Source organism: Lampris incognitus, chromosome 18, assembly GCF_029633865.1.
Source record: "Lampris incognitus isolate fLamInc1 chromosome 18, fLamInc1.hap2, whole genome shotgun sequence".
NCBI classification, from domain to species: Eukaryota; Metazoa; Chordata; class Actinopteri; order Lampriformes; family Lampridae; genus Lampris; species Lampris incognitus.
In genome coordinates this window covers 43,405,836-43,550,014 of record NC_079228.1, presented here as the reverse complement: position 1 = coordinate 43,550,014, position 144,179 = coordinate 43,405,836, and the positions used below count along the sequence as shown (strand labels likewise).

Below are 144,179 nucleotides of genomic sequence, written 5' to 3'. Positions count from 1 at the left end.
CGTTATGTTGTTTAAAACATCAATTGCTATCAAACAGGACAGCAAGATTTCTTGCAACAGGCTTGATATGTTGTGACAGGTAACCAGTAGATGGCAGTATTTGTTTTGTGATATGCTGGGTCCCAATAACAAGGATTTGTGTTTTATTAGAATTGGACTGAAGAAAATTTATCGACATCCAGTTTTTATCTCAGTCAGACAATCCTGTAGAGAAGTCAGCATACTGAGGTCAGTGGGCTTAACCAGGAGGTACAAGTGTATGCCTCTGCATAACAATGTTACAGGGGCAGAGGGAAGGTAGACATTCCTTGACCAGGACTGTGGGCATTGGGTCCAGAAAACAGGTTGAGGTATTGGCTATAGTGACCAACTTAGCAACTTGAGGAGCATCCACACAGGAAAAGGAGGAAAGGCAGTACTGAGGCGGGCATGCAGCGGGGGGAACAGCGCCCTGTAGCTGAAGTGCATGTGGAGGGGTGGGAGCAGGCACTGCTGATGAAGCAATGCTGATTGAAGCTGCTGATGGACAGAATCTACTTTAGCCTGGAAGAAGTTCAGGAACTTAGAGAAGAGGTCCGAGGCACCTGAGGGTGGGGGGCATCGAGGGGGTAGAGTAGCTGGTTGATGGTGGAGAATAGCATTCTACGGTGATTTTGCTGGTTGCCAATGAGAGTGGAGTAGTATTGCGTCTTGGTCTGGGAGAGAGTTTCTTTATAATTCTTCACGTGGTCTTTAAAGGTTGCGAGGTGGACAGTGAGGCCGGACCTTTTATAGAGTCTCTCCGGTTGATGACTGGTGGCCTTCTTGGTGCAAAGTTTGGTGGTGAACCAGGGGGCAGGAAGGGAGACGGTGACAGTATGGGTTTTGAGGGGGGCAAGAGAATCAAGGCTGAGGGATAAGGCTGCATTGTAGTGGGCTACCAGGCGATCCACTGTGGTGTATGAGGCAATATGGGTCACGATCATGTTAGTCAGGGCTTGTGCACTCACTGTCTTGTTGCTCCCGAATGTGATGGTACACTTTGTGTGCTTTCTGGGCTGGGGGACAGGAAAAGTGACATGAATGGCATGATGATTGGATACAGCTAGGTCCAGGCACTGCAGATGGGAGGGAGTTGTGCCAGTAAAGTACACCAGATCCAGCATGTGACCTTTGGCATGGGTGGGACCTTGAACATCCTGTGTGAGTCCAGCACTGACAGGAATTCAGCAGCAAACGCGCATCTGCTGGAGTCCACATGGATAATGAAGTCATCTAGCAGGGGTGTAGATGGAGACATGGAGCAGATAGAGGTGAGAAGCTCAGATAATACAGACATGAAGGTAGTGGAGGCTTTAGGGGGACGGTAGACAAGGACCACCTGAAGCTGTGTTGACCCAACTAGTGTGAAGGCCACACACTCAAATGAGGAGACATTGAGTACTGAAGTTCTTTAACGATGATTTCAGCTCGATGTATAACAGCCAACCCACCATCATGACCCATGGAATGAGGTTTGTGTATGTACACATAGCCTGAGGGTGTGGCTTGATTGAGTGTCACAACATCCTGCTGATTTTACCATGTCTCAGTTAAACATAGAAAGTAAATTTTTCTGTCCATGATGATGTCATGGATGAGTAGTTCTTTATTGTTTAGGGAGCAGGTGTTCAGTAGCATGAACATTGCAGTGTTGTTAATAGATGCTGAGGCAGGTGATGTGGGAGGAGTGACACTGTCAACACAGACCAGGGGCCTCAGATTACCAGTGTAAACGTGTGGTTTGTTGTGATGACATCAACATTGTAGTGTAATAGAACGCCTGTCAGACAGTACAGATGGAATAGCATGATCCGAGTAAACAAACTTACATGGGATGCCTTGTGGACATAGCGGGGGTGACGCAAGAGTCTGAGGGATGTAATGTCAGCAAGGCGGTTTGGAGTGATGTGGCGGTTGAGGTTCGGGAGTTCTAGTGCGAATATTTTATGAGCACCATTTCAGCAACAGAGTAGCGCCAGCTAGCTACTGAAGCCAGAAGCCAGGGAGGAGGAACCCAGCAGCGGCACAGCAATGAATCCAAAGAATGATGGTTGGGGATAGACCTGAAATCTTGGCAGACAATAGTCCGGTCGGGGTGCATCAGAGTGGATAATCCAACATTTATTGAGTATGCAGGTGGATTACTTGCATGCTAGCAGGCTAACAGCTGGTTGGCAGAGTAGGTGAGTACACAGAGCCACGGGTATATAACAATCAAACTGTTTGCAACATAGGACTGAACAATGTTGAGATGAAATAGGAAGTGGCAGAGACAGTCCACAACAATTCATACTTGTAGTAGAAAGCACAAGCAGTGAAATGCACAAACAGAAGCACAAGTTTATTCAGATTGAGAAGCGGCAACATACATGCCAGCGTCGGATGGTAATTATCTAGGAGGGTAGGATCAAGCCCAGGTTTCTTTAAGACTGGTTGGGCATAAGCAGTTTTAAAGTAAGCTGGGACACAGCCAGTTATCAGTGAGCTGTTCAAAATAGAAAGCAAATGGGGCCCAATATAGTCCATTACTTCAAATAAAGACTTAGTTGGAATTACATCAAGAGGGCTGGAGCATACTCTCATATGAGGCTTGATTTCTAGAAGATCAGGCAACGTAGTAGGGAGAAAATAGCTCAAAGTATCCTGGTGTGTGTGGTCAAAATCGAAAAAGGTAGGATTGGGGGTAATACTAAGCCTTATTGACTCTACCTTTCCAGCAAAGAGTGATAAAAACTTTTCACAATTAGCAGAGGCACAAGGAGAGGCTGGGTTTACTAACTGTCTTAGATAGAAATCTGGAGTTGCTCTGATGGGCAGAAACAAGTTCAGAAAAATAGAATGTTCTTGCATCGTTCACCATCCTATTATAAAGGAGTAATAACTCTTTCATAGCCACAATTCTCGGCCCTGGAGACCTGATTTCTCCCATCTACATTCTGCTTTTCTGCATTTCTTTTTACAGAATACTATCATTTAACCAGGGCTGTTTTCTAGTCTTTGAATTAGATCTAGTCTTCAAAGACGCTATGAACTCTAAGGTAGAGGAACACTGAGAATTAAAAGAATTAACCAAATCATTGTTGTAGGAGAAATCAGGAAACACATTGCCATGGGAACTGAACAGTGTACTGTAGTGTAGTGTTGTGGAGAAGTTGTTGCTCTGTTCTCTCCATTTCCACAATACAGAACTTAGAGGCACTATGCTCATTACAGACGTGAGTGTGGTTAAGACAGTACTAGCAGCCTGTAATTCACAGTTAAAAACAACGCATTAGTGGTCAGATACAAATATCAAATCAAATCAATTTTATTTGTATAGCCCAATATCACAAATTACAAATTTGCCTCAATGGGCTTAACAGCAACACGGCACCCTGTCCTTAGACCCTCTCATCAGATAAGGAACAACTCCCTAAAAAAAACCTTTAACGGGGAGAAAAAATAGGAAGAAACCTCAGGGAGAGCAACGGAGGAGGATCTCTCTCCCAAGACGGACAGCATGCAGTAGATGCTGTGTTTATGCAATTTACACAATACAACATTGAAAGAGGATAACACAATTATAATGGACTTATAACATTTCTGAAGAACATGTCCATGAACATGTCCAAGAATATGTCCATGTTTCCGACAGATGATATTCATTCTCAGACCCAGACTAAAAACTAGATCTACAGTGTGGCCACAGTTATGAGTTTGGACAGACACACATTGTTGTAATATGATATAATATATTATATAAAACATTTTTATATGATAAAAGCTGCCAGGGAAGAGGAAAAGAGGAGGTTTATGGATGTGGTGAGGGAAGACATGCAGGTGGCTGGTGTGACAGAGGAAGATGCAGAAGACAGGAAGAAATGGAAACGGATGATCCGCTGTGGCGCCCCCTAACGGGAGCAGCCGAAAGTAGTAGTAGTAGTAGTAGATATTATATAAAACATTTTATGATATAATATCATATGTATTATAAACACAGGGCTAGAAGGACACCGAATTAGTGATTGCCTTGGGTTGTTAATAATATTTGAAAGTATATTTAAATATTTCCAACTGTTAGGGGTGCTCTACTCTAAAAAACTAGAACTGAACTTAGTAATTAAGTAGTTATTACACGTAATTAGTAGCTATTAGATTCAATCAATAATGCATATTCATTATATCTTACCAATGATAGGAGCTGACAGACACACAGTTGCTAGAGCACAAAGGACCAGCAGGAATCTGAAAGACACACACACACACACACACACACACACACACACACACACACGTGTGCTGTCAAACTCAAACAGGTAAACAGGAACGGATTTGTTTTCGCTTTAACATGTTAGTGAATTTAATTTTATATATCTATATCTACCTATATATCTATCTATCTTTCTATCTATCTATCTATCTATCTATCTATCTATCTATCTATCTATCTATCTATCTATGTATCTATGTATCCATCTATCTTATCATATATATATATATATATATATATATATATATATATATATATATATATATGCTCCTGAATTGTTGAGCTCTTTTTTCTACATCGAAGGTTTCATTGCAATATCCAGTGGACACACACACACACACACACACACATACACACACATATTACACACACACACACATATATATATAAATAACTTCGTTAAAAGAAACACTCAATGGTAGGAAAAGTGCTCAACATATAAGGGGCAAAATAATTCAGTGATTCAAGCAAATTCTTTGAGACAGTACAAGCCCGTTTCATATAAATAATTTAATGTGTTAATTTATTTAATTTTATATGTAAAATAATTTAATGTGTTAATGAATTTAATTTCATATGTATAATAATGTGTTAATGAATTAAATTTTATATATTTAACATGTTAATGAATTTAATTTTACATATATAATTTAATGTGTTAATCAATTCAATGTTATATATAATTTAACGTGTTAATGACTTTAATTTTACATATATAATTTAATGTGTTAATGAATTTAATTTTCTATATAATAATTTCACATGTTAATGAATTTAATTAATAATTAATAATTAATAATAATGTAACATGGTAGTTAACTGCATTTTATATATACATTTTATATATATATATATATAAAGTGTAATTCATTAAAATATATAAAATAACGTGTTAATTTAATTTTTGTGTATAATAATTGAATGTGTTTATGAAATTATATATATATACTATATATATATATCAATTTAATTTTAATTTAATTTAATTTTATGCTGGGATAGTCTTCAGCATCCCTGCAACCCAGAGAGCAGGATAAGTGGTTAGGATAATGGAATAGAATGGAACTTAATGTGTTAATGAATTCAAGTTTATATGTATAATAATTTAATGTGTTAATGAATTTAATGTTTATATATAATAAGTTAATGTGTTAGTGAATTTAATTTTATATATGTAATAATTTAATGTATTAATCAATTTGATTTCATATGTATAATAATTTAATGTATTAATGAATTTAATTTTATATGTATAATTAATGTGTTAATGAATTATATATATATAATTTAATGTTAATGAATTTAATTTTATATATGTAATAATTTCATGTGTTAATGAATTTAAATTTATATCTAATAAGTTAATGTATTAATCTAATTTTATATGTATAATCTAATGTGTAAATGAATTTGATTTTATATATGTAATAATTTAATGTACTAATGAATTTAATTTTATATCTATAATAATTTAGCATGTTAACATGATGGAAAAGAAGGATCTGCTGTGGCGACCCCTAACGGGAACAACCGAAAATAGTAGTAGTAGCAGTAATAATTTAAGATGAATTTAATTTTTTATATATATATATATATATATATATATATATATAAAATAATTTAAGGTTTTAATGAAACTGAACCACCAGCAAAGAACAGTGGCTACTTCTACCAGTATAATATAAGTAAATAAATGCTGCTGCTTAAACAATGCAAATCAAGTACTAGATGTACCAGAAAAATTTGTAAATGACAAAATATTAAAGAAATCTCTTATCATAGCTTGTATCTCAGACTGCTCATCATAACACAAACAATTCATCAAATATAGTAACACGTTAATAAAGGAAAAGCAATTTTTCATATCAGTTTCTTTCCAAGTCAGAACTCAGACCAGCAGCTGAGTCAGTGTATGTGGACTCGTTCACTGCCTGCGTGTTGAATCTGTAGTGATTCAGTGTCCTGCCTTCCTATCAAGTTACTGCCTTGCTTTGTGGCGCCTGCACACAGACTCTCTGTTCTTTCAACATATAGAGGAGTCCAGCCGTAGTAGCCGGGCAGAGACGAACACCAAGCAGCACATGTAAAAGCTGAAGGTTTTATTCTGCACCTGACTCTACCTCAGTTAGCCGACTCACTCTCTCTTTAAAGCCAGTTTTAACATTAACACATGGAAATAATGGTGTTTCCCAACCTGTACACCAAACCCACACTACAGGTAGAGTTACATTTGCAATGTAAAGGCAACGGGTGGTTGTGTAAATGATGTGGATTATGTGAATTGTGAAATAGAATGTTATTCTATCAGCGGTTTAACCTTGGACGTACCGTGAGAGCATGTTGGCCGGTCAACTGGTCTTCACAGTCACGAGTTCAGAGTTGTGCTTTGATTTCTGAGTTGCTGTCTGCAGTCTGAAGCCCGTTCACAAGCAGAGAGACTCTTTTATACCTCCACCCCTCCCTGTCTGTCTCCCTCCGCCTCTCTCTGTGCCTCTCTGTCTTGTTTTCCCTCTCTTTATCCCTCTCTCTCCTTCTGTCTCTCCATCTGGCAGTCAAAGCAACAGTGACTGACTTGATTTTAAAAAGTCGTTGTAAATGTCATGACACAAATACCAAAAACCTTCCATCTCTATATCTGCCTGCTCAGTAATTCAGGTAAGAAAATCACAGAAGGTTGAATCAGTTCATGTGGACACAACGTTTATTGAGAGAAACGTGTCATCATCATCTAAGTGACCTCTTCAGTCTCAGCTGACTGCAGGTACCCCCACCCTTATAAACAATACACTGACTGCAGGTATCCCACCCTTATAAACAATACAGTGGCATAACGACCCAAACCAACCACCAGTTTCATATACAAATATGGGTATGACCATTAACTAGAGTGACAATGGCCATGTGTACTATTCACAGAGGATTTGGGAATGTTTGCAATCACAGCATTGTAAGATGGTGACAGATGTACTCTTAGCCCCCCCCTCAGTTCAGTGATGGTTGTTCCCTCTTGACATAGATGGCCTCTTTGACTCCCTGTTCAAACCAGCATTCCTCCCTATCAAGGATGTGCACATCCTCATCCCTGAAAGAGTGGACACTGGTCTGTAGATGGTGTAGACTGTGGAGTCCTGGCCTGTAGATGGTGTAGACTGTGGAGTCCTGGCCTGTAGATGGTGTAGACTGTGGAGTCCTGGCCTGACGTGTTAGCTCTCCTGTGTTGTGCCATCCTCTTGGCCAGCGTCTGTTTAGTTTCCCCAATGTACAATCCACGGCAACCCTCCTGACACTTAACAGCTACACTATATTGCTCTGTTTGTGCCAGGGGACCCGATCCTTGGGGTGGACCAACTTCTGGTGCAGCATGTTTTGGGGGTTGAAATCAACTGAGACATGATGTTTGGAAAATAAACATCTCAAATTTTCCGACACTCCCGCCATATACAGAATCACCACTGGTTTACACTTAGACAGCTGTTGTCCTTCTCCTCTCTTCGATCAGCTGGTGCACTGTTTGGGATCTTCCTGGCTTCGACAAACACCCAGTTAGGATAACCACACTTAACCAGGACCTGTTTAATGTGGGATTTCTCTCCCGGCTGCTGTGTTGGTGGGGACGTTGTCAGCTCAGTGGTCCAGCGTCCTGATGACTCCTAGTTTGTACTGCAGTGGATGATGAGAGTCAAACCTTAAGTACTGATCAGTATGTGTGGGTTTACGGTAAACATCAACAATCAAATGTCCCCCATCACCACCTGCAGTTTCACAGTGTAAGAAGGCTACCGGGTCATGTTCCTCATCTTCCCTGGTGAACTTGATATGGTTTCCACAGAGTTAATGTGGTCGGTGAAATGTGGTATGTCCTGAGATTTAATTTTAACCCAGGTGTCGTCCACAAATCTCAACCAATGGCTAGGTGGTGTCCCTGGACAGGACATCAGAGCCTCTTTTCCACTTCCTCCATATACAAGTTGGCCACGACAGGTGAGACTGGGGTGACCCATAGCACACCCATGCCTCTGCCTATAGTACTGCCCCCTGTATGTGAAGTACATGGACTGAAGAAACAGCTTCAGGAGCAGTCACACTTGGTCAGTGTTATGGGTGGTGCTATTGCTTAGGGTGGGGTCGTTTTGTAATGTCATACGAACTACCCCCATTGCTTCATCAACAGGAACACATGTGAAGAGACTTAACATCTTGAAACCATTGTTTCATCCTCCATGATGATGTCCCTCACCACATCCACAACACTCACAGTGTTGTGGATGTGGTGTTCATTACCGTCTACCAACGGGTTCAGAATAGATGCCAGAAACGTAGAGATGTTATAGGTCACTGAGTTAATCATACAACAGGCCGTAGTGGCACATCCTGTTTATGTATCTTAGGTAACCCATACAGACTAGGTGTAGCACCCCCTGTGTATAATCTGTGGTACAAAATTCTGTCAATAGCATTGTCCTGTCCTAATAGCGTCAGACCATCTATCACCATTTTTTTGTAGCCACTGGCTGGATCTGGTTTCAGGGGCTCGTAAGTCTTGATGTCGCTAAGTAATGTCATAACTTCTCATGACGGTCTGTCTGCTTTACTACAACAGTGCATCTGCCTTTGTCCACTGGAAGGATGATCGTGTTATTGTCCTGAGAGCTTTCCTCTCATCTCTACTGACGTTGGATGGTGCTGGCTTCACATTGCTGAGGCAGTCCACAGTTGCTCCTCTTCCGGGTCTGTGATGTTGTTTTTACGGATGGTCATGCCACTGTATTGTGTATAAGGGTGGGACACCTGCAGTCAGTTGAGACTGAAGAGGTCACTTAGATGATGATGATGACACGTTTCTCTTCATAGACGTGTATCCAGATGAACTGATTCAACCTTCCTTGACATCCATCTCCATATAATTTGAGTTTGCAGTGATTCAATTATTTCTTATTTTTCAAAAATTTTCCAAAGATAAAGTCTCTTCATTCATTTAGAAACTCCGTCAAGTTTCACATCCGTTTTGTTTCTCTTGTCCTGACTTTTCCTGAACAGGATCAGTAAATAATGTGATGTTGGGCTCATTTAGGTCAGAGCTGTTTGAACACAAGGGTGAAAGCAGACTTACAGAACAACAACTGGAGGAACTCAGTGCAGATTTGTCGTTTATCAGGAAGTTCCTTTCAGAAAATGGACCTGGATCAACTGGTCTAACTGCCTGTCTCTGTGTGTTCAACCAGGAAATGCAATTTGTGTGTGTGTGTGTGTGTGTGTGTGTGTGTGCCATTCTTAGTCATAGACTGGTATGAATGGTATGATGAAGTGATGAACAATATCCATAAGAACAAAACAGATTCTTCATCATTTACCATGAAGAAGGGAGAAGAAGGACTTCTTACAAGAAGTGGAGGAGGAGAGGGCAGCACTAGACAGGTGTTCCTACCAGTAACAGCTGATCTGACAGGTTGCTTCTATCAGTAAGAGCTAATCTGACAGGTTGGGTTACAATCTCAGCATTTAACAACACACTTGCTGTGTGGAACATCGTGTGTAGAGCAAGCTAGGAACCAGGAACACTATTTGTCATTTCACCTCATGTGCTCGCTCACAAGAAATGAAACGAAATACCATTTCCCGCAGCCCGCAGCATATATATATATATATATATATATATACACTACCGTTCAAAAGTTTGGGATCACCCAAACAATTTCGTGTTTTCCATGAAAAGTCACACTTATTCACCACCATATGTTGTGAAATGAATAGAAAATAGAGTCAAGACATTGACAAGGTTAGAAATAATGATTTGTATTTGAAATAAGATTTTTTTTACATCAAACTTTGCTTTCGTCAAAGAATCCTCCATTTGCAGCAATTACAGCATTGCAGACCTTTGGCATTCTAGCTGTTAATTTGTTGAGGTAATCTGGAGAAATTGCACCCCACGCTTCCAGAAGCAGCTCCCACAAGTTGGATTGGTTGGATGGGCACTTCTTTGAGCAGATTGAATTTTTGGAGCATCACATTTGTGGGGTCAATTAAACGCTCAAAATGGCCAGAAAAAGAGAACTTTCATCTGAAACTCGACAGTCTATTCTTGTTCTTAGGCTATTCCATGCGAGAAATTGCTAAGAAATTGAAGATTTCCTACACCGGTGTGTACTACTCCCTTCAGAGGACAGCACAAACAGGCTCTAACAGGTACTATTTAATGAAGATGCCAGTTGGGGACCTGTGAGGCGTCTGTTTCTCAAACTAGAGACTCTAATGTACTTATCTTCTTGCTCAGTTGTGCAACGCGGCCTCCCACTTCTTTTTCTACTCTGGTTAGAGCCTGTTTGTGCTGTCCTCTGAAGGGAGTAGTACACACCGGTGTAGGAAATCTTCAATTTCTTAGCAATTTCTCGCATGGAATAGCCTTCATTTCTAAGAACAAGAATAGACTGTCGAGTTTCAGATGAAAGTTCTCTTTTTCTGGCCATTTTGAGCGTTTAATTGACCCCACAAATGTGATGCTCCAGAAACTCAATCTGCTCAAAGAAGTGCCCATCCAACCAATCCAACTTGTGGGAGCTGCTTCTGGAAGCGTGGGGTGCAATTTCTCCAGATTACCTCAACAAATTAACAGCTAGAATGCCAAAGGTCTGCAATGCTGTAATTGCTGCAAATGGAGGATTCTTTGACGAAAGCAAAGTTTGATGTAAAAAAAATCTTATTTCAAATACAAATCATTATTTCTAACCTTGTCAATGTCTTGACTCTATTTTCTATTCATTTCACAACATATGGTGGTGAATAAGTGTGACTTTTCATGGAAAACACAAAATTGTTTGGGGGATCCCAAACTTTTGAACGGTAGTGTATACTTAGCACAAAAAGTAGGGAAATGTGTGTTTGGTAGATTATTTCTTTGTTGTAACAATGCTTCTTGGCAATAAAGCTTATACTGTTGGAAAGCCTGTTTATTTCCCCTTTAAATGGGGCCACATTTGTAAGGAACATGCATTTGTGGGATGAGCAGCAGAGCTGAGTATGTGGGTTGTGCCCATGAAAAATTTGCCAAATGTTCTCTGCCAATGCCAAACAGCTTATTTTGCTGTTGCTATTGACTCTTGTTTTGAGCTTCTGGTACCCCAGGTGCTGACAATCAGGTGCCTGATATAAGATATATTACCAAGAAGCATTGTTACAACAAAGACATAATCTACCAAACACACATTTCCTTACTTCGTGTGCTAAGTTTATATCTATATATATATATATATGAAAAAACTTTAATACATAGCAGTTCAGCTGATGAGTGCTTACACCATGAAACAGGTTTGTAATGTCTCACAGAATTTACTTGACTCACTGGCACACTGGATTATATATATATGAACAGACTAAGAGCTACAGCTGCTTACTTGTGTTTATTCCAGACTAAAACCTACAGCTGCTTACTTGTTTATTCCAGACTAACAGCTACAGCTGCTTACTTGTGTTTATTCCAGACTAAGAGCTACAGCTGATTACTTGTGTTTATTCCAGACTAAGAGCTACAGCTGATTACTTGTGTTTATTCCAGACTAGGAGCTACAGCTGCTTACTTGTGTGTATTCCAGACTAAGAGCTACAGCTGCTTACTCGTGTTTATTCCAGACTAAGACCTACAGCTGCTTACTTGTGTGTATTTCAGACTAAGAGCTACATCTGCTTACTTGTGTTTATTCCAGACTAAGACCTACAGCTGCTTACTTGTGTTTATTCCAGACTAAGAGCTACAGCTGCTTACTTGTGTTTATTCCAGACTAAGAGCTACAGATGCTTACTTGTGTTTATTCCAGACTAAGACCTACAGCTGCTTACTTGTGTTTATTCCATATTAAGAGCTACAGCTGCTTACTCGTGTTTATTCAGGACTAACTACAACTGCTTACATGTGTTTATTAGAGACTAAGAGCTACAACTGCTTATGTTTGTTTATTCCAGACTAAGAGCTGCAACTGCCTACTTGTGTTTATTCCAAACTAAGAATTACAACTGCTTAGTTGTGTTTATTCCAGACTAAGAGCTACAGCTGCTTACTTGTGTTTATTCCAGTATGACAGCTACAGCTGCTTACTTGTGTTTATTCCAGACTAAGACCTACAACTGCTTATGTGTTTTTATTCCAGTCTAAGAGCTGCAGCTCCTTACTTGTGTTTATTCCAGAGTAAGAGCTACTACTGCTTACGTGTCTTTAATCCAGACTAAGAGCTACAACTGCTTATGTGTGTTTATTCCAGACTGAGACCTCAGACTGCTTACTTGTGTTTGTTCCAGACTAAGCTACAGCTGATTACTTGTGTTTAATCCAGACTAGAACCTACAGCTGATTACTTGTGTTTATTCCAGACTAGGACCTACAGCTGCTTACTTGTGTTTATTCCAGACTAGGACCTACAGCTGCTTACTTGTGTTTATTCCAGTATGACAGCTACAGCTGCTTACTTGTGTTTACTCCAGACTAAGAGCTGCAGCTGCCTACTTGTGTTTACTCCAGACTAAGAGCTGCAGCTGCTTACTTGTGTTTATTGAAGACTAATAGCTACAGCTGCTTAGTTGTGTTTATTCCAGACTAACAGCTACAGCTGCTTAGTTGTGTTTATTCCAGACTAACAGCTACAGCTGCTTACTTGTGTTTATTCCAGTATGACAGCTACAGTTGCTTACTTGTGTTTATTCCAGACTAAGAGCTACAACTGCTTATGGATGTTTATTCCAGACTGAGACCTCCAACTGCTTAGTTGTGTTTATTCCAGACTAAGAGCTACAGCTATGTACTTGTGTTTATTCCAGTATGATAACTACAGCTGCTTACTTGTGTTTATTCCAGACTAAGACCTCCAACTGCTTAGTTGTGTTTATTCCAGACTAAGAGCTACAGCTGCTTACTTGTGTTTATTCCAGTATGACAGCTACAGCTGCTTAGTTGTGTTTATTCCAGACTAAGACCTACAACTGCTTACGTGTTTTTATTCCAGTCTAAGAGCTGCAGCTCCTTACTTGTGTTTATTTCAGAGTAAGAGCTACTACTGCTTACGTGTCTTTAATCCAGACTAAGAGCTACAACTGCTTATGCGTGTTTATTCCAGACTGAGACCTCCAACTGCTTACTTGTGTTTGTTCCAGACTAAGCTACAGCTGATTACTTGTGTTTATTCCAGACTAGGACCTACAGCTGCTTACTTGTGTTTATTCCAGTATGACAGCTACAGCTGCCTACTTGTGTTTACTCCAGACTAAGAGCTGCAGCTGCTTACTTGTTTATTCCAGACTAAGAGCTACAACCGCTTACGCGTGCTTATTCTCTTGCTTTGTTCAAGAAAATCATTCTTTCTTCGTCTGTAATTGATGCCTAAGCATGACTGTCCTGTTCCTCATGCTGATCTGTCCCTTATGCTGATCTGTTCCTCATGCTGCTCTGTTTCTCATGCTGATCTGTTGCTCATGTTGTAGCTCTTAGTCTGGAATAAACACAAGTAAGCAGTTGTAGGTCTTAGTTTGGAATTAACACAAGTAAACAGCTGTAGCTGTTAGTCTGGAATAAACAAGTAAGCAGATGTAGCCCTTAATCTAGTATAAACACAAGTAAGCAGCTGTAGGTCTTAGTCTGGAATAAACACAAGTAAGCATTTGTAGGTCTTAGTCTGGAATAAACAAAAGTAAGCAGCTGTAGCTCTTAGTTTGGAATAAACGCAAGTAAACAGTTGTAGCTCTTAGCCTGGAATAAACACAAATAAGCAGTTTTAGCTCTTAGTCTGGAATAAACACAAGTAAGTAGTTGTAGCTCTTAGTGAGGAATAAACACAAGTAAGCAGTTGTAGCTCTTAGTGTGGAATAAACACAAGTAAGCAGTTGTAGCTCTTAGTCTGGAATAAACACAAGTAAGCAGTTGCAGCTCCTCGTCTGGAATAAACACACATAAGCAGTTGTAGCTCTTAGTCTGGAATAAACACATGTAAGCAGTTTTAGCTCTTAGTCTGGAATAAACACACACGAGCAGTTGTAGCTCTTAGTCTGGAATAAACACATGTAAGCAATTGTAGCTCTTAGTCTGGAATAAACACAAGTAAGCAGCTGTACGTCTTAGTCAGGAATAAACATGTAAGCAGCTGTAGCTGTTAATCTGGCATAAACAAGTAAGCAGCTGTAGGTCTTATTCTGGAATAAACAAAAGTAAGCAGTTGTAGCTCTTGGTTTGAAATAAACACAAGTAAGCAGTTGTAGCTCTTAGTCTGGAATCAACACAAGTAAGCAGCTGTAGCTCTTAGTCTGGAATAAACACAAGCAAGCAGCTGTAGGTCTTAGTCTGGAATAAACACAAGTAAGCAGTTGTAGCTCTTAATCTTCAATTAACACAAGTAAGCAGCTGCAGCCCTTATTCTGGAGTAAACACAAGTAAGCAGCTGTAGCTGTTAGTAACAGATGCTCATGCAGAGAAAAGCTGAATAAGGAACTCAAGACATTTGGAGTGGGAGCATTTAATCTTAAATGTGTATTCAGTCTTGAGGGGAGAAATATTAACCATTGTTTGTGTTCTTAAAAAAATTGAAGAGGATCTAGTGATATTATTTATTATTATTAGGTTTCTCTCTCTCTCTCTCTCTCTCTCTCTCTCTCTCTCTCTCTCTCTCTCTCTCTCTCTCTCTCTCTCTCTCTCTCTCTCTCTCTCGTCCAAAGGAATTCAATCAAGTGCAACTGGACTTGGTATATATCCATGATGAAACTCAGATATTTAGCCTCTTTGGAGTCGCTACCAGAGCTATTGATGTCAAGGGCTCTTTTGTGTTCCGATGTTTAGCAAGGACAGTCGTTGGAGGTGTTAGTTTCGACTTCGTTAGTGCTCCATTCAGTGGTCATGAGTCGTTGGAGCCATTAGTGACCGACTGTTGTTCTTGGAGGCTAGGCTTCTTGAGTCTCCTGGGTAGAGATGAAAGGACGGCATTGTAAGTGGGAGATAGGTGGTGTCGCAGACCTCCTCCTCTGTTGAGGGATGGTTTTTCCAGTTTCACATAGATGGCTTCCTTCACCCCTCTTTCAAACCATCTATCTTCCCTGTCCAAAATGTGTAAGTTGCTGTCCTCAAAGGAGTGTGTCTTCTCCTTTAGGTGTAGATAGACTGCTGAGTCTTGTCCTGAGGAGTTTGGCCTTCTGTGTTGGGCCATCCGTTTGTGTAGTGGTTGTTTGGTTTCTCCTATGTATAGGTCAGTGCAATCCTCTTTGCGTTGTACAGCATACACCAGATTGCTTTTCTGGGTGTGTGGTACACGGTCTAACGACTCCAAAGAGGCTAAATATCTGAGTCTCATCACCAGCCAGTCAGACTAGCTTGATCTAGTCAGAAAGGCACAAACTGATGAAGCCTTTTGGATGAGAGGCGAAACGTCTTCACGGATATACACTCACCGGCCACTTTATTAGGCACACCTGTCCAACTGCTCGTTAACGCAAATTTCTAATCAGTCAATCACATGGCAGCAACTAAATGCATTTAGGCATGTAGACATGGTCAAGACGATCTGTTGCAGTTCAAACCGAGCATCAGAATGGGGAAGAAAGGTGATTTAAGTGACTTTGAATGTGGCATGGTTGTTGGTGCCAGACGGGCTGGTCTGAGTATTTCAGAAACTGCTGATCTACTGGGATTTTCACGCACAACCATCTCTAAGGTTTACAGAGAATGGTCCGAAAAAGAGAAAATATCCAGTGAGCGGCAGTTCTGTGGGCGAAAATGCCTTATTGATGCCAAGAGGTCAGAGGAGAATGGCCAGACTGGTTCGAGCTGATAGAAAGGCAACAGTAACTCAAATAACCACTCATTACAACCGAGGTATGCAGAAGAGCATCTCTGAACGCACAACACGTCGAACCTTGAGGCAGATGGGCTACAGCAGCAGAAGACCACACCGGGCGCCACTCCTGTCAGCTAAGAACAGGAAACTGAGGCTACAATTCGCACAGGCTCACCAAAATTGGACAATAGAAGATTGGAAAAACGTTGCCTGGTCTGATGAGTCTCGATTTCTGCTGCGACATTCGGATGGTAGGGTCAGAATTTGGCGTCAACAACATGAAAGCATGGATCCATCCTGCCTTGTATCAACGGTTCAGGCTGGTGGTGGTGGTGGTGGTGGTGTAATGGTGTGGGGGATATTTTCTTGGCACACTTTGGGCCCCTTAGTACAAATTGAGCATCGTGTCAATGCCACAGGCTACCTGAGTATTGTTGCTGACCATGTCCATCCCTTTATGACCACAGTGTTCCCATCTTCTGATGGCTACTTCCAGCAGGATAACGCGCCATGTCATAAAGCTCGAATCATCTCAGACTGGTTTCTTGAACATGACAATGAGTTCACTGTACTCAAATGGCCTCCACAGTCACCAGATCTCAATCCAATAGAGCACCTTTGGGATGTGGTGGACCGGGAGATTCGCATCATGGATGTGCAGCCGACAAATCTGCAGCAACTGCGTGATGCAATCATGTCAATATGGACCAAACTCTCTGAGGAATGTTTCCAGTACCTTGTTGAATCTATGCCACGAAGGATTAAGGCAGTTCTGAAGGCAAAAGGGGGTCCAACCCGGTACTAGCAAGGTGTACCTAATAAAGTGGCCAGTGAGTGTATAACCAAGTCCAGTTGCACTTGATTCAATTCCTTTGGATAACCATGGCCTGGATGAATGAGAACATTCACTGACATCTCTCTCTCATGCTTTTCATCCTTTAATACGCTGACCACACTCCAGCATAGTAGGTGGTGGTAATGCACCTTAAACGCTAGTTGCCACCCGCCATTAAATACAAGAAGAAGAAGCGCCAGTATTGAGAGACGACATCAATGAATCACACAACGCAGATGGTAACGTGCGGCAGCAGCCATTTAGTTAAAACAGGAAGAACAACAGAGCCTGTAACACAGGCAGACCGGAAGGAAGGCTTGGTAACTATAGCAACCACAACCAATACTGGCGTTTCCCAAAAGAAAGACCCCCTCCCTTACACACAGTACAACAATAACACCACAGAACACCAGGCAACATCACAGCTCAGGCTATATAATTAGACCTGTAAGGTAAGACAAAACATTATCACCAGTACACACAAACAACTGGCCTAAAGTTCAAAGTCCTCTAAACGCCGTGGCAAGTGCCGGCGAGGTGCAGCATCAGGTGCGAGAGCAGGCACACACTCGCCAGGGGAGCTCCCCCCAGGCTCGACCTCGACGGGAGGCACAGTCTCATCCCCCAGCCTCATATCGTTATCACAAGGCAGGCAAGGTGCAGGTGGGGGCTCGGCAATGGCTGGCGGTATGTCAGGGCAGTGCGGGACAGGGTTGTCCAAGTCCTCATCTGGCGCGAAATCGTCCACGAGGGGTTCAGAGGCCGTAGAGGGACCTTCCACTTTGTAGCAGTCACCCAGCCTGACCCTGTAGGAGGTACGATGGAGTTGATACCCCGTGAACTTCTGGATATTGCACCATGAACCATCCACGCTCGTGACGAGGTACCTGTCACGGGCCTTTGACTTATTCCGGTCACCATACAGGTACACCAGTTCAACGGGAAGAATGGCGGGAGGCACGGCCACACGACCAGAGGGCACCTTTGACTTCATGCTGTACGGATGGTTGGTGACACGCTCCGAGTGTTGTTTCAAGATGAGGTCCTGGTCGACCACAGGCAACTGCCTATGGGAGAACTGGTCACGCTGAAGAGCATTTCATGGGCAGACAATCCATGCGACCTAACACGACTGTTCAGGTTGGCCGTAGCGACAGAGAGTAACAGGGGAGTAACAGCCCTACGGTTAGGCTCGAGACGAAGAATCTCCCCCTGAATCTCTTGAACAGCCTTCTCCCCCACTGGGTTCTTATTGACATTCTTGGCGTTGCCCACCTCAACAATTAGTCTGTGCATAGCGAGGGCCCCATCTCCTGCCAATGCAGCAAAACCAGGGGCAGGGTCAGTCCTGATCACAGTAAAGGGGCCGTCGAGAGGGCACAGACCCACACATAAGCGGGTTAAAGCGTCGCTGAGAGTGTCTCTGCGCTCGTTGTCGATGAGTCAAGGCAATCAGAATGAACTGGCGGTCCCGCCTGAACACATCAGCTGCGAAAGAAGAACCGACGACTTCTGGAGGGTCACTTGTAGACTGGTCAGATACGAACGCAGGGGCTTTCTTCAGAGTTGCACACTGATGGCAGCCGCTGGAGACACATTGCACAGCAGAGTCTATATCCAATGCATAGAAGTAGTGTTGCACAACTGTCTTCAACTGGGTGCCGGTGGGGTGATTGAGCTTGATGTGGTGAGAGGTCAGTAGGCCATCGAGGACAGACCGAGGCACAACGATGCAGTCCATCGAGGCTGCAAGGGGGGTGTTCCGGCGAACAACTAGGAGGCCGTCTTTAGCCACTGTGGTGACGGTCAGGTAACGTTTCACATTACGAAGGTTAGTCAGCTTCTTGGATGGACGCGTACCCTGACGGAGGTGAGCGCGGGTCCGTCTGAGGTCAGAGCACTCTGGCTGTATGGCAAGCCAGGCCGACCTGTTGGTGAAGGGCAACTTCTCAGTCCCACGCACAACATCTTCCGCTGTGACTTGGCACACGACGGAGTCGGTGGTAGAGTAAACAAAGGCACATATCTGACAGGTGGGGTTGTCACACTCTGGTGCGTTGCGGCTAGCGAAATCAGATGGCAGGATAGCTGCTCCCACCACATGCCGGATGAGCACTTGGAACTGGCTAGCAGTAGACAGGAAGGAAGTGACACGGGGGCTCGCTGAGAATTCTCTCCTGCACAGCTTCTCAAACGCCTGTACACATGGCTTGCTGTTTGTCAAGACACAAGCTTTCTGGGATGACTGAGTTATGTAGGGGGCAAAGTGTTTCACCACCGCAGCTATGGACAAGGCCTCATCCTCACAAGGCAGCCAGGAGGTTTGTTTTTTGCACAACTTCACGCTGAAATAGCCTGCGACCTTCAGTGTTCTTGCAGGTGACATACAGCGTAGCTCCTAGGCCCAGCTCTCTGACGGCGCTGTCAGTTACAATCCACAGCTGGTCTGCAGACCGTGGAAGCGTGATGGCACGTGTAGAGGATAGTGCTTTCTGAGCAGAGGTGAAGGCACACAGCAGCTCATCTGACCACAGGATCGCCTCCTTTGACTCCCGCCCAGCGACTGCGTCGTCCAACGGGGCCAGCACGGCAGCGCAGTTCTTCAGTACACGAGCCAGCACCTTGTATGCGCCAATGAATGAACGTAATCCCGTCACAGTCTTTGGGGGGAGGCATGCAGCCAGGGCAGAGATGCGGTGAGGGCTGGCCTGGATTGTACCCTGATGCCACACCCAGCCCAGGATGGAGGTCTGTACAGGAGCTACAGTGGTCTTAGTGGCGGACAGGTTCAGACCACACTTCTGTAGGGCAGAGAGAACCCGCCTCCAGACAGTTAGCAAGTCCTCGAGAGTGTCTGCACCACAATACAGGTCGTCTGCCACCTTGGCCACATGGCCTTGTTCAAGAAGGTCCCCGAAGACTCTGCACGTCAACTCCTCCAGCACCGTCTCAGACCCCGGCATGCCCATAGCACTCCGCACATACACACGGACACCCTTGAAGGGTGTGACGACCCCACAGTACTTCCACGAGTCCCTGGACAGAGGAATCTGGTAAAAGGCTTTGGTAAGGTCTGTGGCAATAATATATTTCCGTTGAGCTATAAGACGCAGGGTGGAGTCAACATCAGGCATCAGGGAGGGTTGGGGTTTACTGTACTGGCCAACATCCGCGAATGCAGTGACAAGGCGAAAGCCACCTCCAGGCTTCTTGATGAGGAACTAAGGATTGACATATTCCACTGTGACATCAACATCCTCGGGCTTTCTGAAGACGCCCATGCGCTCCAACACGTCGAACTGAGCCTGGAGTTCTTGCAGCTGACCCCTGGAGTACTGTGGGACCCTCCCCTTACGGGAGACATCGACGTTAGGTTCAACGGCCAGCTCACTGTCCACATTGCACAGCTCAGGAGGCAGCTCGAGCTCGATGTACTCCTCTGGCCACACAGTAGATTTATCCGGAGCGCAGAGCACGTGCACGCGCTGTACGGCATGCCTGTCCATTGGTGTTTGGAGGGTGCCGTAGCGGTATATATCCTCGCCCAAGCAGATTTGGTGTTTGGCTGGTCTGATGGAGACGTTGTTCTTTTCCATAAAGGGAATTCCAGCCAGGATGTCAGAGTCGAGATTTTCAACGACGAGGCCTTCAAAATAGAGGTCATGGCCATCTCTCTGGTAGTGTGTCCTTGTCTCTCCCAATACTCTCAAAAGGGACGAGCCATCTGCTTGGAATGCGGACTGCGTACTTCCTGCGACGGTGACGCCCAGCCTGGTCACACATGAGGCCCTCATCATGTTGCCTGTTGCCCCACTATCAACAGTGAGACGCACAGGGCAGTGTACATGGAAGGCATCGAGGTAAGGGGACTGTTTGATCAGTACACGTTTCACACCACTAGATGGCGCTGGCTCCCCACTAACGCACTCCTCTACCTCATCATCAGTCTCGACCTGCTCTCCCAAAACCTGGCGCGACTTTGCCATGTATATTTTATCTTGGGGGGGCAGAAAGGAACATTTGCTGAGGAAGTGATTATCAGGCCTGCCGGTACATTTACAAAGGGGACATGACCTCCTTGTCCGGACAGGGATGGATTGCTTTGACTTGGGGAGTTCAGACGAATCAAGGCTTGTGAGATTTCTGGTTTAATGGATGCCAATGTGCGAGACCGCAACTCGGTGCCATACCGTTGTTTGATGAGCTTCGGTAGATAACCATGTATGAGGCGGAGCCATGTGAGCACAACAAAGTTCTCCAGTTAGGGCGTTAACTCCTCGTCCTTGGTCACAGTCTGTCCCATGTGACTGATGCCAGAACCTTTACACAGTAGATTGTCTTCCGTGAAGGCCATCAAGAGTTGATATAAATCCTCTGGTCTCTCATCAGGCTGCCGTTTAATAGCAGCAAGTCAATGAAATGAGCCCCGGTGCACTGAAAGCCATAATGTAGACGAATAGTTTGCCATATGCTGTCAACAGATGTGGAGTTCCTGACTATGCTGTGATGAGAGATTACAGGACAATAATTGCCTATCTGTCCCAACGTTAGCCCTAACATGGCTACCTTCTGTTCTTTGTGGCGACGTCGGGGTGCGGGAATATCTTCACCGTCATCTGTGAATCCCCGGACAGGGGACGTTTTAGACTTCTTCTCCCACTCCACGCCATCGAGCAGGAAGGGGGCAAACCCGGCGTCGAGCGACTGTATATAAAGCAGGTTCTGATGCCAGTTCTCAGAAGAGTTCACCGTCTCGGTCTTTGTTAAACACCACTTACGTCGGTGCTCTGTGTGTCGCCATGCTGCCCACTTAGCTAGCACAACTGTGTCTGAGCTAGCCCAGCTGCGTGTGGTGGTAGACGTAACTACCCTGTGATTCCCCTGGAAGGGCTACCGCCATTAGTTCGGTAAATATCAGTCCTCGGGACGTAAGTCTGGTAAGCGCTGCCACAACGCCAGTAATGAGAGAGACGACATCAATGAATCACAAAACACAGATGGAAACTTGCGGCAGCAGCCATTTAGTTAAAACAGGAAGAACAACAGAGCCTGCAACACAGGCAGACCGGAAGCGAGGCTGGGTAACTATAACAACCAATACTGGCGAAGGTTTTTTTTTAACATATTTTATTTATTTATTCATTCATTTTGTCATGTACAGTTGTTTTTTGACATTGCAACAACACAATGTCAGAGTTTCAGTACAGGGGAAAGTGAAAACATAAAAAGTAATAATTATAGTCTAACTATAATGCAATGCAAAAGAAGAGAAAATAAAATGAATAAAATACATAAACAAGGAAGGGTTGACACAAAAATAAACATAGGAGGTCGATGATCAGATGATGATCATAAGAGTCACTGTTGGGAGTCTTTCAGAAAAAGAACACAATGTAAATCTAAGCTGCTCAATTATCTAACGTGTTTAATCTTTTCAAAGATGGAAGATGTTTTTGTTGCCTTTTTGTTAGAGGTTATTTTGGTAAGGGACTTGAAAAATAACATCAGATCAATGTAAAATAAACGAATATTGGGCTTGGAGCCCATCACCTTGGATTTGTGAATGTGAAGTTTACCAAACACAGAAGTTTGAGAGCATTATCTACAGGAGATGAGCCAGTATTGCAGTCAGGGAACAAGACCATACTACCTTCTTTTATACTAAGTAGTTTGCTAAATGTATCAATAATTATTAATACAGCACCTGTCCAGAAGATATCTGTATAGAAGAAGTTAGTATGGGTGTTTTTCACCCACTTCCACTTCCGGTCGGGTGAACGCTGGTGAAACTAGCCGCCGCTGCCCCTCTGTTGGTTTTTGCTCTGTTGTTGACTCCATTGTTCCTTTAGCCAAATGAACAGTAGCTCATTCTGCTGACAGTTGTTTTTATCTGACAATCCTGTGTGTTTTTGGCTACCAGTTGTTTTCAGTGCTCTCAAGTTTTGAACTGAGTTCAGAGTGAGATTTTGGTGGCGGTGGAGGTGTGGTTGGGGTGGGGACGGTGGTCTGATCTGATAAATGACACATAAATTCATACAAATAAAAATATTTATTTAATTCATAATTTTTTAGTGCAGGTAGAACTGGTGACCTGAACGAGAACAGGAGAATGTCACTTAATATGCGCAGTAAGCCCGTATACATTTTCATTATGAATACAAACGACAGGGTTGATGTCAGGTTACAATCTGTCTTACAGTAAAACACTGAGCTCATGAATCTCACTTTTTTGAATATTCCAAATGATTCAAGTGGCTTCTCCACTGTCTCATCTACTATGGTGTCCTCATCATTTTCTTCCACTGACACCCTAGCTGTCTCCTCCGCTGTTTCTTCCACTGCCTCCTCCACAGTGTCCTCCTCTAACCTGGCCACCTTTATAGGGAGCTGATCCTTAACAGCGAAGCATGAAAGAATGCTAATTTGCCTCTTCCCTGACATCTTTGAAGACAAATGCAATAATTAATAATTATTAATTAAGGTCTGGATAAAATATAATGAAATAGCTGTCAAACAAAGCATAACTTTTATCTCATCTTAAGTTGGTAAAGTCCTCCTTGAAGTTGGTCTCAAATGCGTTGTGAATTACTCTTAAGAAAAACCGACAAACTTTTAGTGCAATTTATAAGTACTCTCAGTGGTGGCCTAAGAGAAAAGCTTTATGAATAATGGGTTCTGAACTAAGACTAAAAAACAAGTGTCAGTATAGCTGCTGAAATTTGCAGGGATTCAACTAGCTAGCTTAGGGTGACCATATTTGGCGTTCCAAGAAAAGAGGACACTTTGCCTCCAGCCTCGAGATACTTCAATGATACTCGGAGTTTACTCAAAGATACCTTATAATTTGAATATCTTTAAAGTAGGCCTCCTCTGTATGGATAGAAAATTATTATTTATATTATTTAAGTACATGCTTAATGGTCCTGTGGGTGTAGGTTTGGTTTTAACTTAACTGCTCTCTGTCTCTTTTCTCTTCCAGGCACATAAAGAGTCTCACTTGCAACATGTTCACTAATGAATATGCATGTGCTGACCTGCATATTAAATTATTATCATGGCTTTTTCTCTGATTTTTACATTTTATTTTGATAGAATACTTAAATCTGAGACCACACTTAATATTTAAAAATAACATAACTCTGTCACATGAAATGTTATAATGACATAAATGTATAGAAACCTGTAGGTAATCTGCTGCTCTGTAACAGCTGCTGTGAGCTTTTCTAACCTCACCTGAGATTCTGGCTTTCAGTTTGTGTATTTCATGACACAGACCCACAGTGATGCTCACACTATCTCAAAAACTTTGTATTATTTTTCTTTCATTCAACTCCTGAACTAAGATCTCAGATCTTTCACTATGACATCAGAGCTCACCTGAGAGGCTGCAGCTCACCTGTCTGTGTGTCTCTGTGCTGCTCAGGCTGCTGCTGACAGGATTTTCAGAATAAAATGATGCCTGACAGTCAAACAAATCAGTTGGACAAGCTGTGACTAGTTTAGCTTATAAATAATACTCATGTCTTACTACAATACAAGTAGCAGCACATTAATGTCACATATAATATAATAACTCTGTTCTTGAGCCAATAATGGAAAAGGAAGGGTTGGCATTAAATAGTAAATAATTCTCACACTAACTTCAAAGAATAATGTTTGGATTAATTACAGAACATTCTCAGTTAATCGTGTAAACAGTTACTGACACTTTGGTTCTTCTTTAAAAAGGATCAGATGTCTTCATTTGCTTTTGAGAGGAATTTTCACCAACATTAAAGTTGTTTAATTATCAACATGTCTGAGCAACAGCCGCAAATTAGCTAACATCACCTAACGCCAGAAATTAATATAATATCAATATCTTAGTTTAGTTTCAGGGGAAGTCGTTTTAAATTCTGTGACGTTTGAAATGTTTAAACTTTAAATACTGACCGCTGCAGATTCTCCACCTCACAGACTCCTCTGCACCTGTTGCTAGGCAACACGTAGCAGTGTCTTGCCATTAACATCGCTGATAAAGCAGCTGGCTTGCTTGAGATCGGTAAAAATATAATGTATAACAGTTCAGCAACACGCAAACCTACCACAGAAAGCCGGACATTTTCAGGAATTTATAACCCGCCCCCCCAGGACATGTCCGGGGAAAAGAGGCCGTTTGGTCACCCTAAGCTAGCTAGGCTAGCTCACACACTCTGGTTAAACCAACTGCCTGGACACAATATTCATAGAGAGTAGAAAGAGACAAGTTATCTCGAATGATGAGATAACTTACTGTACACATAGGATATGGTCTTCTCCCACATCGTTGTTGTCCTACTTCGGATTTGTGACTAAGTTAGTAGATAGCTGTCCTCTTCTGTCAAGTTGTTGTAGCGGGAATATCTAAATCTTACCCGGACACAGCAATGCTATTATTTGATTGGCTGTTCGGCAGCTATATTCTTTAATTTGATTGGCTGGTGCGTGGCAGGCCCTTCTCAACGCTATGGGGAATCCACTTGATTCCTACCTGTTCCACTGTTATAAAAAATAGCGGCGCAACTTGGTGGGCGTTACCCTGGTTCTCTGCGTGAGAAATACAAGGTGTGGCGTGTGAGCGTGTGAACGAGTTGAAATGCGTGTGTCTCACGCACAATGCGTGAGACTTGAGAGCCCTGTGTTTTATACCTGGCTACTGGACTCCTCCCAGCTGCTGTCGTTCTACTCCAGAGCCTGCGTCAGGTACAACACCAGCAATAATGTGGATCAGTGGGATGTTTATATGGATTATGTTCACCTGGATTACCTTACTTTGGTACTCCATCCAGTAACACCGCTACTTCAGTACACGTAAGCAGATCTTTTGCGACTACAACCCCACCTCTCTGAGCCACCACCAGCACTGCAACTTCACCGAGATATCGTTCATCATTTTTGTCGGAAGTACATTCACCATGGATCCCGCCAGAGCTCCAACCTCGATGACACAAAACCAGTGCTGTGTCCTCTAGTGCTTATATTATTATTTCGTTGTATTTTCATTTAAACCACTAGACGTCACTGCTAACTTTTGAGTATTGTCTTTACCAGAAGTGTTGTTGTGTAGTAAAAAGAAAGTGACATACAGGGTAACAGGAAGTAGAGCCTTGAAGCCATCCATGCTGCACGATGTTCATTAAACTGTAAGCTAAGTCATTCATGTTCTCCTGTGTGCTTTATATGCCATCCACCTCTACAAATTGGCGACGAGGTAACCCACTTGCTATACTACGAGTATAGATGACTTTTTTTTTTTGCAAAGTTGGCTGTAATGTATCCAGCCCTGTCCCATTTCTGCCTTGTCCTGGGAAACCTGCTATCCAGTTTAAGACCTGGATGCAAATGTTTGACAACTATCTCCTAGTCATAAATGCAGCAGGGAACGTGTGGCCTGCTGCAAAACAAAGACCTGTTCATTGCCTTGAAACCGAAGGTCAGAGGATCTTTTACTCACGGCCAAATACAGGTGATGATTGTGATTCTGCTGTTGCTGCACTACAAGCACATTTCACTCCTATGGCTAATGTGGTAGTGGAACGCCACACATTCAGAAAACGAGTTCAAGGCCCACATGAGACAGTATGTGGCTGCTTTACGAGAGCTTGCTTCATCATGTGACTTCGGAGATAAAAGTGATGGGATGTTGCGTGATCAGCTTATTGAGTATGTCTCAAATGCACACATTAGAGAAAGGCTGCTGCTAAAGCCTAACCTCACTCTAGACAAGGCTATCACAATTGCCACACAGATGGAGTCTGCAGCTGAACAGGCTAAATGTATGGTTGGAGAAAAACCCAACTTACAAGTACAAGCTGTGCAAAAGAAATCACGTCGACCACGGTACCAGAATAAGCCATCTACACATGCACCTACCACTACGACCGCAAAGTCCTCTCATACATGTTTCAGATGTGGATCTGACAACCATCTAGCGAATGCATCCCCATGCCCTGCTGCTAAAGCAACCTGCAAAACCTGCCACAAGAAGGGACATTTTGCCAGAGTGTGTTGCTCTGCTCCCACCCATCCAGTGCGAGAAGTGGAGGTTCCAGAACTGACTGTTCTATGCATTCAAGGGTCTGCTCGCACAGCTGATAAAATAACATGCAATGTCAAAATCCAGCCATCAGACTCGCCAGCCCATGTCATGGACCTGGTTGTTGACACAGGGTCCTCGGTGTCCATACTGCCCAGCTCTGTGTTTAAAGAGTATTTCAGTGAGTCACAGTTAGTTCCACCTGTTGTTCGGTTGGACACATACTCCAAGACATTTATACCTGTGTTGGGATGCCTTTCAACTATGGTGTCCAGATATGACATCACCGCTCCAGCAGTCTTCTTCATCGTGGAGAATGGAACGCCGTTGCTGGGTAGGGATCTGATGAAAGCACTGAACATCCACATAGTAGGTGGTGCTGTAATGTCTGCTTCTCCTGCTCCAGATACCTAGTCATGCACCTGTCTGCCTCTCTTCCGCTCATCGGCTGTGCTAAAAACTTTGTGCACTGGGTCAAGGTTTCTGTATCTGAGACCCCGGTCCGACAAAAACTGCACCAACTGCCCTGTTTGTGAGAGGTGCTGTCACAGAAAAGACAAACAGGCTCCTTGCTGCTGGTGTTTTCGAGAGAATCGATGCTTCTGCCTGGGGGTCTCCTATTGTAGTTACGCAGAACAAGAAAGCAGGCGTTCGTATGTGCGTGGATCTCCGGGAGCCAAACAAGGCTGTCGTCACAGACTGCTATTCAATCCCACACATAGATGAGCTGCTGTCCACTCTGCGGGGAGCCGCAGTGTATTCGACGATCGATCTGGGAAGTGCCTATCATCAGGTGCCTCTACATGAGGAAAGTCATGACCTCACCGATTTCATTACCCACGATGGTCTCTTTCGCTACTGCCATGTGCCGTATGGCCTCTCCTCTGCACCATCTGCATTCCAAAAGATGATGGCTACCATCCTGGGAGGTCTGCCAGGAGTGCAAAATTATCTCGATGATATCATCATCTACGGTGCTAACAGCACAGAGCATGATGCTTGTCTGAAGAAAGTCATACACCATCTGAAAGAGGCAGGTTTACTCCTGAACGTAGAAAAGCGCTGCTTTAATCAGTCAAGTCTATGCTTCCTGGGTCACGTGGTGTCTGCTGAAGGCATCATGCCTGACAAAGAACGCGCCCCAGCTCCAACAGACGTTGCTGTACTGCACTCTTTTCTGGGCTTGTTGTCATGGTACTCAAAGTTCATCCCGAACTATGCGACAGAATCGGAGCCGATGCGCGCATGCATCAGAAAAGAGGCTGATTTTCAATGGACAGCTGAGGCACAGAAAAGCTTTGAGGAAGTGAAGTCAATCCTGGTGAACAGTGCCACCCTTACCCTCTTCGACCCATCCCTGACAGCAGTGGTGTCCACCGATGCCTCAGATTACGGTTTAGGTGCTGTGCTCACCCAGCTTCACCCTGACGGCACAGAACGCACGGTGGGTTTTGCCTCCCAGACCCGCACTGCAGCGGAACGCAAATACTCCACTGTAGAAAAAGAAGCGCTGGGATGTGTTTGGGCAGTTGAGAAGTGACACACATACTTGTGGGGTCGCAGATTTACCTTACCGATCATCAGGCCCTCACAACCCTGCTTACCATAAAAGGTATAGGCTGTGCTGGAATGCAAATTGCACGCTGGTCTGCCAGGTTCTTGTCCTATGACTATGATGTGGTCTACTGTCCTGGATCTGAGAACTCCACTGCTGACTGCCTCTCCCGTCTTCCTCTACCTGTACCTGCCGACCCCGCTTTGGATGCTGAGCCAGAACTGGTTGTGCACGTCACTGCTGCTCATGGTACTTTGCCCATTGCTGACTTTGAGGCTGCTGCTGCTTTGTGCCAGGAGATTTCTGCAATCCGTGAACAGATTGCTCAGGGCTGGCCAAGGAAAGTGAAAGCGGTGAGTCCAGATGTTGCTCCATACTTCCACATATGTCATAAGCTGTCAATGAACAACTCACTGGTGCTTTGAGGAACGCATCTGGTTGTGCTGGTCTCCTTACACGCTGCTCTTGTAGCCCTTCCACATGAAATGCACCAAGGGGTGGTACGCACAAGGCAACTTCTGAGAGAGTACTACTGGTGGCCAAAGATGGATACCCTGGTCCACTCTACAATCCAGTCATGTGAGCCCCGTCAGTCTAACGACAAGACTGCAATGCCTCGCCCTGCTCCATTTCAACCAGTGCCTTTTCCAGATAGGCCATGGCAAAAGCTGGCTATTGATATTGTCGGGCTTTTTGAGACAGCTACGTGGGACTGTTGATATGCCATCACCCTGGTTGACTTCTGCAGCAAGTGGCCAGAGGTCGATTTCTCTGCAAATGTCACAACAAAGGATGTTACATCCTTCCGCTCCACTGTCTTCAGCAGACATGGCAACCCTGATGCCATAGTAATGGATAATGGTCCTCAGTTTGTATCTGCTGACTTTGCTACTTTCTTGGCTGAGTGGGACATTGCACAACACAGAGTCTCAGTGTACTACCCTGCTGCAAATGGCGCCATCGATCATTTCAATCGTGTCCTGAAACAGAGTGTGCAAATGGCAATTTCACAGTCTGAGCCATGGAAACCTGCCATTACTGCCTTCCCAGTGACTTATCGTGCCACACCGCATGCAGCTACTGGTGTTTCTCCCTTTCACTTACTGCATGGCCGGAGGATGCGTACAAAGTTGAGTGTTCTGCCGCCCTCGCGTGCTGACCGTGTCTCGGATGAGCAAGTACGAAGGAAGGTCACACACCATCAAAACAAGATGAAGTCACACGCTGATCAGAAGCGAGGTGCACGCACTCCATCTTTTAAATAGGGGGATAGTTGTGCAAGTGAAAACCTTTCCATGTCCCCAAAGCTCACCCGAAGTTTGGCAAACCTCAATGAATCAAGAAAAAGGTGGCCCAAAGCACATACCTGCTGGAGGATGGTCGAGGATGGCATGCCTGCCATCTAGCTCCTGACGTCTCTACAGTTCCAAGTCCACAGGACACTCCTGCTCCATCCACTCTTCTATCCTCTCCAGACTGTCCACGAGTCAGAAGGAAGCCTGCTTGGATGCAGGATTATGTGACTGCTTAACTATGGGTCTCAAAATAGACTGCATACAAATATCCTTTCAGTTATCTAAATGTAGAAACAAATCTGGGTTGTGTTGATGTTATATCATGCAGAATAATACATAATAATGTTAGCTAGGTTCTATGAGTAATAACACTCTTGGTTGTGTACACACAATGTAATTTTCTTGTGTTTGTTATTTCTTACACAGTACTGCATAGAGACATGGAACAATTTAGATGTGTTACCTGTGTTGCAGGTTTACTAAATTAATTTTTACCCCAGAGGAAATTTCATTTTTTACAAAGAGGGGAAATGTTGTGTCCTCTAATGCTTGTATTGTGGCAGGATGAGGAAAAACACCGGAGACGAAGGCGAGTTTGAAGTTTATTCCTCAACTCCAAAAACCAGACTCCAGCAGGAACAACCCTGCACCAGCGAGCCCGGGAACGTAAACCACGCCCCCAGCCCACAGTCCTGCTGGGTGACAGGCACAGCCCCAGTGTCCGCCACACAGCCTCCCCGCCCCCCCGAACACCCAGAAGGGACTCCTGGAAAGAAAATCAGTGTCTCACTGGAGGCTTAAGCAGCCTGCCATAACGGCTGCGCCGTCCCTCAGCCGAAACAGTAGGTGAAACACAGTCCAATGCCGGCTGAGAAGCAGAACGCTGAACCCGTGAAGACACTGCCGGGGTCCTGGAAGGAGGACGACCCCGACGGGGAACCTGGGCCGGAAACACAAATTCGCCTGCCACCCTGTGCTCCGGTTTAAGCCTATCAAGCGTGACACGCTCCCTACGCCCACCCATATCTAGCACAAAACCCTTAGGACCCGTCTCAAGAACCCGAAATGGGCCATCGTATGGGGGTTGGAGGGGCGAGCGGTGAGCATCATGCCGTACAAAAACAAAACGAGCCGACATGAGCTCCGCAGGCACGAACGACCGCGGAAAACAGTGGTGTCGGACAGAAAAGGATGAACGTCCGGACGGGGTCGAGGAGCGGAACTCCCAGGCAAAAATTCCCCAGGGACGCGGAGCGGCTGATCGAGCACCAGCTCAGCGGGCGAAGCGTCGAGGTCCTCCTTAGGAGCCGAACGCAACCCGAGCATAACCCAAGGTAAACGGTCCACCCAGTTACCATCCGAGAGCGCAGTGCTGCCTTGAGCGACCGGTGAAAACGTTCACATAAGCCGTTAGCCTGCGGGTGGTACGCGGTAGTGCGGTGTACCTGCACACCCAAGGATCGCGCAAGTGCCGACCAGAGCTCTGACACGAACTGGGGGCCCCTGTCAGGTGATATCTGACGGAGTGCCGAAACGGGCGACCCAGGAGGAAAGAAACGCGCGTGCAACGTCCGCGGATGTTGTGGAGGTCAGAGGGACAGCCTCTGGCCACCTGGTGGTCCGATCTACCATTGTGAGCAGGTGCGTAAAACCCTGTGAAGAAGGTAGAGGGCCCACCAGGTCCACATGCACGTGGTCTAAACGTCTGGCCGGGATCGGAAACGGTTCGAGGGGCGATTTAGTGTGCTGGTGGACCTTAGCGCGCTGGCACGCTACACATGAAGACGCCCACCCCTTGACGTCCTTGCGGAGGCCAGGCCAGACGAACTTGGAACCGACCAACTTCACCGACGCCTGAACTCCAGGGTGCGAGAGGGAGTGAATCGATTCGAAAACTCGACGGCGCCAGGCCACTGGAACAACGGGGCGGGGACGGCCGGTGGAGACATCGCAGAGGAGGGCAGGACTGCCTTCCTGCATCACAGCATCCTCTAGCTTGAGACCGGTATGCGTTGACCTAAGGGCAAGGACGTCCGGGTCGCTGGGCTGGTCGGCAGCCATAGCGGAGAAATCCACACCAAGGTGCACAAGACACACAAGCACACGCGACAGACAATCAGCAACAGGGTTGGACTTCCCGGCCACATGCTGAATGTCCGTTGTGAACTCGGAGATTGCCGCTAGGTGGCGCTGCTGACGAGCAGACCACGGCTCAGTCACCTTGGACATGGCGAAAGTCAGCAGCTTATGATCCACATAAGCCGTGAATGAGCGACCCTCCAGCAGGAAGCGGAAATGCCGGGTTGCAAGGTGCAGTGCCAGCAACTCCCGGTCAAAAACGCTGTACTTGCGCTCGCTGTCTCGCAGTTTGCGGCTAAAAAATGCGAGTGGCTGCCACGCATTCGCCACGCGCTGTTCAACCACAGCCCCCACGGCTATGTCAGACGCATCGGTTGTTAAAGCTATGGACGCCGTGGGTGTGGGATGGGCGAGGAGGGCAGCGTTAGCCAGGGCGCACTTAGCTCCGTCAAAGGCCTGGACCCGTTCGGGAGTCCAGTCGACAGGGTCGTCAGCCTTCTTAAGCCGCAGGGCTTCGTAAAGTGGCTGAAGGAGGTGGGCAGCGCGAGGGAGGAAACGGTTATAGAAATTCACCATTCCCAAGAATTCCTGCAATGCCTTAACAGAGACTGGGCGGGGACACCGAGTCCATCAGCCTCTGAAAGGTTTGCGCTGCCCCCTTCAAGCCAAAAGGCATGCGCATGAACTCAAAAAGCCCAAACGGGGTGATCACTGCGGTCTTGGGCACGTCCTCTGCGCGCACGGGAACCTGATGATAGCCGCGCACCAGGTCCACCTTAGAGAAGATAGTGGCACCTGCCAGGCGTATGGAAAAGTCCTGTATGTGTGGGATGGGATAGCGGTCATTGGCGGTGACGTTGTTCAGGCGGCGAAAGTCGCCGCAAGGCCGCCACGACCCATCCGCCTTGGGCACCATGTGAAGCGGCGAGGCCCACGGGCTGTTGGAACGCCTCACTATACCCAGACGCTCCATGATGGCGAACTCCTCCTTAGCTATAGCCAATTTTACCGCGTCGAGGCGCCGCACGCACGCCAAAACTGGCGGTCCCAGAGCGGGAATGAAATGTTGTACCCCGTGTTTAGTAACCGCGGTGGAAAAGGCAGGCGTAGTCACCGATGGAGAATCCGCCAGCAAACGCTGAAAAACATCCCCTAATGCTAAAAAGTTAGCGTGTGTTAACGGCCCGGCTCCCCCTGTCTCGCACGGAACAGTGGCGAAAGACACAGCGTCAATTAAACGGTGGTTTGCAACATCAACCAGCGGACCATTAGCACACAGAACATCCGCGCCGATAATAGGAACAGTAATGGCGGCCACTACAAAGTCCCACTCAAAATGGCGCCCGTGGAAGCAAACAGTCACCAACCTTGTGCCAAACGTCGCAATGGACGAACCGTTAGCTGCACTTAACTGTGGGCCGCCGCCTTCGGCTGACATGTCTGTCTTAGCTGGAGGGAGTAGGCTCTTTTGCGAGCCTGAGTCCACCAGAAACCGTCTTCCTGACATCGAGTCCTTAATGAAGAGCAGCTCACTACGTCCGCCAGCGCCCACAGCTGCTACTGAGCGCTGCCCTGGAGTTTCCCGCCGCCTCAAACGTGCACGGAGGGACGCAGCGCCTCGCTTTGCCGCCGAACCGCTGGTGGAAGAAACAGAGGCCGCTCCCGCGCCGTCTCCGGGCAGTCACTCCAGCCACCACTGCCGGGTCCGCGTCCTCCGACGCCGGCTGCAGAGGCTCCGATGCCACACTCCGCACAGAGAACCGTCTGGTAGCCAGCAGGACCCGATCGGCCTCCTCAGCCAAACCTCGGCAGTCACCAGCGGCCAGACACGGGGAGTTAGCCAAAGCCGCGCGCACAGGAGACGGAAGCTGGCGCAGGAAAACGTGCGGGAAAAGGAACCCACCTTCGACCGAGCCTAGCAGCGACAGCATATTGTCCATGAGATCCACAGCCGTCCCGTCGCCCAAACCGGATAGGGAAAGGATCCTATCTGCCCTCTCTGCGGTAGATAGGCTGTACCTCTGGAGCAGAAGATGTTTGAGGGCGACGTATTCACCGTGTTGCGGGGGGGGGGGGGCGCAACAGCTGCATGGCCCGGCGTGTGGACTGCTGGTCCAGCGCAGCGACGACCAAATAGTATCTGGAGTCGTCCGCGGAGATTCCACGCAGGTGGAACAGCGCCTCGACATGCTGGAACCACGGAACCGGGTCGCTCTGCCAGAACTCTGGGAGCTTCACAGCCGCGGCGAGAACGGCCGGCTGTGAGAGTTGGGGCGGCGTGGCCGAAGTGGATTCACACTCGTCTTCTGCTCCAATCATGTTCAATTCGGGGTCACCGATGTGGCAGGATGAGGAAAAAACACAGGGGACGAAGGCGAGTTTGAAGTTTATTCCTCAACTCCAAAAACCAAACTCCAGCAGGAACAACCCTGCACCAGAGAGCCCGGGAACGTAAACCACGCCCCCAGCCCACAACCCTGCTGGATGAGAGGCACAGCCCCCAGTGTCCACCACAGTATTATTATTTGGTTGTATTTTCATTTAAACCACTAGATGTCACTGCTAACTCTTGAGTATTGTTTTTACCAAAACTGTTGTTTAGTAAAAAGGAAGTGACATACAGGGTAACAGGAAGTAGAGACTGGAAGCCATCCATGCTGCAAGATGTTCATTAAAACGTAAGCTGTTATCCATGTTCTCCTGTGTGCTTTATATGCCATCCACCTCTACACAGTGCGTGCCTTCTGGTCTTCCATTCCTCGTCCCTCAAGAAAGTCCTGACGGACTGTTGACCACAGTGCACTACCTAGCCGGGTCAGCTGACATCAAACCCGAAAAAAATAATCTCACCACCGGGTTATTTATCATTTGCTCGCTAACCAACAAGGGACTCCTACTTCATGATCTACTGAATTATTGTAAGTTTGATTTCCTGTGCTTGACTGAGACGTCGCGACAACCCAATGACTTTTCACAGTTTAATCAAACTATTCCTCCTGGGTTTGTGTCCACCTGCAAATCCCGTGGCACCGGCCGGGGGGGGGGGGTCGCGATACTTTACAGTGAAAAGTGGAAAGAGTCTTCCATAACTGTGCCTGTGTATGTTTCACTCGAGTCCATTGGCCTACAAATCAATGGGCCAAATCCTACCAGACTAGCCATTGTGTATCGACCACCGAAGCCCAACAACGATTTCTTAAACGAACTTTCTGATTTTCTAACCTTCTTATGTTCTTTATCCCCCAATGTAATATTGCTAGGTGACTTTAATATACACATGGACAATGTCCACAATACTCTCACAAGTGATCTTTCATCATGCCTGGACAGTTTTGGATTACAGCAATATATTGATTTTCCTACGCACTCCAGAGGACACATGTTTGATCTGATTTGCTGTTCTGTTGTAACTCCTCTTAACTGCAAAGCATCTGATTTGCCTATTTCCGGCCACAAGTTAGTGTTTTGCGATGTCAATTTAAAAGTATCCAAAACAAATGTGTCACGCTCCATCTGGTTCCGTAGCATTAAGAATATTGATTTATCTGCTCTTACTAGTGGAATTGATAACCTCCCCAGCAAAAGCAATTTATCCACCCCAGACGAACTGGTCTCTCATTACAACGATAGCCTTTGTAATGTTTTAAACGAGCTTGCTCTTTAAAAACCCGGTCTGTTTCCTTTACCCACTCTGCCCCTTGGTTTACACCTGCTCTACGCCACGACCACATACTTCATTATAAGGAGGCTCTGTCCACAGCTAAATCATCTTATTATGCAAATTTAATTAGATCAGGCGAAGGGAACACTAGAGCCCTGTTTTCCAAGGTAAACAATATTTTACAGCCACCAGATACTCTTGCAGCAATGTAATGCCTTCATGACCCTTTTTAATGCCAAAATTGAAAATATTCATCAGCAGTTGACCTCGTCAAACAATACTGCAAACAGTTCATCTTATTCACCAGTCTGTGTTCCCCTCTGTTCTTCACTATCTAGTTTTAAACTCCCAACTGTTGCTGAAATATCTGGTCTTATTCACAAATCCAAATCATCTACCTGTCAGTTAGAACCCCTTCCTACTCATTTAGTTAAAGCCTGTCTACCTTCTCTATCCTCTTTAATAACTGATATCATACATTCCTCCCTTACCGCTGGTCTTGTTCCCTCATCTCTCAAAACAGCTGCAATAACTCCAATACTCAAGAAACCTGGTGCAGACCCCAACAATTTGAATAATTTTCACCCAATCTTAAATTTACCATTTCTTTCTAAAACACTTGAAAGAACAGTCGCATCTCAGGTACACGCTCACTTGACTAACAACAATCTGTTTGAACAATTCCAGTCTGGTTTTTGCTCCATGCACAGTACATAGACAGCTTTGGTGAAAATCACTAATGATCTGTTGATGGCAGCTGACTCTGGGCCCTTAACCATACTTGGCCTCCTTGATCTGAGTGCAGCCTTTGATACCATCTCACATATCATCCTCCTAGAAAGATTACCTTCCATTGGAATAACTGGCAGGCACCCCCCTTGACTGGTTTAGATCATATCTCTCTGGCTGCATACAGTTTGTCCAACTTGAAAATTTGAGATCACAGTCCTTTTCTGTTACTACCGGTGTTCCCCAGGGCTCTGTATTGCGACCCCTGCTATTTACTATTTACCTACTACCCCTTGGCCACATTTTCAGGAAAGTTGGCATTCAATTTCACTGTTACACAGATGACACCCAGCTTTATCGATCCACCAAGCCTACCTCCACTCTTCCTCCCACTTCCCTTTCTGACTGCTTACTAGAAATTAAATCCTGGTTTTTATATCACTTCCTCAAACTTATTAGTGATAAAACCGAGGTCCTTCTTGTAGGCACTAAATCTACTTTGGCCAAAACTAATAGTTTTTCTCTATTGACAATTCTATAGTTCCTCCATTGCCTCAGGTTAAGAGTCTGGGTGTCATCCTGGACATCACATTACTTTCTGAACTCCTTCCGGCCCGCTTGACTACCATGGGGTCTAGAGCCTTCAGTCATTCTCCCCCCTGCCTATGGAACTCTGTCCCACAAGACATCCACAACACTGACTCTCTTTCAACCTTCAAATCCCATCTCAAAACACACCTTTTCAAGCTGGCATATTCAGTCTGATCCACGCTTCATTGAGTTGATGATTTTATAATTATCTGTTGTATTAACTTTTTATTGTCTACCCTGCTTTGTTTTGATTTTATGCTGTCTGATACAGTGCTGCTTGTTTTGTTTTTTTGTTTTTTTTGCTGTGTTCTGTAAAGTGTCTTTGAGTGCTTTGAAAGGCACCCACAAATAAAATGTATTATTATTATTGTTATTGTTATTGTTATTATTATACCAATGTCCTTTAACTTCATGCCATAATACAGCATAATAACCGGGCGGGTCCATTCCTTGGGCCTAGGTTTAGAGTGAGGTAGAAGTATGATTGATGGATAGTGCCTTTCTTAGGATATGAGATGTTCCAAGTAGTGCGATCTTCTGTAGTTCTTGTATTTTAATGTTACCCATGATCCATTGGGTGTATTTCTCCATCTTTTTTTCTTTTCTTTTTTTACAAGTCCCAGGGCTCCTATCACTACTGGTACTGCTGTGGTTTTCATTCCCCACATTTGTTCAATCTGGATTTCAAGGTCTATATTTGGACAGTTTTTCAGTTACTTTTACTGAGGTGTTCCTTTCAGTCGGGATGGACATGTCGATGAGTAGGCAGCTTTTTTCTTTTTTGTTCTTGATGATGATGTCTGGTCTGTTGGCCTTTATCTCACCATCTGTCTGTATTGGCATGTCCCATAAGATTGTGGGTTGTGGTCTTTTTCTGTTACTGTTTGGGGCTCGTGCTCGTACCATTTTTCTTTTACGTTGATGTTGAATTCTTTGCAGATGTTCCAGTGCAGGTATGTGGCGGCCTTGTTGTGTCTTTGTAGGTATTCAGTGTTGGCTAGCTCAGGGCACCCTGCCACGATATGGTCAATGGTTTCCTGGAATTGACCACATATCCTGCACACTGAGTCTGTGCCATCTTTAAGGATTCTGCTCCGGTAGTAATTGGTCTTGATGGCCTGGTATTGGGCAGCGATGATAAAGCCCTCTGTTTGGGATTTCAGCCCAGCTGTTTTGAGTCATTGGTTGGTCATATGTTGGTCTACATCTTTCTCACCTGCTCTTTTTGGGTATTGCCCGTGCATTTGTTTCCCTTCCCATTTTATATTTAATTTGTTCTTGGGCATGACACTTTGCTTTTTTTTTTTTACTTTTCACGCGTGGATGGTTGGAGCTTCATTTTCAGGTTGTGGTGTTTCAGGGTGGTTGAGCTCTCTTCTGAACATTGCAGCTTGGTTAGCTACAGAGAACTTTTTGTTTTGTTTTTCATGCTCTAGCAATCATGAGAAGGGGGTCATTTCTGGTGTTAAGGTAAATATCTAGGCCTATTGTTGTTTTGTAGGCAGTTTCTCGTTGGATTAGAGCCCTGCCACCCTAGTTTCGTTATTATTATTACTATTATTATTATTATTGTTATTAGTTTGGTTGTATTAGTATTAGGTGTATTAGTGTTGAGGTTGTATTAGTTAGGTTGTATTAGTAGTAGTTAGGTAGTGTTTGTATTAGATAGGTTTCTGTGAATGTTCTCATTCATCCAGATCATGGTTATCCAAAGGAGTTGAATCAAGTGCAGCTGGACTTGGTATATATATTAGATAGGTTGTCTTAGTATTAGTTAGGTTGTATTAGTATTAGGTGTATTAGTGTTGAGGTTGTATTAGTTAGGTTGTATTAGTATTAGGTGCATTAGTGTTGAGGTTGTATTAGTATTATTTAGGTTGGATTAGTATTAGATAAGTTGTATTATTGTTAACGTTGTATTAGTATTTGAAGTTATATTAGTATTTAGTGTTTGAAGGACAACGTTCATCTTCCTTGTTCTGTTGAAGGACAACGTTCATCTTTCTTGTTCTGTTTGAAGGACAGTGTTCATCTTGTTCTGTTTGAAGGACAATGTCCATCTTTCTTGTTCTGTTTGAAGGACAACGTTCATCTTTCTTGTTCTGTTTGGAGGACAACGTTCATCTTTCTTGTTCTGTTTCAAGGACAGTGTTCATCTTGTTCTGTTTGAAGGACAACGTTCATCTTTCTTGTTCTGTTGAAGGACAACGTTCATCTTTCTTGTTCTGTTTGAAGGACAGTGTTCATCTTGTTCTGTTTGAAGGACAACGTTCATCTTTCTTGTTCTGTTTGAAGGACAACGTTCATCTTTCTTGTTCTGTTTGAAGGACAACGTTCATCTTTCTTGTTATGTTTGAAGGACAACATTCATCTTTCTTGTTCTGTTTGCAGGACAACGTTCATCTTTCTTGTTCTGTTTGAAGGACAACGTTCATCTTTCTTGTTCTGTTTGAAGGACAACGTTCATCTTTCTTGTTCTGTTTGAAGGACAACGTTCATCTTTCTTGTTCTGTTTGAAGGACAACGTTCATCTTTCTTGTTCTGTTTGAAGGACAACGTTCATCTTTCTTGTTCTGTTTGAAGGACAACGTTCATCTTTCTTGTTCTGTTTGAAGGACAACGTTCATCTTTCTTGTTCTGTTTGAAGGACAACGTTCATCTTTCTTGTTCTGTTTGAAGGACAACGTTCATCTTTCTTGTTCTGTTTGAAGGAAAACGCTCATCTTTCTTGTTCTGTTTGAAGGACAATGTTCATCTTTCTTGTTCTGTGTGAAGGACAACGTTCATCTTGTTCTGTTTGAAAGACAACGTTCATCTTGTTCTGTTTTCAGGACAAAATTCATCTTTCATATTCTGTTTGAAGGACAAAGTTCATTTTTCTTGTTCTGTGTGAAGGACAACGTTCAACTTTCTTGTTCTGTTTCAAGGACAACGTTCATCGTACTTGTTCTGTTTCAAGGACAACGTTCATCTTTCTTGTTCTATTTGAAGGACAACGTTCATCTTTCTTGTTCTGTTTCAAGGACAACATTCATCTTTCTTGTTCTGTTTGAAGGACAACGTTCATCTTTCTTGTTCGGTTTGAAGGACAACATTCATCTTTCTTGTTCTGTTTGCAGGACAACGTTCATCTTTCTTGTTCTGTTTGAAGGACAACGTTCATCTTTCTTGTTCTGTTTGAAGGACAACGTTCAACTTTCTTGTTCTGTTTCAAGGACAACGTTCATCGTACTTGTTCTGTTTCAAGGACAACGTTCATCTTTCTTGTTCTGTTTGAAGGACAACGTTCATCTTTCTTGTTCTGTTTGAAGGACAACGTTCATCTTTCTTGTTCTGTTTGAAGGACAACGTTCATCTTTCTTGTTCTGTTTGAAGGACAACGTTCATCTTTCTTGTTCTGTTTGAAGGACAACATTCATCTTTCTTGTTCTGTTTGAAGGACAACGTTCATCTTTCTTGTTCTGTTTGAAGGAAAACGCTCATCTTTCTTGTTCTGTTTGAAGGACAATGTTCATCTTTCTTGTTCTGTTTGAAGGACAAAATTCATCTTGTTCTGTTTGAAGGACAACGTTCATCTTGTTCTGTTTTCAGGACAAAATTCATCTTTCATATTCTGTTTCAAGGACAAAGTTCATTTTTCTTGTTCTGTGTGAAGGACAACGTTCAACTTTCTTGTTCTGTTTCAAGGACAACGTTCATCGTACTTGTTCTGTTTCAAGGACAACGTTCATCTTTCTTGTTCTGTTTCAAGGACAACGTTCATCTTTCTTGTTCTGTTTGAAGGACAACGTTCATCTTTCTTGTTCTGTTTGAAGGACAACGTTCATCTTTCTTGTTCTGTTTGAAGGACAACGTTCATCTTTCTTGTTCTGTTTGAAGGACAACATTCATCTTTCTTGTTCTGTTTGAAGGACAACGTTCATCTTTCTTGTTCTGTTTGAAGGAAAACGCTCATCTTTCTTGTTCTGTTTGAAGGACAATGTTCATCTTTCTTGTTCTGTTTGAAGGACAACGTTCATCTTGTTCTGTTTGAAGGACAACGTTCATCTTGTTCTGTTTTCAGGACAAAATTCATCTTTCATATTCTGTTTCAAGGACAAAGTTCATTTTTCTTGTTCTGTATGAAGGACAACGTTCAACTTTCTTGTTCTGTTTCAAGGACAACGTTCATCGTACTTGTTCTGTTTCAAGGACAACGTTCATCTTTCTTGTTCTATTTGAAGGACAACGTTCATCTTTCTTGTTCTGTTTCAAGGACAACATTCATCTTTCTTGTTCTGTTTGAAGGACAACGTTCATCTTTCTTGTTCTGTTTCAAGGACAACATTCATCTTTCTTGTTCTGTTTGCAGGACAACGTTCATCTTTCTTGTTCTGTTTCAAGGACAACGTTCATCTTTCTTGTTCTGTTTGAAGGACAACGTTCAACTTTCTTGTTCTGTTTCAAGGACAACGTTCATCGTACTTGTTCTGTTTCAAGGACAACGTTCATCTTTCTTGTTCTATTTGAAGGACAACGTTCATCTTTCTTGTTCTGTTTCAAGGACAACATTCATCTTTCTTGTTCTGTTTGAAGGACAACGTTCATCTTTCTTGTTCTGATTGAAGGACAACTTTCATCTTTCTTGTTCTGACTCCACAAAGTCAAACATGGTTTAAATTTGCTCTCTTCGTGTGTTTTCATGTATTTTGTGTATGACAGCTTTAGACCTTTTAATACTAAACAGTAGGAAACACATCTCCAGTACAGTGAGAGGGCAAAAACTTTCCTTCTGAATCTCTTTTTCTTTCTGCTTTTCATTCTCTTTATGTATTTATTCATCCATTCATTCATTCATTCATTCATTCATTTACGACAGAGACATTTATTTGTATTTCTGGTTGATCTTTTTCAAAGCTGTGGTGTCATTGGAGGACACATCTAGGCATAGTTTGGTAAGTATTTTGTAAGAATTTTATCACCAAGATATTCTGCTGGAACATCATTTCTACGAAGGATTCGTAGGCACTGCATTCCATATTTGTTTTTTTTAGATTAAAATCTACCAAGTCTATGCTATTTCCAAATAAAGTCCTGCTGGGATCCAGCAGGTCCAGGTGCTGTTGGTGTACTGGAATCCAGCAGGTCCAGGTGCTTTTGGTGTACTGGGATCCAGCAGGTCCGGGTGCTGGTGGTGTACAGCGCTAACACTTTCCCCTGCTTTCATTATTCACAGTTTATTCACAGTTTCTACCAAGTGTGTGTGTGTGTGTGTGTGTGTGTGTGTGTGTTGGGGGGGGGGGTCTGGTGTAGTTTTGGAAAAATATTTACAGAGTTAGTTCAAGCATTTGGTGGACACTAAGTGACAAAATTAACCAAAGACAAGCAAACTAGGTCTATGGCTCCCATTAGGCATGTGGTGGAGCAGTGAATCCAAAACAGACGTACTTTGCTCAGAGTAAAGTTTATTATTGGGGAATAATTGGAAGATAAGAAGCCAAGAGAGGTTTACAGCAAAAACTCTTGACATTCTTGGTATACCTGTGTAAATAATGGATATCAAAGCGTCATTAGCAGACACAGGAACATAAGATGAGTGGACATCAAACACCTGAGGCAGCTGGAAACAACTCGGTGACATCAGCATTAGTCTTCCTGTAAAAGATGGAGGAAAAAGAGAGCTCAGAATGTGAAGGATGTTTTTATACTGCAGTTTCTTTTGTGTCATTCACGCAAAGGAATTACTTGTTTAGTTGTGTTTAGAATCATCCATTTTTGGGTGGTGTGTGTCTTCCTCAAGCTTGGATCCTCTACCAGAGGCCTGGGAGTTTAAGGGATCTGTGCAGTGTGTAGGACCACACTCTTCTGGACAGAGACCTCAGATGTAGTTCCTGGAATCTGCTAGAGCCACTCTCCCAGTTTGGGGGTCACAACCCATAGTGCTCCTGTTACCACTGGGACTGCTGTGGATTTCAACTTCCACATCTGATCCAGTTCTTCCTTCTGTCCTTGTTATTTCTCTAGCTTCTCATGCTCTTTTGTCCTGATGTTGCCATCACTCAGGATTGCTACATCGATCACTACTGCTGTCTTCAGTTCCTTGTTAACCACCACAGTGTCTGGTTGTTTAGCCAGCACCCGCATGTCACTCTGGAACTTGAAGTCCCACAGGATCTTGTTTGAGCCATTCTCAACCACCTTTGGCAGTGTCTCCCATTTGGACTTGGGGACTTTGAGTCTGTGCTGGACTGTCTCAAAGGTGTCTTTGCACAACTTGCATCTTGGGTCTTGTCTGGTGTGGCAGAACCCTACCTCACCCGATCTGGTGCTGAGTGCCTGTTCTTGTGCTGCTATGATCAGAGCCTCTGTGCTGTCCTTCAGTCCAGCCTTTTCTAGCCAGTCATAGGATTTCTTGATATATATATCAAGAAATCCTATGACCGGTCGACAGATTAACAGATCTCCCTCTCTCTCTCTCTCTCTCCATATATATATGGAAAGAGAGCGAGAAAGAGAGAGAGAGAGCTGAGTTACTGTGATGGCCTGGTGGCCTGCCCCAAATGTCTTCCCGCCTGCTGCCCAGTGACTGCTGGGATAGGCTCAAGCCTCCCCGAGGGACCCTGAGGGCAGGATAAGCGGTTTGGATAATGGATGGATACATGAGTCACGTGTTGACCAAACAGGTTAGTCTGACAATAAATTGGCTACTGGAAAAAACTATTCATGGATGAGAACTTAAAACCTGGAATGGCTGGAGTGTTACTGGAACAGCAAACCCAATGAGAAGGTATATATGAAACCTATGTAGAAACTGAGGATGTGTAAAAGATCAATATCCTCACTCACTGAAAAACAGCTAGTTACCAAATGTTCAAACACAATCTAGTTGAAGAGCGATATATGAGAAGCTGGAGAAATGCCAAGGGTGAAAGGAGGAACTAGAGAAAATTTGGGGAGTGAAGATAAACATGATTCCAGTGGTTGTAGAAGCACACAGGACTCCGACATATAACACGAGAAACATCTGAGCTCTCCATCAAATGGAGGAAGAGCTTAAGATACTGAGCAGAAGAAAACTCCCATGACCCAAGATTGAGGAAGATACACATACCACCCACATGGGGTAAATGTAAAGTTCTCATTTTATCTATCTATTTAATCTATCTATCTATCTATCTATCTATCTATCTATCTATCTATCTATCCAGCCATCCATCTATCTATCTATCTATCTATCTATCTATCTATCTATCTATCTATCTATCTATCTATCTATCTATCTATCTATCTATCTATCTATCTATCTATCTATCTATCTATCTATCTATCTATCTATCTATCTATCTATCTATCTAAAACAGAGGTTGAATACAAACCTGGGTTGTGCAGAGCGCCTACTGCTTGTGATGTGACTATGAAGATGTGCAGTGTTGGAGTAGGATATGAATATATGTTGGTTATGTTTAGAGATATGAGGCTATATTGGTTAGGGTTAGAGATGTAAACATGTTGCATAGGTTTAGAGATATGTGGATATGTAGATTAAATTTAAAGATATAAATATATGTTGGTTAGGTTTGGGTAAGGGAGGCGAAATGGGGTTGAATCCTGTTGGATAGGGACCCCAGGTTCAGTTAAAGAAGAAAATGGGGGTGAAGAAGTAAATTTAATTGTTAGTTTTGATGTCAATGGAGGATTTAAGGGACTAAAATCCCTTTGAGAAAAACGTTTCATCTATGTTTTGCAAAGGTTAAACCTGCTATTCTTTTTCTCGGTGTGTCCCACATCATCTTTGCCACCTAGAGGTTAAATAGAAAAAACACTTTCTGTCATTGGCATTTCTTTTGGCTTTAAGACCAACCCAGAGCTCCTCCTTTAAAGGAGAAGGTTGGAGTTAGGAGGAATTATAGTCACTGTCCTGGGTAGCAGGCCGGAACAGCTATTTGTTATGACAGCATTTAGATATAATTCTGGAGTTAATACTACATTTGGATGTCTTATTATGGTTATTATGACGGCCTTTAGATGTCATATTTTAGTTATTTCGACAGTTTTCAGATACCATGTTATTAGTTGATATCACTGGCTAATATAATTCTTAATAACAAGTCAAGTCATCTCCGATTTAATTGTATCATCCTGAATCACAGTCACAGTCCCAGAGTGCTTTACATTCATAGTGAAAAACAGAAAGATATGGTAGATGACAAGACAACAAACTACCCTCAGACCTTCGACTCTGATCAAGAAAAACTGCCCGAAAAAAAAAATCGGAAAGAAATGGAAGATACTTCAGGAAGAATATCAGGGGAGTGTCCATTTTACAGGATGGATCGATGTGTAATAAGTACCAAGTAAAAAAAAATGTTACAGAATATGACGGTGTACCATACTGTAATATCCCCACTTGAAGTTACAGTGCTGAGAACGTGTCTTTTTAACAGTGTGTCTCCTATGCAGGTTAGGGTTAGGGTTCAGTTTGGTGGGTTAGGGTAAGGGTTTAGAGTTAGGTTTGGTGGGTTAGGGGTTAGGTTTGGTGGATTAGGGTTAGGGGTTAGGGTTAAGTTTGGTGGGTTAGGGTCAAGATTAAGGGTTAGGGTTAAGTTTAGTGGGTTAGGGTTCAGTTTGGTGGGTTAGGGGTTAGAGTAAGGGATTAGGGTTCAGTTTGGTGGGTTAGGGGCTAGGTTTAGGTTTGGTGGGTTAGGGTTAGGTGAGTGTTGTCTGAGCTCCATTCAAAGTGAATGAGAGTCAGCAGGGCTGTTGTGTTAGAAACAAACATAAAACCTGGTAGAGCCTGAGTTATACTTGTTGATGTAGTACTATCTGTTGGTGAAGGTCTTCTACCAGCTTGTTCTGTAATATCTGATGTTAGACACAACACCTTCATTTCTTCTTCACACTCATCAATACCTGTGTTCCTCTACCTCATCTGGCTGCTGTGATGAAGATAGAAACACTATGCACCCTGTCATTTGTCCTGGCAAAGTCTTACCAGACACCAACCATTCACATCACACACTACTACAGGATTTGGATTAACTAATTTCTTATATATACAGCAGCTACCATCAAAAAGACATGCATGTTAGGGTTAATACTCCTGCCTGTACCCCTGAGCAAGGCAATGGAAAGAAGAACTGGAGTTGGTGCCCGGGCACTGCAGGAAAGCTTCAGGAGTGTAGCTTTAGGATCATTAATAATATCATAGTTATGACAGTCAGCAGAAAGTTTTCTCTTTGGTTTTGACTCAAGCAGATGATGTGAGGCTCTGCCCAGACACTCGGATAATATAAGAGTGCGACATAAGACAGTTTTGTGTCAAATATTGTGCACTAGAGCGGACAGATACATACAGATATTGATATATAAATTCTCACATTAAAGACATGCACATGCTAACACACTCCAAAACACGAGCAAAGATTATTAGTGGAGCGGATATGTAACATTTTTTACTCAAAGCGTGCACATCTGGATAAAAGCATGAAAATGGCTGCATGGGGGTTTTAGAGTATGCTGATTTAAAAAATAAATGGGAACCACGACGTCGCTCCAACGGTTCCCGCCGAAAATTAAAAAATCAAGATGGCCACCATAGAACACGTTTTTGCCAATAAATCAGCCATATATACTGCGATTGCTATGATTAAAAAGCTCATACCCAGGTTTTTTGGGTCAACAAATGCAATAAAACATATCTCAAATCTGTTAAAGTACCTCTTTATGCAAAAAAATATAAAAATAAATTCAAAATGGCCACCGTAAAGTACGTTTTCGACTAAAAATAAGCCGTAAGAGACATAAGTACAATTTTCAAACTGACTATACATGTTTAAGGGTCAACAGCTCCAATGCATCACATGTCAGAACTCAAATGCTACATAGTCACACAGGAAAACATAACAGAAATTCAAAATGACCGCCACCATAACAATTTTTTGCAAAATGTACCTTCACCAACATGACACTAATTTATATCTTAGGTAAAACGATTCAAAACAACATATGTGAGACATCACAAGGAGCCTCTTCCACCAAAAACTGAACACTGAATATGGCAGTCACACTAATTACCACAATACTAGTATGTAAATAAGGCTTTGGCTTTGGTGACTTTAGTAGAAAATCATGGTGAAAAGTTGCTGCCTAATAAAATGAATTATTTAAATGGAATGTTATTTGTTATGATTTTTACTGTACCTTTATCCATATTTTAGGTCAAATGTTCATATTCACTCACTTAGTCTCTCTCACATTGTCCTGAACAATAGCACAACTGTGTGCACTTGAGATTCGCTTTAATGCACTTGCATCTCTTCGTGCACAACTTTTTACAGCCGCATTTCAACAGTTCCTGGCAGGCCTTGGCTGCCTCTGGACATGTGGTCCAGCAGGGAGACCATGGGGAATCTTCCTTTACTCTCTCCCAGCCCCATAAACCTGGTGATGGAATCATGGGGTCCCCTATAAGGGACTGCCCCCAGATGTGTCCTGCCTGGTAAACAGCCCTTTTCACATGCTGTTCAAGGGCATGCAGCATTGGAGGAATGTTTTCTATCTTACGATTTTGAGAAAACAGCTGCTTCCTGGCTTCGTTCACGTGGCTGAGTGTTGATGTTCTCTGATATAAGAAGACATCATATCTCTCTATTTCTTCCAAGTCGTCAGGTGATACCTGGCTTGGTGCATTAGATAGCCTAGCAAAAAGCGACTTGAGGTGAGGCATGCTGCACCAAACAGCCCAAGCTATTCTCTTTCCGACACCATGGAAGGAGGAAACGGTATCACAACCTGATACTGCGTGGAAGAATAGGAGGCCCCAGGATGTGTCTGCCCAATTCAGCAGCAATCAGGTGGCATGGGATATAGTGTAGCTTAGCACCATGAGCAAATGCTATCCATATTTCACAGTCCTGCAAAACACTAGCTACTGTGGTCGCAATTATGACAATGTCAGTATCAGTTGCATGTATCATGAGCTTGGTGAATCCATGATGGAATGCATGGGAAGCATGGAACAGGAGGCATGTGTCTGCTTCTTCATGAGTGCAGAACAAATCTGTCAAGTCAGCAATAGGGGATGATATAGCATTCTGTCCCAGGGTTGAAATCACTTGCTTCTGTGGAGGAGGTTGAAACTCATGTACTGCTCTAGCTAGAAGTTGGAACAGGTTGTCTTTATTAGCGTCACACCGAAGAAAGTTCTTCCAGTTAGCAGGTATCTTGATGTTGTTGTCAAGTTTGAGACGATTACCAAAGCCACGGTTCTGTCGCATCTGTGCTTTCAGGCTATCATCCCTGTAGATGTCCCACACTACATCTACATGTACCACGTTTTGCAGCATGTGCTCTATGTGGGGTAGGAAAACCAGATGTAAATAGTCTTGGAAAGTTTTCACACAGAATTGCGACTTCTTTGGGTCAAGCATATGCACAAGGGTAGCACCATCAACAATGCTGACATCAACATTTGGCACAGACTCTGGCTGTGGTGCCAATGCTTCAAGACATTTCATCAAGTCAGATTTGTTTGAGTGATGTATGATACCATTGGTTGCCAGCGACGAGGGCCAGGCACGGTTTTCATGGCCAAAGGATGCATCCATGTCACCTTCTCTAGCCTGACACAATATATACATTTGAGAGAAGAGATGGACATCATTGGTCAAGTTTCACATCTTTGAAGTAGACTTTGACGGTCTCTCCCCGGCACTGGAATTCAGCAGAGGCAGATTGTTCTTGTGTATATTTTCATTGAATGTATTTACATCGACATTGATGTGCTTTTCAACCAAGTTCAGGTGCTGCTGTTTGCCTGTGTCTTCTGCCGACTTCACAACACATACCACACGATCACTCATGATCACTTTATTATCCAGTGTATAGAGGTTTGTGCTTTTATGAGCAAAAGGGTTGCCAAGTTCCTCAATAACATTTATGACACTCTTGACTTGAGACAGAAAATACTTCTGTACACTAGGCATTTGATCATGATGGCATTCTGCGTCCCCCCTCTTCATTGAATGTTTGTCATCGTACTCCAGTAATTGTCTAGCTGTTTCCGGACCTGCCACCATTCACCTCCTCAAAGCCGCTTCGTTTTCAGTGATACCTATGGCACCTCCATCCCCCTTCACCATTGCATTCAGCTGTTCATGAACTTGGTCATGTGCCATCCCTGAGAACTTGTGTGTTGTTTTTTGCATCACAAAGTTTCCATTGTGGAGGAACTCAGCATATGTGGTAGGACAGTTGACCTCAAGAGCAAGTAAGTCTATCACATGAACTGTCATCCATCGAGCATAGAGATAGTGGTCAAGGGCGAACATCCATGGGATTGTCTTTAGCAGTGACTCCACATAGTCAAGGTATATCTGTTCACGCTATGATCTGAGGAACTGCAAGTACAGGAGTTCCAACTGCCAAACTCTGTACCAGTAATCGAATTGAGGATGCTCTGAAGCCATCAGCTTACAGCAGTCATCAAAGGGTAGACGTTCATCATCTGGTGTGTTGTCTTGATACTTAGCATATACCCTATGGATAAGAATGTACAGGGCTGCGCTGATACTTGATGCGCCGACTGACCTCTGGATGTATGTGAACCTCTCTGGAGATCCTCTGCATGCCCCTCAGTTGTGACATTGGCTGAGGTCATCACATAGGTCCAACCACTCCCACTGAGCCAGTCACCAAGGACATTTAACATAGCCATTTCGATATGGAGGCCCCCCCCCCCCATCAGTGCAACATATTTTTCCCCCATACTCGTCTGGCCATTTCCACTGGATTCTCTTTGCTAAAGCATATAAAGGCAGATCTACAGTGAGCACTGGTATTTGGCCAGGATTGACACTGGTATTTGGCCAGGAATTGATTTTTTTTTTTTTTTGCATGAAGATGTACCTTAACTGATTCAGCATGTGTTTTATTGCATTTGTTAACCCAACAAATCTAGGTATAGTCTTTTTAATCGTAGCAATCACAGTATTTATGGCTGATTTATTGGCAAAAACGTGTTTTATGGTGGCCATTTTGAATATTTGATTTTGGGCGGGAACCGTTGGAGTGACGTTGTGGTTCCCACTATTTTTGAAATCAGCATACTCTAAAACCCCATGTGTCCATTTTCATGCTTTTATCCAGATGAGCACACCTCAGACACTTATCCACCCCACTATATGTCAAAGTTAAAGCATTCTCACATTGTGGTACATACATGTTTTGTGTATGTGTTTCTCTGAGTGGTCACATCTGACGTCTGCCTGTTCTAGATCTTCTTTTGGATGAAGCCCTGCTCCGCACAGCAGCCACCCTGGGCTGGGGTACGATAGGCTGGGGCATTACAGGCTGGGGCAGTACAGGCTTCGGCTGTGAGGGCTGTAGGTTGGGGGGTTGTGGGTGTTGAGCACCAGGCTTTGTGTTTGCCAAACGTGAGGTAAATGTTTGACTCTCATCTTCCTCAGAGTCTGGATGCTCATTTTCTGGAAGAAGACATTGATTATTTTTAGCCAGTCAAACTAACTCAGCAATGTTAGATAACACTGTTCTTGATGTACATTACGGTATCGCATTGTGCAGCATAAAATAATGCAACATAGCGTAGCATCACATCGCATAGCATAGCATGGTGTAATATTTACAGTCCATTACAGTACATCACGTTATAGAATATTATATAGTTGTATTATTTGGTGTAACACACTACAGTAGAATACCATCAAACAGAGAACAATACAATAATATATAGTACGCTATAGTACTCAACAGTACAATATAGTACAGTACAGTGCAGACTCAAGTTTCTGTGTGATGTTTGTGTAGGTAGGTAGCACTCAACAGCTGGCTAGCTTTTGGCAGAGCAGGAGCATCAGGAGGTAGACTGTGAAGTGTCGTCCGGTGTTAGCTTTAAGTTTAACTGCAGGTACACAGTAGCTAGACAGCTGAATTGTCTGCCGGAAGCTTTGGGAGTCTGCCAAGTGTTGGTGTGGCGGTTCCATGATGCTGGAGGTCAAGGTTCATATTAATAGGGGTGTTGAGGGCCAAGCTCGATCAAGCATCATTGAGGGGAGGTGCTCACTGATAAAATGACATGCCAACAAACACTCACATGTACACAGCCCACTAACAACTGGTTAAGTAAATGACGCTGATTTAGATTAGTTAAAGCATGATGTTAATTTTATGTTTTAGGTAGTTTAGTAAAGGATGCGTATTTATTTATTTATACATTTATTTGCTTATTATTTATTTATTAGCCAGCAGGGGGCCAGTGGAAACTATGCTACTGTTGGGCGAAAGAGAAGGAGAGGGGGAAGGCAGGTCTAGAAGCAGCAGGAGAGGAGGAAGGGTAGGAGTGTGGAGTTGAGTCTGAACGTTGAATGTTGGCACTATGACCGGTAAAGGGAGAAAGCTGGGTGATTTGATGGAAAGAAGAAAGGTAGGCATACTGTGTGTGAAAGAGACCAGGTGAAAGGGGAGTAAGGCCAGTAGCATCGGAGGTGGGTTCAAACTCTTCTACCATGGTCCTGATAGGAGGAGAAATGGGGTACGGATAATTCTGAAGGAAGAGTATATCAAGAGTGTGCTGGAGGTGAAGAGAGTGTCAGACAGAGTGATGAGTATGAAGCTGGAAATCAAAGGTGGGATGATGAATGTTATCAGCGCGTATGCCCCGCAAGTTGGGCGTGAGATGGAAGAGAAAGAAAATATCTGGAGTTGGACGACGTGGTGGAGAGGGTACCCAAGGAGGAGAGAGTGGTCATTGGAGCGGACTTCAATGGGCATGTTGGTGAAGGGAACAGAGGTGATGAGGAGGTGATGGGTAGGTATGGTGTCAAGGAGAGAAATGTGGAAGGACAGATGGTGGTGGATTTTGTGAAGAGGATGGAAATGGCTGTGGTGAATACATATTTCAAGAAGAGGGAGGAACACAGGATGACGTATAAGAGGAGGAAAGTGCACACAGGTGGACTATATCTTATGTAGAAGGTGCAATCTGAAAATGATTGGAGACTGCAAGGTGGTGACAGGGGAGAACATAGCTAGGCAGCATCGGATGGTGGTCTGTAGGATGACTTTGGAGTCTAAAAAGAGGAAGAGAGTGAAGGTATAGCCAAGGATCAAATGGTGGAAGTTGAAGAAGGAAGACTGTTGTGTGGAGTTTAGGGGGGAGTTAAGACAGGCACTGGGTGGTAGTGAAGAGTTGCCAGATGGCTGGACAACCACTGCAGAAATAGTGAGGGAGACAGCTAGGAAGGTACTTGGTATGTCATCAGGACAGAGGAAGGAAGACAAGGAGACTTGGTGGTGGAATGAGGAAATACAGCCAAGTGTACAGAGGAAGAGGTTGACAAAGAAGAAGTGGGATAGTCAGAGAGATGAAGAAAGTAGACAGGAGTACAAGGAGATGCAGCGTAAAGTGAAGACAGAGGTGGCAAAGGCAAAGGAAAAGACGTATGGTGAGTTGTATGAGAGGTTAGACACTAAGGTAGGAGAAAAGGACTTGTACCGATCGGCTAGACAGAGGGACCGAGCTGGGAGGGATGTGCAGCAGGTTAGGGTGATGAAGGATAGAGATGGAAATCTGCTGACAAGTGAGGAGAGTGTGCTGAGAAGGTGGAAGGAGTACTTTGAGGGGCTGATGAATGAAGAAAATGAGAGCGAGAGAAGGTTGGATGATGTGGGGATAGTGAATCAGGACGTGCAGTGAATTTGCAAGGAGGAAGTGAGGGCAGCTATGAAGAGGATGAAGAGTGGAAAGGCAGTTGGTCCAGATGACATGCCTGTGGAGGCATGGAGATGTTTAGGAGAGAGTGCAGTGTAGTTTTTAACTAGATTGTTTAACACAGTCTTGGAAAGTGAGAGGATGCCTGAAAAGTGGAGAAGAAGCATACTGGTACCGATTTTCAAGAACAAGGGTGATGTGCAGAACTGTAACAACTACAGAGGTATAAAGTTGATCAGCCACAGCATGAAGATATGGGGAAGAGTAATAGAAGCTAGGTTAAGAGGGGAGGTGGTGATCAGCGAGTAGCTGTATGGTTTGATGAGGAGAGGAGAGCCCAGCGAGGTGGAGGTATGCACTGGAGAGACGAGGAATGAAAGCCAGTAGGAACAAAACTGAATACCTATGCATGAATGAGAGGGAGGACATTGGAATGGTGAGGAAGCAAGAAGTAGAGGTGATGAAGGTGTATGAGTTTAAATACTAAGGGTCAACTGTCCAAAGTAACAGGGGGTGCAGGAGAGAGTGTAGGCAGGGTGGAGTGGGTGGAGAAGAGTGTCAGGAGTGATTTGTGACAGAAGGGTATCAGCAAGAGTTAAAGGGAAGGTTTACAAGATGGTTGTGAGACCAGCTATGTTGTATGGTTTGGAGACAGTGGCACTGATGAAAAGACAGGAGGCGGAGCTGAAGGTGGCAGAGATGAAGATGATAAGCTTTTCATTGGGAGTGATGAAGAAGGACAGGATTAGGAACAAGTATATTAGAGGGACAGCTCAGGTTGGACGGTTTGGAGACAAAGCAAGAGAGGCAAGATTGAGATGGTTTGGACATGTGTGGAGGAGAGATGCTGGGTATATTGGGAGAAGGATGCTGAATATGGAGCTGCCAGGGAGGAGGAGAAGAGGAAGGCCAAAGAGGTTTATGGATGTGGTGAGAGAGGACATGCAGACATGCATATAACAACCTTCTGCTTAATACAGCCAAAACCCAAGAACTCATTATTGACTTCTGATGCATGCCGAATCCCAAAACACCCATACAAATTAATGGAGGCCCCATCACCACCACCGACTCTTTTAAATTCCTTGGAACATACATCAGCAACAACCTGAAGTGGAAAATTAACACTGAACACATCATTGCAAAAACTCAACAACGACTTTACTTTCTTAGGCAGCTTAAAAAATACCGTATCAGACATCATCTGCTCGTTCTGTTTTACTCAGCCATAATCGAGTGCATCATAACATATTCTATTACAGTATTTTAGTATTACAGTATGGTACGGCGGCACGGACAGACAAACACGGAAAATACTGCAGCGGATTGTCAACAAGGCATCCAAAATCACAGGCAACCCACTCCCCTCAGTTGAATCTCTACATACTAACCAGACTGTAAAGCAAGCAAAGATGATCATGTCTAACCCCTCACATCCTGCTCATCACCTCTTCCAGCTCCTTCCCTCAGAGAGACGCTACAGCTCACTGTCCACTAAGACTGAACGCTTCACAGTTTTTTCCCCTAGACATCAGGACTCTGAATTCCTTCCTACAGTCCCTCCTCACACACCACTGGCATGCACACCACCATTCACCTGAATGTTGTGCATGATATGTTTGTTTCTGTTATTGTGTAACTGTATTGTTTGAGATAATACGTGGAGTGTCTGCTGTTGTCCATGGATGTATTGTGCTTCAGAGTTTAACGTGTACTGAAAACAAATTCCACAGGCCTTGGTCATGTGGCTAATTAAACAACCCAATCTAATCTAATGAAATCCCACTCACCTCCACAGTCCAGTAGAGTCTTCGCAAATTTATCAATTAAAGTCCTGTTAAAATGTTGCGTCATTCCATCTGATTTTGGACTGTAAGGAGTGATGCACATTTTTGTGATCCCTAGCATCTGACAGAGGCCCTGCACAACGTCTGCTTCAAAACTGGCAGCCCTGATCACTGCAAATGCTCCGACACACCGTGCACTACTAACATATAGTCTTCAAAGAGGTACCGCGCCACTGTTTGTGCTGTCTGATTGGGCAGAGTATATAAATTGACAAATTTGGTGAAATACCCTTGACTACGAGCACATACTGGTTTACTTTACTTGTCACTGGCATCTCAACAATGTTGGCTATCACTCTCTCAAATGGATGGGTTGTAGGAGACCCTCCCATTGGTGCTCGATGTGGAGGCCCAGAGGAGCGGTGTGTCTGGCGTGCTTGGCACTGCTCACACCAGCTCTTCATTAATGTCACTGAACACAGATGGCCAGTCACAGATTTGGCACGCTTGCTCACACGCTTGCTCAGCTGAGACCTTAGACATGTTTCTCTAGTATCCCACAAAAGCGCTATGACACACCGGGCTCACGATGGCTACCAGCGACCTAGCAAACACTTTGACTAAACTAGTCTATCTCAAGAAAACGAATAATGGAAACCAAATCCGATCGATATCGATTTCAAATGAATCCCACCGCTGCCACCAAAGTGATCGAGCGTTGCAACGTGGACGAAATAAAGAATCTCATGGACAGTTGGAGACACGTCACAAACTTGGCTTCGCTTCTACTGTTCACTGGAAGGAGAGTAAAGACAAATAAAACAGAACATGTTGCAGGTGCACAGCAATGCATTTTTTAATCTACTAAAACCCCCAAGGGGATACAATACATTAATTTTACTCTAATCTCCCTACTCCCCTTGTCTATAACCAAGTCTACTACAGTTGTTTACTTAATGATACTGGTTTAGCTAGTCATGAAAGGGTGCTGGATGAGATAGTGCAGTAAATCATGCTGGTTTAGATAGTTTAGTAAAGGATGATGGATTAGCTAGTTTAATGAATTAGCTAGTTTAGTAAATGATGCTAGTTTAGGTAGTTTACTAAATGATGCAGGTTAGTCTGTTTAGTAAAGGATGATGCATTAACTAATTAATTAATTATAACAGTAAACGGATGCCGGATTGGCTAGTTTAGCAAATCATGCTGGATTGGCTAGTTTAGTAAATCATGGTGGTTTGGCTACCTTAGTCAATGATGCTAGGTGAGGTAGTTAAGAGATACTGGATTAGCTAGTTTAGCAAATGATGCTGGTTTAACTTGTTTAGTCAATTGTGTTATTTTGGGTAGTTAAGGGGTACTGGATTAGCTAGTTTGGTAAATGATTCTGTTTTAGCTGATTTAGTAAATGATACTGGTTTAGCTAGTTAAGTAAGAGGTGTTTCCTTTGAGATGGGTAACAAGGTTCATGACGGCGTAGAATGATGTCTTCTATGATCACCACTAACAGGCCACACAGTGTTAGGATATGCTTTAATACATCTGTTCATTTTCTGAGTAGTTCTTCATAGTGAATCTTCACTTTAGAGTATGGTATAAAGACTGTTGCATCACATTCTGTGTATGTTTGTGCTGAGCTGTAAACTCACCATCTTCTTCAGCGCTGCTCCCAACAGTGACATCTGAAACAGTCCATGAGCCCGTTAGTACCCACACACACACACACACACACACACACACACACACACACACACACACACACACACACACAACTTCATCATCGTCGTCATTGGTGGTCACTGAAAGTGAGTATGACTGTCCTCTCCATTGGGTTGTCTACTTGTGGGTCCTCAGATGGCTGTATAGGCCAATCCACGATCCACACACTTTGGTGCAGTGTGGACAGGGGTAAGTGGTGGTGGTTGAGCCTTTTAATCTCTCTCCTTGCGCTGCCGTCGCTTTTTCTCTGCGTCACAATGGAGTTCCATTTCATGACGTGAAGTTCCTTCCTGCACCGATTTCTTCCAGGAGTGCCTATCCAGTGCAATATGTTCCCAGTTACTCGATGTGATGTTGAATTTCTTCAGACTTGTCTTGAGATTGTCCTTGAAATGTTTCTTTTGCCCACTGGGAGCTCACTTACCTTCCTTCATCTGGGACTACAGGATCTGTTTGGGGACACTTGTGTTGGACATGCGGATGACATGGCCCGTCTGTCGGAGATGGTGCTGCGTTAATGTGGTGGTGATGTTAGTCATGGTGGCTTCTTCCAGAAGCTGATTTTGGTGCGTCTGTCCTTCCACCTGATACTTAGGATCTTTTGTAAGGATCTTTAGTGGTATTGTTCCAGGGCTCTGAGGTGCCTGCTGTAGGTGGTCCATGACTCTGCTCCATACAGCAGAGAGGGGAGAACAACAGCTCTGTAGACCAGGAGTTTAGTTTGGGCCTTTAGGTCTCGGTCTTCAAAGACTCTGTCCCCGAGTCTGGCATAAGCCCCACTGGCACAACTCAGGTGATGGTTGACCTCAGTCAATGTCAGCTTTTGAGGAGAGAAGTGAGAGAAAAGTGGTAGGCTCACAGCCTACCACTTTTATGGTAGGCTGGTGAGATGGCTGGTTGGGTGGAGGTTGATATAGGACCTGGGTCTTCTTGATGTTTAATACTAGACCCAGTGCTGTGTATGTCTTGGCAAATGCATTCAGAATGGCCTGGAGGTCTTCTGCGGAGTGTGCTGCAATGTTGTTGTCGTCTACATACTGAAGCTCCATGATGGTGGTGTTTCAGACTTTGTTCTTGGCCTTGAACCTATTAAGGTTGAAGTGCCTGCCATCAGTTCTGTGTGGAATTGGGATCCCACACGGCAGTTCTTCGCCAATGAGGTGGAGTATGGCAGCAATAAAGGTGACAAACAGTTTACACAGTGAAGGGCTCTGACTCAGAGCTGCTGTTGCTGAGCACTGTGAGTGACATGTCGTCATGCAGAAGCCTCAATGTACTGATGTCTTTGTCAGGGCAGCCATATCTTGATAGTTTGCTCCACAAAGGCTACCTTTGTTCATGGCATTTTTTCTGGCGTTGGCGTGCTGTAAATATCATGTCTGCTGTACCTCTGGATGAGTGGAAGCCACATGTACAAACACACACAACCCCATTTATAAACAGAACTACACAAACATGCTAGCGCTTGTGTAGTTGTGTGTGACAGGATCTTTTACAGGTGGTAGAAAGAAATGGTATGTTTGAAAAGTTTCAGTCCGGTTTCTGTAAACAGGTAAACAGGGTTTGGCAGAAACTGTTCTTATGCAGCTGACTGCTCCATTTTGGTGCTGTTTTCTATGAGCACCTCTTGACATCAGAAATTATTATCTCTGACATAATGGTTTAACTGGTTTATTCGGTTTGTTGAATGTAGTTTGTCTACGGGGGAAAAATCCTATTTTTCATTGAATAAATGGAAGTCTCCACCACCACGGGTTCCTTGGTCACATTGTAGTGTTTTAGAGTCTCTTATATTGCGATGTAATGCAAGTGACACACAGCTTTATTTCTTGCTAAACGTAATCACTTTAGTTCTTTGGCTATTTTAAATGATTCCCTGGTCATTGTTAAGTAAAAATCTCTAAGATTCTTCCTTAAATAAATGTGAGATAAGTTTCTATTTGTCACCGAATGATGTGCTACAGTAATGAATCAGCCTATCAGCCAACAAATGAAAGCTGTTGTATTTCAGTAATATGGACGTGTGTCTGTGGCGACATTAACACCATGAATCCCAAACACAGGAAGTAACATGTTTTACTTCACCAAGCAGCGGTTGGTCCACCAGAGAGGATACGCAGAACAAATGTTCTGTGTTCTGGTGTTGTGGTGGGAAAGTGTAACCAGAATCTTCCACATTGCCACTTGAAGGGGTGTCTGTCTTTCAAATTTGGCCACTTAAATGCAAAAAAGTTCTAAGTGAAAGTTACCATCTTTGGACTAGAAAATCTGATAAATGAACTTCAGGTCTACCATTTGCATCTAATGTCAAACATCTAAATACCAGTGTCATTTTAGACCCTCTTCAATTTGATGAGTATCATATCAAAAAGCTGCCTCTGTCATACTTCTTTCATTTGACAAACATTAAAGTCAGACCTGCATGCCTTATGAGGACACAAAACAGCTACTGCTGCATTTGTATCAATACTCTGTTTACCTGCCTTAGTCTGGGGCTGTGGCTGGTGTTCTGTAGTGTAGACAGGTATAGTGGGTGGGGGCTGGACCTCCATTGGCATAACACCTCAGTCTTGGTGGCGCTGACTGATAGACCCAGCCTGCTGTAGGCATTCACAACTGCGACAAGGATAGTTTGCAGGTCTTCTGGTGTGTGAACTACAAGAACGTAGTCATCAACATACTGCAGCTGAAGGACCTGCACTGCAGACAACTTGGTGGTTGCGTGGAACCTTCGGATGTTGAAGAGGTTTCCATTTAGCCCAAAGTCTATTGTGATCCCACTACTGTCTTCCAGACCTTTATGAAAAAGTTGTGTGACACATAGGAGATAAATCCTGAAGAGTACCAGTGCCAGCAGACACCCCTGCCTCACTCCAGTGCATACATTAAAGGGCACTGATTCCTGTCCTGCTATGGCCACCCGTGCCACCATCCCATCATGGAACTGTGATAGAGTGTTCACAGATTTGCTTGGACAGCCAAACTTTCTCAGGATTTTCCAAAGTAGCTCTCGATTCACATTGTCTAAAGCTTTGGAGAGGTCAACAAAAGTCATGAAAAGGTCCTGATGTTGTTCGTGGCACTTTTCTTATAGCTGTCTTACTGTGAAAATCATATCCTTGCTCTCCCTCAACTTCCTTGCTCTAACTGAGACCTGGATCATGCCAGAAAACACTACCACACCCGCAGCTCTGTCTGATGTGTACTCTTTTTCTCACACTCCCAGAGCTGGGAGGCGAGGTGGTGGTACTGGCCTGCTAATCTCCCTGAAATGGAAATACTCTCTTGTTTCCATTCCACAATTTTCTCCGCCCTCTTTTGAATTTCATGCTGTTACTGTCTCTTATCCAGTCAAACTCACCATCTGGTTGTGTACCGCCCACCAGGCCCCCTTGGTGAGTTTCTGGAGGAGCTTGACACACTTGTCTCACACTTCCCTGTTGATGACTCTGCACTTATCCTTCTCGGTGACTTCAACATCCACACTGACAAGCTAGATCCTCTTCTCTCTTTCCTCTCCTCCTTTGACCTTCACCTCTCACCCTCTCCTCCTACCCACAAGGCCAGCAACCAGCTGGACCTTATCTTTACTAGACACTGTCCTATTTCCAATCTCTCTGTTACTCCCCGCCAGCTCTCTGACCACTATTTCATGTCCTACTCTCTCTCCCTCTCCTAACCCCCCTCAGCCCCTCCCCCTACCCACATGGTTTCCACCCGTGGGCACCTCCACTCTCTCTCCGCTACTGATCATTCTTCCTCCGTTACCTCTATCCTTCCTACACCTGAATTTCTCTCTCTCCTATCCCCTAACACTGCTACCAATCTTCTTCTCTCTACCCTCTCCTCTTCTCTGGACAATCTCTGTCCACTCACCTCCAGGCCTGCACGCCCAACTCCACCTGCCCCTTGGCTGTCCGACTCAGGACGTACTGACAGACGGAGCCTGAGAGTGTCAGAGCGCAAATGGACAAAAGGCAAACTCCCAGAGGACCTTCTCAACTTCCAATCTCTTCTTTCCACTTTCTCCTCCTCCCTTTCTGCTGCTAAGGCTGCCTTCTATCGCTCTAAAATCCTATCCTCTGCCTCTAATCCTAAGAAACTCTTTGAAACCTTTTCTACACTTCTTCAACTTCCACCTCCTCCTCCTCCTACTTCCTCCCTTCTCCCTGATGACTTCACTAACTTCTTTGACAAGAAGGTAAACGACATCAGATCCTCCTTTTCTCACCACCTGGTTAGTGCTCCTAGCACTATCCCACCCTCTGCACCCTCCCTCACCTCTCCACGTCCCACCCTATCACACCTCGCCCTCCTCTCCCCCGACGAGGTCCTCAACCTCATCAAATCCAGTCCTGCTCCCTTGACCCGGTCCCCCCACTTCTTCAATCTATAGCACCTGAACTCCTTCCCTATCTAACCCACCTCATCAACACCTCCCTCCAGACAGGATGCTTTCCATCTGCCTTCAAGATTGCTAGAGTCACCCCCCTTCTCAAGAAACCATCACTTAACCCCTCTGACATCAAAAACTACAGACCAGTTTCCCTTCTACCCTTTCTATCCAAAACTTTCGAACGTGCTGTTTTTAACCAACTTTCTTTGTACCTCCACCAGAACAACCTCCTGGACCCCAACCAGTCTGGGTTCAGGGTGGGTCACTCGACAGAGACGGCCCTCCTTGCAGTGACAGAATCACTGCACTCTGCGAGAGCAAACTCTCTCTCCTCTGTCCTGATACTCCTGGACCTGTCAGCTGCATTCGACACAGTGAACCGCCAGATCCTCCTCTCTACCCTCGAGGGGCTTGGTGTCACAGGCTCTGCACTCTCAATGTTTGCATCCTACCTGATGGGTCGCTCCTACCAGGTGACATGGAGGGGATCTGTGACAGAGCCTTGCAGACTGACTACAGGCATTCCACAGGGTTCAGTTCTGGGTCCTCTCCTTTTTTCCCTGTACACGACATCCCTGGGTTCTGTTATTCGCTCGCATGACTTCTCTTGCCATTGTTATGCCGATGACACTCAGCTGATCTTGTCCTTTCCTCCCTCTGACACACAAGTAGAAACACGCATTGCTGCATGCTTGACCGACACCTTGGAGTGGATGGTGACACAACACCTGAAGCTCAATCTGGACAAGACAGAGCTGATGTTCCTCCCGGGGAAAGGTTGCCCACACTGAGACCTGGCCATCACCATTGACAACACCGTGGTGACGCCAACTCGGACTGCGAAGAATCTGGGTGTGATCCTGGACAACGAACTGTCGTTTGCTGCAAACGTTGCATTGGTTGCTCGCTCCTGCAGATTTCTCCTCTATAACATCAGGAGGATAAGGCCATTCCTCACCAACGAGATGGCACAGGTGCTCATCCAGGCTCTGGTCATCTCCCAGCGTGACTACGGCAACTCCCTCCTTGCTGGCGCCCCGGCGTCGGCCATCAGACCTCTGGAGCTTGTTCAGAAAGCTGCAGCTCGGCTGGTGTTCAACCGCCCTAAATTCTCCCACACAACTCTCCTTCTCATGTCCCTACACTGGCTCCCAGGAGCTGCTCGCACCCAGTATAAGATTCTGGTGCTCGCCTACAGGGCAGTGAAAGGAACAGCTCCTTCCTATCTCCAGGCCATGGTCAAGCCCTACATCCCCGCCCGACCACTTGGCTCTGCTCCCTCAAGACACCTGGTTGCCCCGTCGCTCAGAGGCCCCAGCTGCCGATCGACCCGGTCACGGCTCTGTTCTGTCCTGGCCCCACAGTGGTGGAATGAACTCCCCACTGATGTCAGGACAGTGGAGTCACTGCCCATCTTTTGGCGCAGGTTGAAAACTCACCTCTTCAAGAACTACTACCCTGTTACTTGCTCTTAGCACTTATTGTATTCACTCATTTAAAAAGAAAATCTCTTTCTTGCACTTTTACTTTAACACTGGTTTTGCTCTTAGATGCTTGTTTAGATGCACATATGACCTCTGATGACTAGTAGTTCCCCTGATTTCCAACGTTAAATGATGCACTTATTGTAAGTCACTTTGGCTAAAAGCATCGGCTAAATGACTGTAATGTAATAGCCACAGTACTCCTGTTCTTCCTGAAACTGCACTGTTGCTCTGGCAGCAGATGTTCTGTCAAGTGCATCACCATCCTGCATAGCATAACCTTTGCTAGTACCTTGCCTGCAACAGCTAGCAGGGATATGCTATGATTGTTGCCACAGATGGACTTGTCACCCCTGTTTTTGTACAGGGTGACAATTTTAGCATTCCTCCATTGTTGAGGGACAATGTCCTGTCGCAGACCTGCGAGATGTACTGATAGATCATTTCGGTACACAAGTATCCTCCTTGTTTTAGAAGTTCTGCTGAGACACCATCACTTCCAGAGGACTTATTGTTCTTGAGGGAGTTGATGGCTGCAAGTACTTCTTGAAAAGTTGGTGAATGATACACACACACATACACACACACACAATGTGAAAACAAAAAAGATCAGTTACTCACCAGGTCCAGGGATATGATTGGCTGCTGGGGGAAAAAAAGACATCCATTTGATTGGGTGGATGAAGGTATATAGAATGAGAGATAGACAGGCTCACACACACACACACAGATAGAGAGAGAGAGAGAGAGAGAGAGAGAGAGAGAGAGAGAGAGAGAGATTGATAAACAGACAGAGAGATAGAGAGAGAGAGAGAGAGAGAGAGAGAGAGAGAGAGAGAGAGAGAGAGAGAGAGAGAGAGAGAGAGAGAGAGAGAGAGCGAGAGCTTTGTGTTACGTTACCATCTTGTCCAGCTTCCACACTGGTGCTGCTTGTATCTGAGACAGAAACAGATACTGTATACATGAAGGTGTCTGACATATATATTTAAACTTATATAATTTAAAATAGCAATAATATTGAACAAGTCTGAAGGCTGTTCTGTCCTCGGTGTCTGTCTGTCCTTTATCTGAAGACTGACAGTGTCTAACTGAAGGTATTTTTCCAGAACACTGGAGTTCTTCTGACAAACAGAAAAAAATATAAAGTCACATTTGTCACTCTTTCAATGAGAGATTTATTTATGTAGACCACCAGGTGGCGATCTTTGATAGAGCACTGCATCTGAACCTCTATAAACCTGAATCTGTACCGGTGTCACTGGTGACGATCTAAATATGAACTCTGCTGTGGGACAGCAAGATGTGAAGTGAGTGTTGTTAGAAGGAACAGCTTGTTAAAGAGAGTGTAACACTTTCCTTTATATCAGGTGCTTCTCCTCACGCTCACTATTACAATAAAGTTGAAGCATGTTATGCATCATGTTACTGTGTCTGTCTCCTGCTGTGATGCATCATGTTATTGTGTCTGGCTCCTGCTGTGATGCATCATGTTACTGTGTCTGGCTCCTGCTGTGATGCGTCATGTTATTGTGTCTGGCTCCTGCTGTGATGCATCATGTTATTATGTCTGGCTCCTGCTGTGATGCATCATGTTACTGTGTCTGGCTCCTGCTGTGATGCATCATGTTACTGTGTCTGGCTCCTGCTGTGATGCATCATGTTACTGTGTCTGGCTCCTGCTGTGATGCATCATGTTACTGTGTCTGGCTCCTGCTGTGATGCATCATGTTATTATGTCTTTCTCCTGCTGTGATGCATCATGTTATTGTGTCTGGCTCCTGCTGTGATGCATCATGTTATTATGTCTGGCTCCTGCTGTGATGCATCATGTTATTATGTCTGGCTCCTGCTGTGATGCATCATGTTATTATGTCTGGCTCCTGCTGTGATGCATCATGTTATTATGTCTGGCTCCTGCTGTGATGCATCATGTTATTATGTCTGGCTCCTGCTGTGATGCATCATGTTATTATGTCTGGCTCCTGCTGTGATGCATCATGTTATTGTGTCTGGCTCCTGCTGTGATGCATCATGTTATTGTGTCTGGCTCCTGCTGTGATGCATCATGTTATTATGTCTGGCTCCTGCTGTGATGCATCATGTTATTATGTCTGGCTCCTGCTGTGATGCATCATGTTACTGTGTCTGGCTCCTGCTGTGATGCATCATGTTACTGTGTCTGGCTCCTGCTGTGATGCATCATGTTATTGTGTCTGGCTCCTGCTGTGATGCATCATGTTATTGTGTCTGGCTCTTGCTGTGATGCATCATGTTATTATGTCTGGCTCCTGCTGTGATGCATCATGTTATTATGTCTGGCTCCTGCTGTGATGCACCATGTTACTGTGTCTGGCTCCTGCTGTGATGCATCATGTTATTATGTCTGGCTCCTGCTGTGATGCATCATGTTATTGTGTCTGGTTCCTGCTGTGATGCATCATGTTATTATGTCTGGCTCCTGCTGTGATGCATCATGTTATTATGTCTGGCTCCTGCTGTGATGCATCATGTTATTATGTCTGGATCCTGCTGTGATGCATCATGTTACTGTGTCTGGCTCCTGCTGTGATGCATCATGTTATTGTGTCTGGCTCCTGCTGTGATGCATCATGTTATTGTGTCTGGCTCCTGCTGTGATGCATCATGTTACTGTGTCTGGCTCCTGCTGTGATGCATCATGTTACTGTGTCTGGCTCCTGCTGTGATGCATCATGTTACTGTGTCTGGCTCCTGCTGTGATGCATCATGTTATTGTGTCTGGCTCCTGCTGTGATGCATCATGTTATTATGTCTGGCTCCTGCTGTGATGCATAATGTTATTATGTCTGGCTCCTGCTGTGATGCATCATGTTACTGTGTCTGGCTCCTGCTGTGATGCATCATGTTATTATGTCTGGCTCCTGCTGTGATGCATCATGTTATTATGTCTGGCTCCTGCTGTGATGCATCATGTTATTATGTCTGGCTCCTGCTGTGATGCATCATGTTATTATGTCTGGCTCCTGCTGTGATGCATCATGTTATTATGTCTGGCTCCTGCTGTGATGCATCATGTTATTATGTCTGGCTCCTGCTGTGATGCACCATGTTACTGTGTCTGGCTCCTGCTGTGATGCATCATGTTATTGTGTCTGGCTCCTGCTGTGATGCATCATGTTATTATGTCTGGCTCCTGCTGTGATGCGTCATGTTATTGTGTCTGGTTCCTGCTGTGATGCATCATGTTATTGTGTCTGGCTCCTGCTGTGATGCATCATGTTACTGTGTCTGGCTCCTGCTGTGATGCGTCATGTTATTGTGTCTGGTTCCTGCTGTGATGCATCATGTTATTATGTCTGGCTCCTGCTGTGATGCATCATGTTACTGTGTCTGGCTCCTGCTGTGATGCATCATGTTACTGTGTCTGGCTCCTGCTGTGATGCATCATGTTACTGTGTCTGGTTCCTGCTGTGATGCATCATGTTATTGTGTCTGGCTCCTGCTGTGATGCATCATGTTACTGTGTCTGGCTCCTGCTGTGATGCATCATGTTACTGTGTCTGGCTCCTGCTGTGATGCATCATGTTATTATGTCTGGCTCCTGCTGTGATGCATCATGTTATTATGTCTGGCTCCTGCTGTGATGCATCATGTTATTATGTCTGGCTCCTGCTGTGATTCATCATGTTATTGTGTCTGGCTCCTGCTGTGATGCATCATGTTATTATGTCTGGCTCCTGCTGTGATGCATCATGTTATTATGTCTGGCTCCTGCTGTGATGCGTCATGTTATTGTGTCTGGTTCCTGCTGTGATGCATCATGTTATTATGTCTGGCTCCTGCTGTGATGCATCATGTTATTATGTCTGGCTCCTGCTGTGATGCATCATGTTATTGTGTCTGGCTCCTGCTGTGATGCGTCATGTTATTATGTCTGGCTCCTGCTGTGATGCATCATGTTATTATGTCTGGCTCCTGCTGTGATGCATCATGTTATTGTGTCTTTCTCCTGCTGTGATGCATCATGTTATTGTGTCTGGTTCCTGCTGTGATGCATCATGTTATTGTGTCTGGCTCCTGCTGTGATGCATCATGTTATTATGTCTGGCTCCTGCTGTGATGCATCATGTTATTGTGTCTGGCTCCTGCTGTGATGCATCATGTTATTGTGTCTGGTTCCTGCTGTGATGCATCATGTTATTGTGTCTGGTTCCTGCTGTGATGCATCATGTTATTATGTCTGGCTCCTGCTGTGATGCATCATGTTATTGTGTCTGGCTCCTGCTGTGATGCATCATGTTATTGTGTCTGGCTCCTGCTGTGATGCATCATGTTATTATGTCTGGTTCCTGCTGTGATGCATCATGTTATTGTGTCTGGTTCCTGCTGTGATGCGTCATGTTATTGTGTCTGGCTCCTGCTGTGATGCATCATGTTATTGTGTCTGGCTCCTGCTGTGATGCATCATGTTATTATGTCTGGCTCCTGCTGTGATGCATCATGTTATTATGTCTGGCTCCTGCTGTGATGCATCATGTTATTGTGTCTGGCTCCTGCTGTGATGCATCATGTTATTGTGTCTGGTTCCTGCTGTGATGCATCATGTTATTGTGTCTGGTTCCTGCTGTGATGCATCATGTTATTGTGTCTGGCTCCTGCTGTGATGCATCATGTTATTGTGTCTGGCTCCTGCTGTGATGCATCATGTTATTATGTCTGGTTCCTGCTGTGATGCATCATGTTACTGTGTCTGGCTCCTGCTGTGATGCATCATGTTATTGTGTCTGGTTCCTGCTGTGATGCGTCATGTTATTGTGTCTGGTTCCTGCTGTGATGCGTCATGTTATTGTGTCTGGCTCCTGCTGTGATGCATCATGTTATTATGTCTGGCTCCTGCTGTGATGTGTCATGTTATTGTTCCTTGTTCCTGTTGTCATGCATCATGGTGGATGTGTGGCTCACTGAAGAACACAGATGTTTGATGTGAGCTCAGGGTTCTTACCAGACTGGTCAGGGGAGATGGCATTCATACCCTCTAGAAAACAAATGACTCCAGATTAAAGGTCGTTATGGAGGGTTAGAACACATTGTGTAGCTATGAGGCAAGCTGTCTGAACATTCTTTTATTAATTTTTTTCTGATTTTTTATTATTATCCGCTACCGCCAACTTTGTTTAGTTACTGCACTTTACAGCAGTGTTTTGTTTTCTTTTGATTTCTGTGTGTGTGTGTGTGTGTGTGTGTGTGTGTGTGTGTGTGTGTGTGTGTCTGACCCAGTCACTGAGGATGCACAAGCCAGTGCATTCTTAGTACCGGTCCCCAGCCCAGAATAAAGGGGTTGGGTTGCATCAGGAAGGGCATCCGGTGTAAAATCTTTGCCGAATAAAACATGTGGCTCATAAATAGGATTTCCATACCGCATCGGTCGAGGCCCGGGTTACCAACGACACCACCGGTACTGTTGGCCAGCAGGGTGCCGGTGGAAACTATGCTACTGTTGGCCGAAGGAGAAGGAGAGGGGGAAGGCATGTCCAGAGGCAGCGGGAGAGGAGGAAGGGTAGGCGTTTGGAGGTGAGAGTCAGAACTTTGAATGTTGGCACTATGACTGGTAAAGGGAGAGAGCTGGCTGACATGATGGAGAGAAGAAAGGTAGGCATACCTTGGAGTATCGAAGGTGGGTTCAAACTCTTCTACCATGGTGTGAATGGGAGGAGAAATGGGGTAGGGGTCATTCTGAAGGAAGAGTATGTCAGGAGCGTGCTGGAGGTGAAGAGAGTGTCAGACAGAGTGATGAGTATGAAGCTGGAAATGGAAGGTGTGTTGCTGCCGGTTATCAGCACATACGCCCCACAAGTTGGGTGTGAGATGGAGGAGAAAGAAGAATTCTGGAGTGAGTTGGACGACGTGGTGGAGAGGGTACCCAAGGAGGAGGGAGTGGTGATTGGAGCAGACTTCAGTGGGCATGTTGGTGAAGGGAACAGAGGTGATGAGGAGGTGATGGGAAGGTATGGTGTCCAGGAGAGAAATGTGGAAGGACAGATGGTGGTGGATTTTGTGAAAAGGATGGAAATGTCTGTGGTGAATACATATTTCAGGAAGAGGGAGGAAGACGGGGTGATGTAGAAAGGTGGAGGAAAGTGCCCACATGTGTGCACCATTCCAGTGTCCTCCCTCTTGTTCAGCCATATGTATTCCGTCTTGCTCCTACTGATTTCTCTTCTCTCCAGTGCATACCTCCGCCTCTCCAGGCTCTCCTCAACCTGCACCCTACTCTCGCTACAGATCACAGTGTCATCTGCCAACATCATCGTCCACAGAGACTCCTGCCTGATCTGTTCGTCAACCTGTCCATCACCATGGCAAACAAGAAGGGGCTCACTTTCCTTTTTGCGCACCCCCCTCACAACTACTCCCCTTCCCTGCCCCCCCTGCCTCTTGCTCCCTCAGCCACCTATACCTACTGACGTAGATCTATTATCGATCCTTTATACCTGACAACCTGTAGCCCATGTCTCATACCTACTGACGTTATAATGTATATATGCCCGGGCTACTGACAGCTGTTGTCTGCCCAGGCAGCCATGGTTGATGTGACCTTCATGATGATGATGGTGATGTCTTGTTTGCCTTGCCACTATCTATGCCTGAATTCCCCCCCCCCCCCCGTGTTATCTTATCTTATCTTATCAACAATACAGTGGCGTCATGACTACAAACAACCACCAGGTTCATGTACACGGGACCATTAACCAGAGCACAGTGTGTACTGGTCACAGAGGATTCATGTACATGGGACCATTAACCAGAGCACAGTGTGTACTGGTCACAGAGGATTCATGTACATGGGACCATTAACCAGAGCTACAGTGTGTACTGGTCACAGAGGATTCATGTACATGGGACCATTAACCAGAGCTACAGTGTGTACTGGTCACAGAGGATTCATGTACACGGGACCATTAACCAGAGCTACAGTGTGTACTGGTCACAGAGGATTCATGTACATGGGACCATTAACCAGAGCACAGTGTGTACTGGTCACAGAGGATTCATGTACATGGGACCATTAACCAGAGCTACAGTGTGTACTGGTCACAGAGGATTCATGTACATGGGACCATTAACCAGAGCTACAGTGTGTACTGGTCACAGAGGACTCATGTACACGGGACCATTAACCAGAGCTACAGTGTGTACTGGTCACAGAGGATTCATGTACATGGGACCATTAACCAGAGCTACAGTGTGTACTGGTCACAGAGGATTCATGTACACGGGACCATTAACCAGAGCTACAGTGTGTACTGGTCACAGAGGACTCATGTACATGGGACCATTAACCAGAGCTACAGTGTGTACTGGTCACAGAGGATTCATGTACACGGGACCATTAACCAGAGCACAGTGTGTACTGGTCACAGAGGATTCATGTACATGGGACCATTAACCAGAGCTACAGTGTGTACTGGTCACAGAGGATTCATGTACACGGGACCATTAACCAGAGCACAGTGTGTACTGGTCACAGAGGATTCATGTACACGGGACCATTAACCAGAGCTACAGTGTGTACTGGTCACAGAGGATTCATGTACATGGGACCATTAACCAGAGCTACAGTGTGTACTGGTCACAGAGGATTCATGTACACGGGACCATTAACCAGAGCTACAGTGTGTACTGGTCACAGAGGACTCATGTACATGGGACCATTAACCAGAGCACAGTGTGTACTGGTCACAGAGGACTCATGTACATGGGACCATTAACCAGAGCACAGTGTGTACTGGTCACAGAGGATTCATGTACACGGGACCATTAACCAGAGCTACAGTGTGTACTGGTCACAGAGGATTCATGTACATGGGACCATTAACCAGAGCTACAGTGTGTACTGGTCACAGAGGATTCTTGTACACGGGACCATTAACCAGAGCACAGTGTGTACTGGTCACAGAGGATTCATGTACACGGGACCATTAACCAGAGCTACAGTGTGTACTGGTCACAGAGGATTCATGTACACGGGACCATTAACCAGAGCTACAGTGTGTACTGGTCACAGAGGATTCATGTACACGGGACCATTAACCAGAGCTACAGTGTGTACTGGTCACAGAGGATTCGTGTACACGGGACCATTAACCAGAGCTACAGTGTGTACTGGTCACAGAGGATTCATGTACATGGGACCATTAACCAGAGCTACAGTGTGTACTGGTCACAGAGGATTCATGTACATGGGACCATTAACCAGAGCTACAGTGTGTACTGGTCACACAGGATTCTTGTACATGGGACCATTAACCAGAGCTACAGTGTGTACTGGTCACAGAGGATTCTTGTACATGGGACCATTAACCAGAGCTACAGTGTGTACTGGTCACAGAGGATTCTTGTACATGGGACCATTAACCAGAGCTACAGTGTGTACTGGTCACAGAGGATTCTTGTACATGGGACCATTAACCAGAGCACAGTGTGTACTGGTCACAGAGGATTCATGTACACGGGACCATTAACCAGAGCACAGTGTGTACTGGTCACAGAGGATTCATGTACATGGGACCATTAACCAGAGCACAGTGTGTACTGGTCACAGAGGATTCTTGTACACGGGACCATTAACCAGAGGACAGTGTGTACTGGTCACAGAGGATTCTTGTACACGGGACCATTAACCAGAGCACAGTGTGTACTGGTCACAGAGGATTCTTGTACACGGGACCATTAACCAGAGCACAGTGTGTACTGGTCACAGAGGATTCTTGTACATGGGACCATTAACCAGAGCACAGTGTGTACTGGTCACAGAGGATTCTTGTACATGGGACCATTAACCAGAGCACAGTGTGTACTGGTCACAGAGGATTCATGTACACGGGACCATTAACCAGAGCTACAGTGTGTACTGGTCACAGAGGATTCATGTACACGGGACCATTAACCAGAGCTACAGTGTGTACTGGTCACAGAGGATTCTTGTACATGGGACCATTAACCAGAGCTACAGTGTGTACTGGTCACAGAGGACTCTTGTACATGGGACCATTAACCAGAGCACAGTGTGTACTGGTCACAGAGGATTCTTGTACATGGGACCATTAACCAGAGCACAGTGTGTACTGGTCACAGAGGATTCTTGTACATGGGACCATTAACCAGAGCACAGTGTGTACTGGTCACAGAGGATTCATGTACATGGGACCATTAACCAGAGCTACAGTGTGTACTGGTCACAGAGGATTCATGTACATGGGACCATTAACCAGAGCTACAGTGTGTACTGGTCACAGAGGATTCTTGTACATGGGACCATTAACCAGAGCACAGTGTGTACTGGTCACAGAGGATTCTTGTACATGGGACCATTAACCAGAGCACAGTGTGTACTGGTCACAGAGGATTCTTGTACATGGGACCATTAACCAGAGCACAGTGTGTACTGGTCACAGAGGATTCTTGTACATGGGACCATGGGCCACCTTCAAACACGGGACCGTTCACAAAGCTTATTGACCTTTTTATGAAACTTGTACCACACACGTCCTGTGTGACGCTGTGCTGCACTGCTCCCCAGTCCTGGCACCAATGCTAGATATGAGCAGTCACACTGCAGCTGCTGAGCCTCCCTGCTCAACACCTTTATACCCCCTCTATATACCCCTCTGTGCTGCTCCCAGCTCAAACTCACTGCTCAACACCTTTATACCCCCTCTATATACCCCCTCTATATACCCCTCTGTGCTGCTCCCAGCTCAAACTCACTGCTCAACACCTTAATACCCCCTCTATATACCCCTCTGTGTTGCTCCCAGCTGAACCTCACTGCTCAACACCTTTATACCCCCTCTATATACCCCCTCTATATACCCCTCTGTGCAGCTCCCAGCTGAACCTCCCTGCTCAGCACCTTTATACCTCCTCTATATACCCCTCTGTGCTGCTCCCAGCTGAACCTCCCTGCTCAACACCTTTATACCCCCTCTATATACCCCTCTATATACCCCTCTGTGCTGCTCCCAGCTGAACCTCACTGCTCAACACCTTTATACCACCTCTATATACCCCCTCTATATACCCCTCTGTGCTGCTCCCAGCTCAACCTCACTGCTCAACACCTTTATACCCCCTCTATATACCCCCTCTATATACCCCTCTGTGCTGCTCCCAGCTGAACCTCACTGCTCAACACCTTTATACCCCCTCTATATACCCCTCTGTGCTGCTCCCAGCTCAACATCACTGCTCAACACCTTTATACCCCCTCTATATACCCCCTCTATATACCCCTCTGTGCTGCTCCCAGCTGAACCTCCCTGCTCAACACATTTATACCCCCTCTATATACCCCCTCTATATACTCCTCTGTGCTGCTCCCAGCTGAACCTCCCTGCTCAACGCCTTTATACCCCCTCTATATACCCCCTCTATATACTCCTCTGTGCTGCTCCCAGCTGAACCTCCCTGCTCAACACCTTTATACCCCCTCTATATACCCCCTCTATATACTCCTCTGTGCTGCTCCCAGCTGAACCTCCCTGCTCAACACCTTTATACCCCCTCTATATACCCCCTCTATATACCCCTCTGTGCTGCTCCCAGCTGAACCTCCCTGCTCAACACCTTTATACCCCCTCTATATACCCCTCTATATACCCCTCTGTGCTGCTCCCAGCTGAACCTCACTGCTCAACACCTTTATACCCCCTCTATATACCCCCTCTATATACCCCTCTGTGCTGCTCCCAGCTGAACCTCCCTGCTCAACACCTTTATACCCCCTCTATATACCCCCTCTATATACCCCTCTGTGCTGCTCCCAGCTCAACCTCACTGCTCAACGCCTTTATACCCCCTCTATATACCCCCTCTATACACTCCTCTGTGCTGCTCCCAGCTGAACCTCCCTGCTCAACGCCTTTATACCCCCTCTATATACCCCCTCTATACACTCCTCTGTGCTGCTCCCAGCTGAACCTCCCTGCTCAACGCCTTTATACCCCCTCTATGTACCTCTCTGTGCTGCTCTCGGCTCGCAGTCTGCATCAGGTCCGTGGGCCTGCAGGTCCCACCTGCGTGGACTCCGGGCCACCAGGTGGGACTAACGTGGATGCTTGGACCCCGTTGATACCTGCCTGCAGGACTAGTTCTTCTTGTTGCTCTGCCCTACACGTGTGTGGGTCTCAGAATCTGTAACAGCTACAGTTCCCAAACTTGGTAGACAGGTTGGAAATCTCGCCCACTACTCAGACGGAAAAAATATATCAAATGGCCAGATAGTGGCGCTGTAACAATGACCTTTAGGTTTTGGCTCATAACTTTTGAACTGTAAGTCTTAGAAACAATTTTTTTCTCCCTCCTGGATTATGTGGTTCCAGGTGCCTTTATAGATTTCCTGCCATTTTGAGTTTTGTCCAAATCTGTGTTTTGGCTTCTCCTCCTACAGAGTCTGAGCAATCGTAACCAAATTTGGTACACAGCACCTCTGGACCAAGCCACAAAAAGTTACTCTTTCTGATTTTTGATATCCGATATGATTTCACTAGAACTGGCCCTCAAGTTTGGTCCCATGCTGTGGGTGGGGCTTATATTACAAAAAATGTCATATATCCTAAATGCTTTGTGATATTGCAACCAAATGTGTAGTACATGCGTAGAGTAGATATGCTGTCTGAGTGAACGTGACAAGTTTGGTGCCATTTGGATGGTAGCTGGCGCTATGTCAATCTGATAACTTCAAATGAAAATTGAAAACCACTGTATTTCTAGCTCTGTCATTCTGCACAGTAAAAGCTCCATTCCAGTTCAAAATGTTCCATGCTGCACGTTGATCCGGCACATAAATGTCCATACCGATGAAATGCATGGCAACATAAATACTGACAAGGACATTTCCTGTAAACCGAGCTTTGTTCTTAAAGTTATTCTCATTCATCTCATTTTTCTTCTTCTTCTTCAACTTCTACTCCTCCTGAGATTCATATTTGGCATTATTCATCTAAGTGTGTGGACCCAACCCATTGCCACTTGCGACTATATTTATTATTATTATCGTTGTTGTTGTTAATATTATTAATGATATTATAATATAGCATAAGCTGTATTATAATTGTATGGTGGAAATAAGAGTTGCTAACTCACCTGTAGGAGCTTCATCAGAGGTAGAGTCTTTATCTAATGGAGAGAGAAAGACAGGCAGATTAGGTGGGCAGGCAGAAAGTAAAATAGACCACATGAGCGTAGACTAGAATAGAATCCCATTAGACTACTTTACAAGACTATGTTAGATTAAGTAAAATAAAGATTAACTAACCAAGTTCAATATTTACCTGTGAACATGGCCTGAACAGCTCCATCTGGAGAAACATACATGAAAGTGTGGTTTTAGTGTCTAGATTTTAGTTAAAAGCTTTGAGTAAATGTGACTACACATTTAGAACCCACTTAATTTACCGAGCAACAACAACAACAACAACAACTTGGTTTTGTATAGCGCCTTTCAAGGAACGCAAGGACACTTTACACTGGATACGAACAAAAAGAGAAAAGCCTACTAAGAAAGCAGACTACCACCACACAGACCACCAGACAAACTACCACCACATAGACTACCACCAAACAGACCACCACCACACAGACCACCAGACAGACTACCACCAAACAGACTACCACCAAACAGACCACCACCACACAGACCACCAGACAGACCACCAGACAGACTACCACCACACAGACTACCACCACATAGACTACCACCAAACAGACTACCACCAGACGGAGGCTAAACACATCCTCCTTTGATCAGATGCTAACCCTGTTTTAATGTGTTTTAATGGATGTAAGGCCATAGTTATATCATAAAGCAGGAGAGGTGTTAGCTAACCATTGATGTCCAGGTCTCCCTCCACCAGCAGCACAGACACAGACCACAGAAGAAGAACCGTCCTACAAGACAAACTTCATCAGATTCACTTCACACATCAGCACCATTTTCCTTTCGAACAAACTATGACACCAACCAAACTATTTCAAATCCTTCTTCTTATTAAGGTAAAGACAATGTGGCTTGATGGTTATTCGGAATACAGAGCTGGATCTTGCTTTAGTGTTAAAATGTAAGCTGTAAACCTAAAGGAGTTAATAGCATCCATGACCTGCTTCACTGGCAGCCTTGAAAACCACCATAGCTACTCTGTTTTCTGTCATACATGACTGTTTTTCTGTCACACATGACTGTTCTGTTTTTCTGTCACACATGACTGTTCTGTTTTTCTGTAACACATGACTGTTCTGTTTTTCTGTAACACATGACTGTTCTGTTTTTCTGTAACACATGACTGTTCTGTTTTTCTGTAACACATGACTGTTCTGTTTTTCTGTAACACATGACTGTTCTGTTTTTCTGTCATACATGACTGTTTTTCTATCATACATGACTGTTTTTCTGTCATACATGACTGTTCTGTTTTTCTGTAACACATGACTGTTCTGTTTTTCTGTCATACATGACTGTTTTTCTGTCATACATGACTGTTTTTCTATCATACATGACTGTTTTTCTGTCATACATGACTGTTCTGTTTTTCTGTCACACATGACTGTTTTTCTGTCACACATGACTGTTCTGTTTTTCTGTCACACATGACTGTTCTGTTTTTCTGTCATACATGACTGTTCTGTTTTTCTGTAACACATGAGTGTTCTGTTTTTCTGTCATACATGACTGTTCTGTTTTTCTGTAACACATGACTGTTCTGTTTTTCTGTAACACATGACTGTTCTGTTTTTCTGTCATACATGACTGTTCTGTTTTTCTGTAACACATGACTGTTCTGTTTTTCTGTCACACATGACTGTTTTTCTGTCACACATGACTGTTCTGTTTTTCTGTCACACATGACTGTTCTGTTTTTCTGTCATACATGACTGTTCTGTTTTTCTGTAACAAATGACTGTTCTGTTTTTCTGTAACACATGACTGTTCTGTTTTTCTGTCATACATGACTGTTTTTCTGTCATACATGACTGTTTTTCTATCATACATGACTGTTTTTCTGTCATACATGACTGTTCTGTTTTTCTGTCACACATGACTGTTTTTCTGTCACACATGACTGTTCTGTTTTTCTGTCACACATGACTGTTCTGTTTTTCTGTCATACATGACTGTTCTGTTTTTCTGTAACACATGAGTGTTCTGTTTTTCTGTCATACATGACTGTTCTGTTTTTCTGTAACACATGACTGTTCTGTTTTTCTGTAACACATGACTGTTCTGTTTTTCTGTCATACATGACTGTTCTGTTTTTCTGTAACACATGACTGTTCTGTTTTTCTGTCACACATGACTGTTTTTCTGTCACACATGACTGTTCTGTTTTTCTGTCACACATGACTGTTCTGTTTTTCTGTCATACATGACTGTTCTGTTTTTCTGTAACAAATGACTGTTCTGTTTTTCTGTAACACATGACTGTTCTGTTTTTCTGTCATACATGACTGTTTTTCTATCATACATGACTGTTTTTCTGTCACACATGAGTGTTCTGTTTTTCTGTCATACATGACTGTTCTGTTTTTCTGTAACACATGACTGTTCTGTTTTTCTGTCATACATGACTGTTCTGTTTTTCTGTAACACATGACTGTTCTGTTTTTCTGTCACACATGACTGTTTTTCTGTCACACATGACTGTTCTGTTTTTCTGTCACACATGACTGTTCTGTTTTTCTGTCATACATGACTGTTCTGTTTTTCTGTAACACATGACTGTTCTGTTTTTCTGTAACACATGACTGTTCTGTTTTTCTGTCATACATGACTGTTTTTCTATCATACATGACTGTTTTTCTGTCACACATGACTGTTCTGTTTTTCTGTCATACATGACTGTTCTGTTTTTCTGTAACACATGACTGTTCTGTTTTTCTGTCATACATCACTGTTCTGTTTTTCTGTAACACATGACTGTTCTGTTTTTCTGTCATACATGACTGTTTTTCTATCATACATGACTGTTTTTCTGTCATACATGACTGTTCTGTTTTTCTGTAACACATGACTGTTTTTCTGTCACACATGACTGTTCTGTTTTTCTGTCATACATGACTGTTCTGTTTTTCTGTAACACATGACTGTTCTGTTTTTCTATCACACATGACTGTTCTGTTTTTCTGTCATACATGACTGTTCTGTTTTTCTGTCACACATGACTGTTCTGTTTTTCTGTCACACATGACTTTTCTGTTTTTCTGTCACACATGACTGTTCTGTTTTTCTATCACACATGACTGTTCTGTTTTTCTATCACACATGACTGTTCTGTTTTTCTGTCATACATCACTGTTCTGTTTTTCTGTAACACATGACTGTTCTGTTTTTCTGTCACACATGACTGTTCTGTTTTTCTGTCACACATGACTGTTCGGTTTTTCTGTAACACATGACTGTTCTGTTTTTTGTCATACATGACTGGTCTGTTTTTCTGTCATACATGACTGGTCTGTTTTTCTGTCACACATGACTGTTCTGTTTTTCTGTCACACATGACTGTTCTGTTTTTCTGTCATACATGACTGTCCTGTTTTTCTGTAACACATGACTGTTCTGTTTTTCTGTCACACATGACTGTTCTGTTTTTCTGTAACACATGACTGTTCTGTTTTTCTGTAACACATGACTGTTCTGTTTTTCTGTCATACATGACTGTTTTTCTATCATACATGACTGTTCTGTTTTTCTGTCACACATGACTGTTCTGTTTTTCTGTCATACATGACTGTTCTGTTTTTCTGTCACACATGACTGTTCTGTTTTTCTGTAACACATGACTGTTCTGTTTTTCTGTCACACATGACTTCTGTTTTTCTGTCACACATGACTGTTCTGTTTTTCTGTAACACATGACTGTTCTGTTTTTCTATCATACATGACTGTTCTGTTTTTCTGTCACACATGACTGTTCTGTTTTTCTATCATACATGACAGTTCTGTTTTTCTGTCACACATGACTGTTCTGTTTTTCTGTCATACATGACTGTTCTGTTTTTCTGTCATACATGACTGGTCTGTTTTTCTGTCACACATGACTGTTCTGTTTTTCTATCATACATGACAGTTCTGTTTTTCTGTCACACATGACTGTTCTGTTTTTCTGTCATACATGACTGTTCTGTTTTTCTGTCACACATGACTGTTCTGTTTTTCTGTCACACATGACTGTTCTGTTTTTCTGTAACACATGACTGTTCTGTTTTTCTATCACACATGACTGTTCTGTTTTTCTATCATACATGACTGTTCTGTTTTTCTGTCACACATGACTGTTCTGTTTTTCTATCACACATGACTGTTCTGTTTTTCTGTCATACATGACTGTTCTGTTTTTCTGTCATACATGACTGTTCTGTTTTTCTGTCACACATGACTGGTCTGTTTTTCTGTAACACATGACTCTCCTTTTTTCTGTCACACATGACTGTTCTGTTTTTCTATCACACATGACTGTTCTGTTTTTCTGTCACACATGACTGTTCTGTTTTTCTGTAACACATGACTGTTCTGTTTTTCTGTCACACATGACTGTTCTGTTTTTCTGTCACACATGACTGTTATGTTTTTCTGTCACACATGACTGTTCTGTTTTTCTATCACACATGACTGTTCTGTTTTTCTGTCACACATGACTGTTCTGTTTTTCTGTCACACATGACTTCTGTTTTTCTGTCACACATGACTGTTCTGTTTTTCTGTCACACATGACTGTTCTGTTTTTCTGTCACACATGACTGTTCTGTTTTTCTGTCATACATGACTGTTCTGTTTTTCTGTCATACATGACTGTTCTGTTTTTCTGTAACACATGACTGTTCTGTTTTTCTGTAACACATGACTGTTCTGTTTTTCTGTCATATATGACTGTTTTTCTATCATACATGACTGTTTTTCTGTCATACATGACTGTTCTGTTTTTCTGTAACACATGACTGTTCTGTTTTTCTGTCATACATGACTTCTGTTTTTCTGTCACACATGACTGTTCTGTTTTTCTGTAACACATGACTGTTCTGTTTTTCTGTAACACAAGACTGTTCTGTTTTTCTGTCATACATGACTTTTCTGTTTTTCTGTCATACATGACTGTTCTGTTTTTCTGTAACACATGACTGTTCTGTTTTTCTGTCATACATGACTTCTGTTTTTCTGTCACACATGACTGTTCTGTTTTTCTGTAACACATGACTGTTCTGTTTTTCTGTAACACAAGACTGTTCTGTTTTTCTGTCATACATGACTGTTCTGTTTTTCTATCATACATGACAGTTCTGTTTTTCTGTAACACATGACTGTTCTGTTTTTCTGTAACACATGACTGTTCTGTTTTTCTGTCACACATGACTGTTCTGTTTTTCTGTAACACATGACTGTTCTGTTTTTCTATCATACATGACTGTTCTGTTTTTCTGTAACACATGACTGTTCTGTTTTTCTATCATACATGACTGTTCTGTTTTTCTGTAACACATGACTGTTTTGTTTTTCTGTAACACATGACTGTTCTGTGTTTCTGTCATACATGACTTCTGTTTTTCTGTAACACATGACTGTTCTGTTTTTCTGTAACACATGACTGTTCTGTTTTTCTGTCACACATGACTGTTCTGTTTTTCTGTCATACATGACTGTTCTGTTTTTCTGTAACACATGACTGTTCTGTTTTTCTGTAACACATGACTGTTCTGTTTTTCTGTAACACATGACTGTTCTGTTTTTCTGTCATACATGACTGTTTTTCTATCATACATGACTGTTTTTCTGTCATACATGACTGTTCTGTTTTTCTGTAACACATGACTGTTCTGTTTTTCTGTCATACATGACTTCTGTTTTTCTGTCACACATGACTGTTCTGTTTTTCTGTAACACATGACTGTTCTGTTTTTCTGTAACACAAGACTGTTCTGTTTTTCTGTCATACATGACTGTTCTGTTTTTCTGTCATACATGACTGTTCTGTTTTTCTGTAACACATGACTGTTCTGTTTTTCTGTCATACATGACTTCTGTTTTTCTGTCACACATGACTGTTCTGTTTTTCTGTAACACATGACTGTTCTGTTTTTCTGTAACACAAGACTGTTCTGTTTTTCTATCATACATGACTTCTGTTTTTCTGTCACACATGACTGTTCTGTTTTTCTGTCATACATGACTGTTCTGTTTTTCTGTCATACATGACTGGTCTGTTTTTCTGTCACACATGACTGTTCTGTTTTTCTATCATACATGACAGTTCTGTTTTTCTGTAACACATGACTGTTCTGTTTTTTGTCATACATGACTGGTCTGTTTTTCTGTCACACATGACTGTTCTGTTTTTCTGTCACACATGACTGGTCTGTTTTTCTGTCATACATGACTGTTCTGTTTTTCTGTCACACATGACTGTTCTGTTTTTCTGTCATACATGACTGTCCTGTTTTTCTGTAACACATGACTGTTCTGTTTTTCTGTCATACATGACTGTTCTGTTTTTCTGTCATACATGACTGTTCTGTTTTTCTGTAACACATGACTGTTCTGTTTTTCTGTAACACATGACTGTTCTGTTTTTCTGTCACACATGACTGTTCTGTTTTTCTGTCACACATGACTGTTCTGTTTTTCTGTCACACATGACTGTTCTGTTTTTCTGTCACACATGACTGTTCTGTTTTTCTGTAACACATGACTGTTCTGTTTTTCTGTAACACATGACTGTTCTGTTTTTCTGTCATACATGACTGTTTTTCTATCATACATGACTGTTCTGTTTTTCTGTCACACATGACTGTTCTGTTTTTCTGTCATACATGACTTCTGTTTTTCTGTCACACATGACTGTTCTGTTTTTCTGTAACACATGACTGTTCTGTTTTTCTATCAGACATGACTGTTCGGTTTTTCTGTAACACATGACTGTTCTGTTTTTCTGTAACACATGACTGTTCTGTTTTTCTGTCATACATGACTGTTTTTCTATCATACATGACTGTTTTTCTGTCATACATGACTGTTCTGTTTTTCTGTAACACATGACTGTTCTGTTTTTCTGTCATACATGACTTCTGTTTTTCTGTCACACATGACTGTTCTGTTTTTCTGTAACACATGACTGTTCTGTTTTTCTGTAACACAAGACTGTTCTGTTTTTCTGTCATACATGACTGTTCTGTTTTTCTGTCATACATGACTGTTCTGTTTTTCTGTAACACATGACTGTTCTGTTTTTCTGTCATACATGACTTCTGTTTTTCTGTCACACATGACTGTTCTGTTTTTCTGTAACACATGACTGTTCTGTTTTTCTGTAACACAAGACTGTTCTGTTTTTCTGTCATACATGACTGTTCTGTTTTTCTGTCACACATGACTGTTCTGTTTTTCTGTAACACATGACTGTTCTGTTTTTCTATCATACATGACTGTTCTGTTTTTCTGTCACACATGACTGTTCTGTTTTTCTGTCACACATGACTGTTCTGTTTTTCTGTCACACATGACTGTTCTGTTTTTCTATCATACATGACAGTTCTGTTTTTCTGTCACACATGACTGTTCTGTTTTTCTGTCATACATGACTGTTCTGTTTTTCTGTCATACATGACTGTTCTGTTTTTCTGTAACACATGACTGTTCTGTTTTTTGTCATACATGACTGTTCTGTTTTTCTGTAACACATGACTGTTCTGTTTTTCTATCATACATGACACATCTGTTTTTCTGTCACACATGACTGTTCTGTTTTTCTGTCATACATGACTGTTCTGTTTTTCTGTCATACATGACTGTTCTGTTTTTCTGTAACACATGACTGTTCTGTTTTTTGTCATACATGACTGTTCTGTTTTTCTGTCACACATGACTGTTCTGTTTTTCTATCATACATGACAGTTCTGTTTTTCTGTAACACATGACTGTTCTGTTTTTTGTCATACATGACTGGTCTGTTTTTCTGTCATACATGACTGGTCTGTTTTTCTGTCACACATGACTGTTCTGTTTTTCTGTCACACATGACTGGTCTGTTTTTCTGTCATACATGACTGTTCTGTTTTTCTGTCACACATGACTGTTCTGTTTTTCTGTCATACATGACTGTCCTGTTTTTCTGTAACACATGACTGTTCTGTTTTTCTGTCATACATGACTGTTCTGTTTTTCTGTCATACATGACTGTTCTGTTTTTCTGTAACACATGACTGTTCTGTTTTTCTGTAACACATGACTGTTCTGTTTTTCTGTAACACATGACTGTTCTGTTTTTCTGTCACACATGACTGTTCTGTTTTTCTGTCACACATGACTGTTCTGTTTTTCTGTCACACATGACTGTTCTGTTTTTCTGTAACACATGACTGTTCTGTTTTTCTGTAACACATGACTGTTCTGTTTTTCTGTCATACATGACTGTTTTTCTATCATACATGACTGTTCTGTTTTTCTGTCACACATGACTGTTCTGTTTTTCTGTCATACATGACTGTTCTGTTTTTCTGTCACACATGACTGTTCTGTTTTTCTGTAACACATGACTGTTCTGTTTTTCTGTCACACATGACTTCTGTTTTTCTGTCACACATGACTGTTCTGTTTTTCTGTAACACATGACTGTTCTGTTTTTCTATCATACATGACTGTTCTGTTTTTCTGTCACACATGACTGTTCTGTTTTTCTGTCACACATGACTGTTCTGTTTTTCTGTCACACATGACTGTTCTGTTTTTCTGTCATACATGACTGTTCTGTTTTTCTGTCATACATGACTGGTCTGTTTTTCTGTCACACATGACTGTTCTGTTTTTCTATCATACATGACAGTTCTGTTTTTCTGTCACACATGACTGTTCTGTTTTTCTGTCATACATGACTGTTCTGTTTTTCTGTCACACATGACTGGTCTGTTTTTCTGTAACACATGACTCTCCTTTTTTCTGTCACACATGACTGTTCTGTTTTTCTATCACACATGACTGTTCTGTTTTTCTGTCACACATGACTGTTCTGTTTTTCTGTCATACATGACTGGTCTGTTTTTCTGTAACACATGACTGTTCTGTTTTTCTGTAACACATGACTGTTCTGTTTTTCTATCATACATGACAGTTCTGTTTTTCTGTCACACATGACTGTTCTGTTTTTCTGTCATACATGACTGTTCTGTTTTTCTGTCACACATGACTGTTCTGTTTTTCTGTAACACATGACTGTTCTGTTTTTCTGTCATACATGACTGTTCTGTTTTTCTGTCACACATGACTGTTTTTCTGTCACACATGACTGTTCTGTTTTTCTGTCACACATGACTGTTCTGTTTTTCTGTCATACATGACTGTTCTGTTTTTCTGTAACAAATGACTGTTCTGTTTTTCTGTAACACATGACTGTTCTGTTTTTCTGTCATACATGACTGTTTTTCTATCATACATGACTGTTTTTCTGTCACACATGACTGTTCTGTTTTTCTGTCATACATGACTGTTCTGTTTTTCTGTAACACATGACTGTTCTGTTTTTTGTCATACATGACTGTTCTGTTTTTCTGTCACACATGACTGTTCTGTTTTTCTATCATACATGACAGTTCTGTTTTTCTGTAACACATGACTGTTCTGTTTTTTGTCATACATGACTGGTCTGTTTTTCTGTCATACATGACTGGTCTGTTTTTCTGTCACACATGACTGTTCTGTTTTTCTGTCACACATGACTGGTCTGTTTTTCTGTCATACATGACTGTTCTGTTTTTCTGTCACACATGACTGTTCTGTTTTTCTGTCATACATCACTGTTCTGTTTTTCTGTAACACATGACTGTTCTGTTTTTCTGTCATACATGACTGTTTTTCTGTCATACATGACTGTTCTGTTTTTCTGTCATACATGACTGTTCTGTTTTTCTGTAACACATGACTGTTTTTCTGTCACACATGACTGTTCTGTTTTTCTGTCATACATGACTGTTCTGTTTTTCTGTCACACATGACTGTTCTGTTTTTCTGTCACACATGACTGTTCTGTTTTTCTGTCATACATGACTGTTCTGTTTTTCTGTAACACATGAGTGTTCTGTTTTTCTGTCATACATGACTGTTCTGTTTTTCTGTAACACATGACTGTTCTGTTTTTCTGTAACACATGACTGTTCTGTTTTTCTGTCATACATGACTGTTCTGTTTTTCTGTAACACATGACTGTTCTGTTTTTCTGTCACACATGACTGTTTTTCTGTCACACATGACTGTTCTGTTTTTCTGTCACACATGACTGTTCTGTTTTTCTGTCATACATGACTGTTCTGTTTTTCTGTAACACATGACTGTTCTGTTTTTCTGTAACACATGACTGTTCTGTTTTTCTGTCATACATGACTGTTTTTCTATCATACATGACTGTTTTTCTGTCACACATGACTGTTCTGTTTTTCTGTCATACATGACTGTTCTGTTTTTCTGTAACACATGACTGTTCTGTTTATCTGTCATACATCACTGTTCTGTTTTTCTGTAACACATGACTGTTCTGTTTTTCTGTCATACATGACTGTTTTTCTATCATACATGACTGTTTTTCTGTCATACATGACTGTTCTGTTTTTCTGTAACACATGACTGTTTTTCTGTCACACATGACTGTTCTGTTTTTCTGTCATACATGACTGTTCTGTTTTTCTGTAACACATGACTGTTCTGTTTTTCTATCACACATGACTGTTCTGTTTTTCTGTCATACATGACTGTTCTGTTTTTCTGTCACACATGACTGTTCTGTTTTTCTGTCACACATGACTTTTCTGTTTTTCTGTCACACATGACTGTTCTGTTTTTCTATCACACATGACTGTTCTGTTTTTCTATCACACATGACTGTTCTGTTTTTCTGTCATACATCACTGTTCTGTTTTTCTGTAACACATGACTGTTCTGTTTTTCTGTCACACATGACTGTTCTGTTTTTCTGTCACACATGACTGTTCGGTTTTTCTGTAACACATGACTGTTCTGTTTTTTGTCATACATGACTGGTCTGTTTTTCTGTCATACATGACTGGTCTGTTTTTCTGTCACACATGACTGTTCTGTTTTTCTGTCACACATGACTGTTCTGTTTTTCTGTCATACATGACTGTCCTGTTTTTCTGTAACACATGACTGTTCTGTTTTTCTGTCACACATGACTGTTCTGTTTTTCTGTAACACATGACTGTTCTGTTTTTCTGTAACACATGACTGTTCTGTTTTTCTGTCATACATGACTGTTTTTCTATCATACATGACTGTTCTGTTTTTCTGTCACACATGACTGTTCTGTTTTTCTGTCATACATGACTGTTCTGTTTTTCTGTCACACATGACTGTTCTGTTTTTCTGTAACACATGACTGTTCTGTTTTTCTGTAACACATGACTGTTCTGTTTTTCTGTCACACATGACTGTTCTGTTTTTCTGTAACACATGACTGTTCTGTTTTTCTATCATACATGACTGTTCTGTTTTTCTGTCACACATGACTGTTCTGTTTTTCTATCATACATGACAGTTCTGTTTTTCTGTCACACATGACTGTTCTGTTTTTCTGTCATACATGACTGTTCTGTTTTTCTGTCATACATGACTGGTCTGTTTTTCTGTCACACATGACTGTTCTGTTTTTCTATCATACATGACAGTTCTGTTTTTCTGTCACACATGACTGTTCTGTTTTTCTGTCATACATGACTGTTCTGTTTTTCTGTCACACATGACTGTTCTGTTTTTCTGTCACACATGACTGTTCTGTTTTTCTGTAACACATGACTGTTCTGTTTTTCTATCACACATGACTGTTCTGTTTTTCTATCATACATGACTGTTCTGTTTTTCTGTCACACATGACTGTTCTGTTTTTCTATCACACATGACTGTTCTGTTTTTCTGTCATACATGACTGTTCTGTTTTTCTGTCATACATGACTGTTCTGTTTTTCTGTCACACATGACTGGTCTGTTTTTCTGTAACACATGACTCTCCTTTTTTCTGTCACACATGACTGTTCTGTTTTTCTATCACACATGACTGTTCTGTTTTTCTGTCACACATGACTGTTCTGTTTTTCTGTAACACATGACTGTTCTGTTTTTCTGTCACACATGACTGTTCTGTTTTTCTGTCACACATGACTGTTATGTTTTTCTGTCACACATGACTGTTCTGTTTTTCTATCACACATGACTGTTCTGTTTTTCTGTCACACATGACTGTTCTGTTTTTCTGTCACACATGACTTCTGTTTTTCTGTCACACATGACTGTTCTGTTTTTCTGTCACACATGACTGTCCTTTTTTTCTGTCACACATGACTGTTCTGTTTTTCTGTCATACATGACTGTTCTGTTTTTCTGTCATACATGACTGTTCTGTTTTTCTGTAACACATGACTGTTCTGTTTTTCTGTAACACATGACTGTTCTGTTTTTCTGTCATATATGACTGTTTTTCTATCATACATGACTGTTTTTCTGTCATACATGACTGTTCTGTTTTTCTGTAACACATGACTGTTCTGTTTTTCTGTCATACATGACTTCTGTTTTTCTGTCACACATGACTGTTCTGTTTTTCTGTAACACATGACTGTTCTGTTTTTCTGTAACACAAGACTGTTCTGTTTTTCTGTCATACATGACTTTTCTGTTTTTCTGTCATACATGACTGTTCTGTTTTTCTGTAACACATGACTGTTCTGTTTTTCTGTCATACATGACTTCTGTTTTTCTGTCACACATGACTGTTCTGTTTTTCTGTAACACATGACTGTTCTGTTTTTCTGTAACACAAGACTGTTCTGTTTTTCTGTCATACATGACTGTTCTGTTTTTCTATCATACATGACAGTTCTGTTTTTCTGTAACACATGACTGTTCTGTTTTTCTGTAACACATGACTGTTCTGTTTTTCTGTCACACATGACTGTTCTGTTTTTCTGTAACACATGACTGTTCTGTTTTTCTATCATACATGACTGTTCTGTTTTTCTGTAACACATGACTGTTCTGTTTTTCTATCATACATGACTGTTCTGTTTTTCTGTAACACATGACTGTTTTGTTTTTCTGTAACACATGACTGTTCTGTGTTTCTGTCATACATGACTTCTGTTTTTCTGTAACACATGACTGTTCTGTTTTTCTGTAACACATGACTGTTCTGTTTTTCTGTCACACATGACTGTTCTGTTTTTCTGTCATACATGACTGTTCTGTTTTTCTGTAACACATGACTGTTCTGTTTTTCTGTAACACATGACTGTTCTGTTTTTCTGTAACACATGACTGTTCTGTTTTTCTGTCATACATGACTGTTTTTCTATCATACATGACTGTTTTTCTGTCATACATGACTGTTCTGTTTTTCTGTAACACATGACTGTTCTGTTTTTCTGTCATACATGACTTCTGTTTTTCTGTCACACATGACTGTTCTGTTTTTCTGTAACACATGACTGTTCTGTTTTTCTGTAACACAAGACTGTTCTGTTTTTCTGTCATACATGACTGTTCTGTTTTTCTGTCATACATGACTGTTCTGTTTTTCTGTAACACATGACTGTTCTGTTTTTCTGTCATACATGACTTCTGTTTTTCTGTAACACATGACTGTTCTGTTTTTCTGTAACACAAGACTGTTCTGTTTTTCTGTCATACATGACTGTTCTGTTTTTCTGTCATACATGACTGTTCTGTTTTTCTGTAACACATGACTGTTCTGTTTTTCTGTCATACATGACTTCTGTTTTTCTGTCACACATGACTGTTCTGTTTTTCTGTAACACATGACTGTTCTGTTTTTCTGTAACACAAGACTGTTCTGTTTTTCTGTCATACATGACTGTTCTGTTTTTCTGTCACACATGACTGTTCTGTTTTTCTGTAACACATGACTGTTCTGTTTTTCTATCATACATGACTGTTCTGTTTTTCTGTCACACATGACTGTTCTGTTTTTCTGTCACACATGACTGTTCTGTTTTTCTGTCACACATGACTGTTCTGTTTTTCTATCATACATGACAGTTCTGTTTTTCTGTCACACATGACTGTTCTGTTTTTCTGTCATACATGACTGTTCTGTTTTTCTGTCATACATGACTGTTCTGTTTTTCTGTAACACATGACTGTTCTGTTTTTTGTCATACATGACTGTTCTGTTTTTCTGTAACACATGACTGTTCTGTTTTTCTATCATACATGACACATCTGTTTTTCTGTCACACATGACTGTTCTGTTTTTCTGTCATACATGACTGTTCTGTTTTTCTGTCATACATGACTGTTCTGTTTTTCTGTAACACATGACTGTTCTGTTTTTTGTCATACATGACTGTTCTGTTTTTCTGTCACACATGACTGTTCTGTTTTTCTATCATACATGACAGTTCTGTTTTTCTGTAACACATGACTGTTCTGTTTTTTGTCATACATGACTGTTCTGTTTTTCTGTAACACATGACTGTTCTGTTTTTCTATCATACATGACACATCTGTTTTTCTGTCACACATGACTGTTCTGTTTTTCTGTCATACATGACTGTTCTGTTTTTCTGTCATACATGACTGTTCTGTTTTTCTGTCACACATGACTGTTCTGTTTTTCTGTAACACATGACTGTTCTGTTTTTCTGTAACACAAGACTGTTCTGTTTTTCTGTCATACATGACTGTTCTGTTTTTCTGTCACACATGACTGTTCTGTTTTTCTGTAACACATGACTGTTCTGTTTTTCTATCATACATGACTGTTCTGTTTTTCTGTCACACATGACTGTTCTGTTTTTCTGTCACACATGACTGTTCTGTTTTTCTGTCACACATGACTGTTCTGTTTTTCTATCATACATGACAGTTCTGTTTTTCTGTCACACATGACTGTTCTGTTTTTCTGTCATACATGACTGTTCTGTTTTTCTGTCATACATGACTGTTCTGTTTTTCTGTAACACATGACTGTTCTGTTTTTTGTCATACATGACTGTTCTGTTTTTCTGTAACACATGACTGTTCTGTTTTTCTATCATACATGACACATCTGTTTTTCTGTCACACATGACTGTTCTGTTTTTCTGTCATACATGACTGTTCTGTTTTTCTGTCATACATGACTGTTCTGTTTTTCTGTAACACATGACTGTTCTGTTTTTTGTCATACATGACTGTTCTGTTTTTCTGTCACACATGACTGTTCTGTTTTTCTATCATACATGACAGTTCTGTTTTTCTGTAACACATGACTGTTCTGTTTTTTGTCATACATGACTGGTCTGTTTTTCTGTCATACATGACTGGTCTGTTTTTCTGTCATACATGACTGTTCTGTTTTTCTGTCACACATGACTGGTCTGTTTTTCTGTAACACATGACTCTCCTTTTTTCTGTCACACATGACTGTTCTGTTTTTCTATCACACATGACTGTTCTGTTTTTCTGTCACACATGACTGTTCTGTTTTTCTGTAACACATGACTGTTCTGTTTTTCTGTCACACATGACTGTTCTGTTTTTCTGTCACACATGACTGTTATGTTTTTCTGTCACACATGACTGTTCTGTTTTTCTATCACACATGACTGTTCTGTTTTTCTGTCACACATGACTGTTCTGTTTTTCTGTCACACATGACTTCTGTTTTTCTGTCACACATGACTGTTCTGTTTTTCTGTCACACATGACTGTCCTTTTTTTCTGTCACACATGACTGTTCTGTTTTTCTGTCATACATGACTGTTCTGTTTTTCTGTCATACATGACTGTTCTGTTTTTCTGTAACACATGACTGTTCTGTTTTTCTGTAACACATGACTGTTCTGTTTTTCTGTCATATATGACTGTTTTTCTATCATACATGACTGTTTTTCTGTCATACATGACTGTTCTGTTTTTCTGTAACACATGACTGTTCTGTTTTTCTGTCATACATGACTTCTGTTTTTCTGTCACACATGACTGTTCTGTTTTTCTGTAACACATGACTGTTCTGTTTTTCTGTAACACAAGACTGTTCTGTTTTTCTGTCATACATGACTTTTCTGTTTTTCTGTCATACATGACTGTTCTGTTTTTCTGTAACACATGACTGTTCTGTTTTTCTGTCATACATGACTTCTGTTTTTCTGTCACACATGACTGTTCTGTTTTTCTGTAACACATGACTGTTCTGTTTTTCTGTAACACAAGACTGTTCTGTTTTTCTGTCATACATGACTGTTCTGTTTTTCTATCATACATGACAGTTCTGTTTTTCTGTAACACATGACTGTTCTGTTTTTCTGTAACACATGACTGTTCTGTTTTTCTGTCACACATGACTGTTCTGTTTTTCTGTAACACATGACTGTTCTGTTTTTCTATCATACATGACTGTTCTGTTTTTCTGTAACACATGACTGTTCTGTTTTTCTATCATACATGACTGTTCTGTTTTTCTGTAACACATGACTGTTTTGTTTTTCTGTAACACATGACTGTTCTGTGTTTCTGTCATACATGACTTCTGTTTTTCTGTAACACATGACTGTTCTGTTTTTCTGTAACACATGACTGTTCTGTTTTTCTGTCACACATGACTGTTCTGTTTTTCTGTCATACATGACTGTTCTGTTTTTCTGTAACACATGACTGTTCTGTTTTTCTGTAACACATGACTGTTCTGTTTTTCTGTAACACATGACTGTTCTGTTTTTCTGTCATACATGACTGTTTTTCTATCATACATGACTGTTTTTCTGTCATACATGACTGTTCTGTTTTTCTGTAACACATGACTGTTCTGTTTTTCTGTCATACATGACTTCTGTTTTTCTGTCACACATGACTGTTCTGTTTTTCTGTAACACATGACTGTTCTGTTTTTCTGTAACACAAGACTGTTCTGTTTTTCTGTCATACATGACTGTTCTGTTTTTCTGTCATACATGACTGTTCTGTTTTTCTGTAACACATGACTGTTCTGTTTTTCTGTCATACATGACTTCTGTTTTTCTGTAACACATGACTGTTCTGTTTTTCTGTAACACAAGACTGTTCTGTTTTTCTGTCATACATGACTGTTCTGTTTTTCTGTCATACATGACTGTTCTGTTTTTCTGTAACACATGACTGTTCTGTTTTTCTGTCATACATGACTTCTGTTTTTCTGTCACACATGACTGTTCTGTTTTTCTGTAACACATGACTGTTCTGTTTTTCTGTAACACAAGACTGTTCTGTTTTTCTGTCATACATGACTGTTCTGTTTTTCTGTCACACATGACTGTTCTGTTTTTCTGTAACACATGACTGTTCTGTTTTTCTATCATACATGACTGTTCTGTTTTTCTGTCACACATGACTGTTCTGTTTTTCTGTCACACATGACTGTTCTGTTTTTCTGTCACACATGACTGTTCTGTTTTTCTATCATACATGACAGTTCTGTTTTTCTGTCACACATGACTGTTCTGTTTTTCTGTCATACATGACTGTTCTGTTTTTCTGTCATACATGACTGTTCTGTTTTTCTGTAACACATGACTGTTCTGTTTTTTGTCATACATGACTGTTCTGTTTTTCTGTAACACATGACTGTTCTGTTTTTCTATCATACATGACACATCTGTTTTTCTGTCACACATGACTGTTCTGTTTTTCTGTCATACATGACTGTTCTGTTTTTCTGTCATACATGACTGTTCTGTTTTTCTGTAACACATGACTGTTCTGTTTTTTGTCATACATGACTGTTCTGTTTTTCTGTCACACATGACTGTTCTGTTTTTCTATCATACATGACAGTTCTGTTTTTCTGTAACACATGACTGTTCTGTTTTTTGTCATACATGACTGGTCTGTTTTTCTGTCATACATGACTGGTCTGTTTTTCTGTCACACATGACTGTTCTGTTTTTCTGTCACACATGACTGGTCTGTTTTTCTGTCATACATGACTGTTCTGTTTTTCTGTCACACATGACTGTTCTGTTTTTCTGTCATACATGACTGTCCTGTTTTTCTGTAACACATGACTGTTCTGTTTTTCTGTCATACATGACTGTTCTGTTTTTCTGTCATACATGACTGTTCTGTTTTTCTGTAACACATGACTGTTCTGTTTTTCTGTAACACATGACTGTTCTGTTTTTCTGTAACACATGACTGTTCTGTTTTTCTGTCACACATGACTGTTCTGTTTTTCTGTCACACATGACTGTTCTGTTTTTCTGTCACACATGACTGTTCTGTTTTTCTGTAACACATGACTGTTCTGTTTTTCTGTAACACATGACTGTTCTGTTTTTCTGTCATACATGACTGTTTTTCTATCATACATGACTGTTCTGTTTTTCTGTCACACATGACTGTTCTGTTTTTCTGTCATACATGACTGTTCTGTTTTTCTGTCACACATGACTGTTCTGTTTTTCTGTAACACATGACTGTTCTGTTTTTCTGTCACACATGACTTCTGTTTTTCTGTCACACATGACTGTTCTGTTTTTCTGTAACACATGACTGTTCTGTTTTTCTATCATACATGACTGTTCTGTTTTTCTGTCACACATGACTGTTCTGTTTTTCTGTCACACATGACTGTTCTGTTTTTCTGTCACACATGACTGTTCTGTTTTTCTGTCATACATGACTGTTCTGTTTTTCTGTCATACATGACTGGTCTGTTTTTCTGTCACACATGACTGTTCTGTTTTTCTATCATACATGACAGTTCTGTTTTTCTGTCACACATGACTGTTCTGTTTTTCTGTCATACATGACTGTTCTGTTTTTCTGTCACACATGACTGGTCTGTTTTTCTGTAACACATGACTCTCCTTTTTTCTGTCACACATGACTGTTCTGTTTTTCTATCACACATGACTGTTCTGTTTTTCTGTCACACATGACTGTTCTGTTTTTCTGTCATACATGACTGGTCTGTTTTTCTGTAACACATGACTGTTCTGTTTTTCTGTAACACATGACTGTTCTGTTTTTCTATCATACATGACAGTTCTGTTTTTCTGTCACACATGACTGTTCTGTTTTTCTGTCATACATGACTGTTCTGTTTTTCTGTCACACATGACTGGTCTGTTTTTCTGTAACACATGACTCTCCTTTTTTCTGTCACACATGACTGTTCTGTTTTTCTATCACACATGACTGTTCTGTTTTTCTGTCACACATGACTGTTCTGTTTTTCTGTCATACATGACTGGTCTGTTTTTCTGTAACACATGACTGTTCTGTTTTTCTGTAACACATGACTGTTCTGTTTTTCTGTCATACATGACTTCTGTTTTTCTGTAACACATGACTGTTCTGTTTTTCTGTAACACAAGACTGTTCTGTTTTTCTGTCATACATGACTGTTCTGTTTTTCTGTCACACATGACTGTTCTGTTTTTCTGTAACACATGACTGTTCTGTTTTTCTATCATACATGACTGTTCTGTTTTTCTGTCACACATGACTGTTCTGTTTTTCTGTCACACATGACTGTTCTGTTTTTCTGTCACACATGACTGTTCTGTTTTTCTATCATACATGACAGTTCTGTTTTTCTGTCACACATGACTGTTCTGTTTTTCTGTCATACATGACTGTTCTGTTTTTCTGTCATACATGACTGTTCTGTTTTTCTGTAACACATGACTGTTCTGTTTTTTGTCATACATGACTGTTCTGTTTTTCTGTAACACATGACTGTTCTGTTTTTCTATCATACATGACAGTTCTGTTTTTCTGTCACACATGACTGTTCTGTTTTTCTGTCATACATGACTGTTCTGTTTTTCTGTCATACATGACTGTTCTGTTTTTCTGTAACACATGACTGTTCTGTTTTTTGTCATACATGACTGTTCTGTTTTTCTGTCACACATGACTGTTCTGTTTATCTGTCATACATGACAGTTCTGTTTTTCTGTAACACATGACTGTTCTGTTTTTTGTCATACATGACTGGTCTGTTTTTCTGTCATACATGACTGGTCTGTTTTTCTGTCACACATGACTGTTCTGTTTTTCTGTCACACATGACTGGTCTGTTTTTCTGTCATACATGACTGTTCTGTTTTTCTGTCACACATGACTGTTCTGTTTTTCTGTCATACATGACTGTCCTGTTTTTCTGTAACACATGACTGTTCTGTTTTTCTGTCATACATGACTGTTCTGTTTTTCTGTCATACATGACTGTTCTGTTTTTCTGTAACACATGACTGTTCTGTTTTTCTGTAACACATGACTGTTCTGTTTTTCTGTAACACATGACTGTTCTGTTTTTCTGTCACACATGACTGTTCTGTTTTTCTGTCACACATGACTGTTCTGTTTTTCTGTCACACATGACTGTTCTGTTTTTCTGTAACACATGACTGTTCTGTTTTTCTGTAACACATGACTGTTCTGTTTTTCTGTCATACATGACTGTTTTTCTATCATACATGACTGTTCTGTTTTTCTGTCACACATGACTGTTCTGTTTTTCTGTCATACATGACTGTTCTGTTTTTCTGTCACACATGACTGTTCTGTTTTTCTGTCACACATGACTTCTGTTTTTCTGTCACACATGACTGTTCTGTTTTTCTGTAACACATGACTGTTCTGTTTTTCTGTCACACATGACTTCTGTTTTTCTGTCACACATGACTGTTCTGTTTTTCTGTAACACATGACTGTTCTGTTTTTCTATCATACATGACTGTTCTGTTTTTCTGTCACACATGACTGTTCTGTTTTTCTGTCACACATGACTGTTCTGTTTTTCTGTCATACATGACTGTTCTGTTTTTCTGTCATACATGACTGGTCTGTTTTTCTGTCACACATGACTGTTCTGTTTTTCTGTCATACATGACTGTTCTGTTTTTCTGTCATACATGACTGTTCTGTTTTTCTGTCATACATGACTGTTCTGTTTTTCTGTCATACATGACTGTTCTGTTTTTCTGTCACACATGACTGTTCTGTTTTTCTATCATACATGACTGTTCTGTTTTTCTGTCATACATGACTGTTCTGTTTTTCTGTCACACATGACTGTTCTGTTTTTCTGTCATACATGACTGTTCTGTTTTTCTGTCATACATGACTGGTCTGTTTTTCTGTCACACATGACTGTTCTGTTTTTCTATCATACATGACAGTTCTGTTTTTCTGTCACACATGACTGTTCTGTTTTTCTGTCATACATGACTGTTCTGTTTTTCTGTCACACATGACTGGTCTGTTTTTCTGTAACACATGACTCTCCTTTTTTCTGTCACACATGACTGTTCTGTTTTTCTATCACACATGACTGTTCTGTTTTTCTGTCACACATGACTGTTCTGTTTTTCTGTCACACATGACTGTTCTGTTTTTCTGTAACACATGACTGTTCTGTTTTTCTGTAACACATGACTGTTCTGTTTTTCTGTCATACATGACTGTTTTTCTATCATACATGACTGTTCTGTTTTTCTGTCACACATGACTGTTCTGTTTTTCTGTCATACATGACTGTTCTGTTTTTCTGTCACACATGACTGTTCTGTTTTTCTGTAACACATGACTGTTCTGTTTTTCTGTCACACATGACTTCTGTTTTTCTGTCACACATGACTGTTCTGTTTTTCTGTAACACATGACTGTTCTGTTTTTCTATCATACATGACTGTTCGGTTTTTCTGTAACACATGACTGTTCTGTTTTTCTGTAACACATGACTGTTCTGTTTTTCTGTCATACATGACTGTTTTTCTATCATACATGACTGTTTTTCTGTCATACATGACTGTTCTGTTTTTCTGTAACACATGACTGTTCTGTTTTTCTGTCATACATGACTTCTGTTTTTCTGTCACACATGACTGTTCTGTTTTTCTGTAACACATGACTGTTCTGTTTTTCTGTAACACAAGACTGTTCTGTTTTTCTGTCATACATGACTGTTCTGTTTTTCTGTCATACATGACTGTTCTGTTTTTCTGTAACACATGACTGTTCTGTTTTTCTGTCATACATGACTTCTGTTTTTCTGTCACACATGACTGTTCTGTTTTTCTGTAACACATGACTGTTCTGTTTTTCTGTAACACAAGACTGTTCTGTTTTTCTGTCATACATGACTGTTCTGTTTTTCTGTCACACATGACTGTTCTGTTTTTCTGTAACACATGACTGTTCTGTTTTTCTGTCATACATGACTGTTTTTCTATCATACATGACTGTTCTGTTTTTCTGTCACACATGACTGTTCTGTTTTTCTGTCATACATGACTGTTCTGTTTTTCTGTCACACATGACTGTTCTGTTTTTCTGTAACACATGACTGTTCTGTTTTTCTGTCACACATGACTTCTGTTTTTCTGTCACACATGACTGTTCTGTTTTTCTGTAACACATGACTGTTCTGTTTTTCTATCATACATGACTGTTCTGTTTTTCTGTCACACATGACTGTTCTGTTTTTCTGTCACACATGACTGTTCTGTTTTTCTGTCATACATGACTGTTCTGTTTTTCTGTCATACATGACTGGTCTGTTTTTCTGTCACACATGACTGTTCTGTTTTTCTATCATACATGACAGTTCTGTTTTTCTGTCACACATGACTGTTCTGTTTTTCTGTCATACATGACTGTTCTGTTTTTCTGTCACACATGACTGTTCTGTTTTTCTGTCACACATGACTGTTCTGTTTTTCTGTAACACATGACTGTTCTGTTTTTCTATCACACATGACTGTTCTGTTTTTCTATCATACATGACTGTTCTGTTTTTCTGTCACACATGACTGTTCTGTTTTTCTATCACACATGACTGTTCTGTTTTTCTGTCATACATGACTGTTCTGTTTTTCTGTCATACATGACTGTTCTGTTTTTCTGTCACACATGACTGGTCTGTTTTTCTGTAACACAAGACTCTCCTTTTTTCTGTCACACATGACTGTTCTGTTTTTCTATCACACATGACTGTTCTGTTTTTCTGTCACACATGACTGTTCTGTTTTTCTGTCACACATGACTGTTCTGTTTTTCTGTAACACATGACTGTTCTGTTTTTCTGTCACACATGACTGTTCTGTTTTTCTGTAACACATGACTGTTCTGTTTTTCTGTCACACATGACTGTTCTGTTTTTCTGTCACACATGACTGTTATGTTTTTCTGTCACACATGACTGTTCTGTTTTTCTATCACACATGACTGTTCTGTTTTTCTGTCACACATGACTGTTCTGTTTTTCTGTCACACATGACTTCTGTTTTTCTGTCACACATGACTGTTCTGTTTTTCTGTCACACATGACTGTCCTTTTTTTCTGTCACACATGACTGTTCTGTTTTTCTGTCATACATGACTGTTCTGTTTTTCTGTCATACATGACTGTTCTGTTTTTCTGTAACACATGACTGTTCTGTTTTTCTGTAACACATGACTGTTCTGTTTTTCTGTCATACATGACTGTTTTTCTATCATACATGACTGTTTTTCTGTCATACATGACTGTTCTGTTTTTCTGTAACACATGACTGTTCTGTTTTTCTGTCATACATGACTGTTCTGTTTTTCTGTCACACATGACTGTTCTTTTTTTCTGTAACACATGACTGTTCTGTTTTTCTGTAACACAAGACTGTTCTGTTTTTCTGTCATACATGACTGTTCTGTTTTTCTGTCATACATGACTGTTCTGTTTTTCTGTAACACATGACTGTTCTGTTTTTCTGTCATACATGACTTCTGTTTTTCTGTCACACATGACTGTTCTGTTTTTCTGTAACACATGACTGTTCTGTTTTTCTGTAACACAAGACTGTTCTGTTTTTCTGTCATACATGACTGTTCTGTTTTTCTATCATACATGACAGTTCTGTTTTTCTGTAACACATGACTGTTCTGTTTTTCTGTAACACATGACTGTTCTGTTTTTCTGTCACACATGACTGTTCTGTTTTTCTGTAACGCATGACTGTTCTGTTTTTCTATCATACATGACTGTTCTGTTTTTCTGTAACACATGACTGTTCTGTTTTTCTATCATACATGACTGTTCTGTTTTTCTGTAACACATGACTGTTTTGTTTTTCTGTAACACATGACTGTTCTGTGTTTCTGTCATACATGACTGTTCTGTTTTTCTGTAACACATGACTGTTCTGTTTTTCTGTAACACATGACTGTTCTGTTTTTCTGTCACACATGACTGTTCTGTTTTTCTGTCATACATGACTGTTCTGTTTTTCTGTAACACATGACTGTTCGGTTTTTCTGTAACACATGACTGTTCTGTTTTTCTGTAACACATGACTGTTCTGTTTTTCTGTCATACATGACTGTTTTTCTATCATACATGACTGTTTTTCTGTCATACATGACTGTTCTGTTTTTCTGTAACACATGACTGTTCTGTTTTTCTGTCATACATGACTTCTGTTTTTCTGTCACACATGACTGTTCTGTTTTTCTGTAACACATGACTGTTCTGTTTTTCTGTAACACAAGACTGTTCTGTTTTTCTGTCATACATGACTGTTCTGTTTTTCTGTCATACATGACTGTTCTGTTTTTCTGTAACACATGACTGTTCTGTTTTTCTGTCATACATGACTTCTGTTTTTCTGTCACACATGACTGTTCTGTTTTTCTGTAACACATGACTGTTCTGTTTTTCTGTAACACAAGACTGTTCTGTTTTTCTGTCATACATGACTGTTCTGTTTTTCTGTCACACATGACTGTTCTGTTTTTCTGTAACACATGACTGTTCTGTTTTTCTATCATACATGACTGTTCTGTTTTTCTGTCACACATGACTGTTCTGTTTTTCTGTCACACATGACTGTTCTGTTTTTCTGTCACACATGACTGTTCTGTTTTTCTATCATACATGACAGTTCTGTTTTTCTGTCACACATGACTGTTCTGTTTTTCTGTCATACATGACTGTTCTGTTTTTCTGTCATACATGACTGGTCTGTTTTTCTGTCACACATGACTGTTCTGTTTTTCTATCATACATGACAGTTCTGTTTTTCTGTAACACATGACTGTTCTGTTTTTTGTCATACATGACTGGTCTGTTTTTCTGTCATACATGACTGGTCTGTTTTTCTGTCACACATGACTGTTCTGTTTTTCTGTCACACATGACTGGTCTGTTTTTCTGTCATACATGACTGTTCTGTTTTTCTGTCACACATGACTGTTCTGTTTTTCTGTCATACATGACTGTCCTGTTTTTCTGTAACACATGACTGTTCTGTTTTTCTGTCATACATGACTGTTCTGTTTTTCTGTCATACATGACTGTTCTGTTTTTCTGTAACACATGACTGTTCTGTTTTTCTGTAACACATGACTGTTCTGTTTTTCTGTAACACATGACTGTTCTGTTTTTCTGTCACACATGACTGTTCTGTTTTTCTGTCACACATGACTGTTCTGTTTTTCTGTCACACATGACTGTTCTGTTTTTCTGTAACACATGACTGTTCTGTTTTTCTGTAACACATGACTGTTCTGTTTTTCTGTCATACATGACTGTTTTTCTATCATACATGACTGTTCTGTTTTTCTGTCACACATGACTGTTCTGTTTTTCTGTCACACATGACTGTTCTGTTTTTCTGTCACGCATGACTGTTCTGTTTTTCTGTAACACATGACTGTTCTGTTTTTCTGTCATACATGACTGTTCTGTTTTTCTGTCATACATGACTGTTCTGTTTTTCTGTAACACATGACTGTTCTGTTTTTCTGTAACACATGACTGTTCTGTTTTTCTGTAACACATGACTGTTCTGTTTTTCTGTCACACATGACTGGTCTGTTTTTCTGTCACACATGACTGTTCTGTTTTTCTGTAACACATGACTGTTCTGTTTTTCTGTCACACATGACTGTTCTGTTTTTCTGTAACACATGACTGTTCTGTTTTTCTGTAACACATGACTGTTCTGTTTTTCTGTCACACATGACTGTTCTGTTTTTCTGTAACACATGACTGTTCTGTTTTTCTGTCACGCATGACTGTTCTGTTTTTCTGTAACACATGACTGTTCTGTTTTTCTGTCATACATGACTGTTCTGTTTTTCTGTCATACATGACTGTTCTGTTTTTCTGTAACACATGACTGTTCTGTTTTTCTGTAACACATGACTGTTCTGTTTTTCTGTAACACATGACTGTTCTGTTTTTCTGTCACACATGACTGGTCTGTTTTTCTGTCACACATGACTGTTCTGTTTTTCTGTAACACATGACTGTTCTGTTTTTCTGTCACACATGACTGTTCTGTTTTTCTGTAACACATGACTGTTCTGTTTTTTTGTCACACATGACTGTTTTGTTTTTCTGTCACACATGACTGGTCTGTTTTTCTGTCACACATGACTGTTCTGTTTTTCTGTAACACATGACTGTTCTGTTTTTTTGTCATACATGACTGTTCTGTTTTTCTGTCATACATGACTGTTCTGTTTTTCTGTCATACATGACTGTTCTGTTTTTCTGTCACACATGACTGTTCTGTTTTTCTGTCACACATGACTCTCCTTTTTTTCTGTCACACATGACTGTCCTTTTTTTCTGTCACACATGACTGTTCTGTTTTTCTGTCACACGACTGTTCTGTTTTTCTGTAACACATGACTGTTCTGTTTTTCTGTCACACATGACTGTTCTTTTTTTCTGTAACACATGACTGTTCTGTTTTTCTGTCACACATGACTGTTCTGTTTTTCTGTAACACATGACTGTTCTGTTTTTCTGTAACACATGACTGTTCTGTTTTTCTGTCACACATGACTGTTCTGTTTTTCTGTCATACATGACTGTTCTGTTTTTCTGTCACACATGACTGTTCTGTTTTTCTATCATACATGACTGTTCTGTTTTTCTGTCACACATGACTGTTCTGTTTTTTTTTCTGTCACACATGACTGTTCTGTTTTTCTGTAACACATGACTGTTCTGTTTTTCTGTCACACATGACTGTTCTGTTTTTCTGTAACACATGACTGTTCTGTTTTTCTGTCACACATGACTGTTCTGTTTTTTTGTAACACATGACTGTTCTGTTTTTCTGTCACACATGACTGTTCTGTTTTTTTGTAACACATGACTGTTCTGTTTTTCTGTAACACATGACTGTTCTGTTTTTCTGTCACACATGACTGTTCTGTTTTTCTGTCATACATGACTGTTCTGTTTTTCTGTCACACATGACTGTTCTGTTTTTCTATCATACATGACTGTTCTGTTTTTCTGTCATACATGACTGTTCTGTTTTTTTGTCATACATGACTGGTCTGTTTTTCTGTCATACATGACTGGTCTGTTTTTCTGTAACACATTACTGTTCTGTTTTTCTGTCATACATGACTGTTCTGTTTTTTTGTCAAACATGACTGGTCTGTTTTTCTGTCATACATGACTGTTCTGTTTTTCTGTAACACATGACTGTTCTGTTTTTTTGTCATACATGACTGTTCTGTTTTTCTGTCACACATGACTGTTCTGTTTTTCTGTCATACATGACTGTTCTGTTTTTCTGTCATACATGACTGTTCTGTTTTTCTGTCATACATGACTGTTCTGTTTTTCTGTAACACATGACTGTTCTGTTTTTCTGTAACACATGACTGTTCTGTTTTTCTGTAACACATGACTGTTCTGTTTTTCTGTCATACATGACTGTTTTTCTATCATACATGACTGTTTTTCTGTCATACATGACTGTTCTGTTTTTCTGTCATACATGACTGTTCTGTTTTTCTGTCACACATGACTGTTCTGTTTTTCTGTAACACATGACTGTTCTGTTTTTCTGTAACACAAGACTGTTCTGTTTTTCTGTCATACATGACTGTTCTGTTTTTCTATCACACATGACTGTTCTGTTTTTCTGTCATACATGACTGTTCTGTTTTTCTGTCACACATGACTGTTCTGTTTTTCTGTCATACATCACTGTTCTGTTTTTCTGTCATACATGACTGTTCTGTTTTTCTGTCACACATGACTGTTCTGTTTTTCTATCACACATGACTGTTCTGTTTTTCTATCACACATGACTGTTCTGTTTTTCTGTCATACATCACTGTTCTGTTTTTCTGTAACACATGACTGTTCTGTTTTTCTGTCACACATGACTGTTCGGTTTTTCTGTAACACATGACTGTTCTGTTTTTTGTCATACATGACTGGTCTGTTTTTCTGTCACACATGACTGTTCTGTTTTTCTGTCATACATGACTGTTCTGTTTTTCTGTAACACATGACTGTTCTGTTTTTCTGTCACACATGACTGTTCTGTTTTTCTGTCACACATGACTGTTCTGTTTTTCTGTCACACATGACTGTTCTGTTTTTCTGTAACACATGACTGTTCTGTTTTTCTGTAGCACGACTGTTCTGTTTTTCTGTCATACATGACTGTTTTTCTATCATACATGACTGTTCTGTTTTTCTGTCACACATGACTGTTCTGTTTTTCTGTCATACATGACTGTTCTGTTTTTCTGTCACACATGACTGTTCTGTTTTTCTGTAACACATGACTGTTCTGTTTTTCTGTCACACATGACTTCTGTTTTTCTGTCACACATGACTGTTCTGTTTTTCTGTCACACATGACTGTTCTGTTTTTCTGTCACACATGACTGTTCTGTTTTTCTGTCATACATGACTGTTCTGTTTTTCTATCATACATGACAGTTCTGTTTTTCTGTCACACATGACTGTTCTGTTTTTCTGTCATACATGACTGTTCTGTTTTTCTGTCATACATGACTGGTCTGTTTTTCTGTCACACATGACTGTTCTGTTTTTCTATCATACATGACAGTTCTGTTTTTCTGTCACACATGACTGTTCTGTTTTTCTGTCATACATGACTGTTCTGTTTTTCTGTCACACATGGCTGTTCTGTTTTTCTGTAACACATGACTCTCCTTTTTTCTGTCACACATGACTGTTCTGTTTTTCTATCACACATGACTGTTCTGTTTTTCTGTCACACATGACTGTTCTGTTTTTCTGTCACACATGACTGTTCTGTTTTTCTGTCATACATGACTGTTCTGTTTTTTTGTCAAACATGACTGGTCTGTTTTTCTGTCATACATGACTGTTCTGTTTTTCTGTAACACATGACTGTTCTGTTTTTTTGTCATACATGACTGTTCTGTTTTTCTGTCACACATGACTGTTCTGTTTTTCTGTCATACGTGACTGTTCTGTTTTTCTGTCATACATGACTGTTCTGTTTTTCTGTCATACATGACTGTTCTGTTTTTCTGTAACACATGACTGTTCTGTTTTGCTGTAACACATGACTGTTCTGTTTTTCTGTAACACATGACTGTTCTGTTTTTCTGTCATACATGACTGTTTTTCTATCATACATGACTGTTTTTCTGTCATACATGACTGTTCTGTTTTTCTGTCATACATGACTGTTCTGTTTTTCTGTCACACATGACTGTTCTGTTTTTCTGTAACACATGACTGTTCTGTTTTTCTGTAACACAAGACTGTTCTGTTTTTCTGTCATACATGACTGTTCTGTTTTTCTATCACACATGACTGTTCTGTTTTTCTGTCATACATGACTGTTCTGTTTTTCTGTAACACATGACTGTTCTGTTTTTCTGTCATACATCACTGTTCTGTTTTTCTGTCATACATGACTGTTCTGTTTTTGAGTCACACATGACTGTTCTGTTTTTCTATCACACATGACTGTTCTGTTTTTCTATCACACATGACTGTTCTGTTTTTCTGTCATACATCACTGTTCTGTTTTTCTGTAACACATGACTGTTCTGTTTTTCTGTCACACATGACTGTTCGGTTTTTCTGTAACACATGACTGTTCTGTTTTTTGTCATACATGACTGGTCTGTTTTTCTGTCATACATGACTGGTCTGTTTTTCTGTCACACATGACTGTTCTGTTTTTCTGTCACACATGACTGTTCTGTTTTTCTGTCATACATGACTGTCCTGTTTTTCTGTAACACATGACTGTCCTGTTTTTCTGTAACACATGAGTGTTCTGTTTTTCTGTCATACATGACTGTTCTGTTTTTCTGTCATACATGACTGTTCTGTTTTTCTGTAACACATGACTGTTCTGTTTTTCTGTAACACATGACTGTTCTGTTTTTCTGTAACACATGACTGTTCTGTTTTTCTGTCACACATGACTGTTCTGTTTTTCTGTCACACATGACTGTTCTGTTTTTCTGTCACACATGACTGTTCTGTTTTTCTGTAGCACATGACTGTTCTGTTTTTCTGTCATACATGACTGTTTTTCTATCATACATGACTGTTCTGTTTTTCTGTCACACATGACTGTTCTGTTTTTCTGTCATACATGACTGTTCTGTTTTTCTGTCACACATGACTGTTCTGTTTTTCTGTAACACATGACTGTTCTGTTTTTCTGTCACACATGACTTCTGTTTTTCTGTCACACATGACTGTTCTGTTTTTCTGTCACACATGACTGTTCTGTTTTTCTGTCACACATGACTGTTCTGTTTTTCTGTCACACATGACTGTTCTGTTTTTCTGTCATACATGACTGTTCTGTTTTTCTATCATACATGACAGTTCTGTTTTTCTGTCACACATGACTGTTCTGTTTTTCTGTCATACATGACTGTTCTGTTTTTCTGTCATACATGACTGGTCTGTTTTTCTGTCACACATGACTGTTCTGTTTTTCTATCATACATGACAGTTCTGTTTTTCTGTCACACATGACTGTTCTGTTTTTCTGTCATACATGACTGTTCTGTTTTTCTGTCACACATGGCTGGTCTGTTTTTCTGTAACACATGACTCTCCTTTTTTCTGTCACACATGACTGTTCTGTTTTTCTATCACACATGACTGTTCTGTTTTTCTGTCACACATGACTGTTCTGTTTTTCTGTCACACATGACTGTTCTGTTTTTCTGTAACACATGACTGTTCTGTTTTTCTGTCACACATGACTGTTCTGTTTTTCTGTAACACATGACTGTTCTGTTTTTCTGTCACACATGACTGTTCTGTTTTTCTGTCACACATGACTGTTATGTTTTTCTGTCACACATGACTGTTCTGTTTTTCTATCACACATGACTGTTCTGTTTTTCTGTCACACATGACTGTTCTGTTTTTCTGTCACACATGACTGTTCTGTTTTTCTGTCACACATGACTGTTCTGTTTTTCTGTCACACATGACTGTCCTTTTTTTCTGTCACACATGACTGTTCTGTTTTTCTGTAACACATGACTGTTCTGTATTTCTGTCACACATGACTGTTCTGTTTTTCTGTAACACATGACTGTTCTGTTTTTCTGTCACACATGACTGTTCTGTTTTTCTGTAACACATGACTGTTCTGTTTTTCTGTCACGCATGACTGTTCTGTTTTTCTGTAAAACATGACTGTTCTGTTTTTCTGTCATACATGACTGTTCTGTTTTTCTGTCATACATGACTGTTCTGTTTTTCTGTAACACATGACTGTTCTGTTTTTCTTTAACACATGACTGTTCTGTTTTTCTATCATACATGACTGTTCTGTTTTTCTGTCACACATGACTGTTCTGTTTTTCTGTAACACATGACTGTTCTGTTTTTCTGTCACACATGACTGTTCTGTTTTTCTGTCACACATGACTGTTCTGTTTTTTTGTCACACATGACTGTTCTGTTTTTCTGTCACACATGACTGGTCTGTTTTTCTGTCACACATGACTGTTCTGTTTTTCTGTAACACATGACTGTTCTGTTTTTTTGTCATACATGACTGGTCTGTTTTTCTGTCATACATGACTGTTCTGTTTTTCTGTCATACATGACTGTTCTGTTTTTCTGTCACACATGACTGTTCTGTTTTTCTGTCACACATGACTCTCCTTTTTTTCTGTCACACATGACTGTCCTTTTTTTCTGTCACACATGACTGTTCTGTTTTTCTGTCACACATGACTGTTCTGTTTTTCTGTAACACATGACTGTTCTGTTTTTCTGTCACACATGACTGTTCTGTTTTTCTGTAACACATGACTGTTCTGTTTTTCTGTCACACATGACTGTTCTGTTTTTCTGTAACACATGACTGTTCTGTTTTTCTGTAACACATGACTGTTCTGTTTTTCTGTCACACATGACTGTTCTGTTTTTCTGTCATACATGACTGTTCTGTTTTTCTGTCACACATGCCTGTTCTGTTTTTCTGTCATACATGACTGTTCTGTTTTTCTGTCACACATGACTGTTCTGTTTTTCTGTCACACATGACTGTTCTGTTTTTCTGTCATACATGACTGGTCTGTTTTTCTGTAACACATGACTGTTCTGTTTTTCTGTCATACATGACTGTTCTGTTTTTTTGTCATACATGACTGGTCTGTTTTTCTGTCATACATGACTGTTCTGTTTTTCTGTAACACATGACTGTTCTGTTTTTCTGTCACACATGACTGTTCTGTTTTTCTGTCACACATGACTGTCCTTTTTTTCTGTCACACATGACTGTTCTGTTTTTCTGTCATACATGACTGTTCTGTTTTTTGTCATACATGACTGGTCTGTTTTTCTGTCACACATGACTGTTCTGTTTTTCTGTCACACATGACTGTTCTGTTTTTCTATCATACATGACTGTTCTGTTTTTCTGTCACACATGACTGTTCTGTTTTTTTGTCATACATGACTGGTCTGTTTTTCTGTCATACATGACTGGTCTGTTTTTCTGTAACACATTACTGTTCTGTTTTTCTGTCATACATGACTGTTCTGTTTTTTTGTCAAACATGACTGGTCTGTTTTTCTGTCATACATGACTGTTCTGTTTTTCTGTAACACATGACTGTTCTGTTTTTTTGTCATACATGACTGTTCTGTTTTTCTGTCACACATGACTGTTCTGTTTTTCTGTCACACATGACTGTTCTGTTTTTCTGTCATACATGACTGTTCTGTTTTTTGTCATACATGACTGGTCTGTTTTTCTGTCATACATGACTGGTCTGTTTTTCTGTCATACATGACTGTTCTGTTTTTCTGTAACACATGACTGTTCTGTTTTTCTGTCACACATGACTGTTCGGTTTTTCTGTAACACATGACTGTTCTGTTTTTTGTCATACATGACTGTTCTGTTTTTCTGTAACACATGACTGTTCTGTTTTTCTGTCACACATGACTGGTCTGTTTTTCTGTAACACATGACTGTTCTGTTTTTCTGTCACACATGACTGTTCGGTTTTTCTGTAACACATGACTGGTCTGTTTTTCTGTCATACATGACTGGTCTGTTTTTCTGTCATACATGACTGTTCTGTTTTTCTGTCATACATGACTGTTCTGTTTTTCTGTAACACATGACTGTTCTGTTTTTCTGTAACACATGACTGTTCTGTTTTTCTGTAACACATGACTGGTCTGTTTTTCTGTAACACATGACTGTTCTGTTTTTCTGTAACACATGACTGTTCTGTTTTTCTGTCACACATGACTGTTCTGTTTTTCTGTCACACATGACTGTTCTGTTTTTCTGTCATACATGACTGTCCTTTTTTTCTGTCACACATGACTGTTCTGTTTTTCTGTCATACATGACTGTTCTGTTTTTTGTCATACATGACTGGTCTGTTTTTCTGTCATACATGACTGGTCTGTTTTTCTGTCATACATGACTGTTCTGTTTTTCTGTAACACATGACTGTTCTGTTTTTCTGTCACACATGACTTCTGTTTTTCTGTCACACATGACTGTTCTGTTTTTCTGTAACACATGACTGTTCTGTTTTTCTGTAACACATGACTGTTCTGTTTTTCTGTCATACATGGCTGTTCTGTTTTTCTGTCACACATGACTGTTCTGTTTTTCTGTCACACATGACTGTTCTGTTTTTCTGTCACACATGACTGTCCTTTTTTTCTGTCACACATGACTGTTCTGTTTTTCTGTAACACATGACTGTTCTGTTTTTCTGTCATACATGACTGTTCTGTTTTTCTGTCATACATCACTGTTCTGTTTTTCTGTAACACATGACTGTTCTGTTTTTCTGTCACACATGACTGTTCTGTTTTTCTGTCATACATGACTGTTCTGTTTTTCTGTCATACATGACTGTTCTGTTTTTCTGTCATACATCACTGTTCTGTTTTTCTGTCATACATGACTGTTCTGTTTTTCTGTCACACATGACTGTTCTGTTTTTCTGTCATACATCACTGTTCTGTTTTTTGTCATACATGACTGGTCTGTTTTTCTGTAACACATGACTGTTCTGTTTTTCTGTCACACATGACTGTTCTGTTGTTCTGTCACACATGACTGTTCTGTTTTTCTGTAACACATGACTGTTCTGTTTTTCTGTCACACATGACTGTTCTGTTTTTCTGTAACACATGACTGTTCTGTTTTTCTGTCACACATGACTGTTCTGTTTTTCTGTAACACATGACTGTTCTGTTTTTCTGTCACACATGACTGTTCTGTTTTTCTGTAACACATGACTGTTCTGTTTTTCTGTCACACATCACTGTTCTGTTTTTCTGTAACACATGACTGTTCTGTTTTTCTGTAACACATGACTGTTCTGTTTTTCTGTCACACATGACTGTTCTGTTTTTCTGTCATACATGACTGTTCTGTTTTTCTGTCACATATGACTGGTCTGTTTTTTTGTCATACATGACTGGTCTGTTTTTCTGTCACACATGACTGTTCTGTTTTTTTGTCATACATGACTGGTCTGTTTTTCTGTCATACATGACTGTTCTGTTTTTCTGTCATACATGACTGTTCTGTTTTTCTGTCATACATGACTGTTCTGTTTTTCTGTCACACATGACTGTTCTGTTTTTCTGTCACACATGACTGTTCTGTTTTTTTGTCATACATGACTGGTCTGTTTTTCTGTAACACATGACTGTTCTGTTTTTCTGTCATACATGACTGTTCTGTTTTTCTGTCACACATGCCTGTTCTGTTTTTCTGTCATACATGACTGTTCTGTTTTTCTGTCACACATGACTGTTCTGTTTTTCTGTCACACATGACTGTTCTGTTTTTCTGTCATACATGACTGGTCTGTTTTTCTGTAACACATGACTGTTCTGTTTTTCTGTCATACATGACTGTTCTGTTTTTTTGTCATACATGACTGGTCTGTTTTTCTGTCATACATGACTGTTCTGTTTTTCTGTAACACATGACTGTTCTGTTTTTCTGTCACACATGACTGTTCTGTTTTTCTGTCACACATGACTGTCCTTTTTTTCTGTCACACATGACTGTTCTGTTTTTCTGTCATACATGACTGTTCTGTTTTTTGTCATACATGACTGGTCTGTTTTTCTGTCACACATGACTGTTCTGTTTTTCTGTAACACATGACTGTTCTGTTTTTCTGTAACACATGACTGTTCTGTTTTTCTGTCATACATGGCTGTTCTGTTTTTCTGTCACACATGACTGTTCTGTTTTTCTGTCACACATGACTGTTCTGTTTTTCTGTCACACATGACTGTCCTTTTTTTCTGTCACACATGACTGTTCTGTTTTTCTGTAACACATGACTGTTCTGTTTTTCTGTCATACATGACTGTTCTGTTTTTCTGTCATACATGACTGTTCTGTTTTTCTATCACACATGACTGTTCTGTTTTTCTGTCATACATCACTGTTCTGTTTTTCTGTAACACATGACTGTTCTGTTTTTCTGTAACACATGACTGTTCTGTTTTTCTGTCATACATGACTGTTCTGTTTTTCTGTCATACATGACTGTTCTGTTTTTCTGTCATACATCACTGTTCTGTTTTTCTGTCATACATCACTGTTCTGTTTTTCTGTCATACATGACTGTTCTGTTTTTCTGTCACACATGACTGTTTTGTTTTTCTGTCATACATCACTGTTCTGTTTTTTGTCATACATGACTGGTCTGTTTTTCTGTAACACATGACTGTTCTGTTTTTCTGTCACACATGACTGTTCTGTTGTTCTGTCACACATGACTGTACTTTTTTTCTGTCACACATGACTGTTCGGTTTTTCTGTAACACATGACTGTTCTGTTTTTTGTCATACATGACTGGTCTGTTTTTCTGTCATACATGACTGGTCTGTTTTTCTGTCATACATGACTGTTCTGTTTTTCTGTCACACATGACTGTTCTGTTTTTCTGTCACACATGACTGTTCTGTTTTTCTGTAACACATGACTGTTCTGTTTTTCTGTCAGACATGACTGTTCTGTTTTTCTGTCACACATGACTGTTCTGTTTTTCTGTCATGCATGACAAGTGGTTGTATGACTTTCTGACTGGCAGGCTTACAACAGTGAAAGCAGGTACCAGCTATTCATCTACCATAGTTCTCCACAGAGGTACCAGCTACTCATCTACCATAGTTCTCCACACAGGTACCAGCTACTCATCTACCATAGTTCTCCACAGAGGTACCAGCTACTCATCTACCATAGTTCTCCATACAGGTACCAGCTACTCATCTACCGTAGTTCTCCACGAAGGTACCAGCTACTCATCTACCGTAGTTCTCCACACAGGTACCAGCTACTCATCTGCCGTAGTTCTCCACACAGGTACCAGCTACTCATCTACCGTAGTTCTCCACACAGGTACCAGCTACTCATCTACCATAGTTCTCCAAAGAGGTACCAGCTACTCATCTACCATAGTTCTCCAAAGAGGTACCAGCTACTCATCTACCATAGTTCTCCACAGAGGTACCAGCTATTCGTCTACCATAGTTCTCCACACAGGTACCAGCTACTCATCTACCATAGTTCTCCACAGAGGTACCAGCTACTCATCTGCCATAGTTCTCCACACAGGTACCAGCTACTCATCTGCCATAGTTCTCCACACAGATACCAGCTACTCATCTACCATAGTTCCCCACAGAGGTACCAGCTACTCATCTACCATAGTTCTCCACAGAGGTACCAGCTACTCATCTACCATAGTTCTCCACAGAGGTACCAGCTACTCATCTACCATAGTTCTCCACAGAGGTACCAGCTACTCATCTACCGTAGTTCTCCACACAGGTACCAGCTACTCATCTGCCGTAGTTCTCCACACAGGTACCAGCTACTCATCTACCATAGTTCTCCACAGAGGTACCAGCTACTCATCTACCATAGTTCTCCACGGAGGTACCAGCTACTCATCTGCCGTAGTTCTCCACACAGGTACCAGCTACTCATCTACCGTAGTTCTCCACACAGGTACCAGCTACTCATCTGCCATAGTTCTCCACACAGGTACCAGCTACTCATCTACCATAGTTATCCACAGAGGTACCAGCTACTCATCTACCATAGTTCTCCACAGAGGTACCAGCTATTCGTCTACCATAGTTCTCCACACAGGTACCAGCTACTCATCTACCATAGTTCTCCACAGAGGTACCAGCTACTCATCTACCATAGTTCTCCACAGAGGTACCAGCTATTCGTCTACCATAGTTCTCCACACAGATACCAGCCACTCATCTACCATAATTCTCCACAGAGGTACCAGCTACTCGTCTACCATAGTTCTCCACAGAGGTACCAGCTACTCATCTGCCATAGTTCTCCACACAGGTACCAGCTACTCATCTGCCATAGTTCTCCACACAGGTACCAGCTACTCATCTACCATAGTTCTCCACAGAGGTACCAGCTACTCATCTACCATAGTTCTCCACAGAGGTACCAGCTACTCATCTACCATAGTTCTCCACAGAGGTACCAGCTACTCATCTACCCAAGTTCTCCACAGAGGTACCAGCTACTCATCTACCATAGTTCTCCACAGAGGTACCAGCTACTCATCTACCATAGTTCTCCACAGAGGTACCAGCTACTCATCTACCATAGTTCTCCACAGAGGTACCAGCTACTCATCTGCCGTAGTTCTCCACACAGGTACCAGCTACTCATCTGCCGTAGTTCTCCACACAGGTACCAGCTACTCATCTGCCATAGTTCTCCACACAGGTACCAGCTACTCATCTACCATAGTTCTCCACAGAGGTACCAGCTACTCATCTACCATAGTTCTCCACAGAGGTACCAGCTATTCGTCTACCATAGTTCTCCACACAGGTACCAGCTACTCATCTACCATAGTTCGCCACACAGGTACCAGCTACTCATCTACCATAGTTCTCCACAGAGGTACCAGCCACTCATCTACCATAGTTCTCCACAGAGGTACCAGCTACTCATCTGCCATAGTTCTCCACACAGGTACCAGCTACTCATCTACCGTAGTTCTCCACACAGGTACCAGCTACTCATCTGCCATAGTTCGCCACACAGGTACCAGCTACTCATCTACCATAGTTCTCCACAGAGGTACCAGCTACTCATCTACCATAGTTCTCCACAGAGGTACCAGCTACTCATCTACCATAGTTCTCCACAGAAGTACCAGCTATTCGTCTACCATAGTTCTCCACACAGGTACCAGCTACTCATCTATCATAGTTCTCCACAGAGGTACCAGCTACTCATCTACCATAGTTCTCCACAGAGGTACCAGCTACTCATCTGCCATAGTTCTCCACACAGGTACCAGCTACTCATCTACCATAGTTCTCCACAGTGGTACCAGCTACTCATCTACCATAGTTCTCCACAGAGGTACCAGCTACTCATCTACCATAGTTCTCCACACAGGAGCACAGCAGGGTTGTTAACTTTGCCTCTTACTCTACATTCTGTTCTCACATGACTGTGTCACCACACATCATGACAACAGAGTGACATTCACATGACACCACAGTGACTGGACTGATACACAATGAAGATGCCTATAGGAAGGTGAGGGACTTATCCATATGGTGTCCAGATAACAACCTCTCCCTAAATGTTGAGAAAGCAAAGGAGATAATTGTTGATTTTAGGAAATCCAGAACAGTTCAGACACCAGTTTACATCAACTGTGTCCCTGTTGAAATTGTGAAGAACTTCAGATTTCTAGGCATTCAGATCTCAGACTCCCTCTCCTGGTCTCTAAACACCAGTTGTGTCATTAAGAATACACAACAGAGAGTATACTTTCTTGCCTTAAAAATTTCAGAATGTCCACAAAAAACCCTGATCAGCATCTATCAGACCACCAGAGAGCAACCTTGCTGGAAGCATACTACTGTGGTTTGGCAACCTCACTGAACATGACCATAAACAACAATATCATTCGTGATCATTCCTATTATTATCATATTAAATATTATACACGGTAATTCATATTATTACCATATTAACTGTTATTATCATATTAAATATCATACACCATCATTCCTATTATCATCATATTATACACGGTCATTCCTGTTATTACCATATTAAATATTATTATCATATTAAATATTATACGGTCATTCCTATTTTTGTCATATTAAGTACTATACACGATCATTCCTATCATTATAATTATTAAATACTATACGCGATCATTCCTATTTTTGTCATATTAAGTACTATACACGATCATTCCTATCATAATTATTAATTGATATACGCGATCATTCCTATCATCATATTAAATATCATACACGATCATTCCTATTATCATCATGCTAAATATTACAGCTAATTCGCGGGGGCAGCCGCGGAAACCGCCACAGCCGGGACGCGAACCCGTGTCTCGTGCACCGCAGGCGACGACGTTAACCGGTCGACTAAACGGTCCAATCCCTCAGCCAAGGGCTCCCGTGTCTGCTTATCCGTGCACGTTACACTACCCCCCCCCCGTAGCTAACCCAATTCTAAGTTTAATTCTTAAGAGATTTCCCTGTTGAACAACCACTCATTCATATTACTGCAGGTCTAATGTTTTAAATATGTATGACGGTATTTCCTGTTTTGTTTGCTTTGAGGGACTTTTATTCTGAATTACGAATAGTATTTCCTATCGCCGATGAAAGAAGGAACATTAACGGAGAAATTAAATCTCATCAAGTCGAATTTTATTGTATTAGCGCCCTCCGAAGAGGCACAAGGTTAGTGTTCTTTGTGCTGCGTTGTTGTGTGTTGTTGTGTGTTTTTGATGTAAGTTTGAAGCCTGAAGGAACTTCATAGCTCCTCTAAATTGAGTATCGGTTAACAGATGAGAGCTAATGTTAAGCTAGGCTAACGCCTGAAGCTACATGGCTATGTAGTTAATGTATTTCTGTTGTACTTTATATCTAGCTCTTACGGTGGTTTGGAGTTTTCAGATAAATGAAAAATCATCAGTTGAAGTGTTGACCATCATTCGGTGGGGATGCTACAGTAAGAGCTTGACCTGCCCCTGCTACATCACGCTGCCTATGTCATCCAAGGCTGGCGCGGCGCGGCGCACAAAGCGCAGTGAGTTGCAGCACGTTGTGTGATGGCCAAGGGAGACAGTAAGGATAGCATACAGCTACACGCAAAATGGATGACAGTACGGAACAGATAAATAAGCTACAAACGGCAATACAAGAAAGTAGAAGTTTACTGCACCAAGGGGAATGTGAAGACGTGTTTAGGCAGGAATTAAAGGAGATAAATGAAAGCAAGGAAAACCGACTAGGTGAGCTTCCGCATGAAATGGGTAATGATGAGCTAACTTGACCACGACGTTCAGAACGTCCTCCCAAGCCCACGGAGAAAATGCTAGCTCACCAAAGGGAGGAACTAAGTAAAAAGGAAAAAAAGACTGCTTAGCCTGTATGAACAATGGAACAGTCAAATCAGAGCATCCAAAGAAAATTTAAAGAAAGACATATCAGAACGTGAATTGGCTACTATGGCAGACACCATCGAAAAAGGAACGAATGAAGTTATGAACATTTATGATGAAATAAGAGAGCGAGTTACACCATCCACTGAACTTAGACGCAAAATTGATGCATGCGAGGCTCTAAGTAAAGACATTGTGAAAATAGTCTTTGAATGCCTATCAGCGACAGATGGCGAGTTTGATGAAGAGCTCAAAAGGCGCCGTCTTCGTCAGCTATGAGCCCATGACTATGCTCACTCCATATATGATACTACCTCTCAGTCAGGAGCTAATCAGCACTCTGAATCCATGAGCATAGCTGCAAAAAGGGCTGAGGCAGCTGCAGAGCTTGCTGCAAAAGAAGCACAATACAAAATAATGCAAGAAGAAAGAAAGCAGGGAGAAAAAATAAGAATGATGGAAGAACAACATAGAAAGGAGCTAGACATACAGCGATCTGAATTAGAGCGTCTACAAGCATAAAAGGACATGGAGGATGTTCGTGCTAGACTGGAGATCTATAACGGAGAACTCAAGCAGCAAAGTGTTAGTCGGCCCATACAACAGAATAACAGGCAGCTTGATTTCAATGCACTCATAGACCATCAAAATCCTCGCATTGATAGGCCGTCGCCCCCTACTGATGTATCCTATCTGGCCCAAGCAATTCAAGAAAGCATGGCCACAAATAGACTCCCAATTCCAACTCCCACAGTGTTTAGTGGCGATCCAGTTCACTACATCGAATGGAAAGCCTTATTCAAGTCTCGTATTGACCAAAGGAGTATTTCCTCGGCCGATAAGCTCTGTTACTTAAAGAAATACATCAGTGGCCCTGCTCATGAATGCCTTGAAAGCACTTTTTATAGAGACGATGATGAGGCATACAGAGATGCATGGAATAAGCTCAACAAACGCTATGGTCAGCCTTTTATCATACAACGAGCTTTCAGAGGCAAGCTGTCAAAATGGCCGAAAATACAGCCCAAAGATGCAGAAGGCTTAAGAACATTTGCTGATTTCCTGAATGCCTGTCTACAAGCCATGCCTCATGTGAAGGGCCTAGAAATATTAAATAACTGTGAAGAAAACCAAAAGCTGATGCATAAAGTTCCTGATTGGCTGGCATCCCGTTGGAATCGCCAGGTCACAGTAGCACTTATGGACGGTAAAGAGTTTCTCACCTTCCAAGACATTGCTAACTTTGTCACCCTCGAAGCAGAGATAGCATGCAACCCAGTTATTTCCCTACATGCTCTTCACTCATCTAATTCATCCTATGACAAAAGAAGCACAAAGGAATAAAAGGGAAACAAATCAATGTCTTCAGCATCCAAACTGCTGTAAATGGTGACAATTCAATATCAAGCGATGGAAAATCAAGACCTCCATGCATGTGGTGCAAAAATGTCAAACATCAACTAAGCAAGTGCCCAGACTTCACAGAAAAGTCCTTAAATGATCGACGAAAGTATGTAAAAGAAAATAAGCTTAACTTCTGGAGCGCTTCTGAATTGCTGGTTCGTCTAGGATAAAGTATCATCTTTCTTGCTTAAAACGCTGCTATTAGTCTTGTTCCAACTGCTTGAGTATTGGTCATTTTCTCTATACATCTGCTGCTGGTTCCTAGTGGGATCTTATTCTAGCTTTAGCTGTCTTATTCTATTTACTTACTTGTCTTATTTACTTATTCTAGTTGTAGCTGTGTTTCACCTAGTGTGCCCTTAAATATTTCTTGTTGCCTACCTGTTTTGACTTAGTTATCCTTTTAGCTTATATATACATATTCCTTGGTAACTTGCTGTTTGCAGTTTTGATAGTATTGTGTGAGGTTTGATAGAGTTTTGCATAAGGGTCCAGTTTCTGGGCAATAAGCCTATTTTCAGTGTACCTCTTTGGCCAATTGGGTGTCAAGTGGCCAGGGTGTGGCCTGCACTCCTGGCAGACAATTAGCAATCAGTGTTCTTTAAATCACTGCTGCTACTTGGAAGCGTCAGGCAAACAAGCTTAGGTTGAACAAAGGCTAGAGTGAAAAAAGGCAAGCGTGACTTTTTCAAGCCAAGACTTCGTCAAGCAAGGACTGCTCTTTTTAGATCCAATCAGTCATCTGTATTTTGTGTACCTAGTATAGACTATGAGTTTCCTTTGTATCCCTGTCCTTTCCTCTTCCCGGAGCTGGCATAGACGTTGGGTCACTCCTAGGCGCTGTGATCCTACCAATCTCATCTATCCCACTCTCTCCACTCACGTAGAGCAAGTGGTGATGGGAGGGCTCTGGAATTACCAGTCTGCTGTTCTGAAAGCTGAGTTTATCTCAGGCTACGCATCCTTGCTCTCCCTCAACTTTCTTGCTCTAACTGAGACCTGGATCACGCCAGAAAACACTACCACACCCGCAGCTCTGTCTGATGTGTACTCTTTTTCTCACACGCCCAGAGCTGAGAGGTGGGGTGGTGGTACTGGCCTGCTAATCTCCCTGAAATGGAAATACTCTCTTGTTTCCATTCCACAATTTTCTGCGCCCTCTTTTGAATTTCACGCTGTTACTGTCTCTTATCCAGTCAAACTCACCATCGTGGTTGTGTACCGCCCACCAGGCCCCCTTTGGTGAGTTTCTGGAGGAGCTTGACACACTTGTCTCGCACTTCCCTGTTGATAACTCTGCACTTATCCTTCTCGGTGAACTCAACATCCACACTAACAAGCTAGATCCTCTTCTCTCCTTCCTCTCCTCCTTTGACCTTCACCTCTCACTCTCTCCTCCTACCCGCAAGGCCAGCAACCAGCTGGACCTTATCTTTACTAGACACTGTCCTATTTCCAATCTCTCTGTTACTCCCCTCCAGCTCTCTGACCACTATTTCATGTCCTACTCTCTCTCCCTCTCCTAAGCCCCCTCAGCCCCTTCCCCTACCCACATGGTTTCCACCTGTAGACACCTCCACTCTCTCTCCGCCACTGATCTTTCTTCCTCTGTTACCTCTATCCTTCCTACACATGAATCGTTCTCTCTCCTACCCCCTGACACTGTGACTGATCTTCTTCTCTCTACCCTCTCCTCTTCTCTGGACAATCTCTGTCCCGTCACCTCCAGGCCTGCACGCCCAACTCCACCTGCCCCTCGGCTGACCGACTCAGGACATACTGACAGATGGAGCCTGAGAGTGGCAGAGCACAAATGGAGAAAAGGCAAACTCCCAGAGGACCTTCTCAACTTCCAATCTCTTCTTTCCACTTTCTCCTCTTCCCTTTCTGCTGCTAAAGTTGCCTTCTATCGCTCTAAAATCTTATCCTCTGCCTCTAATCCTAAGAAACTCTGAAACCTTCTCTACACTTCTTCAACTCCCACCTCCTCCTCCTACTTCCTCCCTTCTCCCTGATGACTTCACTAACTTCTTTGACAAGAAGGTAAACGACATCAGATCCTCCTTTTCTCACCACGCGGTTAGTGCTGCTTGCACTATCCCACCCTCTGCACCCTCCCTCAGCTCTTCACGTCCCACCCTATCCCACCTCGCTCCCCTCTCCCCCGACGAGGTTCTAAACCTCATCACATCCAGTTGCCCCACCACATGCTCCCTTGACCTGCCCCCCCTCTTCTTCAGTCTATAGCACCTGAACTCCTTCCCTATCTAACCCACCTCATCAACACCTCCCTCAAGGCAGGATGCTTTCCATCTGCCTTCAAGACTGCTAGAGTCACCCCCCTTCTCAAGAAACCATCACTTAACCCCTCTGACATCAAAAACTACAGACCGGTTTCCCTTCTACCCTTTCTATCCAAAACTTTGGAACGCACTGTCTTTGACCAACTTTCTTTGTACCTCCACCAGAACAACCTCCTGGACCCCAACCAGTCTGGGTTCAGGGTGGGTCACTCGACATAGATGGCCCTCCTTGCAGTGACAGAATCGCTGCACACTGCAAGAGCAAACTCTCTCTGCTCTATCCTGATACTACTGGACCTGTCAACTGCGTTCGACACAGTGAACCACCAGATCCTCCTCTCTACCCTCGAGGGGCTTGGTGTCACAGGCTCTGCAATCTCAATGTTTGCAACCTACCTGACAGGTCGCTCCTACCAGGTGACATGGAGGGGATCTGTGTCGGAGCCTCGCAGACTGACTACAGGCATTCCACAGGGTTCGGTTCTGGGTCCTCTCCTTTTCTCCCTGTACACGACATCCCTGTACACGACATCCCTGGGTTCTGTTATTCGCTCGCATGACTTCTCTCACAATTGGTATGGCGATGACACCCAGCTGATCTTGTCCTTTCCTCCCTCTGACACGCAAGTAGAGACACGCATTGCTGCGTGCTTGACTGGCATCTCGGAGTGGATGGCAACACACCACCTGAAGCTCAATCTGGACAACACAGAGCTGATGTTCCTCCCCGGGAAAGGTTGCCCGCACCGAGACCTGGCCATCACCATTGACAACACCGTGGTGACGCCCACTCGGACTGTGAGGAATTTGGGTGTGATCCTGGACGACCAACTGTCGTTTGCTGCAAACGTTGCATCGGTTGCTCGTTCCTGCAGATTTCTCCTCTATAACATCAGGAGGATTCGCCCATTCCTCACCGACGAGACAGCACAGGGGCTCATCCAGGCTCTGGTCATCTCCCGGCTGGACCACGGCAACTCCCTCCTTGCTGGCACCCCAGCGTCGGCCATCAGACCTCTGGAGCTTGTTCCGAAAGCTGCAGCTCGTCTGGTGTTCAACCGCTCTAAGTTCTCCCACACAACTCCCCTTCTCATGTCCCTACACTGGCTCCCAGTAGCTGCTTGCATCCAGTTTAAGACTCTGGTTCTAGCCTACAGGGCAGTGGTCAAGCTTTACACCCCCGCCCGACCACTTCGCTCTGCTGCCTCGGGACGTCTGGTTGCCCCGTCGCTCAGAGGCCCTTGCTGCCGATCGACCCAATCACGGCTCTTTTCTGTCCTGGCCCCACAGTGGTGGAATGAACTCCCCACTGATGTCAGGACAGCGGAGTCGCTGCCCATCTTTTGGCGCAGGTTGAAAACTCACCTCTTCAAGAACTACTACCCTGTTACTTGTTCTTAGCACTTACTGTATTCACTCATTTAAAAAAAAATCTTTCTTGCACTTTTACTTTAGCACTGGTTTTGCTCTTAGATGCTTGTTTAGATGCACTTATGACCTCTGATGACTAGTAGTTCTCCTGATCTCCTACATTAAATGATGCACTTATTGTAATTCGCTTTGGATAAAAGCGTCGGCTAAATGACTGTAATGTCATGTAATGTAATAAGCTTAGTTATGGATGTCTGAAACCAGGTCACAGTGCCAAGAAATGTCGTCACCGCCACGCTTGAGATGTATGCAAGGGAAGACACCCCACCTGTCTCCAAGATGAGAATTGCAGAGGGTGTGAAGGTAGGAAAGGTCCTGTATCCACTGTGAACTCAGCTTCAAGCACTCCAGATCAAACCACGGAAGCAATGGCGCTCAGCGTCATCAGAGGGGTTCACTCATGCAGCACTTCTATGATCGTTCCTGTGTGGGTGTCCATGGCCACTGACCCATCACAAGAGCAGCTTGTTTATGCATTATTGGACACTCAAAGTGACAGCACATTCATCGACAATGAGGTGAGCAATGAATTACAAGCAAATACCCAACCTGTGAAGCTGAAACTTACCACTATGCTTGGAGAGAGCATGATCATGAAGTGTGAAAGGGTATCTGGACTCAGGATGAGAGGCTACAATTCATGCATCCACATTGATCTTCCTTCTGCATATACAAAATACTGTATGCCAGGGAACCGTGATCATATACCCACTCATGAAACTGCAAGAAGATGGCCTCATTTAACAGCAATCGCCGATAAAGTGTCACCCCTCACCTGTGATGTTGGGCTCTTAATTGGGTTCAACTGTCCCAGGGAATTAACACCCAAACGGGTATTAGCCGGAAAAGACAGCGAGCCCTATGCCATCCTTACAGATTTAGGATGGAGCATTGTGACCTGCTCAACACCATGCTTAGATGGAACAGACACCAGCCTGTGTCACAAAGTCTCAGTAAAGGAACTGCCTCCAGTAACACCAATGGATGTGATCAGCGCCCTGGAGTCAGACTTTAAGGACATCAAAGGAGATTACAAAACGGCCTCGCAAGAGGATGTAATTTTCATAAGAAAACTAAAAGAAGGCATAAAACTAAATGATGAGGGACATTATGAGATGCCTTTACCCTTTAAGCAACTGCCACATTACCTGATAAAACGTGCTGAAATCAGACTCAGCCATTTACGCCGGAAGTTTTACAGAGATGAGAAATATAAGAAGTACTACATCACATAAATGAAGGAAATCATAGAGAGAGGTGATGTTGAAGAAGTGCGAGAAGATGGAATAATAGGTGAACGATGGTACAGCCCTCATCATGGCATATACCACCCTAAAAAGCCTGACAAGCTGCATGTTGTATTCGACTGCTCTGCGAAGTGTGGAGGCACAAGCCTTAATGAACTTCTTCCAGGGCCAGACATTATAAACACCCTCACCGGTGTCCTCCCACGGTTCAGATGGCATCCTGTAGCTCTTATGTGTGATATAGAAAAAAAATTTCATCAGTTCCATGTGCCAGACCAAGATCACAATTACTTACGTTTCCTATGGTGGAAAGATGGAGATGCAAGCACACAACCTCAGGATTGCTGACTGAAGTCCATCTTTTCACTACAGTGTCGTCCCCTGGCTGCGTGAATTATGGGCTGAAGTACCTAACCAATGAAAACAGACTCTCATTCCCAGTAGGATCGCAGTTTATGGCAAGAGACTTTTACATGGACGACGGAGTCACAAGTACGGATACCATGGAAAAGGCCATTCGGTTGTCACGAGAAATATGTGCAAGGGTGGTCTCCGTCTCCACAAATTTGTCTCAAACAAGCATGCTGTCGTACAGAGTATACCCCCATCAGAGCGGGCGACAGATGCCAAGACAAAGGATTTGACTTTCTCTGACACACCAGTAGAACGAGCGCTAGGGATTCACTAGAGCATAGACAGGGATAGTTTCAGATTCAACAACACTTTGACAAACCAACCAGGGACACGTTGAGGCATACTGGCTACTGTCGCATCAATATTTGACCGTCTTGGCTTCCTTGCGCCATATACCCTTACTGGGAAGAAGATCCTGCAAGAAATGTGCCGTCAAGGTCTTGTCTGGGATGAACATGACTTTGCCAACCTAGAGTAGATATATATAGCTCGATGTTACATAACTCTCGATTTTGGAGAAGTCATTGAAACAGAGTTGCACCACATTTCTGATGCAAGCACAAGCGGCTATAGGCAGTGTTCTTATCTGAGAGTCAAGAACCAGAGAGGGGAGATTCACTGTTGTCTGGTGATTGGAAAGGCCCGTGTTTCTCCCACAAAGTTAACTACAATACCAAGGCTGGAATTAACCGCAGCAGTGGTTTCAGTTACTGCCAGCAACATGCTCAGAGAGGAGCTTAGTTGTGCTAATGTGAAAGAGTACTTCTGCAGACTCCAAGGTAGTGTTGAGCTATATAAATACCGACTCAAGGCACTTTCATACCTTTGTCGCCAACAGGGTCCAGAAGATCCGTAATAGCACAACCCCCCAGCAATGGCACATTATGCCATTGCTGGGGGAATCCAGCAGACAATGGGGGAATCCAGCAGACAATGCATCCCGGGGAAGAACAGTGAATGAGCTGCTCAGATCCAACTGGTTCAGCAGTCCCATGTTCCTCTGGGAAAGTGAGATATCTACACAAGAGGATGTGGTATCAGATCTGGCTGTAGGAGATCCAGAGATCAGAAAAGCTCAAGCACTGCAGACGAAGGCATCAGAATCATTCAGCATTGCGGATCGTCTGTCCAAGTTCTCATCATGGTCCCGAGCCACCGCAGCTGTGACCTGCCTTGTGCGATGGGCTAAGAAAATCAAGTCACATGCCCCTTCTACAGTAAGTGAGCAGAAAAGCGCTGAATGTGTCATAATCAGAGATCTGCAAAGTCAGGCATATGAAAAAGAGATCAAGCAGTTAAAGAAGGGAAGTCAGATTACAAAAAACAGCAAACTGTATCACCTGGGTATCTTTATAGACACAGGCGCCATTCTGAAGGTAGGAGGAAGACTCCGCCATTCGTCTCTCACAAACCCACTCAAGCATCCCATTGTCATTCCCAAAGAGCATCTTATCACAAAGCTGATACTAGCGCACAACCATGAAAAGATCAAGCACCAGGGCAAAGGCTTTACTGCAAATGAAATCAGATCCTATGGATATTGGATCCCAGGTATGAGCCGAGCAGTTGCTTCATTCATTCACCAAAGTCTGATCTGTCGCAGACTCAGCAGACCTCCAGAGGGCCAAAGAATGAGCAACTTACCTGCAGAGTGCATGGAGCCCTCCCCTTCATTCACTTATTGCGGTAAAGACTGCTTTGGTCCCTTTGTCACTACAGAGGCAAGGAAACAGCACAAACGATACGGCCTGCTCCTTACCTGCTTTTGTTCAAGGGCCATCCACCTGGAGATGCTGGAGGACATGTCCACTAACGCCTTCATTAACAGCTTGCGATGCTTCATCGCCATCAGATGTGCTGTCCGTCAAATCCAGTGCGATCAATGCACTAACTTTGTTGGTGCCAAGAATAAGCTTTAGGCAGCCCTACAAAAGCTTGACTCTGACAGACTAAGCACATTTCTGTCACACAGGCAGTGTGACTTTGTCATGAACGCACCGCACTCTAGCCATGCAAGTGACATGTGGGAGTGCCAGATCAAGACGGTCAGGAATGTCCTGAACTCTACACTATCACTTTCTCACAACAGACTCAATGACTCTGCACTACGAACACTGTTCTATGAAGCCATGGCTATAGTCAACAGCAGGCCTCTCACGGTGGATAACTTGATCGGTCCAGACAGCCTGGAACGCCTCACCCCCAATCACCTCATCCAAATGAAGTCCAGCCCAGCACTGCCTCCGCCTGGCGCATTCCTCAGAGAAGACCTATACAGAGCAAAGAGATGGCAATGTGTGCAGTATCTGGCGGAACAGTTCTGGAGCTGCTAGAAACGAGAATATCTTCACAGTATAATGACAAGACAGAGTTGGCACTCGCCGAGGAGAAATCTGCAAGTGGGTGATGTTGTAATGGACATTGATGAACTGTCACCTAGAGGTGACTGGAGACTTGCAAGGGTCATAGAGACTGTCAAGGGTAAGGATGGACTCATAAGAAGAGTAAAAATCTCAATAGGAGATAAGAGACTGAGCAAGAAGCGTGAGCGTCTGGGTAAGTTTTCCATATTGAAGCGCCCAGTGCAGAAGCTAGTCCTGTTGTTAGAGACTTAAGCTCATGACTTTAATGAAACATTGTCATTCTTTCTGTGAAAATTATTCGTAGTTCATGTTGTTTAATGAAACACTCATAATGTTGTTGGGAGTGTTGCTAAACCAATTCTAAGTTTAATTCTAGAGAGATTTCCCTGTTGAACAACCACTTATTCATGTTATTGCAGGTCTAATGTTTTAAATATGTATTTCCTGTTTTGTTTGTTTTGGGAGACTTTTATTCTGAAATTACGAATTGATTCTTTGTATTTCCTATCGCGAACAAAAGAAGGAACATTAACGGTGAAATGAAATCTCATTAAGTCGAATCTTATTGTATTAGCCTTTAGCGCCCTCCGAAGAGGCACAAGGTTAGTGTTCTTTGTATTGTACCGTTGTGTGTTTTTGTGCTTTGATGTACCTTAAGGAACTTCATAGCTCCTCTAAGTTGATTATCTGTTAACAGATGAGAGCTAATGTTAAGCTAGGCTAACGCTTGAAGCTACATGGCTATGTAGTTAATGTATTTCTGTTTGTACTTTATATCTAGCTCTTACGGTGGTTTGGAGTTTTGAGATAAATGAAAAGTCATCAGTTGAAGTGTTGACCATCATTCGGTGGGGATGCTACACTCCTCCTTCGGGAAGCGCATCCGATGGAGGAAACCGCCACAGCCGGAATGCGAACCCGTGGTTCCCGCACCACGGGCAACAACGTTAGCCAGTCGACTAAAGAGTCCGACCCGTTAGCCAGGGGCTACCGAGCCTATTCATCCGTGATCATTACAATATGGACATCATTTCCACTAAGCTACTCAAGGAGATATTTTCCACTATCAGCCGTGTTATTCTGCAAATTCTTAATAATTCTCTGGCCTCCGGTTCTTTTCCAGACAGTTTTAAGCATGTCATCATTCATCCATTGCCGAAGAAACCTAATATAGACCCCCTGTCCCTAAGTAACTACAGGCCAATCTCCAAATTGTCTTTTTTATCTAAGGTTCTGGAGAGTAATTTCTTCTCAGTTGATTTCTTTTATGAACACGAATACTGTTTTTAATAGTTTCCAATCTGGTTTTAGATCACTTCATAGTACTGAGACAGCTCTAGTTAAGGTCACTAATGATCTACTGCTGAATGCAGACAGAGGTGACTGCTCGACTTTAGTTCTTTTGGACTTAAGTGCTGGCTTTGACACGGTTGATCACAATATCCTCCCACATCGCTTAGAGATTTGGGTTGGCATCAATGGGTCGGCTCTTAACTTATTACCCTCTTACCTCATCAACAGAACTTTTTCTGTTGTTCTTGGTAACTCTACCTCCTCAATGGCTCAGTTGAGTTGGGGTGTCCCTCAAGGCTCATTTCTTGGCCCCCTTCTCTTTTCTATATACATGCTGCCCCTTGGCCAGGTCATTCAAAATCACGATATGCTGTACCATTTTTATGCTGACGACACTCAGTTATACATGCCACTAAAACCCACACATCCTAGTGCCCTATTAAATCTCCCAACTTGCCTCACTGACATTAAATCCTGGATGTCCAATTTTTTCTTAAATTTAATGATGATAAGTCTGAGGTCATTCTGTTCAGTCCCGAAAATTCCATCAGTCCGTTTGCTACTAATCTTGGTGGTCTGTCAGGTCGTCTTAAACAGGCTGCTAGGAATCTTGGGGTAATATTTGATGCGAACCTCAGTTTTGGGAATCATTTTAAACATGTTGTTCAGTCATGCTTTTTCCAGCTCGAGCTAATTTCCAAAATTGGGTTATTTTTATCAATTGCCGATTTGCAAAACGTTGTACATGCTTTCATCTTTTCTCGGCTCGACTACTGTATTGCACTTTATTCTGGTATCAGCAGGGGCTCCCTCCACCGTCTGCAGTTGGTACAAAATGTCGGGACAAGGCAGCATGACCATATCACTCCTGTGCTTGCCTCCCTACACTGGTTCCGTTATATGTCAAATTGATTTTAAAATTTTACGGCTCACTTTTAAGGCTTTAAATGGTATTGCTCTTTTATACTGTAGCGAATTCGGGGGGCAACCACAGGAACTGCCACAGCCGGGACGCGAACCCGTTTCTCCCGCACTGCGGGAGACATCGATGTCAGCGAAGTCTCGACTAGTCGAGCTGACCGACTGCTCAGCTAGTCGAGGTCGGGGATGTCTCGACTGACTAGCGGTCAGCGATGTCTCCTGCGGTGCGGGAGATACGGGTTCGCGTCCCGGCTGCGGCAGTTCCTGTGGTTGCCCCCCCCCCCCCGAATTCGATACATTGGTGTCAGAAGTGGGATACGCGCGGACGCGCCTTCCCGAAGGAGGGGGATAGTGTAACGTGCATGGATAAGTAGACACGTTGGCCGTTAGCTAACGGGTCGGACCTTTTAGTCGAGTGGTTAGCGATGACTCCCGTGGCGCGGGAGATACGGGTTCGCGTCCCGGCTGCGGCAGTTCCCGGGGTTGTCCCCCGAATTCGCTACAATACATTTGTGATTTATTGACTTGGTATGTCCCCCCTCGACCTAAGGTCTGCAGATGGAGCCCTGCTGGTTTCCCCAGGTCTCGGTTGGTTACAAAGGGTGACCGGGCTTTTGCTGTTAGAGCCCCACACTGCGGAACGCTCTTCCTGCTCAGCTAAGACGAACTAAGGCTCTAGCTTCTTTTAAATCTCGTCTCAAAACTTTTTTTATGAAAGCTTTTACAAATGTTTGATATTTGTTTTTATTTTTACTGTTTTTATTTTTACTCTTATTTGATCTTACTCTTATTCCCGCCTTGTCTGGTTTTATCTGGGGGGTTTTTTGTGAAGCACTTTGTAACATTGTTTTAGAAAAGTGCTATATAAATAAAATTATTATTATTATTATTATTAAATATTATACACAGTCATTTCATATTATTATATTAAATATACACGATCATTCCTATTATTACCACATTAAATATTATTATCATATTAAATATTATACACGATCATTCCTATTATCATATTAAATATTAATTATCATATTAAATGTTACACATGATCATTTCGTTTATCATATTAAATATTATATCAATTATTATACACGATCATTCCTATTATTATCATATTAAATATTATTATCATATTAAATATTATAAATGATCATTCCTATCAAATGCAACTTGATTGATTGATTGATTGATTGATTGATTGATTGATTCCTATTATTATTATATTAGCTATTATTCATAACTTTTTCTATTGCTATCATATTAAATGACTGTCATGATATTATTCTGTCAAACATGATCATATGGTAATTCAGATGACGCTGTCATGGTTCTAGGCTGCAGTACACTTGGTCTACGATGTGGTTCATTCTTCAGCACTGAGGCTAGTTGCTAGTCATATTCTGTCTTGGCAGGAGCCCAAACTGTTGTTTAATACCAAATGTCACCGTTGTCTTAATAAAGACATGCATGTTAGAGTTAATCTCTTGCCTGTGCCCCTGAGCAAGGCAGTGGAAAGAAGACGGGGGGTGGATCCCGGAGCTGCAGCTGCCACTACTATACAATAGGATGCTACTATACAATAGGATGCTGCTATACAACAGGATGCTACTATACAATAGAATGCTGCTATACAAAAGGATGTTACTATACAAAAAGGATGATACTATACAAAAGGATGCTACTATACAAAAGGATTTTACCATACAAAAGGATGGTACTCTACAATAGGATTGTACCATACAAAAAGATGCTGCTATACAATAGGATGCTGCTATACAATAGGATGGTACTATACAATAGGGTACTGCTCTACAATAGGATGGTGCTAGACAATAGGATGGTGCTACACAATAGGGTACTGCTCTACAATAGGATGGTGCTAGACAATAGGATGGTGCTATACAATAGGATGCTGCTATACAATAGGATGGTACTATACAATAGGATGGTACTATACATAGGATGCTGCTATACAATAGGATGGTACTATACATAGGATGCTGCTATACAATAGGATGGTGCTATACAATAGGATGGTACTATACATAGGATGCTGCTCTACAATAGGATGGTGCTATACAATAGGGTACTGCTATACAATAGGATGGTGCTACACAATAGGGTACTGCTCTACAATAGGATGGTGCTAGACAATATGATTCTGCTATACAATAGGATGGTGCTAGACAATATGATGCTGCTATACAATAGGATGGTGCTAGACAATAGGGTACTGCTATACAATAGGATGGTGCTATACAATAGGATGGTACTATACATAGGATGCTGCTATACAATAGGATGGTGCTATACAATAGGGTACTGCTCTACAATAGGATGGTGCTAGACAATATGATTCTGCTATACAATAGGATGCTGCTATACAATAGGATGGTGCTATACAATAGGGTACTGCTATACAATAGGATGGTGCTAGACAATAGGGTACTGCTCTACAATAGGATGGTGCTAGACAATATGATGCTGCTATACAACTATACATAGGATGCTGCTATACAATAGGATGCTGCTATACAATAGGATGCTGATAAACAATAGGATGCTGCTATACAATAGGATGCTGCTATACAATAGGATGCTGCTAAACAATAGGATGCTGCTATACAATAGGATGCTCCTATACAATAGAATGCTGCTATACAATAGGATGCTGCTATACAATAGGATGCTCCTATACAATAGGATGCTGCTATACAATAGGACGCTGCTATACAATAGGATGCTGCTATACAATAGGATGCTCCTATACAATAGAATGCTGCTATACAATAGGATGCTGCTATACAATAGGATGCTCCTATACAATAGGATGCTGCTATACAATAGGATGCTGCTATACAATAGGATGCTGCTAAACAATAGGATGCTGATAAACAATAGGATGCTGCTATACAATAGGATGCTGCTATACAATAGGATGCTGCTAAACAATAGGATGGTACTGTACAATAGGATGCTGCTATACAATAGGATGCTGCTATACAATAGGGTACTGCTATACAATAGGATGCTCCTATATAATAGGATGCTGCTATACAATAGGATGGTACTATACAATAGGATGCTGCTATACAATAGGATGCTGCTAAACAATAGGATGGTACTATACAGTAGAATGCTGCTATACAATAGGATGCTGCTATACAATAGGATGGTACTATACAATAGGATGGTACTATACAATAGAATGCTGCTATACAATAGGATGCTGCTATACAATAGGATGCTGCTATACAATAGGATGGTACTATACAATAGGATGGTACTATACAGTAGAATGCTGCTATACAATAGGATGCTGCTATACAATAGGATGCTGCTAAACAATAGGATGCTGCTAAACAATAGGATGGTACTATACAATAGAATGCTGCTATACAATAGGATGCTGCTATACAATAGGGTACTGCTATACAATAGGATGCTGCCACACAATAGGATGCTTACATGCAGAGAACACATTTCATTGCAACCAAACCATCTGTACAGTGACAAAAACAAAGTGGCTTTCTATTATGTCTGTGAATGTTCTCATTCATGCTTTCTATTATGTCTTATGATAACATCTATAACAATAATAACATCTATAACACTGACAATAATATCTGTAATAATTATATACATAACATCATTTATAAAAATATATATAACAATAATAATATTTATAACATAATTTATAATAACATCTATAACATAATAAGCTCTATAACAATAATATCTATAATAATAACAATAATAGTATTTATAACATCATTTATAATAACATGTAACAATAATAACATCTATAACAATAACAATATTTATAACATCATTTAGAATATCTATAACAATAATAATATATATAATAATAATCATATTTATATCATCATTTATCAATCAATCAAGTTACATTTATAAAGTGCATCTTGACTGACTGATTGATTGATTGATTGATTGATTGATTGATTGATGATAATATCCATTACAATGATAATATCTATAACAATAATATTTATAACATCACTTATAATAACATCTATAACAATAATCATATTTATAATTATAATAATAATAATATCTATGACATCTATTATAATAACAGCTATAACAATAATAATAGCTATAATAATAATATCTATAACATCTCTTATAATGACATCTGTAACATTATTTATAACATTTATAACGTCTATTATAATAACATATATAAATAATGATGTCTATAACATAATAATATCTATAACATCACTTATAATAACATCTATAATAATAATATCGACAATACTAACAATATCCATAACATCTTATAATAACATTTATAAAATTATTTATAACATCTATAACATTATTTATGATAACATCTACATAACGTCTATTATAATTTAATATATAACGTCCATTATAATAACATCTATTACATTATTTATGATAACATCTATGATGTCTATTATAATTTAATCTTTAACGTCTATTATAGTAACATCTATAACAATAATGATATCTGTAAGATCACTTATAGTAATATTGATAATATCACATATAATAAAATCTATTACAATAATATCTATAACAATAATAATATTTATAACACCTCATAATAAAAACAATAAAAACAATAAAATTCTAAGATCTGGTAGACTTTAAAACTGCTCAAGTCATGTACAAAGTGTTAAATCATAAAGTACTCAGCAGTATCCAGGGGTTGTTCCAGTTGAGGGAAAGTAATTATGACCTGAGAGGAATATGTACGTTTAAACACAACCCAGTAAGGACAAATGCAAAATATCATTGTGTCACAGCCAAAGGTGTCAAGATATGGAACAGCTACAGTGATGAAATGAAAACATGTGAATCAATAATCACATTTAAAAGACTCTAAAAATAATATGTTGAGCAGATATGGGATGGAGCTGGGACATCTTGTGAGTTGTTCTTGAGTTGTTTTGATGTTGCTCTGCACTTGCTTTGTTCTTGTTGTGTTGAATGAAGGCTCTTTGTATGGTTTACTAGATAGACGTCATGGTCACTGGTAGTAGATGATTGAGTTTTCATTTAAATCACACAGTTCACTGTTGAAATACTAAAATAGAAAAAGGGGTAGGACTAGAAAAGTTATTTTTTTACTTCTGTCTACTTCTTTTCCAACTGCCGAGATTTAAAACAAATGTTTGATGATGATATTGCTTGCTTGTTTTGATTTTTTTTTCTCTTTTGATTTCTTTTATTATACATTCTAAAAAAGATTAACATTCGAAATAAACAAATAAAACAAAAAACATGTATATCATTATTTATAATAACATCTATAACATCGCTTGTATTAACATCTATAACAATAATAATATCTCCAATAATATCTATAAGAATCACTTATTATAATATCGATAACATTATTTATGATCATTGCTATAACAACATCTATAAGAACACTTCTAATAACATGTATAAGATCACTTATAATAAATATAACAATAATATCTATAATAATAATATCTATAAGATCACTTATAACAACAACTATAACAATAATAATATCTATAAGATCACTTATAATAACAACTATAACAATAATATCTATAATAATAATATCTATAAGATCACTTATAACAACAACTATAACAATAATACCTATAATAATAATATCTATAAGAAGACTTATAACAACAACTATAACAATAATACCTATAATAATAATATCTATAAGATCACTTATAACAACAACTATAACAATAATATCTATTAGATCACTTATAATAACAACTATAACAATAATACCTATAATAATAATATCTATAAGAAGACTTATAACAACAACTATAACAATAATATCTATAATAGTAATATCTATAAGATCACTTATAATAACTATAATAATGATAATAATATCTATAAGATCACTTATAACAACAACTATAACAGTAATATCTATAATAATAATATCTATAATAACATCTATTAGATCACTTAAAACAACAACTATGACAATAATATCTATGATAATAATATCTATAAGATCACTTAGAATAACATCTATAACAATAACAATATCTATAACATCACTTATAATAACATCTATAACAATAACAATATCTATAAGATCACTTACAATAACATGTATAACATCTCTCATAGTAACATTTATAACATCTCATAATAACATCTATAAATATAATATGTGTGTGTGTGTGTGTGTGTGTGCGCGCGTGTGTGTGTATATATATGTGTGTATATATGTGTGTGTGTGTGTGTGTGTGTGTATCAAGACGGATACAGGAAAACAGATGGGAATGCATAGCAGTACATATGAACATGACCGGCAGCTGTTCCCTGCCAACATGGAGCTAGACTTCACAGCTGATGGAGACAGTAGTTATCATGGACCTACCTGAACATCGTGCTGCTATTAGGTCCAGACCGACAGACCGACAGACCAACAGACCGACAGACCGACAGACCAACAGACCGACAGACCGACAGACCAACAGACCGACGGACAGAGGGATGGCAGAATGACCGGCAGGCAGGCAGGCAGGCAGGCAGACAGACAGACAGACTGACAGACAGACAGAAAGGCACAGGGATCAGCAGAACAGAAGAGACAGGGTGTGACAGAGGTGTTGGACTGGCTTCAGTACGGCATCGGAGGAGCGTGTCTCTGTCCGCCTGTGAGTCTCCAGTCCGGCAGCAGGACTCCACTTTATACCATCTGAACGTCACCGGCAGCACAGAGGACACTTGATGGGAGGATGAATACCGGACCAGGAGGTGGAGGGTCAGGTTTCTGTCCAATTCGTGGTGGGAGGACAACCCGTCTGAGCCGAGAGACAGAGACGCACACACACACACACACACACACACACACACACACACACACACACACACACACACACACACAGCGAGAGAGGGAGAGAGAGACAAAGAGAGAGAGGGGGGGGAGAGACACAGCGAGAGAGGGAGAGTGAATTGAACTGAGAGAGAGACAGACAGAGAGAGACAAACGCACAGAGGGAGAGACAGACAGACAGATCAGGGCTTTCTGAAGAAGAGGCCACAGGATGACTGGGGTTTCACACAAACACACACACACACACACACACACACACAGGCATATGCACACAACGACACACACGTGTACAGAAACACAGTCCGAAAGTTTTCACTGGAATTTCCCAGCTGGTGACGTCACGCACGGCTTCAGTTTTGGGGATTTTCCAGTGTGTGTGTGTGTCGGGTCCAGGTAGGTTCTGTTACAACAGACCCAGATTCCTCTGACGCGGCTGGTAGATGCTGGTTGAAGACGTGTATCAAAGCAGAACGGAACTGCTTCCCGACAGTCTGTTTCATGCAGAATCTGTCAGAACCTGAGTCCAGACCATGTTCTTCATTAAAACTAAAGAAACCGCCACACAACCACACAGACTATCCTGTAATAAGAAAACTGTTTCAGTGGTGACGTGCATTTACACACAAAGCTTATGGTTATGTAGACCACCCCGTGTTTGAGTATATAAGATCTGGTCTTACCCAACTCATACCTATACAAGGAGTCACTGACGGTCTCTGTTATTACAGCTTTTGAGACTTGATACTTTGACCAAGTTCGTGTCAGCTTCTAAATCAACTACTTGCCTACTTGACCTTTTACCAGCAAAACTTTTTAAAGACCTCTGGCCTTTGCTGGGACCTACAATGAAAGATATTGTTAATTGTTGATTCATTCATTCATCTTCAGCTGCTTCTCCGGGGTCAGATCGCGGTGGCAGCAAGCTAAGTAGGGCACTCCAGACGTCCCTCTCCCCAGCAACGCCCTCCAGCTCCTCCTGGGGGTTCCCAAGGCGTTCCCAGACCAGATTGGACATGTAGTCCCTCCAGCGAGTTCTGGTTCTACCCCGGGGTCTCCTCCCAGTTGGCCCAGGAGGCATCCTAATCAGATGCCCGAACCACCTCAACTGGCTCCTTTCAACGCGAAGGAGCAGCGGCTTTATTCCAAGCTCCCTCCGGATGTCCGAGCTCCTCACCCTATCTCTAAGGCTGAGCCCAGACACCCTACGGAGGAAACTCATTTCAGCCGCTTGTATCCGCGATCTCAACCTTGGATCTCACGTCCATATTACTGCTGATGCTGCACCAATCCGCCTGTCAATCTCCCGCTCCATCGTACCCTCACTCATGAACAAGACCCCGAGATACTTGAACTCCTTCATTTGAGGCAACAACTCATCCCCCAACCCGGAGGGAGCAATCCACCATTTTCCGGTAGAGAACCATAATTTATCACTTACTACTGGCACTGTTCCCAGCAGTTGTAAGACAGCTGTGGTAAAACCTCTACTTAAAAGCCCACACCTCGATCCGGGGTCTCTTAACGACCAGTCTCTATCCATCTCATCTTCAACCGCTTCTCCTGGGTCAGATCGCGGTGGCAGCAAGCTAAGTAGGGCGCTCCAGACGTCCCTCTCCCCAGCAACGCCCTCCAGCTCCTCCTGGGGGATCCCAGAGCTTTCCCTGACCAGATTGGACATGTAGTCTTTCCAGCGAGTTCTGGGTCTACCCCGGGGTCTCCTCCCAGTTGGTCGTGCCCAGTAAACCTCCAAAGGAATGCGCCCAGGAGGCATCCTAATCAGATCCCCGAACCATCTCAACTGGCTCCAGTCTCTAACCTTCCATTCTTTTCTGAAGTACTAGAGAGAGTTGTGTATCAACAACTTTCGACCCATATAGAAGAAAACCATCTATATGAACCTATTCAATCGATTTTCAGGCCCTGTCACTCCACTGAAACTGCTCTGACCAGAGTGGTAAATGATCTTCTACTGGCTATCGACTCTGATTCCACTTCTTTGCTTCTACTACTGGACCTCAGTGCAGCCTTTGACACCATTGATCACTGTATACTATTAGATTGATTAAATTGTAATTTTGGTGTCTCTGGCTTAGCTATCTCTTGGCTTAAGTTCTACTTACCCGGAAGAACACATTGTGTCTGCTATAATAATATTATATCAACATTTTCTGACGTTAAATGGGGTGTGCCTCAGGGCTCAGTTCTTAGCCCTCTACTTTTCTCTCTTTACATTACACGTCTTGGCCAAATTATATGCGGTTATGGAATAAATTTCCATGGCTATGCTGATGATACTCAGCTGTATGTGCCTATAAGGGCTGATGATCATACTCAAATCACTAACTTAGAGGCCTGCTTGGCTACTGTGAAAAACTGGATGTCACTTAACCTTCTGCTTTTAAATTCAGATAAAACCGAGATGCTAGTCATTGGCCCTGCTAGACACAGACACCAATTTGATCAAGTAACGATAACAATCGACAACTCTGTGGTTTCACAAAGTGTGGCAGCCAAAAATCTTGGTGTTACGTTTGATCCCAGCCTTTCCTTTGATAAGCACATTAAAGAAATCACCAAGACTGCCTTTTTTCACTTATGTAACATAGCTAAAATTCGGTATTTTCTCTCCATAGCTGACGCAGAGACTCTAATACATGCATTTGTTTCATCCAGACTTGATTACTGTAATGTTTTGTTCTCAGGTCTGCCACATTCTAGTACTAAAAGTCTTCAGATGGTTCAGAGTGCTGCTGCTATGTGTGTGTGTGAGAGAGAGACTTTTTTTTAATGATAAAACAAGTCTTTATTTAACAGAAAACAGACTTGAAATCTTTCTAAACCTAAACAATATTTGTCAAATTACAAACACTCAATATGCATCTTTTAACAATCCCAAAAAACAATCATTCAACAACATTACTAGGAGTCACTGGAACAGGCTTGTCAGAGCTTTACCGCAGGGTTCAGTACGTCGAAGCACGGAGTGGTGTTCTGGGAGACTTCTTGTAGAGGGCTGACTGATTGCCGCAGGTGTGCCTGATGGATGATGGCAAACACCTGGTGCAGCGCAGCGCTCGTCTCCTCAGAGCGCAAGCCGAGCGCTCGGATGTTTCCGGCACGTCCGAGCTGGGGGAGTGGCTTGAACGTGCCGGGGAGGCAGCTCGGGTTCGTGTAACCACAACAGGACCCCCCCTCCTCCTACGGGAGACACCGGGCGACCGTCCGCTGGCGTTGGGGTGGGCCCGATAGAACTCCTTCAGGAGTGCGGGGTCGGCCAGGTAGGGTCGGGGCACCAAGCTGTGAACCTCGGGCCCATAACCAACCCAGTCCACCAGGTATTGGTAACCACGGCCCGGGCAGCGAACGGCGAGCAGTCGGTTGACTTCCCAGACCAAATCGCCACCGTGGAGGACCCTGGGAGGCGGAGGAGCTTAGACAGGGGGAGACAAGGGGCTGGAGGCTACCGGTTTGAGGTGAGAGACATGAAACACAGGATGTATCTTAAGTGAGGCAGGGAGGAGGAGACTTACCGCGGAGGGGTTGATGATGCGGTCAGTGGTGTAGGGACCAACGTAGCGAGAGGCCAGCTTCCGGGAGAGTGTCGAGAGGGGGAGGTCCCGGGCCAGTAGCCACACCCTCTGGCCAGGACGATAGGCCGGGGCTGGCACTCTCCGCCGGTTGGCGCCGGGCCGGGACCGCTCCTTGGCCCGCAACATAGCGACCCGTGCAGTCTTCCAGATGCGACGACACCGGTGGAGATGGGCCCTGGTGGACGGGACCTCCACCTCCAACTCCTGGCAGGGAAACAGAGGGGGTTGGTAACCGAGGGAGCACTCAAAGGGGGACAAACCGGTAGCAGAACTCCCCATGGTGTTCAGGGAATACTCCACCTAGGGTAGATGCTTGCTCCAGGAGGCGGGGTTGCTGGTAGTGACGCAACGCAAGGCCGCCTCCAGGGCTTGGTTGGCCCGCTCCGCCTGCCCATTGGTCTGGGTGTGGTATCCGGAGGAGAGACTGACCGTGGCCCCAATTCCCTTACAGAAGGCCTGCCACACCTTAGAAGTGAACTGGGGACCACGGTCGGAGAGTATGTCCTGAGGGATCCCATGGAGACGGATAACATGGGAGACGAGGAGGTCCGCCGTCTCAGCCGCAGAGGGGAGCTTGGGAAGGGCGACAAAATGGACAGCCGGTCAACAATGGTCAAGAGTATCATTACCTTGGGTTACGGGGAGACCAGTCACGAAGTCCAAGGCAATGTGTGACCAAGGTCGACCGGGGACAGGGAGGGCGCGCAGGAGACCCGCCGGCGAGCGATGGGTGCCTTACTGCGGGCACAGGTGGGGCAGGCGGACACGAACTCCTTTGTGTCCGCCTCCATAGTGGGCCACCGGAAGTGTCTGTGGATGAGGGGCACCGTCCGGTGGACGCCGGGATGACAGGCCCCCACTCCAGCACCTGGGACCGGGCGGCGGACGGCACAAATAGGCAATTCAGGGGTCCATTGCCTGGGTCTGGCTGGGCGCGCTGAGCTCTTCTCACCACCGATTCGATAGCCCAGGTGACGGCACCCACCACCCGGGCTGGGGGAAGGATGGTGTCAGGGGTGTCCGGTGCATCAAGGGACCCCTCTGGAAACAGGCGGGAGAGGGCGTCTACCCTGACGTTCTTGGAACCCGGGCAGTCGGTGAGGGTGAAGTCGAACCAGCTGAAAAACAGAGCTTTGCGCGCCTGCCGGGGGTTAAGCCTCTTCGCCGTTGCATGTAGGTCAGATTCTTGTGGTCTGACCACACAATGAACGGCTGCTTTGCTCCCTCCAACCAGTGTGTCCACTCCTCCAGAGCGGCATGGATCGCCAGCAACTCCCTGTCGCCAATGTCATAATTCGTCTCTGCTGGGCTGAAACGCCGAGAGAGGAAAGCGCACGGGTGGACTCTCTGGTCCTCCTCCGACCGCTGGGAGAGGACGGCTCCGATGCCCGCGTCCGACGCGTCCACCTCCACGATGAACTGCTTGGACGGGTCAGGGTGAGTGAGTACCGGAGCTGTTGTAAACAGTCCCTTCAAGGCCGAGAAAGCCGCCTCCGCCTCCAGGGTCCAAGAAAAGAGGCGGATGGTGGAGGTCAGTGCAGTGAGGGGGGGCGGCCACTCGGCTGAACCCCCTGATGAAGCGCCGATAAAAATTGGCGAACCCGAGGAAGCACCGGAGTTGCGCCCTGTCGGTAGATCGCGCCCATTCCTCCACCGCTCGGATCTTCCTGGGGTCGGTGCGGATGTGCCCCTTCTCCACAATGTGGCTGAGAAACTCCACGGAGGCGGAGTGGAACACGCACTTCTCGGCCTGCACGAACAGCCTGTTCTCCAGCAGCCGTTGGAGGACCAGGCGGACGTGCTGGTGGTGTTCCTCCTCTGTCCTGGAGAATACGAGGATGTCGTCCAGGTATACCACCACAAACGTGTTTAGCATGTCTCGCAACACGTCGTTGACCAGCGCTTGGAAGACGGCCGGGGCATTGGTGAGACCAAAGGGCATGACTAGGTGCGTGTTGAAGGCCGTCTTCCATTCGTCACCCTCCCGAATATACACCAAATGGTGCGCACTGCGTAGGTCTAACTTAGTGAACACCGTGGTGTGAGTGAGTGGCTTGAAAGTGGAACTCATAAGGAGAAGTGGATACTTATTTTTAACAGTGATGTCATTTAACTGACGATAATCTATACAGGGCCTCAGGCTGCCATCCTTCTTCACCACAAAAAAGAAGTCCGCTGCAACCGGGGATGACGAGGGCCTTATGATTCCTGAGGCCAGGGACTCTGATATAATTGCGCATAGACTCCTTCTCCGGGACCGAGAAGTTAAACAACCGACTGGGGGGAAGGGCGTCCCCGGGAAGGAAGACTATGGTGCAATCATAGGGACGGTGAGGGGGAAGTGAAAGTGCACTGTCTTTGCTAAACACGGGAGCTAAATCGTGATAGACAGCGGGTACACCAGTGAGATCCGGGGGAGACAGAACGGCACTGGGGCCACTGGACGGAGAGAGAGTGGAGCGAAGGCAGGTGGCATGACACGCAACGCTCCAACCCAATATCCGCCCAGTGGACCATGAGATGTGGGGATCGTGCCTCTCCAACCATGGTCTACCTAACATTAGGGGCGCTGCAGGAGTGTGCAAGACCAAAAAACGCACAGTCTCGACGTGATTTCCCGAAAGAGTGAGCGTGAGAGAAGCTGTGCTGTGCGTAATCCTACCGAGTGAACGACACTCCCCTCACAGCCCAAGGCTCGGGCTGTGAGGGGAGTGTCAAGGGGCAGGAGTGGAACGCCGGCTTGCCGAGCCAGCGAGATGTCAATCAAACACTTGCCCGCCCCCGAATCTAACAGTGCGCTGATAGAAAGTGATTCCTTATCCCAGGTGAGAGTGACACGAAACAACCGTTGTGTTCCTTTTTGGACTGGGGCAGGGGGGGGTCAAGAACATTAGGACACCCCCCACTAGTGAGCCTGGTCTTTGTGGGCGAGTCGGGTAGGCTCGGATGTAATGACCCGACTTCCCACAGTAGAGGCAGAGTCGGTCACGTATCCTCTGTTCCCGCTCCTCCAGTGGAAGCCGTGACCGACCCAAATGCATAGGCTCCTCCTCCGATCTGGGTGCAGATGATGCCGGGGGTAGCATGGGGTACTGAGAGGGCGGAGAGTGACTGCGGGATGCTGGAACAGGGGACCCGCTGGTAGTTCGGGCGGGAGTATGTCTATGGCAGACTCCGGCGCGTTGAGCGCGCTCCAGACGCCGCTCCCGCAACCGTTCATCCATCCTGAGAGCGAGATCGACGAGCTCGTTGAAGGAAGAGGGCCGGTCTCTAACAGTGAGATCCTTGATGGAATTGCTGTTACGTATCACGAATGAAGACCAGAGACCAGTGTAGCGAAACCCAAAGGACAGACGGACACAGAGCACCGAGAAAACCCAAAGGCAATTTTAATGCAAGACAATAAACAACACTGTCACAGGGATGATAACAGAGGACTCTCAGGTGGGGGTTGTTGTGACGATGTGCGTGCGCCTAGCTACCAAAGTCCGTATCCGTAGAGCGACGGGTTGTCCGAGGAAGTCCGGGTCCGAGATCCAGGAAGTCAAGTCCGAAGGGAGGGGTCCAGGGAGAGAGACGCGGAGGGAGATCTCTGCAGAGGTCCGGGAGAGGGCCGTAGAGGGCTGCCTGGTGGCCGCAGGTGTGCCTGATGGATGGTGGCCAATACCTGGTGCAGCGAAGCGCTCGTCTCCTCAGAGCGCGAGCCGAGCGCTCGGATGTTTCCGGCACGTCCGAGCTGGGGGAGTGGCTTGAAGGTGCCGGGGAGGCAGCTCGGGGCGGTGTAACCACAACAATACCATTTACTGCCGCGTCATACACATCACGTGTACAACGTCCAAAAACACGTGATCGCTGACGGTCCAATTTGGGGGGGGGGGTATTTGTCTATTGTCATGATTTATTTATAATTACAAAATAGGTGCTTATATCTATGTCTGCAACTGCTGGCCAGTTCATTGCGTTATTCAGTGTGGCCATTTGTGGTTTGCAGATGATAAAATATTGTTCAGTTAGACATAGATTACACATTTTACTACTGGCTGATTAAGCTTTGTTCTTTGAGAGGATTTTCCAGGTGGTTGAATAATTAATGTTTCTGTCCACCAATGACCAAATATAAGGGCTTAAACATGTGACATTCTTTAAACGGTTGTTTCCAAAGCTACACATGTGTGCATGTAGCCTCTTTTTGAACGTTCCCTCTGTTAGACCCACGTATGTCTCTACGTTGCCGTTGTCCTCTCTCATCACCGTAGCTTGGTAGATAACTCCTCTCGTCTGGCCTTTCCCCTCGACGGCAGTTGCAGTTGGGGGTGTCCGGTTGTGATGAAGGTGCTGTTGATTTTTGATGATTCTTGTGTTGTGGGACGATATTATTTGTTGAATGTGAGGCATGCAGCTGTAACTAATGTTGATGGTGTTCCTATTGAATATCTTCCTCAGTTGGTGGTCCGGGGTAAGACGACAGGTGAAGCAGTACTTCACCAAAAAAACAAACAAACAAAAAACATAACACACATATCACATAAAGCATCGTTTTTAGATGCCAACTTTTCGTTAGAATGACTATTTTCCCCTGTGAATCAAACAAAAAAGTGTCACTGTTTTTAAAAAAAAAGTGTCGTGGGTATTGTGCAACACAGCGCCCTCTTCAGATGACACAGGGTAGTGTTCTGCTTCGCTACCCCAATGTAAGTGAATGTAAGTTGAAAAAGTACCTTACACGTTGTTGATTGGACAGTTATGGTTTATGGCGCGTTTTAATGCCCACCCAGTGAAGCAGTGCTTCACCCAGTCTTTCCTTGACCTGAAAATGATGGACACCCGTCTAACCAATCAGAGAACACCAGTTCAGCCTTTCTGATCCTTGACTTGTTCTCCAGTCTTCATCATACCTGGTATTCGAAGCGCGGTAAAAGATAAGATAAGAAAGGTCAGAAAAAGAGACCAGCTTAAGATAAATTAGTGATTACGATAATAGATTTTGGTGGTTATTGCATACTATATACTGTAAATGTTATAATGATTAATTAATCTGTTCAGATCTTTATTGTTCAAATTTTCGGTCATCTTCATATTTGCATTTTTGATCTTGACCTCGTGTAGTAGCCCTGTACTGTAGGCTAACGTTAGTTGTTCTAACTAGCATAGCTAGCTAGCAACTAGCCTAGCTAGCGCCTGTCCTGTCTTTCGCAATGTAATGTCCGTAGACGCCTTGTCTTACTGACATAAGAATAATTCAAGAATGAGCCGACTTCATAGGTTCTTAACTGTGTAGCTTTTACTAGCGTTCATGCAACATACAACCTTCATAACATCTGCGTCTAACTTCCTGTATACGTCACACGCAGTGCACGTACACCTGTGAGTAGGTCAAGTTAAACACGTGACAGGACCTTCAAAATAATAACATCTTTCATTCATTACATCTCCCCCTCTAAGATGATTTTCTAACCTGTATATCACCCCCCTTTTCACAAAAAAAATTTAAAAAATCCCCCACAGTACACAAGTCCATACGCCTCACAAATCCAGCCGGATTGCTGGCTTGCTCACCCTGCCAGAGCGAGTAACATGTGGTGTGGAAGTTGGCATTTCTGCTGCTCGGGACTCATCCGTGTTTCCACTCTCCCCTGGAGTGACATGGTCAGGATCCCTGCTGACAAAGGTGAGTGTTTTGGGTGTGGCCAACAGGTGGCGCCTGTTCCTTCTGTAATGTTCACCTTGAGCTGTCTCCACTATGTAGGATCTGGGAGTAGAGCTCTGACTGTGAACAACTGCTGGCATTGTCCATGTTTTCTGTCCATCAAGTTTGGTGAGTACTGCGTCACCCGAGTTCAGTGGGCGCAGTGACTGCACGCCGTTCCTGCGGTTGTAGTGGAAAGCCTGCTTCGATTTGGCTGCGGCGTCAGCGGTTTTGATCAGTTCCTCTTTAGGCCAGGCCGGTTTCAGGTTATGCTGCAATGTGGGTAAGGTGGTTCTGATTCTCCTACCCATGAGCAATTCCGCTGGACTGGCTCCAGTGGAAAAGAGGGTGTAGCTCTGTATGTCAACAGGGCGAGGAGAGGGTCTTCCTGTCTTAATATGCTTTTGGCTATCTGAACAGCCCTCTCTGCCTGTCCATTACTCTGGGGGTAGTGTGGTCACATGGATGAAATCATAATCCTCACTGAACCTCCTCATCTCTTCTGAAACTAGCTGTGGCCCATTATCGCTAACTACAATTTCAGGGATACCAAAACGTGCAAATGTAGCCTTCAGCCTAGCTACAACCTGACTGCTAGTAGTTGTTGGTAGATTTAGGATCTCCAAAAACCTGGAATAATAGTCAGACACTATCAAGTTGTTTTGCTTTTTGTACTCACACAGGTCTATGCCAACTTTCTGCCATGGTCTGGATGGGAGCTCACTTGACATTAAAGGCTCTTTTCTCTGTGTGTTCTTGTGTTCCCTGCAGAATTGAAATTGCTGTATCTTTGTTGTAATGTGCTCTGTCATTTTGGGCCACCACACTGACTGGCTAGCTCTCTCTCTGCACTTAACTATCCCCTGGTGCCCGTCGTGTATTCTGTCTAAGATCACCTCCCTCATCTCTGTGGGAATGACGATACGACTGCCTCTGATGACTAAACCATCTACCTCAGATAACTCCCCTCTCACCTGATAAAAGTCTCTGACTGTCTCCGGCACTTTATCGACATACTCAGGCCAGCCGTGTCTGATGAAGCCCAATGCTGTCTGGAGCTGCAGATCCCCATCTGTGCTCTGTTTTATCTCCTGCATCCTTTGAGGTGTGGCAGGCACCTGGCACACGATGGCATCAATGTGTGCCGCAACATCATCATGAGAAGCACCATCTCCGTAGCGCTGCTCTGGGCCTCTGGAGAGTGCATCAGCCACAGCTAAAGTTTTGCCTGGTGCGTATTCAGCCACTGCGTTGAAACGCATCAGCCTCATTAACAGTCTCTGGCACCTAATGGGCACATTATCCAAGTCTTTGCTGTTCATGAGAGGCACTAGTGGTTTATGATCGGTGACAAGTCTGAAATTGTCAAGCCCAAACAAGTACTTCTCGAACCTTTCACATGCCCAGACGCTGGCTAAGCACTCTTTCTCGATCTGTGCGTACCTTGTCTCTGCGTCACTCAGCCGTCGGGAGCAGTAGGCCACGGGCTTCCAGTGTTCTCCGTGCTGCTGGAGCAGAACGCCCCCCAGCCCGTAGCTGCTGGCATCTGCTGACACCACCGTAGCCTTAGTGACGTCATAAAAGGTGAGTACCGGGGCGGTGGCGAGTGCTGCTTTAAGGTCTTGGAATGCTGTGTTCTGTGCAGGTCCCCACAGCCACTCTGTCGTTGCTTTAAGCAGTCCATAAAGCGGCTGACCTACCGTGGACAGTTCTGGGACGTATTTTGCCAAATAGTTCACCATCCCGAGGAACCTCTTGAGTTTCGTCACGTTCTGGGGCTGAGGAAAGTTCTCTATTCCGGCCACTTTGTCCGGGTCAGGTCTGATGCCTGCCTCGTCGATGACGTGACCAAGGAAGCGGACTTGTTTCTGTTTGAACTTGCATTTCGCTTGGTTCAGTTTGAGACCTGCTGTTTCAATGACCCCCAGCGCCTCTGCTAGGCGCCG

At 42.6% G+C, this 144,179-nt stretch overlaps 1 protein-coding gene and 1 long non-coding RNA gene across 3 annotated transcripts in view; both read right to left on the bottom strand.

Annotated features, from left to right (window-relative positions):
• Positions 1-6,695, bottom strand: part of LOC130129135 (uncharacterized) — a 27,964-nt gene extending 21,269 nt beyond the window's left edge. Inside the window, exons 1-2 of the long non-coding RNA XR_008811951.1 lie at positions 6,599-6,695; positions 4,190-4,245 (exon numbers count right to left, since the gene is read on the bottom strand). This is a non-coding gene — a long non-coding RNA (uncharacterized LOC130129135). The remainder of the gene's footprint in view (positions 1-4,189; positions 4,246-6,598) is intronic.
• A 35,613-nt stretch (positions 6,696-42,308) lies between these two features.
• On the bottom strand, positions 42,309-132,543 carry si:ch211-133n4.6 (uncharacterized protein LOC797776 homolog). 2 transcript variants are annotated; one of them, XM_056298840.1, is made up of 10 exons: positions 132,499-132,543; positions 74,828-74,889; positions 74,274-74,300; positions 74,086-74,118; positions 66,944-66,976; positions 62,863-62,898; positions 62,584-62,607; positions 56,013-56,045; positions 50,069-50,333; positions 42,309-42,504 (listed from the first exon to the last, which is right to left on the bottom strand). In XM_056298840.1, the coding sequence occupies exons 1-9, from the start codon at positions 132,504-132,506 to the stop codon at positions 50,098-50,100; spliced, it is 492 nt and encodes a 163-aa protein (XP_056154815.1). In that variant the 5' UTR covers positions 132,507-132,543; the 3' UTR covers positions 42,309-42,504; positions 50,069-50,097. The 2 variants fall into 2 exon arrangements, with proteins under 2 accessions (XP_056154815.1, XP_056154816.1); XM_056298841.1 differs by having other exon boundaries at positions 62,584-62,604.
• Between the last annotated feature and the right edge of the window lie 11,636 nt (positions 132,544-144,179).

What these genes read in the sequence shown, in the direction of transcription:
- si:ch211-133n4.6 (XM_056298840.1), bottom strand. An exon ending in GGGAGACCTGGACATCAATG is followed by an intron (nt 74,301 to 74,827) that starts GTTAGCTAACAC and finishes ATGTTTCTCCAG; the next exon opens with ATGGAGCTGTTCAGGCCATG. An exon ending in CAATCATATCCCTGGACCTG is followed by an intron (nt 56,046 to 62,583) that starts GTGAGTAACTGA and finishes GGACTGTTTCAG; the next exon opens with ATGTCACTGTTGGGAGCAGC.